Here is a 144,179-nt window from a genome sequence, read left to right as displayed (position 1 = left end):
TCATCATGTAGGGAAGCAGCATGTATCTACAGCCCCAGCCTTGAGGAGGCTGAGGCAGATCTTCTGAGCCCAGGAATTCAAGGCCTGGGCTACACAGTAAGACCCAATCTTAAAACAAATAACCATATCTATTTCCTCTAAAATAGACTGTGTAAATTTTATTTTAATGAGCCGTTGTTGCTACCTAAGAATTACTGGAAATGACAAGCTCACTGGGCCAGCAGGCACTTCCCTCCTCTAGTTCCCCTCTAGCCTGTACCTGCCAGATGCCTAAGGGACTCACTACACCTGCATCTTCCTCATGTAAAGAGAGTAGAAACTCTCCAGCCACACAAAGCTGTTGGGCAGATGAACATAGAAGGATCAGGAGGCAGGCAAGGGAAGGAAAGGGACCGCAGAGCTGCCTCTCATCCTGCCCATCCCCAGCAGTGGACTTCCTGTTCTTTGCTGACCTGACTCTGCTTCATTCCAGAGGTTTCCAGATCCTCCCTCTGCTTGCTCCAGGTGACCCATCTGCCTACAGAAAGGCCCAGTCCTTACCTATCTGCATCTCATTTGGAGATAAGTTCAAAAAAAGCAATTTGGGGATCAATTGAACATCATATGTCTCTTGATTAAATCTCCTGTTTTTCTCTTGCCTCGGGAATATATCCCAGGCACAGTCAGGCACTGCTTAACTCATTCAAGTGAGCAGCCTGGAGGAAGCTTAAAACACTGTGTACCAAGGCAGCCCTGTTCTTCAGCCAACTCCCTCACTGAGAGCTTTCCTCCTCCACAGCCCTCCTATTGCCTGTCCATAAGGTCAGAAAGGACGTGGTTCATTCTTCTGTTGTGAAAGCCAGAGTGTCTTTTTGATAGTAACTCAGACATAGCCAGAGGCCACACACACTGCAGTGAGCAGTTCCCTGGGTCCCCCTGACCAGTGTATATTTCAACACCAAAACATGTTGCAAATCCTGGGGAAGCCATGCCTTCTCCTGCTCAAAGAACCAGTATCCGGTGACTCCTGTGTGTCTGCTTGGGTCATCGCCTCTGCCAGGTATCAAGCCTAAGGTTTTCTATGACCCAGTTTGGCTGACCTGGAAGGAGCTTTCCTCCTGGATAAAAGAGATGGGTCCGGTATGTGAGTGTGAGATGCTTGGAGATGCCATGGTCCTCTCGCCACAGTGAAGGACCTGAAGAATCTCAGAGATGCCAATGCCCTGTTTAAATTTCCTTTCTGTTGCTGCGATAAGATTCCTTGACAAAAGCAACTCAAGGAAGTTCCATTCTGATTCCCCATTCCAGATTGGAGTCCATCATGGCAGGAGAATCACAGTGGTGAGAGATGGTCACCTTCATCTGACATCAAGAAACAGAGAGGGACAAATGTGAACAAGGGCTTAGCTCACTGTCTCATTCTTATATAGTCCATGAGCCCCTGCCCAGGGAATGGCCCCAGCCCCAGTTAAAGTGAGTCTTCCCTGCCAGGCACAGTAGTATTCATCTTTAATCCCAGCATTTGAGGGGCAGAGGCAGGTAGATCACTGAGTTTAAGGTCAACCTTGTCTACAGAGTGATGAAGACTAGATGAATGTATTCATGCCAACCACCAGGCAATTGGATCGTCAAGGCCACCTCCAAGGTTGCCTACAGTGCATGCTGGACATCTGTGTGAGGAAGTGGAGGACAACATCGGGCCTGACTGTGGAGAAACAGCAAGGCTCTGCAGACCAACTCTTTGTTGGTTTTGACATATTTACGACAACATGATTTAATGTTCCCTTATCATGGTGACCCTGTGGAGATCTGTACAAGGGCTGTACCTGATGAGAGGATTCCTAGTTCAGCTCAAGCTCCTATAACAAATTCCCGTGGATAAGGTGGATTTATGAACCATAAAAATCTGTTTCTCATGGGTCCAGAGGCCAAAAGACTGAGACCAAGCCACCAGAATGGCTGGGTTTCTAGTGAAGGGGATATTCCAGGTTGTGGACTGTGGGCTTCTTGAGACCTTACATATCAGAAGGAGGGAGAAAGAGGTTTCCAGAGGCCTTCTCATGAGGGCACCCATGACAGCTGTGCCATTATTACATAGTCATTTCTCAAAGGCTTGGTCCCCCACTGTCATAATTGGATGCTAGCATTTCAACATAGGAATGGGGAGAACTCAAATACTCAGGCCACGCCCCTCCTGAGTATTGGCTGCTTCTTATGTTTCTTGCCCTTTGATGATGATGCTGACATCTTAATGCATAGGCAATGGCACATATGAAACACCTGCTTTAGTGGAAGCTACAGTCAGTTTCTAAAAAGCAGAAATTCTTACCATGTCTAGTTTTAGGAGTCTTAACCTTGAGATAAAGTTGTGAAATGAGGCAAATTTTCAAACTTTTCAAACTTATCTGTGGGGGCTGGTAAAGAAAATCAGGGGTGAACTTGACCTAGAGCCTGGTGCAGCCAGACCAGAATAACTTTCCCATGAAGTGAGTGAGAAAAAGACAGATGGGACAGAGCTGGAGTTAGAAATGACTTCATCATAAAGGAAAACACCAAGCGTTGATCAGTGCTTGCTATTTCTTACCAAAAGCAAAAAAATATTGAGAAGGCAGGCTCCAGGGACCTCACCTGAGTGAGTTGGCCTTGCCTCATCACAGAACCAGAGTGCCTCCCTTGCCCCTGTCCCACCACACTCCTGCTCTGCCCCACCCACACCCCTGCCCTGCCCTGGGTCCAGCCTTCAAGACCTCCAGTATTTCAGTAGCAAACTATTACTCTCTAGCCTGTTTGTACCTGGACCCTATGGGACCCATTTTCAGACTGTGCCATTCATACTCTTGGCTTCAGGTTTTGGGTGCAGTTTATCATGTCATGATTGATTCTCCAACTTGTATGGAGCCCTACTGTGTGTGGGTGCCTAGCAAGGGGTGGGGTGGCAGAGGCTGGAACAATAAAGCTGAATTAAACATTGCCTCCACTTTCCCTGACAGTCTTTAGAGGAAGATGGACTGGGCAGGTAATCAACCAGGACACATGGCAGATTGGTCTAGATAACATGAGCATGGTAATTATCTCTGAGGAATTGTCTGGAAGCTCTTGTTCAGCAAATTCAGCAGAGTCCTGGGTGCTGACTGGAAATATACATATTACACATTCTATTTTCCTTGATCAGACTTAATTGGACAGATGTTTTACTAAATCAAATTCGATTAGACTGTTAGTTGCTACTTCACTTCATCTAAAGAGCACAGGCTGCCCCAGCACATCCCACCCACCTCAGGAAATCATGAGAGAAACACAAACAAAACCAGGAAAGTGTGAATTCTCTTGAGTTTTTAAATATATTTTTTAATCAAAGCAGGCTACAAAGGTCATTTATTCCCTTGAAGTTGTTATTTTCTATAAAACACCCCTGCTTGGTTGCTGGAGCAGCCAGAGAGAAGTTTCACAAATTGAACAGCTTGTTTGTTTGCTTCGTGGTTTTGAAAGCCAGAGTCTCAAGACCAAGTAAGCAGGGTTGGCTTCCTCTGAGGTCTATAAAAAAGGGAAAACTGTATCCCAGTCCCAGGGGGATGGGGAGTGGGTGGGATTGCTGGCAGTCTTTACAAATGTCTCAGCCTCCATCACACTGGACTGGAGCCTAGTGACCTTGGTCATCTTCCCCATCTCTAGATAGGTTCTGTCCCCAGATTTCGGTTGTTAGGATGTCAGCATGTTTGGAGAAGGCATATTTAGCTCATAATAACACCGGTCTTAAAGTTTGGTATATAGAGTATCCTTCTATCCTATCTTAGTTACTTTCCCATTGCTGTAAAGAAACACAGTGACCAAAACAACTAATAAAAGGGAGCATTTAATTTGGGGCTTGTTTACAGTTTCAGAGGGTGAGTACAAGACCAGCAGGTAGGCAGGAATGGTGCTGGGTCAGTAACTGTGGATTTACATCTGATACAAAAGCTGGAGAAAGCACTAACTGGTAAACCTCAAAGCCTGCCCCCTAATGACACACCTCCTCCAACGAGGCCACACCTCCTCTAACGAGGCCACACCTCTTAATCCTTCCCAAACAGTTCCATCAGCAAGGGAATAAGCATTCAAATATATGAGCTTATGGGACCATTCTCATCCAAACCACCACACTTTGCAAATAGTTTATGGATTGAGATTTGGTCTCTAGCCAGTGATGACATTTGGGAAGGTTCAGGAAACTTCAGGAGATGGAATCTTCATAGAGGAAGTTTATGTGAAACTGGTCTGTTTATAAATAGCTGTGAGGGACTCTGGGTAGAGCTTGGTGATAGAGCTACAAGCCAAGAATGTTCAAGATCTTCCTTGTATTCTGTTCCCAGTACCCCACTCTCAAAAGGTACCCTATAGCATATTAGGAAAATTACCATTAAAAACTAAAATGCAAGTTGCTCACTATGTTCACAGCAATATTATTTGTAATAGCCAGTGATGGGAGATGTGATTCTGTAAATATGTTTCTCATACTGGTTTAATGAATAAAGCACTGTTGGCCAATAGGAAAGGAAGATAGGAGGGACTAGGAGACAAGGAGGAAAGGGGAAGTAGTAAGGAGGAGTCAACATGGAGAGACCAGGAAGACCAGATGCCTGCCCCACTCCCTGGTAGGTGAAACCACACGGAAATACTAGATTAACAGAAATGGGTTAATAATTAAGACAGAGCAAGCCAATAAGAATCTAGTAACGGGCCAACAGAATAATATCAAATACAGAGTCTTGGTGTGGGCCAACCTCCTGGAGTACAATTGAAGTGAGGGAGGATCAAAAACAAAGGAGTGAAGAACATGATGGAGAAACCCACAGAATCAGCTGACCTGAGCTAGTGAGAGATCACTGACTCAGGTCTGACAAACAGGGAGCCTGCAATAAGACCGAACTAGACTCCCTTAATACAGGTGACACTGGTATGATTGGGACAATATATGAGGTTACTAGTAGGGGTTCCAAAATCTAACACTAATGTACAAACTGACTTAGTGGAGCCCATTCTATGTGGAGGGATGCCTTGCTCAGCCTAGATGCAGAGGCTTGGAGGATGGGGAGGTGCCTTAGTCCAGGCCTCAGTGAGATGATGGGACAGACTTAGCAGACTTCCTAGGGGAGGCCTTACCATCTCTGAGGAGCAGATCAGAGTGAGGTGTGAGGGAAGTGGGGGGGGAGTGGGAGGAGCAGAGGAAGCGGGAACTGGGATTGGAATGTAAAATAAATTAATAAAATAAAAAATTAACATGCAGCAATAACCCTTTCACAAGGAATACACTTGGTCCACAGATCCCATCGTTGGGGACAAGACATCTAAAACTTGCAGTGGAGATCAAACCAGAAGCAAATCAAAAGGACTTAATGCTCTGAAAACATTTTGTCATTTTAACAATATCTAAACCTATGTGTATTTTCTAGCCACCCCAGGTATTTATTTCCTGCTGCTGCTGGGAGAATTTTGTTAGGAAAGTTTGAAAAGGACTGTCTTCAGGAAATAATGCAGTAGATGTCTCTAGATACATAGATAATCATTGCTGCATTGTTGCTATTCCCAAACCAGAGACAAAGACCTATTTCAGTTTAATAACTAAGCATTTGCTTCTGTCTGGGGCTCTGTGCTGTGGTCTAGGGATATGGTGGGTAAATTATGCCTTGTGGGGAGTAGGAGCTCTGAGCAAACGAAGTCCCGAGTGAATGAGTGCTGTTGACAACAGGCACAGCCTTGTCCAGTGCCTCAGACCCACAGGAGTGGCCATGCCTCCCTCTGGTCAAAGTGTGACAGCTGACAGTGTACAGAATATGTCCACCATAGCTCCCTTCTTCCATCCCTTCCTCCTTCTCTTCATCCCTCTCTCATATTTACTGTCTGAAGTCTGCTCCATACAGAGATGATTCCTACCAAGATTAGCTAAACCCACCTTTTTGTCCATCTTCATATAACTCCACCTCTTTATTTACCTGTATATAACCCTGCTCCTTGTCCATCTTTATACAATAACCCCTCCTCCCCGCCTCCTTATTAATCTGTATAATAACCCTGCCTCCTTGCTTATCTGTGGGTAATACCCCACTTCTCTGTTCAGCTCTATATAATAAACACATTGAACAGGAGTGCTGAGAGCCCAGACCACCCAATCCCAGCTTTTCTGTGTCTGTGTGTCCATCATTTCTTCATTCCCTCACCATCCCAATTAAGCCAACGCCCAGAGCCATGTGAGAACACACGGCAGTCTTCTGTCTGTTTCATAAAGACCGTTATCCAGTTGATAGGGTTTTAATGAATAATATTTTTAACATATCAGCATGCCATGTGGGCATTAAATGGTAATTAGGAAAACCGTAAATCCCACTTAAAATTCCTTAGGACTGAAAATGTCATGTTCTACTCTACCTGTGTGGACTATTTGTGTTGGTTGACTTTCATCTGCTTGGCTCATGTCTGTGCCTCTAGAGCTTTGAGCAGTGCCTGGAATTCTGAAAGTGCTCAGCAGAAATGTGTGGAGTGAAATTAATGTAATGAGGACGAGGAGGTCGTGTGTGAAATAGAACTCTGAAATACCTGCTGCTGGGTTGAGGCCAGTGGTTTTCAACCTCCCTAATGCTGCAACCCTTTACTATGGTTCCCCACCATAAATTATTTCATTACTACTTCATAACTGTAATTTTGCTACTGTTATGAATCATAGTGCAAATATCTGATATGTAGGATGTCTGGCATGTGAATTCTGTGAAAGGGTCATTTGACCCCAAATTGGTTGCAGCCCACATGTTGAGAAGCACTGGTTTAAGTGATGGGATTGTGACTATGCTTTCCTCCTTCCTTCCAAAAAATGTTTGTGTGCATACAGCTGTTATGACGGGTTATTGAAAGTAAGTTCATAAACTGAATAAGAGACTTATAGATATATCAAGTGTTCACAGGACAGAGAAGGAAGATCTTAAAGAGATTTTTTTTTAAGCTAGAACTCTATACTGTCCATGGGCAAAGAGATTGTCTGGTCTTGATCACTTTATCTGGGCCACCACCCCTCCTGGATAGTGCTGGACAAAGGGGAAGTTACTGCAGTGGTGCCTTTGAGAAGTGATGGGTCATGGGGACCCTCTGCACATCACCTCTCCATTCCACCGCCATATTCTGTACTTGTTCTGGCTCCTTTCTCACTGGCTCTTCTAAGAGTGGGTTAGGAAGCAATTTCCCACACTTCCTTGACTGCAGACTTTAGTGGAATTTTCATTTTATGTGTTTTGCCTACATGTACAGCACACAGTACCCAGGAAGGCCAGAAGAGGGCATCAGATCCCCTGGAACTGGAGTTACAGACCGTGGTGAGCTGCCCTGTGGGTGCTGGGAATCAAGCCTGAGTCCTCTGTAAGAGTTGTCAGTGCTCTTAACCACTGAGCCAGCTCTCCAGCCCATTCAGATAAGGTTTGAAAAGCCTGACTTGATGAAGGGATCAGCAGAGATAAGAAGCTGATATCTGGCAAAATACTATATCCCAGCATGAATTCTAAGTGGCCAGGGGTCCTCTTTCTATCAGTCAGTCAGAAGCTTTATGGTTCTTGAAATTCCCTCCAGCCAACTCTCTCTCTCTCTCTCTCTCTCTCTCTCTCTCTCACACACACACACACACACACTGCACACACACAAATATACTCATACACACTGCACAGACACACCATGCACACTTACACACTGCACACACACACACACTCCACTCACACCTATATACACCCATATCACACCCATACACTCCCACACTCACATACACACACACACTCAGAAATGCTCACACAAACACACAACTCACACCCATACACACACATTCACACACACACACACACAGTCTCTATATTTCATGGAGTCAAGCCTTCTCCACTCTCCCCACCTGCAGCCACCACTGAGTCCACAGTCCCGGAAACTTCTACCTGCATTGCTGCAACACCCCCTAACTGACCTGACCGCTTCTGCCCTCAGCCTCTTGGGCCTGTTTTCTGTATGGAAGCCACTCCACTGCTCTGTGTCACCACCTTCAGCAGTGCCACTCCTCGTGACATGAATTACGGACTCCTAAGAGGGCTCTCCAAACCTACCCCTGTCTATCTCTCTAGCCCTTTCCCCTGTACTTCCCCTGTCAATCACCCTGTGGGATACACTATGGTCTCACATCAGTCAAGCCCTTCTGCGCCTCAGGGCCTTTGCACATGAGTTTCTTCCTGCCTAGAACATATCTATCACCACTCGTCACACTAACGGCAATTTGTTCTTCACTCTCTTCATATAGATGAAAAGCCCCGTCTGCGCTCTCTATGCACTTGGTGCTTTTCTCCATACACTTACCTAAGTGTATAAATATGTGGTCATTGATGTTGGTCTACTGCTTATATCTCCTATTAGCTTCTAACTCTACTGAAGGCAAGAACTCAACTGCAGCATTGGACGTTGTGTACATATCCTGAAGAGGCACTGGCTCATGCTGCCCCCTCAACACATATTTGTCAAATTAATGATTCGTCAAACAAACCCAGATATGGGTTAAGTTGCAAGAACTATTTCCTGATATGCTCTCGATAAGTTTATTCACGAGTGGCATTCCAGGGCTGAGGATCTAGCTATGTGGCAGAGCACCCACCTGGTACATGCAGGGTGGTAGAGCCCATCCCCAGTGGGACAAATCAAACAGGTGCCATGATAAAGGGTCAGAGCAAAGCATCCTTCTTCTGCTAACAGTGAGAGTGCCCCTCAAGGATACACCTCTTCAGCTGGCAGTTCATTTCTAGAGGTAGAAATACAGTGGACAATCAGAGGCAGCCCCAGGTAGTAGGCAAGGTTTACCTTGGAAACATCATTAAGCATTTTATAAATTAGGCAACTCAGGGCTGTGAGCGATAAAGGTGTACTCAGTTTGTCTGAACTGATGGGCATCCGTCAGCCGGGTGGATGTTGTGTGTGACAGACGCAGTCCAGGATGCCTTAAACACCAAAGCGGCTTCATTGGCTTCCTAACCAAACAGTTCAGAAAGCAGTTATCCTTTGGGTTTGGCATCCTTTTGTAGACCGGTGATGTAATCAGCCCTCGTTCCTCTACATGGCTGACCTGCCATCTGCACCTTGATCTGTTCTTAGATACCAGCGTAGCTATGGCCATTCCATCCTGAACATGCCAGATCTCATACAGCATTACTCAGGTTCTTGTTTCATGCATACAAAACAAATTGAGCCCTCCATCCATCACATCTTATCACCAGCTGAGCCAGAGGAAAAAAGGTGGGGGCATCTTCTAGAAGTTTCCATAGTGTTTCTTAAACCTAACTGACTAGTAATACCACAAACAGACCAATTCCCAGTGTCCTGCCACAGCACCCCAGCTCCCCACAACTCAGGAGCATCTCTTCTCTCCCCAGAACACCCCTGCTTATGGCTTACTGTATATTTGCCATTGAAAAGGAATTTCTACACTTACCAAAACTTACTTTAAATTGTTATGAAAAAGACACACCTTTTGTATTGCTGTGAAAAAAAAAAAAAAAAAAAACCCACAACCAAAGTGAATTACAGAAAGAAAGGTTTACTTGTGCTTATGGCTTCAGAGGAATAGGAGTCCATCACCAGCACAGCAGGGAAGAGCAGCTGCAGGCAGCATGGCCACTGGAACTGTAGCTAAGCACTCCCATGCTCCCATGCTCCCATCTTAAGCCACAGCAGGAAGCAATCAAAGCGCTTGAAACCTCAAAACTATGACATGCGTCCTCCTGCAGGGCCACACCTCCTGAACCTACCAGAACAACTCTGACAGCTAGGGAGGGTTGAACCCTAGTTGTCTGAACTTGGGGGGACATCTGAACCCATGGGGGACACTCTCAGTCAGACCCCCACACTGAGTCACCCTGCTGATGCTGTGTGAATTGTTCACCCTATAGAAACTTTGTGGTCTCCCCCACCACAAACAAAATGATTTTTTAAAAAAGTCCTAAAAAGACAAGGGAGAAGACTCAGTAAGTAAAGTGTTTGCCTTAGAAGCATGAGGACCAGAGTTCAAATCCCCAGAGTTGCAATGTTGTAGAATAATCCTCTTCTACACTGTAAAGATTTGTCTTTCGAATGGGTTTAATAAAACGTTGATTGGCCAGTAACTAAGCAGGAAGTTATGCAGGAAAGGCAAACAGAGTGCTGGGAAGGAAAAGGGCGGAGTCAGGAGTCACCAGCCAGATGCAGAGGAAGTAAGAGGAGAACGCCATGCCAAGAAAAGGTACCAAGCCACATGGCCAAACGTAAATGAGAATTATGGGTTAATTTAAGTGTAAGAGCTAGTTAGTAATAAGCCTGAGCTACCAGTAGATTATTAATAAGTAACATTAAGCCTTCACAGTCAACTATTTGGAAAGCAGCTGCCAGGTATTTGGGAATTGCAGGTGAGACAGAAACTTCCTCCTACAAATCTCATTCATGGGGGAATCAGAAACAGGAGATCCCGTGAAGCAAGGTGGCCAGTTAGACTAGTCACAATAGTGAGCTACAGGGTGAACGAGAGACCTTGCCTCAAAATAAGGTGGAGAGGGAGTGATAGATGGATGTCAATCCCAGCTTCCACCGACATGCACACACAAGTTCAGCCTCACACACACATGCAAACACACTGTCACACTGCATGCACACATGTAAAACTGTGATAGCTTGTTTAACGTGGTTTCTGTTGATGGAGGGTCAGGACATTTATTGTACCAGCAGTACTGCCACAGACAGCGCACCTGGACATTCTTTTGCAGAAGATTCCAGAATTGTTCCTGGCAGTACAACTGCTAGGTTGGGGCATTTTTTAAAATATTGATATACACTGTGGTATTCATTATGTTTTATCACTGTGATAAGACAGCTGACAGCAGGTTACAGGAGGAAGGTTCAGGAAGCTAATAATTCAGTCCACCCCAGAGAGGAGCTAGCAGAGCAGCCTCATACCCTAGCCCATCAATAGGTAGAGAGACTGGACCACTGTGAGGCATTTCCCCTTCACACCAGCCCTCACGGAGCTTGGACAGCTGAGTCACTGGTCCAGGAACCACCACCACCTGCAGCCTCCAAATGCTACTCCAGATTCCACTGTTGGTGTCATGGCAGTGGTGGGGTAGCAGGGAACACCCCAGATCGGGTTTCCCAAAGCTCAGCAGGAGGAGAAAGCCCACTCCAGCTTGCCCACAGGTACCCAAATCCCCCACACTTCCGTGCATCCTCAGCGGCCCCCATGCTCACCAGCAATGAGTGCCATGAAACCCCATGATTCTGCTGGTGGGACTCATGACTGTGGCAGCTTGCTTTGACGGGGCGGGGGGGCAGGGAGGCTCAGAGGCTCTCTGCAGTCTCCAGGTTCCTGGCATTTTTTTTTTCTATTCTATTTCAGCTGTCTGTCCAGAATCTACTGGGATGTTTGCATTTCTAGTAATAGGGGCTCTTTACAAAATGAGGCATTAGTAAATGCTCATTGATTTCTTCTGACCAGACTATGGGTGCATTTATTTATCTGTCCTGGTTTTTGCTTTGCTCTACTTTAAGGAGAAGAAAAATACTTGGCCCTTATGGTTTTTGGAGGAATTTTTCTTTCTAAATTTCTAAGGCCATTCTGCCCTTACAGGAAACAACTAAAGAACGGAGTAGAGGGCTCCATGAGAGAGCTCGGCAGTAGAGCAATGGCTGCTCTTCTAGGGGACCTGGGTACAGTTCAGAACCCATGCCCAGCAGCTCACAACTGCCAGTAACCCCAGTTTCAGGGCATCTGATGCCCTCTTCTGGCATCTATGGGCACCCACGTGTGCTTGCATGCATGCACAGACATACAGGCATGAGAGCACATGTGCACAAACATACACACCTCCTCCTAGGTCAGTGGTTCTCAACCTGTGGCTTGCAACCCCCAGGAGGGTCGACTTTCAGATATCCTGCATGTCAGATACCCACATTGCATTTCATAACAGTAGCAGAATCACAGTTATGGAGTAGCAATGAAATAATTTTATGGTTAGGGCTCACAACATGAGAAACTGTGTTCAAGGATCACAGCATTAGGAAGGATAAGAGCCACTGTGGACATAGGTGAACCCAGTACCTTGAGAATGCTAAGCACCCACTTCCCCACTGAGCAACCCCCCCCATAACATGTGGTAGGCTGTTAGCCCCCACCTTCTTTGCCCATCCATCTAGGCACAAGCTTCTTAAACTTTTCACACTGACAGCTCCCTTTTGTCCAAGAAATTTTTACTGAAACCCAAAATATATAAAATACAAATGCCCAAAAGTCAAACACTTATTGTCACAACAAATCATAAAGAACTTTATTTTAAAACAATTCTTGGAGATATACACACACACAAACACACACACACACACACACACACACACACACACACACAGTTTTGGTGCTTAAATGTAAATTTGCATACTAACAAGAGGGCTCTGCTTTTTAGATTCAGTTATTTTGAGACAGTCTTTTGTAGCCAAGGCTAGTCTCCAGCTCACTATGTAGCTGAGGATGACCTTGAACTCCTGACCTCTAGCTCAAGAGCTGTGGTTCAGGCCTGGGCCACCACCCCAATTTATTTGGTGCTGGGCATGGAAGTCAGAGCTCTGTGTGCCAGCGAGCATCCTTGCCACCTGAGCCTCGTCCCCAGTACTGCTTGCTTATTTCTATATAGAGAATTAAATCTCAGCTGAACATCTGAGATAAGGCAGAGGACATCATCAACATTTTTCAGAATTGGTTTATTGAAAAATTTTTATAGACATCAATGTCTCCAACACTGCTCCTCATAAATATATGATAGAAAGCAGAATATATATATATATTTAGTTCATTTCAGAGGTTGTTGGAAATTCTGTCCTAGTCCAAACACAAAATTCATTTACTGGTTTTTAAGGAAACTTAAGCCAGCAACTCAAACACCAGTTTAAAAAGAAAACAAACATTCTTACACAACACAATCCAGTGATGTGCTAATTCTATACTGACAGGAGAAATTGTTTTCCATAATTAAACCATGATGACTCTGTAGGAGCAGAGCTTTTCAAACGGACAGCAAAACCAGTTTAATGCAAAAACAGAATAGTCTTGAACCCAAGTCAGGTTGTTTCAGGAAGCCTTAGCTGATTTCAAGTGTGGGTACATGGCAGCTTGCACGGAGCAAAGTGTGAGCATTGTGTGTTGACAGTCAGGGCAGCTTGCACGGAGCAAAGTGTGAACATTGTGTGTTGACAGGTAGGACTGTAGCGAGATCACATGAGTCACACAGGTTAGAACTGTCAGGGGCATCTCAGATTCACTAGTAGTTTATTTTGTGTTAATTTTGGTTGACTGTAGCTTGCAGAGAAGTCCTGAGTAGACTGGAGTTACATGTGCACGGCCATGTTGAGGGCTCCAGTGCTACAGCCCCAAGAGAATTCCAAAGCCTTCCCTGGCTGAAGCTCAAGAGGGATGGCAAAGCTCTCCCTGGGAGTCTGAGTGACCAGCTGCTGGCAATTGCAGCTTCCTCCTCCAGGAGTTCACAGCCTGTGGCACACCACTAGCAAGCTGAGGTTGCTGGCTTCCGTGGGTTCCCTCCATCAGAGACAGCAGACCCCCCACCTGATCCCAGCTTTCCTGTATGTGTGTCTGTCCTTTCTTGTCTCCTCACTGCCCTTAGTCAGGGTTCTGGAATTCAAGCCACAGGAGACATGGTAGTTGTTGAACATCCAGAAACCTTCTAGTGTTATTAGGTTTCTCATGACCTCGTAGGTTGTTTAGGAAGCTTTGATGTAGGATGCCATGTGGGAAAGGCAAGGAAGATAAATAGACTGAGAGATGGCACTGGGGTGGGGGCGGGATACTGAGCTGCCATCAGGAGGCAGGACCCCACTGAGTACAGAAGAGACACGTCATGCAGAGCTTCAAGTACCAGCTAAATCGACAGACAGCCTTGTGCTACACAAGTGGACAGCTCCTGGAATAGTCTCAACAGGAGGATGAAAACAGTTTCCCTCTTCTCTGGACATTCTGTGGACAGGGAAGGGAACTAGAGAAGTCATTCAGGGGGAAAAGTCATGGGTTGTCAGCAATGGAGCCAATCAGAACCTAGGCCAAGATGGTATCGGTGAGAAAGATGTGCTTGGGGGAAGAGAGGAGGTCGGGTTTGCTGTCTGCATCAGATGAAGGAGCAGGAGTGGTCTGAGTGACTCCAAGGCACTTAGATGCTCTTGCTGCCCAAGGGCACTGGCATAACATAAGAGGACAAAAGGCAAGGAGGTTCTTCTTATGGGTCGGTCATTGTGGAAAAAGAAGGATCGGGGAAAACAGATAGGCTGAATAGATGTTTATTCAGGGAGAAATAACTTACAGCAGAGACAGATGAACACCAGCAGGTTCCAGTCCCAAGGATGCCTCCAAATGCTCCCCCTCCGGGAAACAGAGCGCTGGGTTTCTGACCCCAGACTTAGTTCCTCCACATCATGACAGCCCCCTGTTTCTGCCCCCAATGGGCGTGGTCAGTGCAACAGGTTTGGGTGGGTGGGTATCTCTCTACAGGTTCTTCTTGTGGGTCCATCTTCCTCCCTGCATCTCAGCATATTTTATGGGGCCAAGGAGTGGATCTACAGACACATATCTCAAGAATTCTGTCTCATTAGAAGTCCCAGAAGTAAGATTTTGTTCATTGGAGGCCTAGGCAGGGTGGTGATGGCTCAGGGCTGGGGCCTGCAGCCAAGAAGTGCACCTCAGCTGTCATGCCCACATCATTTAATGCTCAGGTGGTCTTTGCGGGCCAGGAGGAAACAGTGCCCACCTGAGCTGAAAGAGGCTCTCCAGCCTTAATGAACGTGTGACCCTGTTGTGACTCTCTGTTTTCCAGGTTTCTGAAGCTAACTTGGTAAAATTCTTTATTCTCATAGGAGTGGAGTTGCTTCAGATTACCAGAAATCTTGCCCATTATTATTCCACAAAACCCTCAGACTATAAATTGTCTGAGTCTTGAATAAAGATGGCTGTTGCACGATATTTTAATCTGCCTCATTTTTAGGCTGCATTCTCCCAGGTTCACGCCAACAAATAGAGTGGTAACAAAAGTCTCTTATAGAATATTATTTTAAGATGTGAACATTTACTTACACTATGGAATGTTTGTTTAATGATTCAAAAGTATGTTGCATTCTTTTATGTTGCGTTTGTTTAACTATGAGAAGCTGTGTCACAGTGCCTGTCTAAAACACCTCATTGGTTTAATAAAATCTGAACAGCCAATAGCTATGTAGGAGAGAGATAGGCAGGGCTGTCAGGTAGAGAAAGAATAAATAGGAGAGATCTTGGAGGAGAGCATCAAGGAGAGAGAAAAGAAGAAGGAAAGAAGAGATATACAGAAACAGGGAAAGATAAAAGCCCAGAGGCAAAAGATAAACCGGGTAATTTAAGTTAATAAAAGCTGGCTGGAAACAAGCCAAGCTAAGGCCAGGCATTTATGGGTAAGAATAAGTGTGTGTGTGTGTGTGTGTGTGTGTGTGTGTATGTGTGTTTGGGAGCTGGGTGGTGGGCCTGGAAGCTGAGTGGTGGGCCCCCAAAATGTGAAGAGCCAAAAGAGTAAAAACAACCAACAACCAGAGTCCAACAATATTATTTGATTATGAAGCATAATAGCAAACCATTATACTCCTTTAAGACCAAGAATCTTAATATAGTCAGCCTTTACATTCACAGATTAAAACACTGGGAGTCTTTGTCCTCACTCCATAGACATCCCAGTGTCAATCATCTCACAATGCCTTTAAAATATTGAAGTGGGGACCAGCAAGATGGCTGATGAGGTAAGGCTGTCCATCCTGATGAGTTGAGTTCTGTTCCCCAGGATCCACATGGAGAAAGGCAAGAGCTCACTCTAGCAAGCTCTCCTCTGACGACCACATCCTTGCTGTATACATGCCTGCCCCTCCACCATCCCATTCCCATTCCCACCCCATACCCATCCCACAATAAAGTAAGCATGAAAAAAGTACTCTGAAGGGTGTACACAAGCTATCTGCAAATGCTGCGCTGCACTGTATTATACAAGGAACTCAGGCATGCCATTTGGTGTCCGCACAGGTCCTGGATCCTGAAAGTGACTCTGCTACCAATGGTACCTGTGCACAGTTCTTGTTTGGCTCTCGTCTCAATTCTCCAAGTGTCCATCTTTCTCCATCAGCTTTTAATCGTTCTGGGGTTCAAGAATGCCTTCAGATTCCACCCCTGCCCTTGGCCCAGCATCCCACTCCTCACTAAGCACATGGTAAAAGCACATGGAACATAGAGGTGTAATCGTGAGTAAAAGCTCACTAGGGACTTTCAAAGCAGGGAGTGGAACTATCACATAAGGTTTCCATCACGGCAACTCTTGCCATTTGAGAGTAATTAGCCTTTACTTCTTACTCACAGTTTAATTATGAAACCGATATGCAAATATATGCTAATCGTTTAAGCAGCATTTGAGGAAACGGATGGATTTTAAAACACGGGATTGTAGTTCCAAAAAGAGTTCTGGGAAGGGTGGACAGAGCCTCCTGGGCTGTGTCCTGGAAAGCTCAGGTGAACATGTGATGGCAAATTCTACAAGTTAGCAGGGATTTTTCCTGTGGCTTCTCAGGGCTGTAGCCTAAGCCAGATGAAGACTGTCATTCTTAGGGCTTGAGAGAGACAGGAAGAACAGCTGACATGCCACTGTTTGGAATCACATGCTTCTACACCTTCTGACTGTGTCAATGTGGTCCACTCTCAGATGAGGACTGCCATTGACAAACACTGCCCATTGGTCATAGGGTCACTGACGACCGTCGCGGCTCTTGCAAGTATTTTCTTTTTTTTAAACACAGTGACTCAAACACATGGCCCAACTTCTCTCTAAGTCCCCTGTCCTCTCTCATATGGCACCACATACCCCAGCCTCTCTGTCCTCAAAACGCACAGCTGGCTGAGCCCAGGAACATCTGACCAGAGGACCAGACTGGAAAAATTCACGTCAGATGAGCCACAAAGCCTCCCGGGAAAGGCAGGAAGGGCCTGAAGAGACTCAGCTCAGGCTCACTTCCCTCCGTCACTGGTGCATTTCACACATGTGTTAGTCCACGGGACTTTGCCTCAGAGTGACCATGTATCTGCATAGGGAACCCCAGCTTTGACCCACAGGCTACATGTACAGGGCCTGTAAGGATTCAGGCATCGTGCTGGCCCACCCCTGTCACCTGGCAGAATGCACTCAGGCAGTACCCTGGTCAGCCCAGGTGCAAAGGACCCCTTTAAAAGAAAGACCATCCGCCTGCTTAAGCTTGCTTTTTCCCTGTCATCCCTCTTCTTTCTCTTCTGCACCGCCCCCTGTCTCTTTACCTTTTTTCTCTGTCCTTACACCTTCCCTCCCCTTTCTAAAAAACTTCTCGCTTAAGTGCTGTTTGCCTGGTGTGTCTGTCCCTTCCTGGGTCAGTCACCCTTGCCTGCCATGGAATCCACCAAGGTCCCCTTCACGCTGTATCATACATGCTCCATGTGGGAAAGCAGCCATGTGGGATGGCTGTGGGTTCTCAAGGACCCTCAACTTCAGTGACGAACTCTTTCTGTTATGTAAGACTGAAAACCCTAGCACCACTATCAGAAACATTAAATCGGGGAAGAAGCCCTCTCACCTGCACCAGGGGCTAACCCAACTCTCTCCAGCCGTGGCTACCGCCTTTGCAGCCCTCTCTCTCCTGCCCCCATTCAGACATTTTTCACATGGGTCACTGTGTAGGGGCATGTCTTTGGATGACTCTTTCCTTTTACTTTATGTATTGATATATTGGGTGCTGGGAATTGAGCCAGAGCCTTGTGTACATTCTGAGCATGAGCCGCCCCCTCCACATCCTCACCGGCATCCTCACAATTCTCTTTAAATGCCAGGTCTGACCTTCAACCCAGGCCCAGCTCACTCCTGTCACTCTGCCTGCCCCACAGCTCCTGCCGTGGCTCTTTTACTGGGTACAAGACAAAGCAGCCTCCAGAGAGAGGAAGACGGCAAGGGGCTCGGAGGTGAGACTCCCTCCTTCACTCCAGAGAACTAACCTTACCCGGACTGCCTTTTCCTCGGAGCCCCCAGCTTCTCTGACCTGCCTTTTCCTTATCAGTCTAATCAGAAATCCAAACACAATTTCAGAAGTGTCAAAATAAGACCCATAGTCATGACACGACACAATTACCATAAGCCAAGACAGTGCACTCCCACGCCCCCAGCTCTCCCTCATGTCACCTTAGAACGTCAGCAAACCCCTCCTCCCCACAGGCTGGGATAATACCAAAAGCAGATTGTGAGCCGGGAACCCCTGACATGAGTCTGGAAGCTGTAATTATCCAGTGTATAATTTGGTTGCTAAATGGATTGTTTACAAAGGTGTGCATGGTGAAATCACAGGCCTGGCAGAGCTGAGATGAGGCAGGCTGGGAGGAAGGAGGCAATCATTAATGTCCCCACCTCCCTCCAGGATGCCACCTGCCAACTGTGGCTGCTACCACTGCCTCTGCAGTCTGGGGCCTCACTGAGTCACCAGGGCCTCGTGTTCCATGACGTGGGGAAATACCTGGCCTTGTTTCCTCCCTCAGGTTCCATCTGGAAATGATTCCTAGGGGAATCAAGCTTACCTCAGCATGGCAGGCAGGCAGGCAAATAGAGTTCAGTTGTTACAGGCCCCCAGGGTTAGCCCGGAAGGAAAATGAGCCCAGCGGAAGTCCTGGAAGACCCATGGGCCAGAAGGGGAGAGCAAGGTCCCAGAGCTAATTCCACCTTCCGTGACTAGGGAGCTGCCCTGGTAAGTGAACTACCTCATGCTCTGTGCCCCACTGAAGCACAGACTGTCAGGGGCAGGAAGAGGGCCACTGACCTCCCAGTATAGTCGCTGAGATGCCAGACTTCCAGACTGCTCAAAATCAAGCTAACAGTCAGGGGCTGGAGAAGATGGCTCAGCAGTTAAGAGCACTGACTGCTCTTGCAGAGGACCTGGGTTCAATTCCCAGCACCCATGTGGTGGCTCACAAGCACCTGTAAGTCTGCTTCCAGGAGATCTAAGACCCTGCACGGGCACTGCGTGCTCTCTCATGGTGCACAGACACACATGCAGGCAACACACACGCATAAAATAACAAACCTGTTTAAAAAGATAACCGTTGATAGGACCCAGGAGAGGTGGCCCACATAGGAACCTGGGGAGAGGATAGTCCCAAACCCAACAGTAAGCTGACTGTAAAAAGGTTTGAGAGGCCAGTTTCAAAACTAAGTAAAATGCTATTTTAGAATAAGAACTGATCATAATCTACATAAAGTTATAGCAAGAGAATGTAGGACAAAGAATTCAAGAAACTGCAAATAAATGAAGATGACAAGTGATTGGGTGTGGTGGCATGAACCTTTAATCCCAGGGCTCTGGAGGGGGTCTCTATGAGTTCAAGGCCAGCCTGATCTACATATTGAGTTCTAGGCCAGCCAGGGCTACATAATGAGACCCTGTTTCCAAAAGCAGCAACCATAACAGAACTTGACAAGAAATGATCCTGCCAGCCCTAAGACACAGGGGAAATTAGAGTCTATGGCTAGAAACTAAGATGACTCGAGTATTGCTTAACCACAGAGGTTGTTCCTAGGATTGCATCAAGCCATTTCATCACAGGAACATCTCCAAGTGTGTCACAAATTAACTCACCTACAATACTACCAGAAGACAGGAATGTCTCAGAGTAACCTTCAAGGACACACTGTTGCACCCACCAGTGAGAGAAAGCAACATGGTGGGTCATTCAACACAGGACTGTGATGAACAAAAGGAGGGAGGGAGGGGAGGCTAGGTGCTGGCAGTGCAATCTGTGCTCTTGGAAATTCTAGGCAATTTCTGATTTTTTTGGTCCAGACTTTCTGAGCCTTGTCTTATGCACTCTCCATACTTATGCACTAGGGTGGCAGCAAAAGGCTGGTGTCTGAGCTCTCATGACAGACTCCCAATTTTGCAGAAAATACTCACAATACCTACTTAGTGACAGGAGCCTGGCATTCCCAGGCATCGGTGGTGACATGAACTGAGTGGCCACCGGGGAAGCTAGAACTATAGACACACAGTCTATAGAGAATGCCACTCCCTCAACACTGGAGACCTTGCCGGATGGAGGGGACACCTTCTCATCTTACCACAGTGAGAGCCAGGATCTTTCTGCCCTCAAGAACTGGAGAAAGCTGAAATTGCTCTCAGCAGCTCTTGCCACTCAGGCACCCACACAGCATCTTTGCAGGCGGAATGGGATGTGTCCCTCTAGACCCGTACCACCTGGCTTCTGTTCAACCCAGACCTGTGTGCTGACTCTAAGCTTCCAGAAATTTCTAGTCTATTCCCTGCTGAGATGAATAACTCAAGTCCAGTGCCTTGGAGGAAGTGTACTCACCAGTCTCTGAATTGCTGCCATAGGGTATGCAGGACCCAGTGTCCAGCTACTGAGGAAGCAGAGGACACCTGAAGGCTGCTTCCTGCCACTCACAGGACTCCTGTTAAAGGTCGTTTGGTCTCCGCAGCCTCACTGTGCAAAGCACACTAGACTTGGGTAGCTTCTGTTTTACAGGTGGGGAGAAGGGAAAAGAGAAACAACTGGCTAGTATACTTCACTAAACACACCATGTGACACTCATAAGGGCCTGGGCTTCTCCTGCAGGTGATCCGGCCTCTGAGTCCATAGTTAGGGCCAGTGTTTGCTGGTACCCATTGGCCTGCTGTGGCAACCTCCTGTGGGGCTTCAGCATAAATGCACTCATTATCCTGCCCATTCATGGGAAAAAAAATTAACATGAATGAAGGAAGACATTGAACCAAGTGCCTAATCTGTGGCACTCACTCTGCTGATAGCAGAAGTTTGTGCAGAGAATTTAAGCAGAAGTTTGTGCAGAGAATTTAGACGTTTGGGAGTCACTCGGCTTAAGTAATTGTTATATTAGATTCTCACTAATAAGATGGGTGTGAATTCTCCCATTTAAAAGAAGAGAAATGGAGGAACTATGAGGGTTTGCTGGGTCTGTGAATCAATCAAAAGTTTGCAGGAAAAGCCAGCACCTCTGAGGGTTGACTGGAGAGAATTTAATGAAGGTATTGTTTACAGGGAAAGACTGACAGAGACAAACCGACCCCTGGTGGCTAGTCCTGCAGGAAACTGCTTCCTGCTGAAGCCGCAAGGGGCAGGTGTAGAAGGTGATGCTGAAAACCAGCCAAGGCTCCCAGTAGGGCTGGGGGCGTGGCTAGTGGGAGCTGAGACCCAGGGGGACCTGCTATTGCCTGCGGGAGGAAAGTGTGTGTGTGTGTGGGGGGGGGGGTTGCACATAAACAAACACTACCGTTCCTTCCTACGTGTAATAGTCAAGATGAAAGCAAGATGTCAATGCAGCTGGAGCCAGGCCTCAGAGAATGGCCACCTAGGCCCTGGACAGGAAGGCGAAAACAGAGAATGAATGTCATGTGAGGAATTGTTGAAGACAATCCAACGTGCGTGGTAGCATGTGGAGTTTGGCTGGTTAACCGGTGCAGAATGCAACTTTTCTCAATGAACAAAAAACATGGAGGGAGCCGCTAATGATGATGAGCAATGCCCAGCTTGGCTGGAGACCCAGCTGACCAGTTCAGGAGAGTACCTCAAGATGTCTATCAAATAGATATCCACCCATCCATCCTCTCTTCACCCAGAAAGCTGGGCAGAGGAGACAGATCTCTGGGTCAGACAATAGCCTAGAGAACAAGTAGGTGAGACTCCAAGCAGGTCATTTCTGCAGCAATGTCCTGACGCTGCAAAGCTCCAACCCCAAAGCTCCAATCAACAAGGACTGAATATATCCTTCATTCAAACCAAATCCGGAGCCTGAGCCTAGCCAGCTTTCTGACTGCTCCTTGCCACTACCCAGGGCGCCACCTAGTGTCCACTAGCCTTACTACACCCCATCCCCTACCCCCTACCCCAGCTTAAACCTTTTCTTGGGAAGGTTTGGTTTTAGGAAAAAATCTTGAACTTGACAAGGAAGACAAAAATTGGCCTCCAAGACGAACATTTTTTTAAACTGGCTGATTTCTAAAAGTGATTTCACACATTGTTTTTTTCTTGAACCGAACCTCATCATGACTTAAAAACAATTTCTTAAGGTAATGAACCTAGTATTGGGACATTTCTTTCAAACAATTGTTTTTAAGAAAGATGTTCATGTGTGTGCATATAAATTGGCTTATTTGCATACAAGATAAGGATACCCTGCACATTTTGCAGAGTGTGGTTTCATATACCTAAAGCCTATTTAGGCCTCTGTTAGAGGCTTAATGATAGATACCGCATTCTCCCACCAAAACACACTCAGAATAAACATAACTGGGAGATAAGGCCTGTGAAGACACTAAGTTAAAAAGTGTCTTTTAGGGTGCCCTTATCCAATTTTTGTGGTGGGTTTATGGGTATTTGATCAGAAACATGTATGCCCAAAAGAAAAATCAACAGTGAGAGGCCATCAAGGGGCCTTGGGGGAGCAGGCAGCCTCCTCCTCCACCTTGGTCCCCCAGCTGGGCCAACGCAGAGACAATGGAGAGGACATTGGTCACACTGATGCCAAGAGTGCCCAAAGACAGCCTGCCTTGTGTACAAGGAAATAGGCACCTTGAACAGAAAAGGTACCAGCCTTTCACGCTCCATCTCTCACTAGGTATGGGGCTGTTTTCTCTTATTTTTTTTCCCCTTGGAACCCACTTCCTGGAGAAGGTATAGGACAAAAGAGACCCTTTCTCAGTGGAGGGAGTCAAGCGACTACTATTTGCCAGAGATCTCGCCTTCTGTGACGTAAAAGTGGTCCAGCTGATAGGAAATGAAATGTGTTCATATTCTTTGGGTCCAAACACGCAAAATCTGGCTCGCAGCACCTGCTTCACGCGCTAGGACCAACCACTCCTTAGCAAGAAGGTAAGCACAGGGTTCCCAGACTTCCCCGAAGGAAACCTATTCAGAACCCCTCTGGACCTTCTGTAGAATGAGGGGACACACCCCCATCTCCCTCCTACCCTCAGTCTGTGGATAGCCAAGAAAACTGCGGCTTCCAGAGGCCAGCTTATGATTACAAGAGCCTTGGAGATGAGGGCTTTATTGAGGGTGCACACTTGTAAGCTGGGATTAGAAGCCTTGAAAAAGGAAGGGTGGGTGGACAGAGCAAGCAAGCGAGGGAGGCAGGGAAGCGCACGACCACATGCTGGACACAGGACGGCCTCTGGAGCAGGCCGCCTCCTTGGAACCACAGCGCCAGCTCAGCCGCTTGCAAGATCGATGCCTGGGCAGGACCATTTCCTCCTCCGGCGGCGGGCGGCAGGCGGCGGGGCCATTAGTGACTCTGTGACCCACTCACCGCCTGTCCATTATGGTCCTTCTGAGCCATGGTCACCTGCTATCCAGCAGCACGCCAAGCCTGCAGAGTCCAGGCAAGGGCAGGGCTCCCCCTGGCGGACGCCGCTTCCCTGTCGCTTTCCTGGGATATTAGGGCTTCCTGAATACTTTCTGGTTTTGAGCCGGGAGTTGAGGATTTTTGCCATTGGTGGCAAAAGTTCACACCGAGTAAAAACGGTGAGAGAGAAGAGGCAATAATAATAACTAAAATAAATAAATAAATAAAAGCACTGGAAAAGGCAGACTGACAGAACCCCCACACCACTCACGCTACAGAATAGCAACAGGGCTGACACTTTGCTTGCCTTCACTTGGGGGCAGATGGAGCAGTGTTGGTTTTGTCCTGGAACCCTGCTTCCTGTTACAGGGGATGAATGAGCTACAAATGCAAGCGGTTTCTTTAAATATGTTGAATGTGTGATTCCCAGCTTCACAGACGCTTTGGGACGACGGCCGAAGAGAACAAGTTAAATTAAGATAGCTGTTCTACATTTTCGGCTGCCGTGATAAACACCATGACCAAAAGCAACTTGGAAAGGAAAGGTTTTATTTCCGTTTCGGGGTTACGATCCATCAGTGAGTGGCTCTCAGGCAGGAACTGAGGTAGAGACCACAGAGGAACGCTGCTTATTGGCTTGCCCCTTACTTTGCTGTAAAGAGCATGCTCACCTGGCCAGGGATGGCACTGCCTGCTCACAGTGGGTAGGACCATCATACATCAATCAACAATTGCCCAAGAGCCAAACTGATGGAGGAGGCAAGTTTCCAAGTGAGAAGTCTTCTGTCTGGAAGTGTCAAGCTGGTGACTAATGCTAATTATGACTTCAGATTATTATAACATTAATTTGGGGTGACAGCCATCTAATAGCATAGACCAGTCTGGGGTTTTATTTTTCTTTCTTTTTTTTTTTTTTTTTTTTTTTTTTTTTTTTTTGTCCTCAAATATTTCTAGAGTGTGGCTTTTCCCAGCACTCTGACTTTTTTTTATTTAATTTTATATAACAAAGTCCAATTAAATGAAAACAAACATTTATACACAATATTTGGGAATTTGGGCGTCGTTCTTTCCAAACTACTTCCTGCTGGTAAGGGGCGCTGTCATGGGGGGATTCGAAGAAGATCAAACCACATTAGTCTGGAAGGAATCCACATCTTTTCATTTTCTGTGGAAACAAAAATAGAAATCCTTTTTGGGGTTTTTTTTTTCTTAATAAAATATGCAACTGTGAGAAATATCTGAGACTTTCACCCATCACGGTCAGGTAGCCCCTGAGACAGGGACTTCCTTCCTCTAAAGCTTCAGATGACCAGGCTGCACTCTGGAATCTTCCAGAAGGTGGAACAGAGGTTTCTAAGCACCACAATGGAAGACAAAGTCTGAGAAAATGAATATCAGTCACTTGCTCTGCAGAGGAAATGGGTGGATTTCCTGGGAGTTGAACCCATAACCTTGGTCATGCAAAGCAAATCCTCTACCGATGGAGCTACCTGAGCCGCCATTCACAGACTTCTTTCTCTTCTTCTTTTACATATCGATCCCAGTTCCCTCTCCCCCCCCATGTTCCCTCCCCCTCCCCTTCCATCCCCCTCCCCATACACTCCACAGGGAAGGTGATGTCTTCCAGGAGGGATCAACAAAATCTGTCAAGTCATTTGGAGTAGGGTCTAGGCCCTCCCTCCTGACTCTAGGCTAAGGGAGTATCCCTCCACGGGGAATGTGCTCTCAAAGTCCTTTTGTGCACTAGGGATACATCCTGGTTCCACTGTCAGAGGTCCCTTAGATTGCCCAGGCCTTCTAACTGAGACCCATGTTCAGGGGGATCTGAGTCGGTCCAATGCTGGTTTCCTAGCTATCAGTCTAGGGGTCCATTATCTCCCCCTTGTTCAGGTCAGCTGTCTCTGTGGGTTTCTGTAGCCTGGTCTTGACCCCCCCTTTTTTTTATCACTCCTCCCTCTCTGCAACTAGATTCCAGGAGTTCAGCTTAGTGATTAGCTGTGGGTGGACAGACATCTTTTTAATAAATTAAAGCAGACAAGATGAGGTGTGTCTCTCTGGGACCGGGGTCCTCCACCTTGGGGATAGCAGAAAGCTTGGAGAAGCTAACATGCACAGCAGGTCTCCTGCCTGAGAAACTGCCTCCACGTCAGCACTTGTCAACTTAGGAACTGTCCCCTACCAGAGTCAAGAAGGACCAGCATGGGTGGTGTGGGTGGTGTGGGCCTCCTCTATCTCCCTGCCGAGAAGGGCCAGGAAGTGCAGGGAAGGGAGACACACCTCCATGTGGGTAAATGACACTCTCAGGAAATCTTCAAGGAGAAAAGAGGTATACAGACCCCCAGGGAACCCCAAAAGGACAGATAGATGGAGGACAAATCCCCTAAACTTACAGGATTTGGGGGAAACAGCGTGATTCATAGTTGAAGCAGCAGAGTCTCCAGCAGCATTGTTTAGTGAGACACAATGTGGGGCTCCTAGGCCAGCCTCATCAGCACCCTCCAGAACATGTGTGAACCACAGATTCTCACTATGCTCCATGGATGGACCCTCTCAAACTCTGCAGAGAGGGCGGCAACCTCAGCAAGCCCTTCAGCCAGTGCACTCTGATGTGCTCTCAAGTTCAAGACCCACCCTCCTACCTCCCTGTGGTGTCAAATGTTTATGTCAGGACAGACTCTAAAGCAAGGGACTTAAATAGGACTTGGGACCTAGGAAATAAGGCTTGACTAATGCCAGGTTGCTGATTCCTAGTCCTACCCAGGGAAACACGGGACAGCCAATGAGGAGAGACAGACAAGACGGAAGGGGAAGGGACAAGCTCCCATGGCACCCTGAGAGATGTTTCTGGTGATGTGCCACAGGACTCTGCTGTCAGCCAGGCCTGTGACATCTTGGCCATTAACAAAATTAAACTTTCTAGTTTAACTTTTACAGATGTGACTCATTAGCATGAACTACAAATGTGTGATTGGTGGATCTAAGATGATATGGACAGAATTGGAACAGTGATGTGAAGCTAAGGATGTGTCTATCATCCAGGATCAGATACTGTAGCCAGGGGCCAATCAAGCATGGGCCCTTGTGCAAGTTAATTAGGGCCTGTAAAAGTCTATTCAGTATGAATCTAACAGTATGGGAAGACCACATGAGAACTAAAAAAATTCTAGGATATGGGAAGGGGGAGGTGATGGAAAACCGTCCCTTCCTCCAAATAACCAGCTCCAAACCTCGGGACTTTGAATTGTCGGTGTTCAGAATACACTACCACAAACAAATGGTGCCTTGAACCCTAAGAAAAGAGCAGCTACAGGAAGTTCAGTCTCACTTTCTGTAAGTGTGCTGCTCCCTGGGACAGTCTGAGTAACCTTCCCTTACTACTCGCTGAGACAGTCTGGATAACCTTCCCCTACATTAGGTCCGAAGAGCTCCTGGACTGAGATTATGGTCTCTGCCACTTTAGGTTTTGTGTGTGAGAAATGTCCATTCTGGTTTGCACAGGGGCTTCACCAGCATACACAACTTATAAGGGTTCCTTTCCCCCAAAGTACTCAACACCACTGTTGTTTGTTTTTTGTTTGTTTGTTATGATTTTTTTTTCCTGATAGGGACTTAGGAATTCATTTCTGAAGGTTCTCATATCATGCAGACATCACTTTGCTTATCTCTTGCCATTAGGCCCCTCCTTTTAAAGGGCCCAGCACTTCCTGCCAACACCAAATTGAGACCAAGCATTCAGTACACGAGCCTTTAAGGGACACTTCAGACCTAAAAGTGTAGAATCCCATAATTCCCATTCTGGGATTTGGGTCTCCAGAATTTTGAGAGAATGAATTTCTATTCTTTTAAGCTAGCAAGGGCATGAAAAATTATTACAGCAGTCCCAGGAAGGATGGGAAAGTGGAAAACTCTGGTTCTATTCTTTCTCAAGACATATTTGGCTCTGAGAGCCACATTTCTGGGAAACGCGCATTCTGGAGCGACAAGAGGCCTTTGGGTGTTTTCCAAGAAAATCCCAAGAAGGCAGACTCATTTCAGACACTCTCTGAACAAACCAGAGGAGATGGTGAGCTCACTGTGAGGGACCCTGCGCCTGGGGAGAGTGGGCTTGGTGTGGGCCACTGTCTCTCTGAACCCAGACATCCAGAGCAGCCATGGCCCTCCCTCTGCTCTCTGCTCTCCCTGGGGCAGAGGCAGGCAGGAAGAACAAAGATCCAAGGAGGTTATCTGAGTCTGCCTCACAGTGATTAAACCCAGGCACGGATGTGGCTTGAGAGACTCAGAGGAAGAATGCATTTTTAAAAGGTTCGGTGGTGAAGTAAGCAGTCTGTGGCAGCAAGCAGCTCGTATTCGGAGAGTGAGGTATTTATTGAATCCCCCACCCCACCCCCACCCCCACCCCCACACACTAAGAGCACTGGTGCAGGAGCCCTGGGCAAAAGAAATGTAAACTGGAAAGCTGTCCCTGGGAGGGAAGAGCGCAAGCATGAGATAATGAAAGAAAAAGTTCTGATAATGACACGGCATTTTGCAGCACAGGTAAAAATGTAGAAAGGAAGAGATCAAAGGGACCTAGATTTATCAGAGTCATTGACTTTGTGTTTGAGGAAATGGGCATTGAATCACGGCCAGAGCCAGCTATGGGGAGAGCAGACAACCCTGCAGCCGCTGACAGTGGACAAGACAGTATTGTGCTGGCGTGAAGGTAGCAAAGCCCGGGAGCGCTGTGTGGAAACCAGGCCAGCACCTCAGACCCAGCACAAAGGGGGCAATGTCCAGATTCCTAGTGATTACATGCAATGTGCATGTGGCTGTCTGCAGAGAGGGTCTTGGTGGCCCTGCGGTGGGAATCGCATGTGACAGAAAGCCTCATATGTGTAGCATAGGGGGTCAGAGTTGATGGCCCCGAACTGATCCTGGGAAAAGGTTCATCCTCAGAAGGATGAGGCCATGTGGCCCACAGGCTGAGGAAGATGCATGCAATATCAAAATTAACTAGAGATGGTGTTTAAACAAGCAAGAACCCAACAAGTCAATGTGAGGCTTAACTCACAAGTGAGGTGAAACTCAGCATGCAGGAGCTTGGAGTTCCAACCCCTGCATCCTACAAATAAAACCAGAGGGTCATAGCATCCCTCTTCTCATTGGAGCAAAAAATGGGAAGGCAGTTAGCTCATGGGAAGGGAAATGGGGAGATTTGCAGAAATACAATTAAGTAACACTGGTACTAGGTGCACCTGTCCAGCAGGCCAAAATGAAGGAGATGGATATTGCCAAGTGGTGGCTGGCGTGTGGGACTATTGGAATCTGTGTGTCCTGCTTTGTAGACTAGCATAGCCATTTTGAAGAACAGAATTTTGTCAACTTAAATGCCCTGGACTTCCAGAGCCCAATAATGCCACTCCTAAGTAAGCATTTCTAAACAATTCTTTTGGCATGTCCCAAAGCACTGTGCATGAAGAGGCTTGCTGCAGATCTGTTTGTGGCACCAGGGGATCCATCATGGAGGCTGGGTGGGCACACACAGGAACAGCCCCAACAAGGAGTCAGAAGGCGCAACCACTACATAAACATGGCAACACTAATACAACTCTTAAAATACTGAATCAAGATTGTGGCTACAGTTCAGTGATAGAAATGGTTTCTGCCTGTCTGAGACTCTGGCTTCCAACCCCAGGACAGCCTAGAATAAAAGAAAAAGCAAAGGGAAGAAAAGAAGCAGAGAAGGAAGGGGGAAGGGAGGGAAAGAAATAAAGGAAGAAGGAGGGAAAGAGGAAAATGGGAGAGGGGGAGGGACAAGAGGAAGGGAGGGAGGGAGGGAGGGAGGGAGGGAAGGAAGGAAGGGAGGGAGGGAAGTGGATCCCTGGGACATTTGTGTTCAGTTAATCATAGGTCCATTAAACAGTATATTTTTGACAGAGCATGGCTGATAATAACATACACTCAATGTAGTTGGATGGTTGTCTATGAGAAGGGAGAACTAAAGATAATTGAAGGAAAAAAAAAACTAAAGCATGCAAGAATATAAATGTCTGGACGGCAGAGCTGGAGCTTTGCAGAGCCGATGATAAAGTGTGCCATGGACTGGAACGAATGATCAACTCAGCCCTCTGCTTCTGAGAGCAAAGTAAACAAGAGTCTTAAGCTCTCCATCAATTACCAAGGCAACCAAAGACCTGAATATCAAGTGGATGCCTCACAAAAAGCGAGTGGTTTCACATGGCTATAGAGTTAAAATGGTACAGAGTCAGTAGATCAGGGTTTCCGTTAGACACGGTGTTGCATTTTTATTCCCCCAAGCCAAGTATTGGGATGGTTCCTATGAAATAAGAAAAGATGTGATCAGACTCAATGCAGCAAGCTGACTCCCCAGGTTAGCAGTACCGTGGTGGCACTGGCTTCATTTGTTTCACTTGTCCGTAGCTAGACCTCTGGGAGTTTCCACGTTTGTCTTCTTGGAGGATCTTCTGAAATCGCTAGCCTCTCTGTGATAGCCAGTCTTGGTTGTCAGCTTGTCATAGTTGGAAAGAGAACCTCAAATGCCTCCATCAGATGGGTCTGTGGAGCACTGTCTTGATTGCTGATTTGTGTGAGAGGGCCAGGCTCACCATGGGTGTGCCACCCCTAGGCAGGTGGTCCTGGGTTATACAGAAATCAGACTGAGCAAGCCAAGCAGAGAGCAAGCCAGAAGACAGAATTCCTCTGTGGCCTCTGCTTCAGTTCCTGCCTCCAGATTCCTGCCCGGTTTACCTCCGTGTTGCCACTCTGGACCTGAGTTCCCTTCTCTGTAATACTGAAATGATTTGGGCAAATGGCCTTTTGCTCTCTGACTTATGAATTCTGAATAAAATGCTGTTATGTGTTAATGAGACTTATGATTGGTCAAGGAACTCGCTTTTCTCCTGATCCATCAGAGAATACCACCCCTACCCACTGCTAACCCCTGTCTTCTTTCACAGGTATTTCCCACAGACTGGGTGACTCCCTACATGACCTTAACACAAGTGTCAACATCAGAAGCAGGCATCAAAACAAGAGTCCCCTGGACTATTCAACTTCACCAATTTCTCTATTTTAGAAAAATGATGGGTCTGAATCATTGGTTGCCTCTGTCTGCCTGTCTCCTTGGCCCTTCAGCCCATTCCAATTCTGGTTTCTGTTGTGATAAACACTACAACCAAAAGCAACTGGGCAAGGAAAGGGTGTATTTTAGTTTACAGGTTATACTCCATCATGTAGAGAAGCCTCCAGGTTCTTCAGTTTCTGCCTCCCCTCCCCTCCATGGTGAGCCACAAGTCAAATGAACCCCCAGCACTTTAAACAAAGGCCCTCACACTGACCCCTGGTACCCACGATGATGCCCTGAGCCTTGCATCACTCCGCATCAATCTACCTCTAGGGCTCACATTCACCATCATTACTCTGAAGAGGCCACCCACCCACGCTGAAGGACTTCATCCTCCTTGGGTCACGTCTCTCAGTTATAGGCAGAGCACCAGCCAAGACCTCTGGGGTCATCATGGCTCTTTATGGTCACAGTGCCCGTGGGATGGAAGGCTGTGTGTCTTGGCACTCATAGATTCTTTTGGACATGGAATAGAGCCTACGTGTCTACCATGACATGAACACATGATGAGTGGTTGAAGAACATACCGTGTAAGATGTTATGTGCTCCTCAATATGATGCAGCTGATAGTCACTTAAAGAAGGGCCCAGAAGCACAGATTGGAGATTGACTGTGGTGGATGGAGATCAGTGCATGAGTCTATGAACACAGCTTAGGCAGAGCTCTGTGAGTTCAAGGCAAAGCCTGGTCTTCATAGTGAGTTTTAGGTTCCATGCCAGCCAGGGACACATGATATGACCCAGTTTCCAAAATAAAAATCAGAGAAAAGCCAGCTGATATGTACTGAGTGTATAATACAAGCCAGGCACTATTCTAAGTCACTTGAATGCGCTTTCAAGTTCCTACAAGAACTCTAGAACATTGAGGGTAGCGGTCTACCATCAGATTATTCATTTGTGGTAGGTGAGGGTTGCAATAGGGTCTTACTATATAGCCCAAGCTGGCCTTTGCTTAAGACCCTCCTGTCTCCCTCCCACCCACCACCCACCAAGTTCACCAATTTCCGGTGTACATCAGCACCTGACAGAGACCTCCATTATCCCTACTCCACTGATGTAAGGAGAAATCAAGGCAGAAGGCAGAAAGGGGACTCACCTAAGGCCCCACATCCAGTCATCCTTAATCTGTACAACCCACCCTTTGCTCCACCTACTCAGTAGGCTGGTATTTATTGGCCTCTTCCTCCAGTGGGGTAGTGGGAGCAGAACCTGGCTTGGCCGGAGCTACTCCCCAAATATCCACTCTCAGCCACTTCTCAGGAGCGTGTTAACTGGTCTCTAGGAGAAGTGGTTTTCTGCTTGCTGTAATTTAATGCTGGTAGCCAACCACTTTGGGAACAAGTTTGCCCTGAGCTCTATGTGTGCTTGCCTTCCTGTGCCAGTGTGTGAGTGCTAATGGTTCTGTGATGCCAGCTGCTTGTCCCACCACAGGTATTTGTAGGTGCAATGAAATGTCCTACTTATGAACACAGCTTGGGCAGAGAGCTGCGCTGTGTAAAAGACAGTGGCTGAGTGTGGCACATTGTCTGAGGTTTGGTATTGATGAGTTATGTAGCAAAGCAAGGGCATGGGCAGGACAATAAAAACACACCCAGGAAGCATCTCACCCCAAAGTCTGTGGGCTGTGTCCAAGAATTAGAAGGAGCGAATCCACAGACCCTCTAGCTGTAGATTTTTAAGAAATGTTGGGAGAATGGAGACCATGAATCACATGCAAATGACTTAGCTAAGGGGTTTTTATTGGCTATTCCAAAAAATTATGATCCAACGTGTTCAGTTTTCTTGTCTTCACAAGACCCTGATTAAAAAAGAACACGTTTGTTGTTGTTTGTTTCAGGTTTTCTGCCAAGCTCTTTCCACTTGATCATAGGGGCTGGAAGGAGATACATAAACCATGCAATCTGACCCCAACCTGAAGAGAAGCAGGCCTGAAACTGGCAAGCCTAGGCCAGGGAAGACAGAGTGGTCTAACCGGTTTAAAGACCAAAGCAGTCCAACTTCCCCAAATGTTCATCTTTTCCAATGTGTCCACCCTCGGTGCCTAAAGGCCCTTCCAAGTTGGGATGCTCACTAGCCCTCCTTTTTCCTACCTTTCCTTCCCTGCAGAGCATAGACCTCCTGAAGTGTTTAAGTAATGAATGACCCGCTGACGACATAGAAACTTAGACCCCAGGGAAGAAACTGTTCCTACTAGGATGAGGGGTATGCTGGATGCTGAGGGCGATGCTGGATCTGCAGGTTCTAAATCCACCCATTCAGCAAGCCAGTGGACCAAAGCACACTGTGTCTGTTCACACTCTTTTCTTTGTCATTGTTCCTGAAATGATACAATGTAACAGTTCCTTCTACAGCACTGTTTTAGAATGTGTGGGAGGGTGAGCGTCCTCCGTCTGCAATGGATTTTGCTCTACAACATGAAGGGATAGGAAGAGCAGAGTTACAATGTCTGGAGGGTTGGCTCCTTCTCAGACCCTCAGGGGGTGTGGTCTCTTGGCAGGTATCCAAGCAGATTCACTAATGTGAAAACTCATTCTACCTGAGATTGCTTTAAGACAACAAATCTTGAGTTGGGTGGAATTTGTATATAGATTGACAGCAGAGGCTGTGTGCCCACACACAGATATGCAAGCTCATCCCTTGGTGCCTGCAGGGAGTGGTTCCTAAGGAAACCCCCAATCCATGACATTGTATGGTATTTGCACAGGCCCTCCACATACCCTCCCGTAGATTTTAAAGCCCCACTAGGTGACTTACATCCATTAAGATGTGAATGCTAGGCAAATTGTTACACAAACTCAGCTCCGATCTCCAACAGCTTATCTTGTTGTCAGCACAACCACCTCTGGAATCTGTTAAAATCCAAGTAGCTGACTCTGAGAGACTTTCTTGATCTGATCGTTTGACATGGGAAGACCCACCCTAAAGCTGGGCCACACCCGATGGCAAGCTACATAAAATAAAGGAAGGAAGAAGAGAGCTTTTGCCCATTGCCTGCTTGCCCTCTCTGGCAAGCTCCATCTGTACGGCGGCTGAGGCATCCCTTTGCTGGGTTAGAACTGACTTCCTTGGGATTCTAAAGCAGACTAAAAAATTGCCTGAGGCCTAAACAACTACAGATTCTTGGCCTTTCCAACAGCAGACAGCCGTTGTTGGATTAGCGGGACCACAGTCTGTAAGACACTCTTTTTAGTCTATATGGCGTAGAAGGTGTCTTTCTCCGGCTATCTCGGTCCCACTGGACCTGTTCTCTCTCCTCTCGTTGGGTTCCTATTGCCAGACTAGAGAGTCTCAGCTACTATCCTCACATTTTAGGTACAAGACTTAGACTCCTCAGTATAGGATAGCTGTTGAAATAATCTCTATTATTTGTCAGTTACCTACAGCTCAGACATTTACCCTGTGTTTCTCTCTTGATGATGTTCTTGTTGCTTGTAGTTCTAATTTTGTGTATAATTTTTTACCTTTTCTTTCTCCTGGACAATAATTGATATTTAGTCTTATTGTATATAGTTTTATATTAGGTTTAGAGCCCTCTTATTTGAAAAAGGGGGGGCAATTGTTGTGGGAACTCATTTCAGCCAATAGTCTTTGAGGTACCTGCCCCTTCTGGTGCTATGTGTGGACTGGGGGCAAACTGTCCCGGCTCACTGTCTTATGTGGTAGTTGCAGATTGGATCACAGCTTCTAGCACTCTGGGCAGAAGACCTCAGCGATTTTCTACCTTATTTTGCTACTTGTGAGTGATTCCCCAATAAATACCAGGCTTCCCTTTATCCAGACTTTCGTGAACTCTATTACAATCATCCATTACAAAAGAGATTCATTCCATCAGTTCTATTTGTCTAGAGAACTCTGACTAGAGTACTGCAAGTACTCTTACCCACTGAGCCATCTCCCGAGCCCCTTCAGACACAATTTTTTCCCACACATTTTTAACTGTGATTAATTGAGTCTGAAGATGAGGACCTGTGGATATGGACGGCCAACTATAATGTCAAATAAATATATATGAAAGGTACACACGTTTAAACTTTTGATGGTAAAGTACTATAGAACAGTTTGGAGACTCCTAATTTAGGGAGGGACAGCCGATTCAGTTTACCTGGGGGAAGTTTCAAGGCACACCTCAGGTCCACAGTCACCATTTGCAGCCAGCCCAGGATGAGAAAAGACGAAAGAATCTGGGTTTTCAGGCTAGAGGTCTAGTCCCTTTCACCACTGGCATCTCTGAACGCACACTGCCAGTGGCTGGCCATAGATAACAGTGTCCAATTTCCACCCACCAAGGTGACCACTGTCTCTGCAAGCTGGCACCAGATTCCCAAGGACATCACATGAGGTCAGCAGAAGTACTGTGATTTGACAGCAGAGGATTTGGCCTCCAACAGGCTAAAAGGTGGCTTTGGGCCAAGCCAGCAAATGACAAACCTGAGATCTGGACAGAGGCCCGACTCCAAAGTCTACAGATTTACAGCTGCTCTGATAACCCGACAGCTGGGTAATGAGAGGATTTCTGTCCCTACAGCAGTGGTTCTCAGCCTTCCTAACACTGCAACCCTTTAGTACACTTCCTCATGTTGTGGTGGCTCCCAGCCATAAAGTTACTGCTATTGCGTAACTGTCATTTTACTACTGTAATGAATCCTAATGTAAATATCTGATATGTGACCCCTCTGAACAGTTTGCTCAACCCCATAGGGGTCATGACCCACAGGGTGAGAACAACTGTCCTACATTGTTCAGACTTATCCTCAGAGGTCAGACTGCTTTGATTGTTGGAGTGACTTTGCAGGGACTGCATGACACTTTGCTCATGGGCCCCAGACCCTTTGTGGCTCAAACTAATTAACATAGACACAACACAAAAAGACTTCAAGAGCCTTAATCTAAATATTAAAGGAGGCACCAGGTACAATCTGGTGTGCCCTAGGTCCTCAGATCCCCATGGCTATGCTAGCTACAGGGCACAATGCAAGAACAGACTTTTTAAAAGATTTGTTTTCATTTTGTGTATGTGAAGTGTTTGTCTACATGTATGTATGTGTGTCAGATGCATGCAGTACCCACTGAGACCAGAAAAGGGCCTTATATACCCTGTATTCTAGAGTAACAGATGATAGTGAGCCTCCGTGTGGGTGCTGGGAATCGAACCTGGATCCTCTGAGCCATCCCTCCAGCCCAAGAGCAGACTTTTATCTGATGACAACCAGATACACTCACAAGCAGGAGGCACACTCTTCTGGGCTCTCAATTAGTATTAAACACTCACTTTTGAGTGGGAGAAGAATAACCATCCCCAAGAAAATCATTTCTGAGAATACATAGTGCTAAAACCTTGTACTCTTTGGTGACGATTGCCAGTGTTTAATAAACATCTTTCCTCTCTTAGTTAACGTTCTCTCCTGAGGTAGAATTCTGTCTTACACATACAATTAGCTTTCACCTGGTATTCCACAGTTAAGAGATAGACTTGCAGAGAACAGAGCTAGGGGTCTGACTGGGTGGGGCTGAGGACACTACAAATCTGAGCACCAGCCTTGGTGTTTCCAGCTGTGGCCAGCAGAGGGCAGCTTCTCACTGTTGAAGCAAAAAAAAAAAAAAACCTCAACACTTTTCTCAGAGAATGCAGGTTTCAAAGGAGCGGATCCTCCCCCACAATCTGGAAACAAATCTTTTCTTAGCCTTTGACAGTGTAGGATGCATCAGGAAAGAAGCTACCGTTCCCTCCCAAGTTCCTTTACTCGGCTCTGGTGGTTATCTCTCCAGGACCCGAACACAGGGCTGCACATCGCACCACGAAGATGGATTCGCCATCCTTGGCCTTTAGAGCAGTTTTGGGGTTGGAGGCAGAGGTCCTCAGACCCAACAGCAAAGATTAAGGACCAGGACAAACGGCACCCGCACCGAGAGGCAGGTGGCATCTGGAGGGTCTCCCATTGGTCTGCTCGGCAGCCGGCCCTGCCCCCACCCCCTGTGCCGAGCCAGGAGGCTGAGAGTCGGTCCACACTTGCTCTGTCCTCACTCCTGTAGTGCTAAGCCTCTGTCTTCCTTCGTGAGAAGGATATTTTCTGTAAGTCTGCCTCAGCCACTAGCCAAGGAGTCACTTGAGGTTGTCCCCGTCCACCCTACAGTGCAGGGAATCTGGCTTTGCTGCTCGGCTGTTGACTTCGGGGCTGAGGATTTGGCTCCATGCCCTTTTATCTTTCAGGAGTAGGAGCAAAAGGCCCTGGTGCATGGCGACTGCTGCAGTGGTTCTGGGTCCACAGTCCTATGCTGAGGAAGGAACTGGCCCTGGTCGGCCCTCTGATGGGGAAAGACAGCATGCCTGTTTGATGGGGGTCATGCGCACACCGGCTGATGAGCCGCCCCCCCCCCATTTCTCTTCACCTGTTGATAGACTGTGCAACTGCAGGACTGTGCATCCTAGAAGCAGGAAAGCCCTCAGAAGATACCAGTTCTCTCCAGCTTGTCACTCAATGCTCAGCTCCAGCCACCAGGAGCCTGGGCAGAAGCTGGTGTTCTGGGTTAGAACCACAGATATTTCTGCCCCCCGAGAACAGCGATGTGGGGTTTGGCCAGTCCCGCTATAACATGTAGTCTCTGGGGGTTGTATTGACTTGTCTGAGAGGGGAGGGAGGAGGAAATTCCAGGATTGGCATGAAGCCAGAAATCTAAAAATAGTTTCTACTCAGCCCCGAGAGGGATGTCTCTTCTCTCTATCTTGAAGGACCTAATGCCAATGAAACGGCCACCGGGCAATGGCTGCAGGACTCAGGGGATCACAGGGATCCTGGTACCCATGGAGGCTGATCCCTGTAATCCCTTCTGGAGCTCTGGATCCCACCAGCTCTGTGGCATGAAGGGGCCTCATGAGGAGCCTTGAATTCATCAACCACAGCAGGGAACTACACAGCCCAAGGCCAGAGGCCAGAGGAGGATGTGTTAAAGTAAAATATTTTAAAATGTCCAGTGATTCCATAGGGAACCAGTGGCTGCTGCACACAGGGCCTCAAAGTGCAGGTCCTGTGATAAGTGTCTCTGCTGACATCTGCTGAACCTCCCTGGAGAAGACCTGCCTCTGTTAGGTTGGCCTCTGGGGAACTATCCTGATTGATGATTGATGTAGGAGGGCCCAGCCCACTGTGGGTGGTACCATCCCCTATGCAGATGGGTCTGGGTTTCTTTAAGAAAGGTATCCCAGCAGGCCAGAGAGAGCAAGCCAGTATTCCTCCATGGTTTCTACTCTAAGCTTCTGTCTTGTTGGCTTCCATCAGTGATAGACTGTAACTTGAAAGAGGAAATAAATCCTTTCCTTCCCCAAGCTGATTTTGGTCCTCGTGTTTATCTCAGCAAATGGCTTAAGGCTGAAGTTTTTTCTCTTTCATCCAGCTTACTTTCTCCCTGTTTTGTCAGTCATGGAAAACTGACCCACACATCAAGTTAGTCCATAGGAGAGCAAGACAAATCCAACTGCTAGGAAATTCGACAGGCTGGCGTGATGGTGTAAGCCGAGATCCCGGTGCCCGATGGAGAAGTGAATCACCATGAATCATTTTGAGTTTGGGTTGCATTTAGGGCTCATGAGAAAACTACAGATATGTAGGAGGCACTGAGCACCTTCTTCCCTGGCTGTCAGCTGGCACCTTCTACCTAGATGTCCTCATTTCATCATAGAGTTGAAAAGTTACAGGCAGTCTGCTGCATGGCTGAGCTCATGGTCAGAAAAGGATAATGTCTTGGGCCCCAGGATACATTTTAAAAAGGCTTGGCCTCCTGAACTGATAGGATGGGGAATTTGGTGAGGGGGCTATGCTAGATGAGGTTGAAGGTTCCACCTAGAGAACACACAAGAGTTAGACAGTTGACTTTGAGGCATTGCTGGTAAAGGTGATGGTATACATTGGGCTAGTCTGTGGGTTCTTTTCCATCAACTCTTTGGTTTTTTGAGACAGGGTCTCTCTGTAGCTTTGGAACCTGTCCTGGAACTCAGAGATCTGCTTGACTCTACCTCTCAAGACCTGGGACTAAAGGTGTGGGCCACCACTGATCTTGTATACTGCTAGCACAGATGCTCCTGTGCAGTGAAGGTGTATCAGGCCACTTTTGTTTGTGTTTTATCCCTGACCACCCTTTCTGATTACCTCTCCCTACCTCCTGTTCTTTCTTGCCAATCATCTAGGCTGTTCTGTGAATGTTCTGGTGGTCCGATTATGGAATCCTTTCTCCTCGATGTAGTTTGTTGGGCTATTTGACCTTGGAACAATCTAATGCTGGAGGGATTGAGGTCTGTTTAGAATGCCCTAGGTGCCACTGCTTCAGCTGCTAACTGGCCTGCCTGCAAGCTGTGTATAATGCCATATCCCTGCTTCAGTTCCCAGGCTGGATATCCAGGTGTCCTGTGAATTTTGCTTCCTAGAGCTGCTGTAACTAAGTGCCAAAAACTGGTTGGACTAAAACTAGAGATTATAGTCTCTTGGGTCTGTCTCATGGTTTCATCAAGGTGCTTGCTGCTACAGCCACTGTTAAGTGCTGGGCAAAGGTGCTTGGCCTCCTGAACTGATAGGATGGGGAATTTGGTGAGGGGGCTATGCTAGATGAGAGCCAGGCTGAGGGGAACAGGGGTAGGAATTTCTTGCAATCAGAGGCTTTAAAAAGCCACACCTTTGACCAAATAGGCAGGTCAGCCATGATTTGCTAGACTGACACCCATTTCTGCAGAATCGTAAAGTATTAACTGTTTTGCTTTCCTAGTCTCCTGAATTAGTTATTATGGAGTGGGGAGGGGGGGGCTTGTTTCTCATACTACTGAGGCTTAAGCAAGAGGTTCCTGAATTTGGAGCCAGCCTGGGTTGATACTTTGCTTGCCTTCACTTGGGGGCAGATGGAGCAGTGCTGGTTTTGTCCTGGAACCCTGCTTCCTGTTACAGGGGATGAATGAGCTACAAATGCAAGCGATTTCTTTAAATATGTTGAATGTGTGATTCCCAGCTTCACAGACGCTTTGGGACGACGGCCGAAGAAAACAAGTTAAATTAAGAGAGCTGTTCTACATTTTCAGCTGCCATGATAAACACCATGACCAAAAGCAACCTGGAAAGGAAAGGGTTTATTTCAGTTTCGGGGTTTCAATCCATCAGTGAGTGGCTCTGAGGCAGGAACTGAGGTAGAGACCACAGAGGAACGCTGCTTATTGGCTTGCCCCTCTACTTTGCTATAAAGAGCATGCTCACCTGGCCAGGGATGGCACTGCCTGCTCACAGTGGGCGGGACCATCCTACATCAATCAACAATCTAGAAAATTCCCCCACAAACATGCCCATGAGCCAAGCTGATGGAGGAGGCCAGTTTCCAAGTGAGAAGTCCTCTGCCCGGAAATGTCAAGTTGGTGACTAACACTAACTATGACTTCAGGTTATAACATTAATTTGGTGTGGCTCAAGCTCCCAGAGATGGGTCAGAACTTCCACAATAAAAGGTGGGACTGAGGAGCAGGAAGAAAGGAAGGTCCCCACATCTTTGCTCCCATGCACCTCTCCTCAGGTAGACACTCAGCTCACGCTCTTCCAGATGCGCGTGAACACAGAGGATCCTACTGAAACTCTCCCTGAGGGATTGAGGCTACCTGTTTCTAAGGAGAAGGTATTACCAGCTCTAAATAACCTCCCTCTGTGTGTCACTTATTTCGGGAGGGCAAGCGGAGCTTAGAAGTCCAGCTGTCCGAGAGTTACTGACTAATGGAGGCAGGTGTTAAAGGCCAGGAGATCAGACTATGGTTTGGATCCTTCCGCTGCAGCCATGCACTATAAAGTTTTGGACTCCAGGTGGCGATGTTGGTGGAGTGGAAACTTAAAGAGCTGGTCTCAAGTGGGTTCTTGGAGGTGAGCCCCCAGAGAGTTATAGGACCCTGGTCTCCTCCCTGTTCTTGTGACTTGCAGTTGGTTTTGTCACATGCCCCTGCCATGCTATACTGCTCTCTCCAGATTCTGGGTGTCTGGTCTTACATACAAACCTCCAGAACAATGAACCAAAATAACCTTTCTCTCTTTATAAGCCAATTGCCTCTGGTCTTCCATCATAGCAATGCAAAGCTGATGGAACATGAGGCCTTATTAAATAAACAATGATTGCATGGCCATTTGTTGAGTCAAAGGACCAGCCCTGCTGTAGATGACCTTTGTCTACTGAAGACCAGGATGCCTGTGACCACCGAGTGATTCCCTGAGGTTGGCAACAAAGCATTCCTAAGGACCTCTGCTGTCAAGCCTGGAGGCAGGCAATCCTCCTGCCTTCGCTCCCTTGAGGCCCTCCATGCTCAGCCCTCTTTCCTGCTGCGACTGCAATTCATCTCACAAGGGTGCCAGGAAACTCCAAAATCTCTCTTGAATTTCATTAAAAAGTAATTAATTTTTAAAAAGCCGTTGTTCAGTTATGGAGGGGCTGACCTGGTTAGGAGATGCTGAGCTAGCAGAAGATAACCATGTCAATGGGATCTCTTCCTTCTGCTGCTGCTGTCCTGGGCTCCACCCTCTGAAAAGCAGCTATGGACATAGCTGTCATCCACACAGGGCATACAACAGAACAGACCCATGACAAATACTAGATATGTTAGCTCTTGACTTCTATAATATTCGTGGGAGGTAGGTGAATACTATAACAGCCTCTTTATTATTTTTTTTTACGAAGTAATAGAGACTTGAGAATTTTATGGAATTGGCACGCTATCTTCTAGAAGCCTCATCCGCTGACATCAACTTGACAATCAGGAGAATTTCCATGTTCCTCTCTCAGATTTTAGCACCTGAGCTCTCAGAACAGCCTAGGAATGAGTGACCTAAGACCTGTGTTCCCAGTCCCTCCTCTGAGCTTCTCCTGTCCCCAGCACATGGAGAAACCAAAGCCGTATGCAGCAACAAGGCCAGGTGGCCATTTGGTCCCTCAGCTGCTGTGTTTACCCTGCCTCTGCCCCAGCAAGTGACAGTGGAAGCAAGGACAGTGCCCAGCACTGAGTGGAACCTGGGAGGGCCTTGATCAAGAGCCACCACTTTGCCCCAACACAGTCTTGACCCAAAGCTCAGCGAGAGACAATGTGAAGGTCATAAAGAGAGCATCAGGGGCTCTGGCTAGAACCAATAACACAGCTCTGCTTGCCTTGATGAATCCAGAAAGTTCTCATATTTGCTTTTGATCTGCCCTTCCCACCAAAAGGTGTCAGAACTTGTTTGAAACTGGGGTAAGAGAAACACGGGGTGAGACTAGAACATGTTGTGGTTTCAAAAAGCAATTAAGGGGACTTCCAGACACCAGCTCAAAAGGGTTCTCACTGACCTTGAGTGGTATTGGTCAGTAGATGATAATACACTGGATTTCTAAATGTCTGTAGGTCCATAGTGCAAAGTGAAGGATTTGCATTTTACAGCAACCACCACCATCATCATCTCAGGCAAGGATTGTCAATGGATGCTAAGACTGTTGCTGAAGGCAGTTGAGGAACAGGGTGATCACATGACCTTAAAGTGACTTCTGCAGACACAGTTTCTCTCCAATGGTCATGTTCTGGAAGTTGGTCCCCAGTGTGATGTTATTGAGGGGTGGACCTTCCAGAGGGAGGGCCTTGTAGGAAGTGATTAGGTCATGGGAACATAGCACTCTTGGGCTGGACCAATGCCCAGTGCCCATCTTGAGGGAGCAAGTTGGTCCCTGAGAATGGCTTCTGTTGTGGAATAATCTTTTTGTACACTCTGAAGATATGTCATTCTGGTTGGTTTCATTAAAAGCTGAACAGCCAATTGGCTAGGCAAGATTTTCAGGCACACAGGGCACTGGAAAGAAGGGAGACTTGCCAGCCAGATGGAGAGGGAGGAGTGTGGGCATCACAGAGTAAAGGTAATAAAGCCATGAGACAGAAAGTAGATTGATACAAATGGTTTCATTTAAGTTGTAAGAGCTGGTTAGTAACAAGCATAAGCTACTGGCCAAGCTTTTATAATTAATAACAAGTCTCTGTGTGTGAACTGGGAGCTGGCAGGAGGGATAGAAAAATCTACCTACAGAGTTGTTACAAAATAAACATAACCCCTCCCCTTGGTCTTTCTCCTATATGTATTGTATCCTTACCACTCACTTCCCCTTTCTGTCCTGAATCCATTCTGAAACCCTCACTGAGACTGACCAGATCCTGATCTTGAACTTCATCACCCCACCCCGCCTATGAACCAAAATCCTCAGGTTATTTCATTATAGCAACCAGCATAAAACAGATTCTATCTGGGACTGTGCCACACATCTCTCATCAGCCCTGCAGTGTAAAGGACATCATTCTCATTCTCATGACTGGCTGTCACTGCTTGTCAGCAAGTCAGCTTCACTGAGTAAGGGGCCAGTTATCCTTGTGAGCCTCCTGGGGTGTTTCTTGTCAGGGGCTTGTGGGTAGGAAGGCATAGGAGGGAAACAGAGAGCAAATGTGGCAAAATGCTAATTTGCAGTTTAGCTGATGGCTCCATTCACCGTGCAGCTGTGTGAAAATGCTAGTGCAGATGAGCTGAGAGTTCCACTGACCTGGACCAAAGTCCAGACTGGGGGAAGCTCTAGAAAGAGACTTGAGAAGCCAATAGAGGAAAGATAATCTCATTCACCATGTGTAGCCAGCACCTAATTTGGTGCCTGACATTCTGACAATACAGGAGCAAAATGTAAAACATCCTGGAATCTACAGCATTGAGACCTGGAAGGGAACTAAAAGCGAAGTTAGTTCAACATCCTTATTATCACCTACAGAAACCTGGACCAGAGAGGAAAAAAGGACTGCCTGGGGTTAAACAGCAAAGCACTCACTCAAGGCACACACACACACACACACACACACACACACACACGCACACGCACGCGCGCGCGCGCACACACACACACACACACACACACACACACACACACACGCACAGTCAAACATAGACAAATAAAAGGATGTGACATGCACCATGCCCTGGAGAAGTGCAGGTGGTACCCACAGCTCTACTTCTGGATGCTGGATTTCTCCAGCCTGACACAGTGGTGGTACTCACAGCTCTGCCCCTCACCACTGGATTTCTCCAGCCTGACACAGTGGTGGTACCCACAGCTCTGCCTCTGGCTGCTGGATTTCTCCAGCCTGGCAGTTTCTTTGGTAGAAGACAACTGGCCTGTGGGCTGACCCCTTTGGCTACAACTGAAATCCCCAGTCAGGCTCGGAGGGCATTGTCTCGAAGGATGTTCCATTTGGGCCAGGTTATTAAGGCCTTTGGTAACTCAGGCAACCTGAGCACCCCTCCTGGGTAATTCAGCCCTTGGAAAGAAGGTCAAAACAGTTCTCTCTGGGCTATCTCTGTGGCAGCATGCTGGTGGGAGGATAGAGGAGGAGAGACCTCATGTCAATACATCTTTTTATGTTTGTTTGTTTTTCTCTGTGTAGCCCTGTAGCCCTGGCCATGCCAGTCTCTCTGTAGACCAGGCTGGCCTCGAACTCAGAGAATTCTGCTGGCCTCTGCCTCCTGAGTGCTGGGATTAAAGGCATGAGCCACCATTGTCCGGCTAGAACAGATCTTTTCATTTCAAGCCGTGGAAACAGATGTCTGTAGTCTGAAAACCAAGCACAGTTTCTACATAGTCACCAGCACGCTGCCCCATAAACCCAGGCTCAAGTTAATCTTGGCAAAAACCACGCAGCCAAAGAGCCTTGAGGTCTGGTTCAGTGGTTCCTGAACTATGCAAAGAATCTCAGAGCCTTCAACCCTTCTGCAGAGGCATCCACCCAGACCCACACAGCCATGGCTCCTCCAACTTCACTCTGGAACTGAGCCTTGGCATTCATTTTTGGAGGTCTAGAAGGTGACTCCAGATGCATCAATGTTCTAGGTTCCGTGTTCATAAGAGCTTCCAATCATATGCCTCTGTGTATCATGATCCTCCAAGGCCCTGCTGCCTGCCAGAGGTTTGTGCACACACGGGGTGGGGTGGGGTGGGGGAGAAAAATATTCTGAGACTTGACCTGCCGTGGGAAATGGCTCCACAGGGGATGCGCTGTGGGGGGAGGGCCTCCTAGAGGTGGCCAGACCATCTCCCCAAAGCCTATTCCCCAAGCCACAGAGCTTGAGCTTTTGCTGTCTCTTGTGTTGCTGCCCGCAGTGTTTCTAGTAGCTGGCCTGCTTGTCTCTGATGACTCCTCGGGGGTTCCTGAGGCTGTCTGACCTGGGCTATCTGGAATCCCAAACGAGGCATCAAGGCACAGGGTCCTTCTTGGGACACTAGTAGAGAATGCTGTTCCGTTAACACCAGGGCCTTGGGATCTCTGCCTGTGTGTAAGAGGAACATTACACCCTGAGCCAGCATAGGCTCCCTTTGCCTCGATTTATAATTTAGGCTCCCTGCAGGCTCTGCCCCAACCCGTGATGTGTAACATGTAAAAGGGCCGGGCAATACTGTACCAAATGTATACTTCTTAGGATACAGCGGGAGCCCTGTTCAGACATGCAGCTGCCAGAAGTAGCATGCGGGTAGGAAAATGGCCTAAGCTGCAAACTACTAGTTTTCAGTTGTGACTTAGATGTAAAGGAATGTTTCCTGACACCAGAAAGGATACTCAGAACCAAAGAAGCAATCCCACCCAAATGTGGCTTATAAGTTCGATGCATTCACAGGTGCATGGGCACCACAAAGGTGCTTCGTCACCTAAAAGTCTCACCCAAACATGGATGACAACTACATCCTTCAGAACTCCACACCTACTCAACCTGTATCTCACAGCACTTCCTCCCCAGCAGTCCATGGACCTATCGTCTCAGGATTCTGCTGAATCTGCTGCCAAGTCTATGGACCAAGGTCTTGTGTAGGTTGCCATGGCCACTCCACTTTATAGCAGTAATGACTGTGGAATGGCCTCAAGACAGCTGTAGAGCTTGTGAAGGTGGCAGCTTCCCTCAAGGTACCTGACAGAGACTTTGGAAACACCCACACTGCACTGGCCATATTCACTTGGACTTCATAAATATGTTCAAGGTATATAAACTCTTGCCAAGTTGTTTAGGTTGGACAAGGCTGAGAACAAGTTGGTTGGTTGGTTGGTTGACTGGTTTTTTGAAAGAGGGTTTCTCTGTGTGGCCCTGGCTGTCCTGGAACTCACTCTGTAGACCAGGCTGGCTTTGAACTCAAGAGAACCACCTGCCTCTGCCTCCTGAGTGCTAGGATTAAAGGTATGCACCACCATCTCGTGGCAACACACTGCTTTTAATGATGTAACATTTTGTTATAATTTGCTACATGTGTAAGGTTTTTTGTTTTGATTTATTTTGTTGGTGGTGGTTGTTTTGGGGGTTTGGTTTTGTTTTATTTTTTTTTTTATTTTTTTTTTTTTGGACATAGGGTCTTACTCTATAGTTCTGGTTGGCTTGAACCTCACTATGTGGACCAGGCTGGTTTCAAACTTGGGGAAATTCTCTTGCCTTGACTTTCCAAGTGCTGAGATTACGTGTATAAGAAATCACATCTTCCTTCCTTTAGTATATATACATTAGAATAATATACTGCTTTATTTATTTGTTTGTCTCTTTGTTTATTTGCTAAGATTCATTTCCAAGGCTAGGCAAGAACTCTAAACCCAACCTTAGTGTTTTGTTTTGAGTTCTGTTTTAATCTACAACATTGACTCTCATTTCAAGACAATACAGGAAAATTATTAAATATTTGTCATCAAAGCAAACACTGATTGTTCAGGGATGACATCTGTCTGATGGTGGCAGGGGCTTTTCAGGATGCAAACTGGACAGCTGTGAGTTTCCTCTCAGGGCTAAATCTCATCCTGTTCGGACTCTGGTCAATCTGGTGGCTGTGTTTTCTCTGCTGCGTGTGGGGGCGGAACCAACCCTCAGAATGACTCCTGAGTGCTTTCCCCTGCAACACCACTGGGTGGGGTGCCAAGATTGGACATGGCCAAGAGCCAATAGACAGGCACAGATTTGAGGTTGCACCTACAGAGTCCTGTGTCCAGTTCAGAACCTCCGCTCTTTGGAGGGTTCTGGGCAGTTTGACACTGCAGCTTTGTTGCCAAGGTACCGTGGTTTGAAGGTGTCTCTTCCAATTCCACATGTTGGGAATTCAGTCCCCAGTACAAATATGTTGAGACGTGAGATCTTTGGAGGCCTCTTAAGTCCAAATGGTACCCTGGCTTCCTCACAGACAAAAGCTCAGCCCAGCTGCAGTCTAGCTGTGGGAGGGCAGAGTGAAGACCCTCCCTGACATAGGCATGTCTGACCTTCCCCTTCCCCAGCCTCCAGGGTGTAACAATGTTTGCTCTATAGGGATCACCCCATCTCAGATATTCTATTACAACTGCATAGGACAGCCCAAAATGGGACAGTGTGGCATGCTTGTATTTGTTCCAAGGACATTTCATTGCAGATAAAAACCACCCAGCTCTCAACTATTTCCTACCCAAGTCACAAATGAAGTCAATACTCTCTGCCCATGCCCAGGCCTACTGTCTCCAGGAAGTGGGGAGCTGAAGACTCAGGGAGGTCTGCTATACCAACTTCTCGGCCATAACACTGCATTTTCATGTTTCATTGAAGATATATATATATATATATATATATATCACCCCAAATGACCTCATCAAAAAGTGTTTTCTCAGAATTTCCTGCCCATCCAGAGGAAGAGGGACTGGGAAACGGAAGCAGCAGAGAGGAAACAGTGTGGTTCCTGGTCCAAGGTGAGCAGGCAGTATGGTGTCATTGGGATGTCCAAGACATGAAGAGAGCAACCGCAGCTCAGTATCCCTACGCTGGGCCACACTGAATCATCACAGGGGCTCCAGAAAAATGCAAATCCCCAGCTTCTGCCCTCAAATCCTTGATTGCATGGATCAGGGTGCACAGCCTGCAGCAGTGTGTCTGACACACACACACAGCCCTCCAGGTGATCGAAACATGTGCTCCATCCGGACCCTCTGTGACAGCTTTTCTGCTTGCCTCTATCTTAGCACTCCCGAGTCTTCTAGCTCCAGGGAGAAGGCTTTGCTGATTAATTGCCGAGCTAACCCATCCATTACTCCGTAATAAGATGAATCCGTGTCACCAACAATAAGTCACCCTGCCTCTGCCTCCCTTCCATTCCCGACAGGTCTCTGGCGCCATCCCGCTATTCCTTTTAGACAATTATTGAGATAAAGGCGTCCAGGCCATCAACGGTGGTTTTCAATTGGGGTTTTTTATTGGTTTGGTTTGAGTCATTACTGGCCAGGATTTGCAGCGGTTGTTGCTTCTGTTTTGTTTGTTGAGGGCAGGGATGAAGTCCGTCAGGGTGACAGCCGATGGCCAATTCATTAAATATAATACAAAGGGACTCTGAAGAATATAGTGCTTCTGGAACCCCCCTGTCCAGGGGTCAGCACTGGGCAGGACACCCCAGACAACCACAAGCAAGAGGCTGGTATTTGTGCTTGAAGTCCGTGCAAGGGGCTGCTCTGCCTCGCCTGTTCATTTGCCCTCCACTACTGGGCCCCTCTGGTACCCTCTCCTTGGGGTTGTGAAAAATCAATTATTCCTACCTTCTTTAACATTCAGTGTGAACTCCAACATCACCGTAACATCCATAAGGGGGTGAATTGTGTCCCCTCACAATAGACATGCTGACATCTAAGCTCTTTCTGATGTGGCTCATGTGAAAATAAGGTTGTTCCAAATGTCACCAATCCCATTAAAACAGTGCTACCCGGGAGTGGTGTGGACCCTTAGTCCATTGGCCATGTGTGGGTTAGAATCAGCCTGTGAGGACAGCCTTACCAGGGGGAAGCCACGTGAAAATGGAGGTGGGTGGGGGCAGCCATGAGATGAGCTACAAGGAAAGGGGCAGGAACGGCATAAGAGATGCAGGGCAGGAGGAATTACCTAGAGCCTTCACAGAAACATGGCCTTGCAGCCCCATTGATATGGAATGGCTCCACTGTGAGAGAGTAATCTCTGCCCAGCCTCCCAGTCAGTGTTGCTTTGTCAGGGCAGACCTCTGAAACTATTTCAATACACAGTTAATGGGCCTCTTTTGCTGGTGTAAGATCGGTTGGGAGTGGGCACGGGGTGGGCACTGAGATCTGCCTCTTCTCTGCTCTCACTACCTGTGTCAATTTCCTAAAACCATTAGCATTGAAACATGATATCCGGAAAGTGCTTCCCCCTCGAGTGACATCTGTGGGCCCCCCCAAAGCACAGGGCAAAGACTGGCCCCACCCGAGCAGTGCGAGACTGAAGGGTCCCTGGCTGTATGCAAATTCAAAGGTCTGAATGACAGAAGGCAGATAGGGCAGAAGGGAGGGCGCAGACAGCAGGAGCCCTCGATGTGGCCGTGCATGAGGGCATCAGATCACCATCACCAGTTCTCTCGGTATCACTGAGGATTGTATCCTTTTCAAGACAGTTTTCAGTGCGAGGCAGAGAGCTGGGAGCCAGGCTTGGTTTTTCACTCCAGGCATCTGGCTGTCTCACAGCCACAGCAAACCATGCACGTGGGTCCTGCTGTTTAATTATTGCAATTTGGCACAGCTTCAGGTGCCTGAGAGCCCTCGGACACGCACCATACGTTTGGGGCCGGAAGGCACTGCTGGCACGTGGCTGCTGCTCGCTCCGTTAAGTGGAGGAAGCTCTCCAAACGCAGGGCTTTTCATGCACAGGAACCAATGCCTGGAACTCAGGAGTGCCAGGGCCTCGTGCACATGGGACCAGCTTGTCAGCCGGGGCCACTCAGTGTTTGTCACTGGTGGCAACTCCCTGCCTGGCAACTGGAAGAACCGGGAAGGTGCTCATGTTCTAATAACTAAGACTGATGCAAAATCTACAGAATCACAATAGTGGTCATCTCTCCAGATTCACTCAAAAAGCTGTGCAGTTAAATTGGGAGTTTGTGGCGCACACCTTTAGTTCCAGCACTCGGGAGGCAGAGGCAGGCAGATCTCTGTGAGTTCGAGGCCAGCCTGGTCTACAGAGCTAGTTCCAGGACAGGCTCCAAAACAATACAGAGAAACCCTATCTCGAAAAAAATCTGTCAAGCCTGAGGACCTCACTTCAATCCCAGAGCCCTTAGTACAAGCTTGTAATCCCATCTGTGGGTAGATGGAGACTGGAGGGCCCCAGAGATCACTGGCCAGCTTCTAACCAATGAGAGACCCTGTCCCCAAAGGAGGCTAAGGTCAACCTGTAGGTAACATCTGAGGTTGGCCTTGGTCTGTGTGTGTGTCTGTGTGTGTGTGTGTGTGTGTGTGTGAGAGAGAGAGAGAGAGAGAGAGAGAGAGAGAGTACACACGCACATGCGCACATGTGAGAGTTCTCCATAGGTAGAAAGCCAAAAACTTGAATAGAGCCTACATCACTCATTTACCCCTTCTTTCAACCAATAAACTAAAGTTTACTGGGCATCTGCTATATGTGAGAGGCTGCACTTGGCCCTGGTGGCACAGAAACATGAAGGAATGGGAGAGGGCCTTCAGAAAGCATTGCTGGCTTGAGAATGGGCACTGGGTGTAAAGAAGACTCAGCCACAGGAAGCCAGGTGAGGGGTCAGCTTCCTGACCCTCAATGAGCACAGGGACAGAGCATCCTATGGGAGGGCCCAGTCTCTTCATGACGTTCATTTTCACACTGTGATCTTTTGAGACAGTCTACATAGCCAATCTAACCTTAAACTCATGGTCCTCCCCGCTCTGCCTCTTACACAAGCGTGTGCCGTCATACCTGTTTCATTATCAAAAGCTCTTATCAACCCTCTGCTATGGATTTGCCAAGTCAAGCAAGCATGGGTATCAATAGGATGAACACAGTAAAGATCTCAGCCCTTGCCAGGCTCACATTAAGACCCCAGAAAACCTGAAATCAGAAAACTGGATGCCTTTTCATCCTTCTTGACCCCAGGCTATGCTAAAGAAATTGGGGTTCAACAAAAACTTGGCTTCTTCCTCATAAATTGCCATGAGGTGAAATACCGAGGCTGGTGGACATTCCCACTGCCCCTCCTTGGTCATCTAGCAGCCAGCTGTGAGTCAGAGGCAGAAGGACATGTGTCCACGCTGTGCAATGCACAGTTGATGTGGGGCAGGGCAGCGATTCCAACACTTGAGGTCAGGACGAACTGTGGAGATGTTTTGTTTTGCAGTGGCTGGCAGGGAATCCACGACCTTTCCTTTACTCAACAGGTGATCTACCACAGAGTCCTAGCGAAGTGTCATTCCTTCTCAAGTCCCTAATGTAATAAAGCAATCGGCATGTGTGCCCTCTCTTTCATGTGGTCTGGTCTCGAAGCTGATGCCCACAAGCCTCTCATCACTTCCTTCATGCAGCACAGATGAGGAAGGCTGCAGTCAAGGAGAATCCAGCTGTGACTGTGGCCTCCCACAGAATCTGAGTAGCCCACATGGACGGTCCTGATCACAAGTCATTAGTAGTTGGGGAAGACTTGGGGATAGCTCTCAGCAAGGAGGCCCCATCGGCCTGTCTGGCTGGCCTTACACATGTCTATGCTGTGGTATTGGGACAAGGCACATAGAAGGGACAAACACTATCTTCAGGGACTATGGGGAAGACCCTTGCTTATGATCCAGAGAGACAATAGAAGGCAAATGAAATTTCCAGGGTAAATCAAGAGCTAACTTAGGTTTTTTAGTTTACGGTGCCACAGACATTTGGGCCCAGCTTTGTGTTGGTGAGTTTCAATGCCATGTCTGGCAGTGACCGTCTAGCTATCCACTGTGGAGAGCAGAGGTAGGCCTGAGTGAATGGGTTACATATGTAAGCTCAGCCATACCTCAGATCTACAGGAGTGCAAAGCATCTCTGGGTTCCTGCAGGGATGTTGGCAGTACATGCAGAAAATGTCAGTCACAACTTCCTCCTCCTGGACATTTACTCCCTGAGAACCTCCCTTACAGAGACCCCCTACCAAGATTAGCTAAATTCACGACCTTGTTCAGCTGTGTGTAACAAATCTGCCTCCTCCATTCAGATATGAAAAATAAACACACTGAGTATCTGGCTTCCCCGTTGATGAACCTCTGTCTGAGTGCACAGCCCACCTGATCCCAGATTTTCTGTGTCTGTCCTCATTCCCTGTCTCTAGTTAAGTCAGTCCCTGAGCTGTGCAAGGTGTCAGCAATCCACCCAATGCCTAACATCTAATTTGGCAACTAGAATGTCAGTGGGTATTGCCAAAGGTCCCACTGGGACCCAAATCACCGAGTGAGAACCAATGATCTTGTCTGTATCAACAAATTCTTCGCTATCTATTTAGCCAACTTCTAAAGTAGTCATCTCATCAGACCCAACCTGGAATTTTCTAGAAACTATCTTGGAAATTCTCCCACATGCCTTCCATTTTAAGCAAACTCTCCTCTGACTGGCCCATCCATGCTGCAGCCTGTTTCCATCCTCCTCGAAAATCCTCTGTCCTCTTGTTGTGCTGTCTTCCTAGTCTCGGAGCCTGGTGTGCCTTCGAAGTTGCTATTTTATCTGGAGTCCCTTTCATTGTTCCCCCTTGTGGCCCCATCTCAGCCCCTTTGGGGATGGATCTGTGCATGCTTTCTGACTGACCTGCCCATGTGCCTGCAACGGTGAGGGGCACACAGTAGATGTATAAGTAATGTTGCCATATGAAAAACCGGAACTCCAAAGGCATCATGAGCATCAGTGATGTTATTTTTAATTTCTCCACTGTTAATGTTGCCAGCACGCTGCCCGGCCTTGGATATCCTGCAATCCCTCCACAGGAACAGGGCCCATGGGTGTGTCCAAAAACCCTGTGTCTCTGCTACCAGTGGAAACAGACACCCATGGGTAGGAGAGACCTAAGGGAGGATTCAGTCTTACAAGGGGCAGGAGGCAGGTGGGTTCTTGGGCCTGACTCAAAGTGAGTGTGTGCACTTATAAAGAAGCCAAAGCCTGCATTGAAGCCTACCCTCCTTGAAGCATGAACAAGGTAGGGCCTCGTTTACCATCATGTATCAGTCATGACCTGAATGAACACATCCTTCCTTCCTGCATTGTGCATTTATAGGAAAATATAATAAGCACTGTAGTTGAGAGTCTGAGCTTTGAGGTGAACTCACCAAGCTCAAAAGTCCACACTGCCATCCTCTGTCCCCCTGACCCCAAGCCAACACCTTCTGCTCCTGTATCCTCACCCATGGGGTCAAAAGACAATGACACTCACCGCATGGGCATTACAGTCTGGCTGTTATTAGGATGAAATCCCTCTGCAAGTGGAGCTAATATAGACATCTCCACCCAGGAAAGCCACAAAAGGTGCCACATTACCATCTAATGCTAAGTGATAAGTCTCCTAAAAGCAATCACTGCACACAATTAACATCACAGACTCTGTGGGTCCCCAAACTCAGTCAGTGACGCTGGGACTCTCATTATAGTCCGCTGCCAGGGCTGTAGTTTCGTCTGAAGGCCTGAGAATCCACTCCACTCCAAAGATGGCTTACCCAGGCTGCCTAAAGAGTAGTACTGACCAGTAGTGGGAATGGGAGGGGGGGTGGAAGTGTTCCTCTCCAGAGGGTATGCTGGCTGAGTAAATACCAGATGGGTGATTGGAAGGATAAGACTTTTATTTTCCTTAGAAGGAACGCAATATCTGTGTTGTTCATGAGGTGTAAGGAGCCGAAGCCTGTTCAGGTTCAGAACTTCATAGGCCCCATACGCTGTCTGATACAAGGTGTGGGTTTGTGAATGAGATGCACGTGGTGCGACCCCGGTTATGACAGCCCATGAGCAAGGGACCTTAAGACACACCTGTGTCCAGGCTAGCCCCCAGGCGGCCTGATGACCCATTGTGACCGAGTCACATCTATTGCCAGGCTTCGGTAGAGGAGAATTACGATTTTAGCAAATCTTCTCTACCAGCATGGGGAGAAAAGTGTCAGCACACAGCTGGACTTGCAAGTGTGAGTTGCACCTCTGCACACATGCTGTGCACATGTATACTTACACCCACAAGTGCACCCCAAGCCACACACAGGAATGTACACACACGAGTCCCTCCTTGGACAATATTGGGACAAGGTCTTGGGGTTAGGATTTGAGCTGATTTTGACTTTCAGGCTTGTGAGTTCTAAACTTGAATTCAGATCTCCAAAACCCACACAGAAAGCCAGGTGCTGCATATGTACCTGTAGTCCCAGCAGCGGAGAGATGGAGAAGGGTAGTGGACATAGGCAGGTCCCTGCAAGCCTGCTGACCAGCTAGCCTTGCCTAGGTGGTGAAGTTCTAGGCCAGTGACAGACCTTTCCTCAAACAGCAGTTGGAAGGCACCTGAAGGCTGACCCCCCCCCCAAAGCTGGCCTCTGGCCTCTGCACACACACATGTACCCACACCCACAAGCTTACCCCAAAGTCACACACAGGAATGTACACACACACATCCCTTCTTGCACAACACTGGGACAAGGGCCTGGGGTTAGGTTTTGGGCTGATTTTGACTTTCTGTCTTTCCTGGATTTACCACACTGGCTCTGCCTTTAACTAAACGATAAGAGAAAAATAGCAGCTTACTCAGGGATTTGATTTCTCATTTTTTTTTTCCTGGCCAAACAGAGCTCTGGTCATCCCCTCTGCAGGACACACTTGCTTAAGGAATACTTCCTCTGCGTTTTCTCTCTGTTGATCCCTGGCAATTTGGTGACTACCTTGTGAAATGGGGCGCACATCGTCTTTGCTATCTTTCCATTTTTTTCAATGATTGCTGAGATGCCACTGGGCAAATGGCCAAGATCTGAGAAGAAAGACCCCTTTAAGTTAGAAGGGCACAGTGGGAGGCAGTGAGAGCTCTGTCGAGCACCTGAGCACACTCCAAGACTGAGATGCCCCCTGTCCCCACAATCATTAGTCCACTCCTACTGGATTATGCTAGAGGAGCCTGACTTTGAAGGATTCTACTTATTATTGTTCTTGTTATTATAATATATTATAATAATATAATTACAATTGTGATCCACGTAATGCATTCTCAACAACACTTTCCACTGTGCATCAGCAAAGTTCCCAGCCACCAGTTGCTGGTGGACAGAAGCTGTGATTTTTTTTATAAGATGTCATCCTGAGAGACATTAAAGTCACTGGAATCCTGAGGTTCACGTGGCCTGGTTTTAACACGTGTCCTCCCCATTTCTTTTTCTGATCCCTGTCCAGAAACAGCTCAGCGATTGTCATGACAACCTGAAGAGAGGACGTGCTGTACAATCACCCAGAACAGGAATAGAGGGTCCCTGTGTCATGATGAAGGGGATGCTGTACAGGCACCCAGAGCAGGGATGGAGGATCCCTGTGTCATGATGAAGGTGCAAGACAGAGGAAGCAGGTCTATGTGCACTTGGCTGAGGCTATATAATCACAGTGCCTGGTGAAATGAAGATAACTATCTGCTTTGCAAACAAATGGAATGCTCAGTCAGGGCCGTGGCCATGTGGCAGCCCTCAGTCACCATGTTTTTGACCAGGCTGGACAGCTCCCAAGCTCACACAAGGATCTATTACCCCACCATGGGGTTCGAGGTCAACTGGCTATACTCCATAAGGTTACCTCCAGCCTTCACTGCCCTGAGAGGCTTAATTGAGCTTAACCACAAATGTAACCTCATGTGAAGAGGCAGGGCCATGGGAGAAAAATTGTTTATTGTGAAAAGAGCTTTCCAGAAAGACTTTTTCTGGGAGGTCTGTTTCTTAGTGATGTAGACCATAGTTCTATCAGTCAAAAGTGGGCAAGGGAAGGAAGGATCCACCCTCCAAGTCCCTCTCTCTCCATGGTCTTCTAGCCACCAAATTCTCCTGCAGATCCATGGTCCCAAGAGACTGCAAGGGCAAGGACCTCAGTCCAGCTAGTGGTGTGACTAGGAAGTCACAGAAGCCCTCAAAGGGCACTCCCAGTTCCAAAATCACAGCCTGAGGGAGGCTTTTCCTCACCCCACCTACAACAAGCACCTCTCTGGCCTGTACTTCCCTGCCTCTGCACCATCAATCCTGCTCAGACTCTGTGCATACCCTTGTGCCAGGCCTTTCCCACACAGCAGCAGTTCCTCTAAGAATGAAGACCCCACACCAGTCCACAGCACAGCACAAGGCAAGTATCCGAACTGCACAAAATCCTTCCTTCACTAGGCTCAGGCCCACCTGACATTTACTTGATCCCCAGCAACCCTGTGAAGAGGACAGACAGCTGTTACCACACTGCCATAGCTGCCCTGAGGAAACTGAGATCAAGCGAGGTTAGTGTGCTTGTCCCAAATGACAGATGAAAGAGGACCCAGTCTTTGGTATATGAGTCACTGAGAATTCAAACTAGTCTCTGAGAAACCTATGTCAGCACAGATTACCAGAGGAATCTGGCCATGGTCACTAAATTACCTCCTGTGCACTGCCAGCCCAACTTAATTGGAAGAGCATTCTTCCAGGGGAATGGGAAAAGCCACTCTTAATTCAGGGGAGAGAGGCAAAGAAAGACACTGGAGAGTGGGCCATTGATGGGGGAGGTCCTTCTGTATGCTGCTAATGTAGGTTTCTCGTACTGGTTGATGAATAAAGCTGTTTCAGTCAATGGACAGGCAGGATGTAGCCAGGCAGGAAGTATAGGTAGGGCTACCAGACTAGGAGAATTCTGGAAAGAGGAACACCCAGAGAGAGTTGCCAGGGAGAAGCCATGTAGCAACTGAAGGAATAACATGCCAGAGCATTATGGGTAAGCCACAGCCTTGTGGCAATATATATAGTTTAATAGAAATGGGTTCATAATTAAGAGAAAGCTAGCCAATAAGAAGCCAGAGCCATCTGCCAAACAGTTTATAATTAATATAAGCCTCTGTGTGTTCATTTGGGACTGAAATTCCATCTACAAGCCATTTGCTAGAACAACCAGATCATGGCAGATATTAATTGAAACCCTGAGCCAGACAGCCCTGGGTTCTAACTCTGCCTTCCCTACATGCCTACAAGATCTGCAGAACATCAGAGAGATCGAGTCTCTAAGTAGAGACATTAAAATGGCAGGTGTGCGAATCAAAGGGCTTAACACAGGAGAGAAACTAGAGCAGCGGTTGGCACCCTATGGATGGTCGATTACCACACTGAGGTCAGAACAATAAAGGTTTTGTTATTTTGGTGGTGGTGGTGGGCAGTGGTGTGTGTGTGTGTGTGTGTGTGTGTGTGTGTGTGTGTGTGTGTGTGCTTAACCTCTTCAACACCACAACAGCTCCTAGAATCCCCTGGTCACTTCCCTAAGTCCACTCATGGCTTGGGTAAGACCGGGTCCACCTCAGTCACAGCCATGCACTACCTGCTCAAAGAACTAACAAAGACAAAGCATAGTCCTTCACGTATTTTATTCCCCAAGAACACTGTAAGCCCGAGTCTCTTGGTGTAATGGATGGCATGCATGTGTGCTGCACTTCTTTAGCAATTAACACAATTATTACAATTCTGACAAAAACCGCTGTGTTTTGATCCAAATTATGATTATTGTACAAAGCGCACAAACTCTAAAAACCAAGGTGACATGGTTCTTTGGAGAGCAGCAGACACTATTGTAAGTAACAGACTCTTGAACTAGGCTTGTGTGGGGCATTAGGCAAGATCCTTTGGTCCTTTGCCTTTAGTTGCCTTTATCAGTCAAATGTGATTGGAAACAGCTTCCTTGCTGGCTTCCTGTGTAGATGGAAGATGGCAATATCTGCATGCATCGTGTTTGGTGCCTGGGTAAACTTAAGAACAGTAAAGAAATTGAAAATTACCTGGGCACCTCGTCATCCATAAGTAGGCTTTAAAAAAAAATTATTATGTATACAGTATTCTATATGCATGTATGTTTACACACCAGAAGAGGGCATCAGATCTCAATACAGAAGGTTGTGAGCCACCATTTGGTTGCTGGGAATTGAACTCAGGACCTCTGGAAGATCAGTTAGTGCTCTTAACCTCTGAACCATCTCTCCCGATCTAAGCAGGCTCTTTTTTATAGTGAAAAGAGATGATGGCCATTGGTTTTCATTGATGTTGGGGATAGTTTATTTTTCCATAGCAAAACTATGATTGGTCAGGTCAGGAATGGGAAAGGTCTCAGCAATTAATAGCCCCAAATGTCTGAATAAAATTTGCAAAAAAAAAAAAAAAAAAACAATTGATTTTCTTCCCAAGGACTGGAAGTGGCGTGGGCAGTTGGGCAATACAGGAGTGATTTTCTGTTCCATCTTTAGAACAACAAAAACATGATGGCAGCAACCAACGCCAAGTGGAAATCTTCATTTCCTTACTCAGGGAGAGACAAACACATCCGTCTATTAAGCCTTTCAAGTCTGTGACCACAGATTGCAGCGAAGCTTGATTGGGTTGGGCAATTGCTTGGCAAGCTGGTTCTCTCTGGGAGAGCAGGGCTCCCAGCTAAAAGTGCTCGAGGAACAAAGCATTCTCCCATGGGTACTGTGAGCCATCCGCGGTCCTTCAGGGACTTGGCGGAAGGCGGGGCGGATGAACTGATATTACCTGGAAATACAGAAGGGCCTCTATCTGACAGACTGCAGTATCGGTCTGGGGTCTGTACCACTGCTGTGTGGCCTCCATCCCTCTAACAAAGGATTCGAATGAGTTCTGCTCCCAGGTCCCCTCTTTTACTTCACTGGGGCAAACACACAGTGAAAGCTCGCTTGCTTAACATCCCAGGGGAAGAGCTAAGCCACATGAATTTCTTTGAGTAAAAACTGAAGTTTGGTCGTTCAAACTGCAAACACTATTCACTTAGAGTTTATGTGTTTAAGAGAGAGCTTTTGCAATTTAATATCATAGTCCCCTGCTCCCTTTGTATGAGCAGAGAGTACAGGGTGCACATCATGGGTGCCCAGCAGCACCCCCTGCTGGTTGTTTCATTAGCTTACTACTGGGTCATCAGGGAGATATTGCTGAAAGACCAAGATACCAAGAGGAAATATGACGAAAACCCATCCCCCATTGTGCATGTGTCTGTGAATTTTGCCCTTGCCACTCTACCACAAGGCTACTATTGGTCATTTCTTTTACCCACCCATGCTCATTCAAGCTCGTGACTTTAAACACCATCCATATGCCCAGGCTTTTCTTGGGCAAGAGACTGCCTTATCTACCACACACTAGAAAGCTACATAAGGACAGTGGATCCAAACCACACCGCTCTCAGACTCAGCACCTGCCCTCTGCTAAACCTGACTTCCTCTCTGGACTCTTCCCAACCCAGCGAGGGCAACTCATTCATCTCCACATCTGGGAATTTTCATTTCTCACCCAGTGGCCCACGTGATTAGCAGCCCTGTGACCTTACCTTTAAATACACTTAGGGGCCAATTACCTATCACTTGCTCCCAGCCACTGCCTCGGCTAGAGCCAGCCCTTGTCTTTTCCTGGACTACTAAGTTTCCTATTCGGCTTCCCAGACTCTTGTTTCTCTGATACACAAACTCCTGCACAGTTCCGAAGAGGCCTGTAACGAGGCCTGAAGCTCTTTGGTTTACTGGCCTCAACTCAATTCGCTTTCCTAACCACTCTCAGTTCTGCCTCAGGGGCTCTGCAATTGCCCTCTTCTCTGCTTACCATGGTGCCCACCTGGGCTCTGGGTGTCATTCTCTTCTGGAGAATTACCTGGGCACTGTGTTTAAGCACCTTCCTCACTACCCACCTGTGTTGGGGTTCTCTAATGGAACTGATAGGATCATTGCGTGTGAGTGTGTGCATGCGTGCATCTTACAGGCTAGGGTCTGTGTAGATCAACAGTGGCGGTCCCTGAAAAAGAAAGGCAAAGAATCTCAGCTGTTCCCTCCTCCACGAGGCTGGATGTCTCAGCAGCCCCAGCACCAGAGGATCCCCAGAGAGCTGCTGGTCTTCATTCTACATTTGCATCCCAAAGCCCATTCTGACACCAATGCCCAGGCAACAGGACAGATGAACTTGGCACAGGAAGGAAGGCAAGCAGGCACAGGCGTCCTTCTTCCCTGTCCTTTATATAAGCTGCCACCAGAAGGCGTGACCCAGATTTAGGGTGGTTCCTCAAATGGTCCAATCAACAAAACCTGCCTGAGGAGTGCCTAGCTGCTTGGTTTTTTGGTTGATTCTGGAAGCAGTCAAGTTGACAACCACAATTAGCCACCCACCACCTATCCAATACCCCCTTCCTTTTTGTTTTTATCTGTCTTAATACGACACTGCCCAAATATGACAGTTTGTTCATATACCTTTTTCTGTCTTCACCAGCTATCATGTAAGTTCCAAAAAGAATCAGAATTTTTCTGTCCCATTCATCATTATACTCCAGCCCCTCGAAGAGTAACTGGCACCCAGTAGGTCGACAACAAAAATGAAGGAACAGTGCTTCTAGAATTATAGGCTGTATTTATTATTTGGTGCTGTAATGAAATATCTAACAACAAAGACTTCAGGAGAGAAAGAGGCTTTCTATTGTTCACAGCCCACAGTTTAAGAGTACACTTCACCATGGCAGGGAAGGCATGTCAGCAAGGTCCTGAGGTGGCTGCAATAATGCCATTAATGCTGACACTCGCTCCCTCTCTCCGTCCGACTCTCCCTCCCTCCCTCCCTTCCTCCCTTTTATTCACTCTGGGACCTCAACCCACAGCCTGGTGCTGCCCACAGTTAAGGCTGGCTGTTCTTACCTCAGTTATTCCAATCTAGAAACCCAATTACAGACATGTCCAGAGGCTTGTCTCCTGAGTGATTCTAGATCCTTTCAGGGTGACAGCCAGTAGTAACTACTACATGAGACAATTAGGACCGTGGCTTTTAAAATCAAACTATGCAATATTCAAACCCCAGTTATACATTGGCATTAGGGGGGCAGTGGGTAACTCTGAACAAATGATGGCCTTGGATGGGTGAGGGCATGATCAGGTCATGGATCTGGTAACATGTTAACTTGGGGAGTGTCCAAGTCAGGGTTTATATTGCTGTGAAGAGACACCATGACCACAGCAACTCTTAGGAGGAAAACATGTAATTGGGGTGGCTTACAGTTCAGAGGCTTAGGCCACTGTCATCATGGCGGGAAGCATGGCAACATACAGGCAGACATGATACTGGAGAGGAAGCCAAGAGTTTCACAGCTGGATCAGCAGACAGCAGGAAGAGAGAGTGACGCTGGGCCTGTCTTGAGATTGAAAAATCAAAGCCCGCCTCCAGTGATGCACTTCCTCCAACAAGGCCACACCTCCTACCAGTGCCACTTCCTGTGAGCCTGTGGGGGTCATTTTTACTCCAACCACCACAGGAAGGAAAGAGTTTATGTGGCCTACACTTCCGGGTCACAGTTCCTCACTGAGGGAAGTCAAGGCTGGAATCAAGCAGAGTCCATGAAAGACCGGTGGTTACTGGCTCTCTGCCTCATGCTCACCTGCCTCTCTCATACAGCCCAAACCCACCTAGGGTTGACGCCGCCCACAGAGGGCCAGGCCTCCCTTCACAGTCAGCAATGGAGAGACAGGCCAATCTGATGGAAGTTGTTTCAAGTTGACAACAGACTCTAGCCAGCACAGGCCCCGGGTGACGTTGAGCAAGGCACCAGGGTTTTATACATGTGGTTTCATGTCTTTAAGATAGGTATAATAATGTACAACTCCCCAAAATATACTTTGAGAAAAATGGAAATAAAAACACAACATTGTGAAAGTTAGCGCCTTTTGGGAAACCTTCAAGCTGTTCACACGTATACACATACACTCACACACGTGTACGTGCACAAACACACCTTTTTCCTTTTTTTAAAAGAAAATCTCAGTCCAATAACTTAAGAAAGGAAAGGAAACCCAAAACTGAGCAAAAAGAAAGAGCAAACAAAGAATACAGAAAGTGGGAACCAAGAACAAGATAGCAATAGGGGGAAAAAATCATTGAAACAAATAAACCAAAAGAATCAACAACTGGGAAACATTGCATCCCACCCACCAGGAAAAAAAAGAAAAAAGAAAATTCCAGTTATTAAATCAGGTATGAAAAGGGACATCAGTACTGAACTTAAAACAAAACAAAGAATTACCAGGCAGCCGGGCAAAACATGACATGCGACAAATTAGGTAAACCAGACGGATAGCACAAGTTTGAAGAAACAAATCACAGAAATGATTTAAGGAGAAAGCCTGAGTAGGCCTATGGTCAATAGAGATATTGTGGTTGTAATGAAAAGTATTTGAAGATTTACCACAACTCCTTCAGACATATTTCCAGAAAACTGGAAAGGGGGAATTCTGTATGCAATTCTCTCCCAGAAGCCGCCTGCAAAAACTTCCCTGGTAAGATTAAGGCCTTTTTTAACCAGAGCTCTGAGCCCCACTCTACCCTGTGCAGGATTGAATTTAGCAATCAGACCTGTCTCCAAAATGAAGCCACACCCTCTCTGCTGGCCTTTATTGCCCCTCTCTCCTGCCAAATCCCATTTGATGCCCTTGGTGAAAACACACTGGCAGCCTTCATTCCTGCCCTGCTTCAGCTCCAGGACTGGGGAGGGGTGTGTCTACTTCATGTCTGCCTCTCTTTCTTGTCCTGGAAGATGGGACTGTGGTTCTAGCACCTGCCTGGAGTCTCTCACTGTCAGAACACATCCCTTTTTGCTGAAGGGGGCCGGGCATTCCTGAGTTGTGACCTGTTCCAGAACTAAATTTGATCATCTCACCTGTATTCTGATGGAGAACCCCCTTTGTAAAAACAGTATTCATAACAAAATACATCTAAAGAAAAAGGAGAATGTGCCGGGTGTTGGTGGCGCACACCTTTAATCCCAGCACTCAGGAGGCAGAGGCAGGCGGATCTCTGTGAGTTCAAGGCCAGTGGTCTACAGAGCTAGTTCCAGGACAGCCTCCAAAGCAATACAGAGAAACCCTGTCTCAAAAAACAAAAACAAACAAAAAAAGGAAGGAAGGAAGGAAGGAAGGAAGGAAGGAAGGAAGAAAAAATAAAGAAAGAAAAAGTGAGAAAAGGAAAATGGAGAATATCCATCCCATTTCAGACATGCCCAGAAAGTAAAGTGAACAGCAGGCTCCTTCCTGTCCTTGTCCTCCAACTGCAGTCTGTCCCCTCAGTACCTGTCAGGACCGGTCCTGCCTCTGCTGTCCCCCTGAGCCCTATGCTGGCACTAAAACTGCTGAGAGGCTTCCAACACAGCCCTTGTCCCTACGGAGCTCAGGCATGGATTGAGCAGAGGAGTGGCAGGGGGCCAGGAAAGAGGCAACCCCTTGTCACCTCTAGGAGCCTCCAGGTGACCAAGGACTTCGCAAAGGGGACCCTGCAAAGAGGGAGAAACTGGGAAAGAGCAGGGGTGGGTATGGACAGAGTGTGCAGGGAAATAATGAGGGTGTGGGAGAGGCTGGTGGGGACTGTTGGGGACTTGGTGTTTTTTTGTTTTTTGTTTTTGTTTTTGTTTTTTTTAATATATAGGGCTGATATCTGGTTCTTTCTGTCTTCCTGAGTTAGTCAGCAGACCTCCACTTGGAAGCAGCCTAGATGACCGTTTTTCAAAGTAGCTCATTTGTACACTGGTAAGTTCTTGCTTGTGGTCTAAACCCCTCAGAATGTCAAATCTGCCACCCACCTATATCTCTACGGGCCTTCAAAAGTTCTGAAGGGCCTGGCCTGACCACTAGGCTTCACAGCCTTACAGTGGCATTCCAGCCTGACCTTGGCATGGACAGACTCAAAACACGGTTTCACAAGAGACAAAGCCCTTTGTAGCCTAAGTGTGCTTTAAGAGCCTTTAACTTGGTCTCTTTGTCCTTGAGGAGTTACAACAAGGTTTGCTTATGAAAATGAACTGGGCTGGGGGTGGGGGAGCCCATGCTCTTTGTTTGCTAATGCATCCCTTTACTTGGCATTGTGAAATGTAGCTACCAAACGAAGTTAATGCTCTTGTGTTGAGCTCCTCAAGGCTCTGCTGAGCGTGACAAATGAGTGGACCGTCACTTCTCGCTTCTCATCAGGAAGATAAAACATCATTATATTAAATTTTGTGTTTTAATCAAGTTCTCCCACATGAGGCCTTTAATTGGCACTTTCTTGTTGGCCAATGTAAGTTTCCATTTTCCAGCCAGATGCTGCCCTTGGCTTGAAGAGGTCATAGAGGCTGGGCAGTGAGTGGCATCCCGGGAGCCTCCATGTGGCCTTATGCAGTGGAAAAGCTGGGGTCCCACACAGACCCCCACTGAGTGCTCGCCTCCCAGGTCAGGGAAGCAAATCTCAGCTGCTGAAGTGGAACCTCTCTCTAGCACAAATCTCTCAGGACACACCAAGGCTTGCAGATTCCCTTCCGGTCTCAGCAGCGTGTGGAAAGGATCTGAGATGAGAGACAGCTTGTCTTTTTATCTTCAAAGCCTGAGAGGTCTTGGGTCTAAGAGGAAATAGGTTATTTGGGCTGAAAAAGACAATTAGGTTAGGGTGGTTAAACACGGGGCCTAGCTCCCCCCTCACCCTCCAAAATTAAAAGCAAACAACTTTTTGCTTCATAAGAAACCCACGTTTGCCAGTCTGCTCTTAACTCAGGAATGCTGTCCAGAAACTGGACATCCTCTGTAGGAACGCTGAGGTACAAAAGAGCCAGGTGAGAAGACGAGAAGACGGGAGATGGGTCCAGTCAATGCAGGCTGAGCTCCTACAGCCTTATTAGAAGTTTAGACAAAAAAGGTTAGGGAAACAGTTTGGAACAGGACCATGAAGCAAGAGATATTAAGTAGATACTCCAAAGTTATCTTACATATGCTCTCTCTCTCTCTCTCTCTCTCTCTCTCTCTCTCTCTCACACACACACACACACACACACACACACACACACACACACACACGAACATTCTCACATACACCCTGCAGGCCTATCAATGTTTGCAAGGATCATTTGACCACAAAGCCTCTCAGGCCTGATGGGTGAGTTTTGCTAAAGTGATTTAAAAAGTTATTATTAGGCTATTAAATGACTTTATGTGACGGTTCATTTGTTTGACACAGGGACTCACTAAGTAGCCCAGGCTGGTTTCCAACTCTCAGTTCTCCTGCCTCACCTCTAAAGTGATAGAATTGCCCAGGGTGCTGTATGCTGGTTTGTTTTTTGTTGGCTTGACACAAACTAGAGACACCTGGCAAGAGGGAGCCTAAACCAAGGAATCGCCTTCCTCAGATTGCCCTGTGGGGTTTTATCTTGACTGCTGACTTAGAGGGGGCCCAGCCCCATGTGAGCAGCGCCACCCTGGCAGAGTAGGCCTGTAGCTGAGCAAAGCAGAGGAAATAGGCAGCAAGCACCTTTGCTCTGGCATCTTTGCCTCTGTTGCTGCTGCCAGCCTCTGCCTGACTTCCCCCTGATGCTGGGCTGTAAGCCATAGGTAGGCTTTTGGTCATGCTGCTCATCACAGCGATGGAAACCTCGCTAGGACACTTGGTTTCTATAGTCAAGGCATCTGGTCTTTGTGAGCCCCGGTTTCTTCATCCACGAAACAGGGTAAACAACTTTGCAAATAAGTCCTTGCAGGAGGCATCAGCACAGGGAGCACACCAGCCCCCAGAGCCCGCATTTACTGCCATGCTTTCTGTTCTTGTTCATAGTGCTGGCTAGTTTGCATCACCTTGGCACAAACCAAGGGTACCGGGAAAGAGGGAACCTCAACTGAAGAGTTTCCTCCATCAGACTGGCCTGGACACAAGCCTGTGGGTATGTTTTCTTGAAGGCTAATTGATGGAGCCCGGGGGGGGGGGGGGAGGAGGTATCCCACTGTGGGTCATGATACCCCCGGGCTGGTGGTCCTATGTTGTGTAATAAAGCAAGTGAGGCATGGAGACACAGCCAGTGAGCAGTGTTCCCCATAGTTCCTGTTTCTGCTGCTGCTCGAGCTCCTGCCCTGGCTTCCCGGGATGATGGGCCATGGTCTGGATGTATGCAAACCAAGCAAACCATCTTCTCCATGCTATAGTCACGGTGTTTATCACAGCAACAGAAAGCCAATAGGACATTTCTGGTCCGTATGAAAATACTGTGTGCAAAGGACTGACTGTCAATGTGCCTTTAAAAGGACTGTTTCTCTGTGAGAATACACTCTCTTTAAAATATTACCCACACCACCCAGTCTCTGGTGATTTTAAGGTTACTGCTTTGTTGGGGTGAGGTAATGAAATCTGCATGCACAGCCATTTTTAAAGCTATTATAAACATCCTGAAATCTCATGATTAAAGGGTGCCTTTTGATAATTCATTATGTAGTAAGACAGAAGCCAGAGTGTGAAATTATTCCCGGAAAATCATTAATAGGAAATGTCATCTACTTCTCTGCATGCAAAGGACACAGGTGAAGAAAATAGGCAGGTTTTTTTGTTGTTGTTGATATGTATGTATGTATGTATGTATGTATGTATGTATGTATGTATAGGGCCGGGGGAATGACTAGTCAATGAACTACTTGCTATACAAGCCTGTGAGACCAAAGGTAGGTGTGTGGCACATGTCTCTAATCTCAGAACAGGGACTGATAGATCTTTGAAGCTCACCAGGCAGACAGCCCAACCAAACTGATGTGATCTAAGTTGGATGAGAGACAGAGATGCTGTCTCAAAAACCCCCACTGCTACCTATGAACACTACCACATACATCACCAACCCCCCCCCAAAAAAAAAGAAAGGAAAAAGAAAAAAGGAAGGAAAGAATATAAACCGCATATGGTGAGGCCATACCTTTAATTTTTAAAAAGGAGTACATAAAATATTTGTTAATTTGTTTTATTGCTTTGGTTAGGTTTTTTTTTTTTTTTTTTTTTTTTTTGAGAGAGAGGCACAAACTATCAGTTTATTGGTTTTATTGCTTTGATTGTTTTTGTTTGTGTTTAGTTTTGAGACGGGTTCCCACATTGTAGCTAGACTGGCCTTAAACTCTCAGTAACCCTAAATCTCCCAAGTATTGGGATTATGGAAGTGATCACCCCAGCTGAGTGGGTAAGAGCGCTGGCTGCTTTTGTTGGGGGCCAAGGTCCCATTCCCAGTGCCCATGTGGTTGCTGACAATCGCCTGTAACTCCAGCTCCAGGGGTTCTGTCGCTTTCCTGGCCCCTGCAGGCATCACAAGTGTGTGACACACACACACACACACACACATGTTCAGCCAAACACTCATACACATGAAAGTATAAACAAATAATTTTTTTAAAGAAATGGTAGATTAGTTTCCATTTTGCACAATGGGAATAGATGATGAATTTGAGTGCTCTTTTTTTTTTCACAGCGCATGCTCGGTGGGACCCAGTGCTGTGCGGGAATGTGCATCGTCACTCCAGGGGCCAAACAAGAAGGGAGAAAGGTCAGCTGTGTCTGAACATGGTCCAACAAGGGAGTCATGAGAGGAAAAATCTGAGTGCTTATGAGAAAACTCTAAGAAAGAAAGACAAGAGTCTTGGGAACTCCGTTTCTTCAAAACCACGGAATTGTCCCCTGGAATGTGCTTTCCCAGGTGTAGCGGATAGGCATGAGTGCACTTTAGATTATTTATTACAACTAGCTGTTGCTATCTGTTTGTATGGCACTATGGAAAAGCATGTTTTTGCCACGGGAAGCCTGTTCTTGTGATTGAACTCCTTACTCATGTGACTCTTCTTAACCCTCACAGGGTAAACTGTCGGACGCTCTGAATGAAGTTGACTATTGCGTGAGACTTTAGTCCACCTCATTTTTAGGCTCCGTCTCCCACGTTCCACTGCCCCTACAGAGTAACAAGCTGACCTTCTAGAAACTGCAGCTCATCGTGTACACATTTATCCAACATGGGCTCCAGAGAAACTGAGGTGGCTGAAGGTGAACCCTGACCTGCAGGGGATCCTGGGAGCTGGTTGGTTGGAAGGCTCAAATCTTTGTGGATAGAATGACAGGAAGCAAAGCGGTGACTTGCTGGTAAAAATTAAAGAGCCAGTTTTATACTTTTGGAGGCCTGAAATCTAGGCAAGACTTTATTCAGGAAATAATTTCTGGGGCATGCCTAAGCGTAGAAGTATACAGTTGAATCCCCGGGGAAGAAAAGGATGTAGATATGAGTTTCAGGGGCTGGGGGTGGGTTTGTTTGTTTGTTTGTTTGTTTTGTTGGGATGGGGTCTTACTATGTTGCCCAGATTGATCATAGGTTCAAGTCCTCCCATAGTGTCCCAAGTAGCTGAGACAACAGGCTCCTGTCACTGGATTTTTAAGTTAACAGAGAACAAACCAAGCTAGGAGACTTACTTAGGTTTGTCTTTGGTGACAATTCTCCCTTGTCCTTTGTGTAGCTATCTGGTCCCCTGTGGATTTTTGCTTGTCTTAGTTACAGGCCCTTGGTAAATATTCTGGCCTTGTGACCTAATCAGGTGTTTTATGACAAAGCTCTTTAAAGCACTCTTGCAGTGAGTAGGTGGAGGGCCTGGAGTTTATCTGTTTTTTGATGGGACATGTCATTCTGTATATGTTTCTCATAATGGTTAATGAATAAAGCACTGTTGGCCAATAGGAAAGGAAGATAGGAGGGACTAGGAGACAAGGAGGAAATAGGAAGGAAGAGGGGTCAACATGGAGAGTCTGGAGAGACTAGAACCACCAGCCGCCTCTCGCTGGTAAGACCATGTGGAAATACATAGAAATGGGTTAATAATTAAGACAGAGCTAGCCGATAAGAAACTAGTAACTGGCCAACAACTAGTAACTGGCCAACAGAATTATATCAAATACAGAGTCTCAGTGCGTTATTTGGGGTTGGCGCGGCCGCAGGCGGGCGGAAAAACCATACTCGTTACAGTTTTTTATTCCTTTGTGTTGGTTCCTACCTGTATCTCCATTACTGTCCCAACTTAATGCTTGGTGCAGTGGTGCACACCTTTAATCCAGAACTCAGGATGCAGAGGCAGGCAGTCTCTGAGTTCAAAGCCAGCCTGGTCTACATCATCAGTTTTCAACCTGTGGGTCACTACTCCCACAGGGGTGGGATATCAGAGATACTGCATATCAGATATTTACATTATGATATTCATAACAGTAGCATAATTACAGTGAAAAGGTAGCAATGAAATAATTTTATGGTTGGGGGGGGTCCCCACAACATGAGGAACTGCATTAAAGGGCCACAGCTTTAGGAAGGTTGAGGACCATTGGAGTACACAGTGAGTTTCAGGTCAGCCAGGACTGCATAGTGAGACCCCATCTCAAATACAATAATAATCCCAACATTACAGATGAGTACTATGCAGCGGACTGGCTCATTAATTTGCCCTGGGTCACACAGGGAGAAAAAGATGAGGCTGAGGATGAACTGGGCAGCAACTGGACTCTACCTTTAATGCCTTGCTTGTGCTCCTCTTTATAAGGACCCTGTCAGAAGACATGAAGGTCAGAAAGGGTCATGGCCCCTGTCTTCTGGGGCTACTACATAAAGGATTCTGAGGTGCCCTTGGATGATTGAGGAGAAGGAATGACGGAAGAAGCTGGGATACCCAGTGGGAACTCAGGTCTAAGAGTAGCTGACTACCAGGGATGGCTGGGTGGTGAGCATCCATGGACCCTACAGGATGTCAAAGTCACACGCTACCACTTGATGCTGGAATGTCCCCCACTGGTGTATGCTTTGAGCGCTCAGTTCCCAGCAGATGGCGCTGTTTGGGGTCTGGAGGCCATAAGAGACAAGACTTTGGAAGTCACGTCCACTTCTGAACAGGGTGTAACTATCTCTACTTCCTTGTCTGTCTGTCTCAAGAGGAGCCATGCCACACACTCACATCATGCATGCCACATCGCATCTTCCCTGCCACGATGGACTGCACCCTCTGATACCATGAGCTCTAAGTCACTTCTATCACTGTTATAATAATAACAAAATACAATAGATGAGACAGCCATGGGAAATCCCAAAGCTGAAGGGCTTGACACATGTGGGAGCCAGTACAGGGCCCAGAGAGCCCTGGGTAATGAGCAAGGTGAAAGGCATGGAAGGCCCCAGCATGGACTCCTGCTTCAGGATTAATGCAGTCACCTGAGGCCATGGGGTGAGGCTGGCCATGAAGGGGAGGCCTGGGCTTGGAGAGGAAATGTCAGGGTGAAAAGAATTCAGAATAAAGATTGCTCCCTAGGTAGCAGAACCAGGATGGACTCATGGGAGCTTGTGGTGAGGAAATGTTTGGGGGAGGGGGTCTCTGAGTTCCTTCTGGACTAGGGAGTTGGGATCCATCACTGCCTAAAAATCCCAGAGGAAAGCTTCCTTCTCCAGTCATGCCTGGCACTCTCTGGCCTCACTAGCTGGCCTATTCTACAGTGTGTCCATAGTGCCCCTTGAGTCACAGACCTAATGCCACATCATACCACAGCCTACAAGTCTGGGGCACTAAACAATAACATACCTATAGATTGAGAACAAAAACATTGCTATCAACATCCAGTAGTCTTATGTCACTGTTATTTTCCAAATAAATAATTTCCTCTGCCACCACCACGAACCAGAACAATATGATAATGTGGCGGGGGAGCTTTCTATGTGTTCCTAGCCAGGCACTTAGATTTACATACCATTGTGTCAGGGACCTCTCCCTGAACTGCAATGCATGCTTAATCAGATGGCTGGCCGCTTGACCCCAGTGTGTCTTAAAGTAGGGTTATTAATGGATATGGCTCCTTGGGCAGGGTCATTGTGGGGCCTAATCTGCATATGGTTCTCCAAAGAGCTGGCAAGTATTTACATAAGAACTCCTCGGGTCCTTTAGAGGATTATAAAGATATCCAAGGCAGAAACACAGCTTGGAGGGCTTAGTTAACCAAAGCTTTGTAGACTCTGCCTAAACCACTATGAATGCATGTGGGGTAGCCCATCTCCACCACACCTCAGTCAAGAGTGATCCAGTTGCTGCCTGTTCCTCGTCTGACAGCCTCTGTTGTTAGTCTACCAGCCTGCCATGAGTCCCCAACAGTCCCCTCACCCCCCCCCTGAGCTCCGCCTCAGGGGGGGAGGGGTGTGTTGTTTGTAGTCAGAGGACAGCTACAATCTATTCCTGCTACCTTTAGTTAAAACCAGATCTGGAGCATTTCATGGGGCAGGCAGTATGGGGGAGCAAGACCCCTGTGCCCACAAAAACTCACAGTCCAAAGAGGAAGATAAACACCATCAAAACCAGAGCAGCAGATGCTGGAGAGGTGGCTCAGTGGTTAAGAGCACTGACTGCTCTTGTAGAGGACCCAGGTTCAGTTCCCAGCACTCACATGAGACTCCAATTTCCAGGCGATCAGACGTCCCCTTGTGGCCTCCATGAGCACTGCATGAACATAGTACGCTTGCATGCTTGCAAAAGACTCATACACATAAGTTAATAACGTATTTTCTTTTTAAAACAGAGCAATAGTTTCTTTTGTCTTCTTGGTTTATGTTTTCCGGGTAGCTTAAGCCTTCAAATGTTATGAAAAGTCTACTTTGTCTCCAGTAATTTTCTTTGCTCTGGTCTCTATCAGATAGTAACAGAGCCTCGATTATCTCTTTAAAATCAACATTTACATAATATATCTATAAATAGAGGACAGCCCTTAACCCAAGGTTTCTCAACCTGTGGGTCACAACCCCCTTGGAATAAAACAACCCTTTCCCAGAGCTCAACTATCAGATATCCTGAATATCAGATATTTACATTATGATTCATAACAGTAGCAATATTACAATTATGAAATAGCCACAAAAGTAATTTTGTTATTGGAATGTCACCACAACATGAGTAACTGTATTAAAGGGTCACAGCATTAGAAAGGTTGAGAATCATTGCCTTATCTGCACTGAAAAGGCAGGTAGGTTTGTTGGCTAGACATTCTCCTTTTTTGTCTGTCTAATAATGTCTGTATGTCCCTTTCCCCTTCCACTGTTAAAAGGTATTACTGCTGGCTATGGAATGTATAGTAAGCCATTCTTTTCTTTCAGATTTTTTTTTTTTTTTTACATTTTTATTTGTGCGTATGTTGGTATGTGCACATGCAGTACTCATGAAGACCAGAAGAGGGCATTAGATGCTGCCCTGGAGCTGGAGTTACCGGTATTTGTGAGCCTCCCGTGAGAGTGCTGGGAACTGGAATTGGGTTCGCTGCAAGGCCGTGAGTGAATGCTCTTAACTGCTGAACCATCCATCTCTCCGGCCTTGGTTGTTCTTTTCTTTCAATACTTGACAAGGCTTACAAGCTCCTCCTGGTGCAGTTTCAGATGAAAAGTCCCCTGCTGCTCAAACCCAAGTTTCCCTGTATATAAGGGCTCAGAAGCCCTGTTTTCGTTTTATTTTCGTTTGGAGTCTATGACTTTAAAAAGCTTAGTGCTGTCGTGTTTGGACACGGATTGCACAAAGTTTGGGTTTATCTCTTTTGCATTTCTCTAAGCCTCTCCAGATTTCTTTCTAGACTCCATGAATACCTTCCTAGGAAAAGTAGGACCATCTATTCACACTGCCTCGCTGTTTCCAAGGGTGGTCCCATTGACTCCCAGAAGCAGGGACTGGGAGGATTTGTTCAGACGACTTCGGCTGCAGGGTTAGGACAGGTGCTCAGCTCCACCTCGGCCTCTGACACCAGGGGAACCGAAGAGTGGTGGATCAGCTCCCACATTGTTCTGCCTCTCTGTACTGGCTAAATGTACAGCTCGGCTAGCCCCTTATTGTGGCTTGAGTCCGAAATGCCTCCCATAGGCTCCTGTGTTTGGATACCTGGTTCCAGCTGACACTACTATTGGGAAGATTTAGAAACCTTTAGGAGGTGACATCCGGCAGTGTGGGGGCTGGGTGGTCATAGGGAGAACAGGGGTCACGGGATGTGGGGGAGGGGGTTCACAAAGGCTGGCCCTTTGAGGATTCTATCCCATTTTTCTTCCTGATCCTCATACAAGTGAATGAACTGGGCTGCAAGTTATCGATCTGCCCCACCATGGAGGGCTATACCTTCTAAAACTGTGAACAGAAACAAAACTCTCTTTCCTTGTGTTGGCTTCTATGATATCTGGCCACAGCAACAAGAATGCTAACATACCGGCAGAGTAAACAGAGCTCTCCCGGCTTCTATAGAGCAGAGGGTGATAGATCAATGCACACTATATCAATACAGCCCCCCACGAGTTAATCACTCAGCTCGCCCCACTGGAGGGGAGAGGATGCCTCTGATGCCCTTGCTTCCTAGTCAAACCTGTAGAGATGCAAGGGATGTGGTTTTCCATGGTTCTTCAGCAAGAGCAGTGGATCTTAACCTTCCTAATGTTGTGACCCTTGAATACAGTTCCTCATGTTGTGGTGACCCCATCCATAAAATTATTTTCATTGTTATTTCATAACTGTAGTTTTGCTACTGTTGTGCATCCTAATGTGTTGTGGGATATTTAATCACACTGTGAACTCTGAGATTGTGTTAATTAAATAAAAACCTAAGCTCAGGAGGCAGAGCCAGTGGCTAGTTGACAGGAAGTAGTCATAAAGGGTAAAGAGGGAGTCGGGAAGACAGATAAACACACAGGAAGTAGAAGGGCGGGGTGGAAAGTTTGGCAGTTCCTTTTGAACTGGAACAAGCTCTCTCTGAGATACTGGCTAAGAAGGAAGGGCAACTAGCTGCTCCCCAACCTCTCTGACCTCAGTTTTTAATTTAATTAACAATCTCAGGGTTCACAGTGGGATGGAATATCCCTCAACAGTAATGTAAATATCTGTACTTGCTGATGGTCTTAGGTAACCTCTGTGAAAGGGTGTTCAATCCCCAAAGGGGTCAGGACCCATGGTTTGAGAACCACTGACTAGAGGCTGAGAAGAAGTCCTGGGAAGAGTTTTAATGTTTCAGTGAAGGGCTGTGGGCGAAGGTGTGGTGGGAAAGCCCTGGCTTTGCTTGTCGGAGGTTCTGCTGGAGCCCTGTCTGGACCAAGAGATACCCAGGAGTCATCACTATGTGGCCCCCAGATGTGAGGCCTCTGGGAAAGACACTGCCCTCTTTCCACCCTTCGGAGTTGTCCTATTTCATTGTTGTGTCATCTTGAATCTTATAAGAAGAGATCAGTGACGAAAGGGCTTCTTCATCTCCCCTAGAGCCCAAAGTCTGACTCTGCTTGGCATGTTTAGGGAAGGCCAGAGGTGCTTCCAGAAGACCTTAGAGGCTACAAGGACATCATTGAGTTTCCTTATGATCAAATAGGATGGAGAATGAGCTGAGAGTAAGATCCAGTGAGCTGGCCCAAAAGTCGCTGTGACGTGGAAGGAGGACGTTTTGGTGTGTTTGTTTGTTTGTTTTTAATTGCTCCCAACAGAGTGCCTTTTCCACAAATTAAAATTAAGTGCTGGTTTGGGAACTTGTATAAGGATCCCTTTTCAAAACACAGTGTATGCACTTTGTAGAACAGAGCTCGCTTTGAAGAGCCCAGGAATATGAGGAATTCTATGCCTATAATCTAGCCAAATAACTCTCTGTGGCCCTAACTAGTTAGAAGGTTTTTGTTTGTTTGTTCGTTCATTTACCCCGAGGTTTTTAATAAAGTTGTTTCTGGTTAACAGACTTCGGTTCCAGGACCCAGGAACTTTAGCCATGTTGGGCAGATACATTTAGTTATTATTCATTCCTTAGAGAGCTACCCAAGGTGCTTCAAAACCACCCTTGGTACCAAAAGTAAGGCCAGACCTCTAGACCCCTGCTGGCCCCTACTGTTTCTTCACTGTGGGCTTTACACTTTGTCCTCACAGGCTTTTGACAGAACATAACACACAGGGCACCATGGTAACACTCAGGCATGCCAGAGCAGCAAGCATGGGTACCTCTAATGGGCTTTTGGGGAACTATGGGGGGAAGAGACTAAATCAATAAGGGAAGCCTTAAAATGCTTCATGAAACAAGTGACTTTTTTCCCCTGGTTCCTGACATCCCTTTCAACATGAAATTTCTAAGCATCTATTTCTGAGCTGGAACAGGAAGTCTCCGAGTTGCTGTGGCGTTTCTGTAGTGTCATGTGGGCAGCTATGGTTTGCCTCCATTTTCTAAAATCCCATCCTATTGTTTTTCCTTTGAAACAAGTTCAAAGCCAAGCATTTAAATGTGGGGCCACTTTTACAATTGGTATTGTGAGTCCCTACTCAAGATGTGAGCCCTACTCTGGCTTTGCACACCAGCTGGAGTATTTGTTGGGTGCCCCTCTTCTAGGTACCCACTTTGAAGTAAAAAACAACTCCTGGTCCTTTGACTGGTCAGCTTCAGTGCTGTTTGTGGTCTCTGTCAAAAGCTGGCACAGCTCGAGTGGGTTGTGAATTGCATGAGGGGTGTGTGTGTGTGTGTGTGTGTGTGTGTGTGTGTGTGTGTGTGTGTGTGCGTGCGTGTGTGTGTGCGCGCAGTAGAGAGGAGGTTAAGGTAGAGATTTTTTTTCTTGATGAAATATATGAGATGCCATATGGTGGGGTAACCTGAGAATGCCAGGTGCGCCTGCATCGGAAGCTAATGTGCTGTTGCCATGGAGACCAGCGCTCCTTCCACCGCACAGGGCCTCTACCTCCCCACTCTGAGGAGCTTGCCTGACTAATAAGAGCCTGTGCCTTGACGTGCAAGAGAATTAAGGCTTGGGGGCAAGCCTCCAGCAATTTCTGATTTCTTTTTCCTTGAGTCTTCTGGGAGAGTTTGTGTCCTCTGGACTTGCAGCTTGGCAGATGCCTTAGAGGAATAATCATATTTACATCTACAGAGAAGGTACTTTGTGTTGCATACACCACACACCAACACTGAACTGTTTTATCTATGATTACAAGGAAACCAAAGGCTTCCACAAAAGTGAGACTCGTTCCCAACTCTCTGTCCAAGCCAGGATCTGAATCCAGAACCTTCCAACGTCAGCTGTTAATTTCCCACTTGATTCAGATGAGTTGTTATCTAAATAAACCTTTTTTTTTCTTTTTCTTTCATTTTTTTTTTTTTTTTTTTTTTTTTTTTTTTTTGTCTTAAACCCATACCTTCCTCATAGATGGGAACACAGTAAGAAAGAACCTAAATACAAAAGAAAGTGGATGTTAAGTAGCTGCCTTTAGAGTAAGTCACGTCATCATGACTTATTAACAGGACATATTCGGAACTGAGAATGAATGGCTGAGATTCATCCAGCATCTTCGTGTCATTAATTCATTCATTCAATAAACATGTATTGAGACTTACTTATGCCAAGCATTGTCTTCAGTGTGTGGGTATAGCTGTGAATAAACAAAGTGGACAAAAGCGGCTGCCTGTGGGGACTCCTCTCTGTGCGGGCGCTGTGTCCCTGGGAGTTGGTAAGCAGGAAATGGCTCCAGCTCTACAGCAGCAGACAATTTAGGAGTTAAGACGGAATCATAAATCATCCAACTGTAGAGCACAACGCTTAAGTGCTGGATTTGGGAGACAGATGGTCCAAGTGCTGAGGCTGGTGGATTGCAGGGTAGCTGTGGTAACCCAGCTGCCTCTTGCCTCTGAGATTATTTGATCCTTGGCCGATTGCAGTTCTGCTAACCTCCTAGGGCTCTCTGGTGACATATAGGAGGGATACCTTTGTTGTAAGACCAGGTTTCCAATCTAGCACATTCGGTGACTGTCCTACCTCATTTCATTTCCTTATGGTTTGCTTTATTCATTTCAACTCAGCTCTTCCCTGATCTTACAGAGCCATTTGTAAGGGTTGTTTTAAAAAGACATCCTTGGGGGCTGGGGTAGAGGGTGGCTCAATCATCACAATGCCAGTACAAGGGCCTGCATTATACCAACTGAGGAAGCAGGGAAAGGAGAGGGCGGTGGATACCTGGGGCTTACTGCCTCCAGCCTAGCCTAATTGTGGACAGTATTCCTGAGTTTCTCTGACCTCCACATGCATGCATACATCTGTGCACACACACATCTATGCATACATGCACACATGTACACATACATACACGTGCACACACACACACACACACACACACACACACAGATTTTGTCAGAAAAAAAAAAACCAGGAGGGGTGAGAGAGATGACTGAACAAACTCACAAAAATCCTAATTCCAGATCTAGTTCATCCAACCCCTCTTCTGGCCTGCACGAGAGCTAGGCACACTCATAATACACATACATGCAGGCAAAACACTCATATACATAAAATAAAAATAAATATACCTTTTTTTTTCTTTTAAAGCCAAGGAAATCACAATAGCTTTGAAATCAAAGCTGCGAAGTCACACTACCCAACTCTCTGGCCACACTGCCAACCTCGGGGCTGTGGTTTACACTTGGGCTCTGCAGCATAAGATGCCAAATTGTCAAACACACGTGAAATGTAACTTGGCAATTGTCCCTGTGTTTTTTTAATCTGTGAGCAGACAGGCATGATATCCTAGTCATACATACACAGATTCCAACATTCATAATTAATAAAACTTAGAACAACATGAACCGAATACATATTAATGGGATGCGCAGTCATGGACAGTGCTGTGTGCTAGATGGGTAACACAGTCAACAGAGGTTGAATCCCTTCAGTCAAGAGCCTCGAGGGGCAAACTGGGTGAAGACAGGTATGAAAAGAAAGGAATCAAGATATAGGAAATCACTAGGGACGTAGACAAAATCAACGTTTGAGGTACTTTTGTACTTCCTTAAGCCAAGTACTCCAAGGGCCATCTTACATGCCTTTGTCCAAGGGTTTCCAATCCATGGAGGTAGCAGAAGTAAAACCAAAAACCCTGAGCAGGGACAATCATCTGAGCATAGCTGTCCAGAATTCAAGAAGGATAAACTACCTCGCAGGATGCTGGTTCTGATATTCTTAAGATGTTGGAATGCAAAGCAAGCACCTACACCCACCTAGATGAGCTAGAAGAAGGAGGCCTCCTCTTAGGCAGAAGTTCTTGCCAAGGAAGACCATTCAAATCATCCAAGGTGGGGGCGGTGGATGACTGCTCTCCCAAAGGACCTGTGTTAGGTTGCCATCATGCTTATGGTGGCTCACAACCATCTATAACTCCAGTTTCAGGGGAATCCAACACCCTCTTCTGGCCTCTGTGGGTACCGCATACACACAGACATGCATACAGTCTAAATACATATTAGACCTCAAAGCCCATGCCCCCACAGTGACACACTTCCTCCAACAAGGCCACACCTCCTAAGCCTTCTCAAGTGGTGCCACGCCCTATGAGGAAGAATGAAAACAAATGAGCCTGTGAAGGGTGTTGTTATTCAAACCACCCAGTGTCCATTTACTCAGCCTCGCTCGCTGGAAGAACTGTCAGGTAACACCACAGAGGGCATTGTCTGCTTTTGGTGACAGTGGGTGTGGCCCCATGGCTTGCTGTGATGTGACCGAGGGGGTAGGAATAGGAATGAAATGGTGGCCAAACCAAAGTGGCAGATCAGACCTATATACACACAACCAAGAAACACATCTTGGTTCTTACAAGTCACTGGCACTTGGTCCTTGGGAAAGAGGAAGCATCTGTTAGCCCACACCAAGTGCAGAGAATAAATAGTCAAAGAGTCCCAGACAGAACTAGATGGACACGGGCCTCCAGACAGAAGCCCCTGGCAGCAGAAACTTCAAGTACAATAGTTCCATGAACCTCAGAGAGGCAGAGCCACACAAACGTGTAATGCCAGCTGCCTACCATGGGAAGTGGGAGCCAGCATGGTGAAGCCACCATGATCATTCCCCAATCCACCCTCTCTCCAGCTGGAGTCCAAGTGGTTATAGAGGACCCTGCACTTGTCACTCAAAGCCCCAGCACTTGTCACCCAGAGCCCCAGCTCACTCCCCAGTTACTAAACCCTTCAAAGTCTACTTGACCTGGTAGAAACATAGTGATTTGCTATTTAGGGATCCGTGTGTGTGTGTGTGTGTGTGTGTGTGTGTGTGTGTGTGTGTGTGTGTGTGTGTAGGGAGAGAGGGCGGGGGTGGGGGTGGGTGGTAAGGAGGTAGGGATGGAGGAACAAGCGAGTTCTAGCTTAGTCTATGTGATACTGTAGAGAAGACCCAAGTATCATCCAATCTGGACCCGAGCCTCACCCTTTCGCAGGCAGATTCCATATCTCTTAGGAGAACACATCAACTCCATGCATCAAACTAGGACAGGGGAAAAAAAAAAAAACCAGAAGAATTTTCCAAGTGAATTGTCAGATGATGTAAATGACTATTGTTTTAGATAGAGATCCCCTCGCTTAACAGCAATGTCTATGTCACTTTAAGAGAAGAAGAAAAAAGGAAACGTAAAAAAGACACAACAGATAGAGAACTAATTAGACTTACAGTCTGTGAACAAAGTCAAAATAAAGATCTCAGATCCCTTTTTCCCCTTCTATGTAGCCTGAGGGCAACGGCCAAGAGAAATTACCATTAAGTGGGAGTAACGAAAACTAGATTGTGTGAATTTCTATCTGAAATGTGTGAATTTAATATACAACTGTAAATTGGGAAGTGCCTTTTTGATTTCCAAAGTAGGCTAGGTTCACAGGTGGAAAATTTTCTACCGGACTGATGACTCTGGAGACCCAGGAAAGAGAAGGGTTTCAGAACCTGTGGGACAAGAACCACCTGCCTTTGACAAAAATGCCAAAAGCAGTGTGGGATAGCCTGAGTGTTGGTAGGGAACGGCAGGGAAGGGGACACTTCACTCTTCTGGTGTCCTACCGTTTCTGGGACACAGCAAAAAAATTCAGAGTAGTTTGACAGCTGCCAAAGTAGTCATTCATCCCACAAGTTCGGAATGGCTCAGTGACCGTTGTTCCAAGTGAAAGAGCAGAGGGACATTCAGAATGTCACCAACAGCACACGCTGACAAGGAGCCAGCCCTCTTGGGGGACCTGCACTGGCTGCTGTTCCACCATGCTGGATACTCTCACTACGAGGCATCAGGGTTGGAAAGGCCAGAGTGTCCACACCAGGACTAACACACTACAGTCACAGCCTCTTACTAGCGGTTACGATGGCATCAGAGCTGGAAGACTCCTTCGTGCCAAGCGCCTCACTTAATCTCAGCCTGGCTATCAGAAATGATGGTTGCATGCTTCTCCATTCCCAGGTGAAATAAAAGGCACAGAGAATGTAAGACACTCACCCAAAACACCACAGCTTGGAAGTGGCGGAGTTGGGGTTAGAATCCAGGTCTGATTCCAGAGCTGAAGTTCTCACAATGACAGGGCTTCTCACTGTCTCATGGGTGCTAATGGCATCTCACGGAGGAGGAGCAGGGACTGCTCTTTGGCCTGGGAGGCAGTCTGCATGAGACCAAACATCCACAGGTCCCTTTGACCTTGCTCGCCCAGTCACAGAATGCATCCCACGGCCCTCCTTTGAAAACTCCTTTCCTCTTTGCAGCCTGTCACACCCTCACAGTTTTCTGTTAGTAAATTGGAGTTGTGAGAGCCAAAGTTATATTTTAAGTTTTAATTACTATGCCTTAGAGATCCATTAAACAAAATGCCTTGGATCTGCAAGCGCCTTGCCCAAGGACAGACAGTTCCTGCAATGCTGGAGGCTGTTATTTATGGAAGATAACAAGCCATATGCTTTCACTCCCCTAAACAAATTTGTTGGACCCATCTGCACCGGATGTGTTTGATCACATGTGGGCAGGAGGTATGGGGATAGGAAATACATCAGGATATATGTTTGATCCCTGATTGGACATGATGGGAAATGCAATGAAGTATGGGTTTTCCTTCTCGAGCCTTTGCCATACTTGATTCTGGGCCATTTCCCGGGAACCTGGTTGTGGACCTGGCCACAGCCCATCCACCTGGTCAGTGTTTAATCAAAGCTCGCTTCAATTTGGCTTTAAACTATGATAGTAGCCTTATTCTCAATCAATAGGATTAAGAGAATTCCCTTGAATGGTTGCAGGCTGTACATCAGAAGACATCATTCCTGTTCATGATCAACAATGGGCAGCAGGCAACTATCTAAATGTTCCATTCTGGCATGAGAGTCCCTGCCACCTGCCACCTCCCCAGGGGATATTCACATGATATGGGGAATCACAGTCATTAGTACAAGGATTGTCAGTTTCTGAGAAATGAAGCAATTTTGATGACATATTCATTTTCCATCTAGGCATTAGGAGTTTATGATTGTGGAGAAATTATTATTCATTCGGGAATCAAACTTGTCCCAGGTATGAGCTGGAGGGATGACCAAAAGGCTAAGAGCACTGGCTGCTCTTCCAGAGGACACACGTTGGACTCCCAGAACCACATGGCAGTTCACAACCATCTGTAACTCCAGTTCCAAGGCATTCAACACCCCCTTCTAACCTTTGCAGGAACCAGGCATGCATATGTTGCACAGACATGCAGGTAAAACCTCACATGCACATAAATATAAAATATAAATATAAAAACCTAGCCCTGGCCATCCAGAGACAATGATGAGTAGGCTGAAGAAATCCAGTTCTCAAGCAAAGGAGTGAGTGAGCAGGGGACACATGCCCAGGATGTCACCTTGAGAAGTGGGAGGGAGCTTAAACAAGAAATTTGTTCCTAACAACCAGTCGGGAGCATAGTGGAGTACAGGCAGGGGCATGGGTTTCTGCTACACCCTAGTCCACTTCTAGAATGGGCACTGAGGGTCCAGCAGACACTGAGGGGTAGGGGTGTGTATCCAGGGCTAGCTGGAAAGGTACCCAGTTTCCTACAGCAGATCAGGCAGTTTTATAAAAAGGAATTCAATGGAGGATAATGCAGAGGCTCACACACGATGGGGGCAGATATCAGTTTTTATTAAACTTTTGCTAAGCATATATATATATATACACATATATGTGTATATATATATATATTCATGTACAATGAAAAGTTCTTCTCAATTATCTCTAATTTGATTCCCTTTTAAAATGAGGAATTAATGATCCTTTTAAAGAAATCTGTCAAATGGAGACTGATGCTGACAAACGTTCCCACTGTTACGGGGTTTTGTTGCCAAAACCATTGAGTCTCTTATTACAACTCTTAATAGGGGCAACTTACATCTGAAGCAATTTTCCTATTTGTTTAAAAAAGAAAAAAAAATAAGTTTTAAAGGAAGAGGCTTGGTGGATTTTGCACTGTTAATACAAAACTGCGACCTTCCAATTAAAGTGAGGGGACTGAAGAGCATCAAGAAAAAATGGAAAGTTAAACAAAAACTTCTGCATAATTAGTAGCCATGGTTCACAGTGAAGCTCATTAAAAAGTTGATCTCACAGGGAAGAGCAGAATAAAACAGCTTTCTGGAGTGCAGCAAAGATACAGGGGAGGGAAGGGTGTGGGTGCAGGGCTGGATAAGGGGATAACACGGCAGGTTCCATATAGCCCACAAGTATAACCTGAGTTATTTCACCATGACTAGCAAAGAGGATCCCGGGTGTTCCTGACCCAAAGGCATGCTTGAAAAATTATGTTCAGGACTTAAAATTGCAGCCACTGCAATTCCCACTGTTTTTTTTTTTTAATTTATTATTTTACATGTCGATTCCAGTTCCCCCTCCCTCCATCTCACATGCACCCTAACCACCCTCCCCTCCCATTCCCCCACCCCAATTCCATATGTAGGGGAATGCCATCCAGTTGGGGTCATGTAGATCTGATCTGACAGGTCACGTGAAGTAGGGACTAGGGCTTCTCTCCTGTCTCTAGGTTAAGGCAGTTATCCCTCCATGGGGGATGTGTTCACAAGGTCCTTTTGTGCACCAGGGATACATCCTGGCTCCACTGTCTGAGGTCCCTTAGACTGCTCAGTCCTTCTGGCTGAGACCTGTATTCAGGGGGGCCTGAGTCAGTCCCATGCTGGCTTCCCAGCTATCAGTCTGGTGGCCCGTTCCCTCCTCCTTGTTCAGGTCAGGTGGCCCCTTTCGATCCTCTCGCTCCTCCTTGTTCAGGTCAGCTGTCTCTATGTGTTTCTGCCGCCTGGTCTTGTCCTCTCCATCTGCATCTGGGTTCTAGCTCGACTCAGTGTTTATGTATGAATTCCCACTGTTGTAAGGCAATTTTGTGAGCAGTGACACCCACTGAGAGTAAGCACTGAGATAAACAAAATCAGTGTCCCCAAATTGTTAACCCCCCCCCCCAAAACATTGTGCCAATGAGGTTTTCAGTGTTCACAAGTCTCATCTTTAAAATGTCTACACTGTGTCTTTAGAAATTATATACAAATGCTATGGGTAACAAATGTTTCTATAAGTCATCAGTAGAATAGCCAGAGGGTGTTTATGTGTGATTGGGGGGTGGAGGTGCTATGTAGGTCAAACCCAGAGCTTTGCATCTACCACTGAGCTACATCCCCCAAGGTCTCACTGTGCAGTTTTGTATTCTTTCCTGGAACTTCCTATGTAGCCCAAGTGGGCCTTGAAACCATGATGCTCTGCCCAGCTACTGAGAGCTGACCATCATATCTGGCTGCAGCTCACATTATTGATGATGGGAAGCCCCATCAAAGCTAGGTGAAGATGGCTGGCACGCTCGAACCCCAGCAGTCGAGGGGAGAGTACTGACAGCCACAGCTGGGAGGAAGGAATAAGTCACTGACTTGATTTCTACAAACACTGCTGTTCTTACACCTTTAAAAGTTGTAAAGAAATCACATGGAAAAGTACAAAGTAAAAGGCTAAAGAAAAAAATTTCTCTTACTGAAGTTGATATTTTCCAGCCAAGTCTAAGTTAGGCTAATTCTTCAATTCGTGTATCACTATAGTTTCCCTGAAATTTTAAGAGCCCCTTTTGTGGCACAAACTAGTGAGACTGTGAGGAGCTGAGTTACCCTAAAAGGCACAGAAAAAAAAAGTCTCTACTAAACAAATCCTTTTAAAAAATAGTTTCTGAGGGTAGGGTTGTCAGGTGTGGTCTTGTGGTCAATGGATATACATTTGCAGGCCCCCACTGGGAAACGATGAAAACAGCAATGTTCTCCAGGCTGATCTCTGAGTGGTGCCTAGCTGCCCGGAGCAAGCCCCTTTCTTTGTTGCTCTGCTTCAGCGGATCTTTCCCAAGTCACTGTGGCTTATGCCATTCTGTCCAATTAGCTGTCAACACAGTAATGACGTTACTTCTTCTAAGACCCCATACCATTAACTGGTTCAGTCGGAGCTAAACAAAAAGCCGTTCTCAAAGCTCCACTGCTACGCAACTCGAACCCACTGAACTAAATCTCTGGTGGAAAATATTTCTGAAATACAGATGAGAACAATTATTGCAATTTCACCATAAACTGTTAATTTGGTTGAGAATAATACCTTGTAAAACTTTTCAGGAAAAGTTGAAATCTGCAAACAGCAAAACTAAAACTTTCAAGCACTGACATGATGCTCTTTCTGGATTCTGAACCATTTTGGATTTCAAAGTTCCTGACTGATCAGTTAGTAAAATCTATGCCAACATCCCCAAACCAAACAACTCCAAACTCTGTATCGCCTTTGATCCTAAGCATTTCTGATAAGGGACACACAACGTACACAGGCAAAACTTAACATCTGAGAATTCATTTCTCATTTCTTTAGAAGCCAGGGTCTCAGTGTAACCTGGCCTCAAACTTGTGTGTAGCTAGATGTGGTCCTCCTGCCTTGTCTCCCTTCTGAGTGTTGGGATTACAGGCCTGTTTTCTTGTAGTGCTAAGGAATGGAATTAGGGTTTGTGCACACTAGGCAAATGCCCTACCAACTGTGCTATGTCTCCAACCCCTCCCTGCTGAATTTGAATACATGTCTTTTCTGGTACATGTGAATATGTGACAATGAACATACCGCCAGTGTGCTTGAACCTCTGCTGAGTGTGACAGGCAGTGCATGTTCTGTGCCTTTACACATGTACATGTGTAATCCTTTGTTGGTATTTGTTTTGAGAAACAGTGAGCGAAGCCAGTTTTCACTGTGAAATCAGACTAATTCATTGTCACCAATCCCAGCTAGCTTAGATTTCAAGTTCTGTAGCTCGAACAAAACTAAAACACTTTATCCACAACCATCATGGGAGGAAAAGTTATGATTAGGGAGAAGGCTTTTAAAGGCCAACAGAATTCATGAGAAGGGTTCTTACGACTTCTTAGAAAACAAACTGCTCTTAAAAAACAACTTTGATGAGTTAAGTGCAAAATGAATGAGAAACATATGGCTTATATTTCCCTAAAGATGCACGAGAGCTTAAACACTAGAGGGAATGTGTTTGCAAAGTGTGTCTGAGAAGTGTTACAAAATAGATTTCAAAATGCTTGAAAAACAGCCCGAGGTAGCTGGCAAACTTCAGATGGGGCACAATAGTTCATTTATCCCTAACTGCATATGACATGTGAGTGCTACAGCCCAAGATCTGTGTTAGAGAAGAGAAGTCATACTGTGGTTAGCTGTTCGTGTAAGGAATTATTGAAGACGTGCTAACTGAGAGACATCTGAAGCATTCAGTGTGAAAGCGGGCTGTGGAGTGGAGCTTCCATGGTGCCCGGTAGCTAATGACAACCACACATACAGCCAGGAGAATGAGTGCAACTGTAGATGAGCCTCACCACTTACATGATGCTCTAAATTCAGTCCTTTGAAACTCTCGGGATGCTTAGTTTCTTGTATTAAGCCTTGAACTACAAATCAAGAAGTTTACACCTGCACTCGGATGCAACAAGTGGCAGCAACAGCCCTGGGTGCATTTATGTCTCATGGCACTGGAGTGCCTGCTTTCCCCATCCCCATCATTAACATAAAAGCAATAGGATGTGTTAAGACAGTCTTCTAAAAAAAAAATGTCCTGGTAAAAGAACCCTGCCAGTAGGGAAGGTGAGTGGTTAAGAACCTCAGAAAGCAGAGGAAATCTGGCAAGTAACTTTTGTGCCTATTTAGCTTTGCTCAGAGTAACCTGAGCCTAACCTGAGCTAGGTCAGCTTCCAATCCTCCTGGATAGGAGCCTGTACCTGTAGCAGGTCGCTCTGCAGCCTGCCTCCTCTTTTGCAGACAGCAGAGTAGAAACCTGATGACAATAAATATATCTCAAGTGCACTCTGCACTGCAAATGTCCTCTTCAGGTCTTCAAAGCCAGTGTCTTGCATTTCGTAACTACTGTCACCTGAACAAATCAGCTGGGCATCCCAATCCAAAATACCCCAACCCACCTCACAACCCCAGGCTGCGTTGGCCCACAGCCCTGAACAAGGGTGAAAGGACTAGAAGAGTGAGCGGACAGCCTGGCCCCCCCTGGCCTCTGCTAGTTTGTTATCACTTACCCAACTCTTTCCTGTGTGCACAGGAAAAACAAACAAACAGTGGAGTCAGCCACAGCAGTGTTTCCAGGCACCTTGCAAGCTGTAAATAGGGCCCAGTGTGGCAACGCAGCTATGTGCACATCCCAGCCTCACACTTGCTCTACCCAGAGCACTTCTGGGAACCAAGTCTCAGCTTCTCTCCCGTGGCTTAGATAAAAATACTGACAAAAGTCACTTCAAGGAGAAAGGTTCATTCCGCCTTACAACTCAAAGGCATAGTCCATCTGGTGGCAAGGGCATCAAGCAATTGGTTACAAGGCATCCACAATCAGAAAGCAGAGAGAAACAGGCCTTCCAGTGCTCTGCTCACTTTCTCTATCTGACACAGCCAGGGTCCCAGCCAGGGAACTTACAGCTAAGAGGCCTCTTCCCTCCCGCAGCAACTGATGTAATCCGGACAATGTCTCCCACATTTGAATAGGCTAACCTTAATCTGGATAATTCCTCACAGGTGTGCCTGTCAGGATGTCGGCAAACCCTAACTATCAGGCAGGATCACAGAGAACCCAGAGAAGTGACACCACACAGTTCACACCAGAACTTCACTCCTTCCTGCCCCCAGACAGCTTGTCCTCATTTCCCATGATTCTCAGCAGAGGAAGAGAGGCCGTTAATGTGATACAGATCGGAAGGAATATTGAAAAGCAGATGCCAAAGAGGTGCTTGGAGCCCATAATTCTGTACCACGAAGACAAGGATAAGTGAAATCTCTCTTAGGAATCCAGTGCAACAGTGTGATGTGGCTAGACTAATTTACATCTCATTAACGGTAATGGGCAGGGGCTGGAGAGATGGCTCAGCAGTTACTTTTTGAGCACTTGATGTTCTTCCAGAGGACCCAGTTTTTAGTTCTCAGCACCAATATGGTGGCTCACAACATCTGTAACTCCAGTTCCAGGAGACCCAACACCCTCTCCTGGGCCCTGCAGACACTGTGTGAGTATAAGACACATACATAAATGCAGGCAAAACTCTACACATAAACAATAGTAGTTTTAAAATTAGTAAGCATATGAAAAGATGCCCAACATCAGTTGTCATTAGGAACAAGCAAATGAAAGCAGCTATTACATACTTACTGAAATGGTGAAATCCAAACAACCACCACCACCAAATGCTGGTAAGGGTGTGGAGCAAGGGGAAGGCACATTCTCTGCTAGAACAAATGCAAGACAGCCCTGGCCACACAGGAAGACAGTGGTGTAGTCTCTTACAAAGCTTCTCTTACCAGGTTCAGGGACCACCCCCGAAGAGAGTCACTCGAATAAGCTAAAGAACTTATACAAACTTACATACAAACCCTGATGGGAGATGTCATTCTGTATATTTGTTTCTTATACTGGTTAATGAATAAAGCACTGTTGGCCAATAGGAAAGCAAGATAGGTGGGACTAGGAGACAAGGAGGATTCGAGGAGTCAACATGTAGAGGAGAACAGAGGTCCCGGCCCACTACCACTATCCGGTAAGATGAGGCCACGTGGAAATACTTAGATTAATAGAAATGGGTTAATAATTAAGACAGAGCTAGCCAATAAGAAACAAGTAACTGGCCAACAGCATTTATATCTAATACAGAGTATTTGTGTGTTATTTGGGACTGGTACTGCAGTGGGTCTAGACCGGGGGGGGGGGGGGGGGACTACTTGTAACAAAACCCCATACAACAACAGTGTAAATATGCAAGCCATTTCTGTAGCCATTTTATTCATAATTGCTGAAGTCAGAAGCCACTGAGACATCTTTCAGTAGGTAGTGTATAAACAGAAAGAGGTTAAATGTGTAACTGATTGTAGATGACACACAGAAGTTTGAAAAGCTACGTGTTCTTATCCCACTAGACTGAGATCTGAACCACAGAGACAGAAGAGTATGGCTGGAAGGCCTGGGAGGAGGTGGGAAGATGAGCAGCAAGTGGCTCATGGGTTTTTCTGGGCAGTGAAATGATTGTTTGTGAAACAGTTAGGGTAGTACATGCATTATGCTCTTGTCAAAATCCACAAACCGATGAAGACTGAAGCCCACTGCAAGCTATGAACTTTCATACAAGAGCAGCACGTTAGTGCAACATGCTAATGAGGGAGAGGAGGAGTATTAGTGAGGGAGTAGGGGACCTGCAAGAACCATTTCTGCTCTAAAAATGAAGTCAGATAATTCAAGAAATGACTTTTGGAGTATCATCAAATAAGATTCATGATCTGGAAAATTCACCACACAGAATATCCATTATGCAATAGTAACACATAAATATTTATTAAAATAATTAATTGGAAAACTACACACATTAACCCTTCAACATCAACCTTAAAATTATTAGTATATTGCACGGAAAACAAAATACCAAGTTGCCAATATGAGATTTCACCAAAAGAGGTCATTGCCAGTTAGTGAGGGTATGCTGTTCCTGAAGTGGAGGAAGCATACGTCAGTACATATCAAAACCAAGCCACGTGAGGAGTCACCAACAGCCAACCCTCTAGAAATCTATTACTGCATCACAACTTACATACGAACACAACAAGGCTTGAGACGAGCAAACGGTGAGAAGGGAGAGGAGACATCATTTAACAGACACAACTTAGAGACCTCTTTTCAGTTAAGTTAGTTTCAAATACTGGATGACAAACACTGGAACCAAAATCTTAGCAGCATACCTAAAAACCATTTTGACATGTAGGGGGTCCCACTGGACATTGTCCACAGAGTGGCCATGCAGCCACAAGAACAAGAGTGTTTTCCTAAAGTACTTAGCTTCTTAGAGTGTGGACCAGGAACTGTTCTGCTCCAAAATGTTTAATACCATCATGTGGATTTGCATTTGCAGAACTCTGAGAAGCTAGGAGAGTGTGTGCTATCTGTGATGCTCCACAGGGTGAAATACATTCATATAAAGAGGCTTTCCTCCTACATAAGGGGGAAAGCAACCTCCATCCTTCACATAGGGTCATTTGGAGACTCTGGCTTTGCCAGAGGAGGAATGGCAAAATGTGTTTAAAAACAAAATTCAAGTTAAGCTGGGTATGTGGCACAGGCCTTTAATCCCAGTTCTTGGGAGGCAGAGGCAGATGGGTCTCTGTGAGTTCAAGGCCAGCCTGGTCCATATTGTGGTTCCAGGACAGCCAGGGCTAATGGCAAGACACTCCCTCAAACTAAAAAATAATAAATTAATAATAATGATAACTTTAAAATTCTAGTTTTAAACTTGAAGATAACAGAAAGAGGCCAGAGCAGCAGAGAAGGTGGTGCCTGGAAAAACTGACCTGCAGAGATAGGGACTGAATGCTTGAGGCCTTGGCTCCCTCCCACAGCGGGTGATGCATGCTCAGCTCACTGAGTGCAGGGACATAGAGCCTGCTTTTTGTTTGCCCATTCAAGGCAGAAGTCCCTGCAGCAATTACCCATTTGTGGTGCCAAATGTACCAATCCCATACCACTAGTGATAAACCAATATACAGATTTTGGTTTTTGTTTTAAGTTTTTTCAAGGTCTGAGAAAAGCAAAGCAAAAATGATTTCATAGCATCATCTTATTATGTGTTTATTAACAAGGCACCTGAAATTAGAAATATCATCAAAACTAGAGTTTTCACAGGAAAAAAAACTACTAAAAATTCAAAGAATTATTACTAAGTAAATATGTAAAAATGTATTATCATACGGATTTAATTTTTTAAGTACTCAGTTTCTACATTAAGAAACAATATCAAAAGCAAATGGTCCAAAAATTAAATAAATAAGTATGAAAAACCTAAATTAAAAGTATAAATAAGTAAACATGTAGTAATTAAAACAAAGTAAACAAACTACAAAAATAATTAGTTAAAGTGAGAATTAAACAAGTGAGGTTTACAGTTTATCCTGATATGTCCTTCAGTGTTGTCCTACTTGGTTCTGTTGTGATGGACTCCAAGAGTCACATAAATATTATATGCATCAGCATCACAAATTTAAAATATTATACATTCAAAGCATTAAGAAACAAAACAAAGATATCAAAAACATTGGACTGTAGGAATAGTCTTTCTCATACTTAGAGTGAAATGACATTTTCTTGGAAAAGGCCGAGTTCCACCTAACATTTTATCCCAAAGCACAGGGCATACCACAGTGTAACAACATTTAGTAACATTGGAAATGTACTAATATGAAAAAAAAAAAAAAAAAAAAAGAAGGCTGAGGAAGACTGCACTGTGGAGGCCAAAGCTGGGCTCACTTGTCTAGCTCTTCCATGTCAAGAGGGGCCAGGAGGTCAACTGTTCTATGCTTGAGCAGATTTGGCACCCTACAGTGTGTCCAAGGAAGGAAGGCTCATGAACTCAGATACCTCAGACCTAAGGAGACAATGATCCCCACAGAGTCACAACACAGTTAATAACTGGCCTTGCGTGTACCTTCCTGGACGGCTGCTCATTTGAGAGCCCCAGCACTTGCCAGCCTTCTGGGTACTTCTTCTACTGCCTCTCCTCTCTGAGCAGTCTGGAAGTTAAACAGCTATGTGAGTAAACTGTCACACGGGTGCCCTGTAGTGTGTGAGTCAAAGCCCAGTGTGTCTGGGTCACCGCTAAAAGGGCTGTGATGACACTGAGTTTCCAAGCTGGACAACAAAAGGCTGCAGCTTCCCAAGCCATTTGTCTGGGACATTTTACCAATTTTTGTTTACTTTCTTTAAAAAGAAAGAATTATGGAAACAAAATATTTACAGTAAACACATTGCATGGGTACATCTTACCATATCACATGTGCAACTGTGGCATGGAAAAATAAAGATGGATGCATCAGAATAGATCTTCAATAGCTTTATACTGTTTAAAATTTCTCATTTTAAAACCAGTCAAATGTCAAAAAGGAGAGGGGAAACCTTTGTGTATATTCTCTTCCCCAAACACTGTGTCTCTCTATTCATGAGCTAAAGTCATGCTTTAGTAGCAGAGGCCAGGAGTGACAGTTACTGAAGGTCCAGTGAGAGCTTCACTGTCTGGCACAGCTATGCAAGCCAGGCAGCCTCCATTCACCACCCTGCACACAGTGAACAGTGCAGTGTGCCCAGGAGGGGACTAACTATGGAGCTCCTGTGAAACAACTACACACATACTGGTCACTGCGCTGTGGCTCCAAATGTTCCTGCTTTCAGAGGAGTTAGAATCAACCACTTCTACTGTGATAACACATCTGCTTTACAACTGAGGAGCCAACAAAGCAATCCCCACTCTGGGCTGGGCAACATGTATCCTGCAGCCAGGGCAGTGTGTAGGAGACATCTGGAGGGACTTCTTCTAGAGCCTTCCAAGAACTTAAGACATGCAAAGCCTGGCCATCCACTGACATCAAAAATGAGAAAGGAGGCTATAGGGAGAACAGCTCCTAACTTGGCTGCAGCAAAATACCACCTACCCCAGGGCAGATGCACAACTGCTGTACAGAATTTCCATGAAAAATTCAGAAATATGAGGTTTATGCAAAGATAAGTAATGCAAAATCCAGAAAAGGTCTACCAACCTGCAGTGTTGCAGAGAAGTTGTTTGCTTTCATTTTTGTTTGTTTTTTAAGTACAATACTATTAGATGGTGATGGTTTGCAAGACAATTTTAGTGGGATTATTTATTTCCATTTGTTTGAGATAGGGCCTTGCTATGCTATACAGGCTGGCTTCAGACTACGTGTGTGTGTGTGTGTGTGTGTGTGTGTGTGTGTGTGTGTGTGTGTGTGTGCGCGCGCTTGGGGCCATATTTTCCTTACCCATTCATCAGCTGGATGGCATTTGGGTTGTCCCCATTTCCTAGCAATCCTCCTGCCTTAGCCTCCCACATTAGTTGTTATTTTAAATGTTTATAAATGATCTGGAGGCGGGGCCTCGAGTCCCAGCTACTCGGGAAGCTGAAACAGGGAGATCACCTGAGCCCAAGAGCTGAAGACCAGCTTAAGCAACCAAGTAAGCCACTTCCTCAAAACAAACAAGTAAATGCAAGCTTGCTCATAAGTTTCTCATTCTAATTTTTCAAGAATTAGTCCCATTGCAATAAAATGTCTTTTGATTTGAAATTTTATAGTAGGTGTCTCAGAAGAAAGAGGTCAATTACAGAAATCAGATGAATCCAGGAGTTCAAAGAATCATATGTATGGTCCTTAAAAAGGACATAATGCATTTACAGGTTTGACTAAGGAAAAGAGGTCAAATATCTTAATCAACATACTAAGAGCTTTTAAAAGTGCCTGTAAGATGTATATGGTTTAAAAATAGGCTTGAGACTCAAGACTTCAGGATATTATTACAGACACACTATGGGCTGCCTGATGATCCAAAGGGATGGGCATAATTAAATACAGAGAACTAACATGAGGGCCCAGGGCTTATGACTCGATCTCCAGCTCCCTCCCTTTCTGAGAGCCTTCCCACTGTCTCATTCCATGTCTAATGAGCATACTCGCATTTCCATTCTAATCGCATTGCATACACAAGTTCCTGGAAGGAAAACATTCTACTTTTTAAATGAGTGTTATTCACTGTTAGGATATTGTTTTGCTAAACAAGCTGTCTGAGGACCATAAGAGATTTTATTTATGGGACTGGGGAGATGGCTCAGCTGTTAGGAGCACTGAGTGGTCTTGAAGAGGACCTGGGTTCTGTTCCCAGCATCCCTATAGTGACTCATAACTGCCTGTAACTGCAATTCCAGGGGATCCAATGCCCTCTTCTGGCCTCCTCAGGAACTACAATGCATGTGATATACAGACATACATATGGGCAAAATTCTCAAAGGAAAAAAAAAATGTTTTGCATTAGCCTAGAAACTAGACTTATTTACAACTTGTTTAGAATTTATCTTAAACACTAAAGTCAAATTTAACAAAAAAGCAAGTAGTGCTGAAAGTGAGAAAAAAAACCAATAGGTATGTTGATTTGAACATATTAAAAGAAAAGCAAGCACTCTGAACAGGAAGGTGAAGGTGTGCTGCTAACAAAGATTCCTCCCACCTTCCCAAATGAAGCATGAGAGGCACTAGCAAAAAGACTACATGGGGGAAAACAGATCATAGACGACTCCTGGATGGACATAAGCCAGCAGCTAACGGCAGAACTGGCAGAGGAGTGAAAATTCTGACTACATATTGGATTCTAACAGTATTAAATTCTACAGATTTAAATTTCATTATTTCCTTGAGAATTCACTATCATTCTCAAAATGACAATGAATTTGACAGAAACCGAGGTTTGCTGCTAAAAACTGTGTGTGAGTTTGTGTGTCCTTTATGGTCAGAGGAACTAGGGATACAGACAATGTACACAAGTGAGAGCAGGGAAACTGCCAAGGCGCTGTGGGCTAGGCCCTGCAGCAAGCCCCGCCCCTATAGCCCCGCCCACTGGTTTGCATATACCTTGAGGAGGTTTGTCAAGGGGAAGTCAGCAGACTATGTCTCATTTCTCAGCTGAGTTTGTCTGTTGCTCTAGATGTTTTTGTTTTGCTTTAGCCTTTAAATGAAATTTTCTTTGATTAAAAATTCCAGATTTTTTTTTTAAATTTAAGGAATTTCTTCACATTTTATAGACAAAAATATCAGAAATGAAAGAGCTGACAGAAGTCACGCAGATCCAAACTCAACCATCCACTTCTCATACTTCTCCAAGTCCGCGGCGGAGACTGACTTGGCAATTTTCTTCAGCGCCAGCTCAAAGTCCCCTCTGGTGACAGGCATCTGAAGCTCCTCCTTGGACAGGGCCCTGATCTCTTCTGGGCTCAGGCCACTGATTCGCCGTCTCATTGCCATCAAAGATGCATCCCTGGAATCAGGCAGGGCAGTCAGTGCCACACCTGCATATGCTGTCAGTACTTCTGGCTATGACAAACATCCTAAGGGCCAGTTATATGAGCTCTTATGATACCACTCAGAAACTCACACCGTCCTAACATTTCAGAAGAGGTTAAAAACCAATGCAAGAGCTGGGGAGGTGGCTCGGTTGGAGTAGTGCTGCCTAGGTAAGCCAAGGACCAGGGGTTCAATTCCCACCCACTCCCAAAAATGCTAGGTACATTGCCACATGCTTGTAATCCTAGGGCTGGGAAGGTAGAAACAAAAATCCATAGGGCTTGTTGGCTACCCAGCCTAGCCTACTTGGCAAGCCTCAGGCCATTGAGAGACCCTGTCTCCAAAACCCAGGGGAAGGCCAGGTATGGTGATGTATACAGTTAGTCCCAGTAACCAGAAGGCAAATGCAGGTAGACCCTTATGAATTCGGGGCTAGCCTGTTTACATAGCCAGCTAGAGAAACTAGAGAGTAAGACCCTAAAAAGAAAAAAGAAAAAAAGGAAGGAAGGGAGGGAGGAAAGGAGGGAGGGAGGCAGGCAGGCAGGCACCCATATATACCATACAAAGAAAACCAGGTGGCAGCACCTGAGAAACAATACCCAAGACTGATCTCTGATCTCCAGGTGCATGTACACACAGGTGCACAGGTATCTGGACACATATGCGCACGCGCGCGCACACACACACACACACACACACACACAGAGGAAGAAGTAGACTGGAGCAGTATCGTTTATCACAGAAGCCTGGAGCAAACTCAGCTAGCACTCGGCTTTTTCTTCTCAGTGCCTCAAAAACAGCAGGAAGTTTAGAAAGAGAAAGTCAAATTTTGGAATACAGAACTGCATATTTTGAATGAGAACATGGCTAATGTTAAAATAATTCAAGCCATGTATTAGTCAGTCCACAGCCCAAGCAGCAGGAGTAAAAGGCAGGAACATGAGCCTATCCATATACTGGAGAAATTTCCCTACATGGGATGTCTGTGGGAAGCCAACAGTGTAAACTCAGGCTTCCCCTGACCTCATTCAGTCCCATTTGCCCAACTATAAATAAATACAAAGGCTTAGAAGAAATTGCTAAGTTCTCATCAAGACCTACTTGGAAGGACAAGCCAGCCACACCTTCATGTTTGCCAGTGTTTTACTAGAGAACGTGAAAACTGTATTGGGCATTAGGCCTTTAGACTCAGACACACCTAGAAAACACTAGCAGAAAACATGAGAAAAACAGATGCCAAAGCTTTCAGAGAAAGCTGCTGGGACCAACTGTGCAGACTTCTCCATATAAGAACTAAAAATCCTCTTTATCGGGTGACATGCCTAAAAGTTATGAAGTTCCTACAGTGAAAGGGAAAGAAAAGAACATGTGTGTTTCTTCCACCGACAAAACTGATCAACTTCATTCACCCACATGTGGTCTACATTTGCTTCCATCCATATAGCTGGGCTCCAGCCTAAAGTTAATCAATCAGCGGCTGCTCAGCTATTGTTGCCAAATAAGACACAGCATTCCTGGAAGAATCCAAACTCTAATGGGGATAGAGCTCACTGGTAGAGCACTTGCCTACCAGTCTTTGCTGCCCGGAACCATAAGAAAAGAAGCCCAAAACACTAAGAGTCTGTAATCCTAGCACTCCTAAGACGGAGGCAGGAGGACTATGAATTTACTGTCTGGGCAATAGAGACCTGGTATCAAGAGTAAAAGAAAGCAAAACTGATCACACTATGTACTTGTTTGTCTAACAACCAATGACGGTGTGTGTACAGGGAAATACTTCCTTATAATATTACGTGTGTATGTTTCCAGGGTTGCCCATTTGGCATGGGTCACTAATTGGTGTGCTCCTCTCTGGGGAAGACTATTTCTCCTGCTCTTAGTATTCTTTAGTTGCCTGGGCTCCTTATCTAGGGCTGAGGCCTCCTGAGCTTGGCTGTCTCCAGGTAAGCATGTCTACTGTTGTACAGTTCACATTTAGGTAGTCATTGGTGAAAGAAAAGATATAGAAGAATGATGTAATTATATTATAGCCTCACAAAATAAGTAATTTTTTAAAGGAAAGTAAAGCTAGTTGAAAAGAAGAAACAAGTGCAGCAGTAGAAAAATATTTCAAGGAAATGGGTTGTCGCCTTTGGGTTTGGGGCTATTTCTTAAGGCTAGTTGCCCTACAAAACTAAAACTCATGTCTGGGTCACAGGTCACAAAGACACACCTGCAGACATTAGTTATGTCAGCGCCCGAATAGCCCTCAATCTTGTCGGCGATATCCTCCAGGCGGATGTCGGGGTCCAGCTCCACCTCCCGAAGGCTGATCTTCAGAAGCTCAGCTCTTCCTTTTGCTACGAGAAGACAAAATGTCTTGTTAAAACTACAGACCATTTTGCTGAGGAATCCCATCTAAAATCCAGGCACAGAGGGCAATTCAAAGAAGGGTGAAAGATGGCAAGTGCCCTAGCACTTCTGACTTGCCACCCAATGCAGAGGAATCCTACTTTCTATACGTGGTCACTGAAACAGAAGTGATCCCATTCTTGCAGACACAGGCCTGCTATGAGAACAGAAGACATGATAGACACTGTATTCAATGCCAGAATGCTTCTAAGTAAAAACACTGGGGGGGGGGGCACTGGAGGGACAGCTCAGCAGTCAAGAGCATTGGCTGCTCTTGCAGAAGACCTGGGTTCAGTTCCTAGCACCCACATGGGGCACATACCATCTGTAACTCCACTTCTAGGAGATCTGACACTATATCCTGGCCTCCATAAGCACTGCATGCATGTGGCGTAATATACGCTGGCAAAATACCTATACACATGAAATTCATTTTAAAATTGAAGTTGGCCTACTCTATCAAATGAGACTGAATGGAGTATATCTCCTGTAACTCCGCTCACATGTTAGGATGACAGATTTATAGAATTCTCGCCAGTGGTTCAGAAAAGCTCCTAAGACTTAGCATTGAGCACAAACGGCTCAGTAGTGATTTCTTAGTCTGGAGCTGCTTGCTGCCAGCACAGCTTCCTCCCAATGCTGGTGCAGACAGGGCTCTCTACTGAGCAACTTGAATTTCACCATTGCAGTCTGTGACCTGCCCAAACAAGACTCTATGACAGACCATAACAGGTTTTCCTTGCTCTCTATTTGGTTTTTTTTTTTTTTTGAGGGGGGGGCAGGGTTTCTCTATATTGCTTTGGAGCCTGTCCTGGAACTTGCTCTGTAGACCAGGCTAGACTCGAACTCATAGAGATCCATCTGCTTCTGCCTCCCGAGTGCTGGGATTAAAGGTATGCACCACCAACACCTGGCTATACAAAATAAATTTAATTTTCCTCAACTGTTATTTTGAAAAAATTTAAATATACATGAAAAAATCCTTTACTTCTCCTCAATTCACTGGTTATTAATAGTATCACTCTAGCTCCCTACTTCCCCTCTCCACACACACTTGAGAATTCAGAGCTGGCTGCAGGTAACATTACACCCACATGGCCATGAGCATGCATCTCCTGAGAACAAAGACATAGTCATATTTTTCACTATTATTAGGAAATACAATAGTGGTGCCTAAGTAGCACCTGAAACACAATTTAAAAGGCAATGTCCCAGTTAGCTCGCGCCTCTTGGCTTCTAATCCATCACATCCTGCAATCACATTGTTTTCATTATTATCTCCCATTAAAGAGTCAGACCCTACAAGTTTGTTTCTATTAGTTTTAGCCTTCATGGCACAGTTCTTCCCCCAATTCATAACACCAAAGCACTTCAAGCAAGACTGTCTGAAGAGGTCTGTTTATAGAACCTGATGGCAGAGTCTACAATGTGCATGCATATGGAAAAAAACCAAGAACAACCGAGATGTTCTAGAAGAACAGTAAGGTGGGAAGAAATGGCTGCTAACAATTTACAATATGGCCTGCAAAGCAACTGGAAGTTGCCAGTGGGACACTGTGGATACAAACATGTCAGTGGACTCCAGGTTATAAAAGGTGGTTCAGATAATGAGGAAATATAAACCTATCCTCAAGGAAAATGAGATCCAGTTTTCCCTTATTCTATACAAAAAAATCAGTGTCAATATATATCACAAGTAAAATAAATGTAAAATTACATGTACTTTAGAAAATGACTAGGAAAACAGTTAATGATCTTAGGGAGAATTCTCAAGATACACATTTAAAGAGGAGTACTGGGGCTGGAGGGATGGCTCAGCAAGTAAACTGCTTGCCATGAAATCATCAGGACTTGAGTTTGGATCCCTGGCACACACATCAAAATCTGGGCTTGGCTGCATGAGCCTGTGATCTCTGTGCTGGGGAGTAGAACCAGAGATGCTGAAGGAAGGAGGCAGAACTGGGGATGCTGAAGGCTCATTGGTCAGCCAGTCTACTCAGTCAATGAACTCCAGGTTGTGAGAGACCCTGTCTCAAAAACTAAAGAGGAGTGACAGAGAAGAACACCCAACACTGATCTCTGACCTCCAGAGGCCCATACACAGCACTCACACATATGTCCGCATGCATGTGGCACATGCACATATACACCACACACAACAGAATGAAGGAAAAGCTAGCTAACTCTGCAGATAACACTTGAACTAGGGGCTCCTATTATCACAAGAACCATGTCCCCAAACATTCTTATGCTGAAGTCCTAACTCCAAGTCCTTTGGAATGTGACTGCACTTGGTAACAGAGGCTTTTTAAAAGATACAATGCGGTCACATGAGTCTGTCTTAACCCAATATAACCGATGTTCTTATTAAAAGATTAGGACACAGACATATTCAGGAGGAAGGCCATGCGTTGACACCAGAGTAAGATGGCATCTAGCAGGCAAAGAGAGGGGTCTCAGAGTGAAAGATTCTAAGGATCAAAGCCCTGTCTCCTCACTTGCTCGGGTGACTGAACAGAATTAACTCTGGGGGAAACATAGCTGGGTCTACACCAGTCATGACATTCCCAGCAGCCTTGCTGGGAGCAGCCGTACCACTATGAGGCTGGTGACAGTGGCTGAAGCTCCTCCCTGAGACTTGACAGTCTTCCCCTGGGTCTGCAGATGCCCTGTGACCAACATAGGATGAGAAAGTCTGACATCTTTGCCTTCATCCTATCTGTCCTCCTGGCTGTCTTATCTTCTGGGCAGATTCCACTCGCCCTATACATGGACAGGTTGATTCTTAGAAAAAGATTTTGTCCAGAACTATAACTCAGGGTTAATCTGATGGATATGTGCCTAGTCTCTCATCCCCTTCAAGGGGCAGCCACACTGCCCATCACAGGAACGAGGGAAAGGTGGCACCTGTGCTCCAGGAGGACTTCTGCCTGTGCCCAGAAGGAACAGAAGGTCCTCGATCCTTCATCACTCCTTCCTTGCATCTAGAACCATCTCCCTGTGGTGGAGAAGCTGGCTGCATGCAAAGATTTCTCTTCTCCATTCTTCAATGGCTAGTAAAACTTTTCTGTATCCCAGCACTCACGTCTGGGAGATCTCCACATGTAATACACCTGGATTCCATTACACTTTCAGCTTGGACTTTGTGACTTACACAGCAATGAGCAAATGGATTTCTGTTCTTAAATGCAGCTAGGCTTTGGTGTTTGCATCAGCACCCCTAAAAATATGAACACAGTAGAACACCAACCACATGGCACCAGGAAGGAACTACATCTGTGTGTGGTAACATGGAGTCTCTAAAACACACTGAGCAAAGGCAGCAAGACAAATAAACACTGTTCTGTGACTGGATTTATGTAAAATTGCAAAAGAAATAAAGCTGTTTGGAAATACATTAAGTGACAAAAATACAAGGAAAAACAATAAATCACTTCTATAAAAGGAACAACAGTGGTTAGCAGTGGGTCAGGAAGGGATTGTGCTAGCAGGGACACTGTGGAGCTGCTGAGTTCTGAGGATGTCCTGTTTCTTTCCTAGAAGTAGTGACAAGAGTATTTGACCTGCCAATTCTTGAATAAACTGAGAATGCTAATAAACGAGTCTGCCTTGAGTTGTGGTTCACGCAGATACACAGCAGAGGAGATAAGACAGCAACAGTAGTTAAGGTGGGAAGATAATAGGCATGCAGTTTTTGAAGTTTTCCAGAAAAAAATAAAATAAAAGAGAGGACACAACTTGGGGATCTTCATCTCCAGGCATAGTGTTCTGGAGATGAAAACGAGCCTGGAGGCCTTTGGGACAAATGTGTTCAAGTCACCAGTGCAGAGCTGTGACACGTGACAGTGCACAAAGACCAAGCCTCTAGGTGAAGTCACTTCAGCTACTGCTGTAGGTAAGGCCATTCCAGAGCTCAACCAGCGATTAAGCACCACTGTACAGAAAAGAAATGTTTTTAAGTCTCGGTTATCAAAAGTGGCAGAATGGACAGTGACAGCCAGAAAAGGTGACATGAAGCGGGGCCTGCGAGATAAAATTCTACCAATTAATTATGTCATATAGCCTTGAGGCCAAGTCACAAGAATGACCAAGAAATGTGTTATAAAAGTTTTAAAAATTGATAGGCAAGGTTTCCCTTTCTAGCCACAGAGAAATAGCTGATACCACACCAGACCTCCTCTGGTAAACGACTATACACTCCGACAAAATCATGAGACCAAGTATTTTCATGTATGGGGATTTGCCTGCCTGTATGGCTGTGAACCTCGTGTATGCAGTACCTGCATAGTATTGGATCCCCTGGGACTCGAGTTGCAAATGTTTGCGAGCCACCATGTCGGTGCTGGAATCAAACCTGGGTCCTCTCAAAATGTAGTCAGTGCCTTTAACCATTGGCCATCTTTCCAGCCACAAGAATTTGAAGGGTTTTTTTTTGTTTGTTTGTTTTTTGTTTTTTGTTTTTTGTTTTTTTTCCCTGAGTTTTGCCTCTGTGTGCCGCAGGAACATCATTTATAAGAAGGCAATACTCTCTACAATACTCAGACTCTCTACAATATAGAGCATATGATATAAATCACTGGGCATATTAGCACACAGAAAAAGCAAATAAAGCAAGAAAACTGAAAAACTGACAATAGAAACAGGTGGTCTAGAAGTTACAATGGGCTAACATAAAGTGAGAAGTGGCAATCTATTTCTGAGGAAACAATAAATTAAAGTTCAGAGGTGTAAAATAATGTTTTAGTCCCACAGTTTCTGTGAATCTGAATCTGGAAGCAGATTTTCTAGAAACTTCTGGCTGGGGGTCTGAGCTGGCTAATTTATTTGTTCAACTTGGCTGGGACACAGTGCCCAAATCTTATTCATTCTGGAGCTCAGTATTTAAATTGGTAGACTTTGAAAACAGCAGACCATCTGCCCACAATGTGGCGGGGCCTCACCTGATCATTTAAAGGTCTACATAGCTTAAAACATTGGCCTCTTCCAGGAAAGGAACCGGGAGGCCAGAAGCTTTCTGGCTTAACTGCCTGTGACATCAGTTCTTCCTGGGTTTCTATCATGGCAGCTCATCCTGCACACTGTGGACTGCCAGGCTTGTGATTACATGAGCCACACCCTGACATTATTCCATCCATCACTACCTCTTTCTCTTCCTCTCGTCTACTCTCTCCCTCCATGTACCAGCACACTGGCAGAGAGATATACTCCATAGGGTTTTTTTGTTTTGTTTTGGGTTTGGGTTTTTTTTTTTGTACAACTCTAACAGAGGATGCCCTAGTTTCTTTCTGTTGCTGTGATAAAATATTCCAACCAAAAATGACTTATCAGAAGAACAGGTTTATGTGGCTCACACTTCCAGGACACAGTTCATCACTGAGGGAAGTCAGAGCAAGAACTCAAGCAGGAACCTGAAGGCAGAACTGCTCATTACTCCACACAGTATTATATCCAACCAGTGAACTCACAGCCAAGGAAGTACAGCAGAAGCGTAGAGGGACGTTCTTGCTGGCTCACAGCTTAGCTAGCTGTCTTATATGGTCCAGGTCCAACTGCATAAGGATGCGGCGACCCACAGTAGACTGTGTGTGCCACACACATCAACTAATAATGAAGACAATTCCCCATGGACATGTTCACTGGCCAATCTGATGTGCAGAACCCATAAGACTCCCTTCTCAGATGACTCTAGGCTATGTCAAGTTGACAGTTAAAGCTAACTAGGACAGAAGGTATCTCATGAGATTATACTACAGACCTAGACCAGTCAATCTAGAAGCAACTCATCCCCATGGCTGGGAGGATAGTGGCTGTTAGAAGTCTTCAGTTCCCAGGTGGGCTTCTTCCCCCATGGCTACCTGAGCAACTCATGTCATGGCTGTTGGCTCTCAAGGGAGGAAATCAGGCAGAAACCATCCTTTTTCTGACCTAGGTTTAGACCTTAGCATCACTTCTGCCACACACTGTTCCTAGACACAGACCACCCAACCAAAGTAGGGAAGACTCTGAGAATTTTAAAGGGAAGGAGAGACAAAAGTGAATGAGACAATGAAGAATCCCAGCAAAATAACAGAAATTATTTAAAAGCTGGAAATGAAATATTTGCAAAACAAACCTAAGATGAAAATTCAGAGGAAAAGAGACAGCAGAGGAAATGCTTGGTAAATAAAGGTAGATGGAGCCTATCAGGAAAAAGGTTAGAAGAAATGAATAGCACCCCAGTGATGGTTGCAGTGGGACTACGATGTCCAACACACATGCAGAGTAAAAAAAAAAAAAGGGAACCCCACATTACAGCCAACTACTAAAATAAAAATTGCACCATCTTAAAAACAACAAGCAAGTCAGTGACCACCCTGTTGCTATAGCCAAACATGTGTCACCAATGTCACTTCTCAGCATTGATGCAGGGGAAACTAGAGCCATACAAGCAAACAACCATCAATGCTCATAGCAGCCTCATTCATAATGGCCTTAAACTAAGAAGAGTCTAATGTCAACCAATGAGGGATGGAGAAACAGTCTGTGACATGTTCACACAAACAGACAGACAAACAAACAAACAAACAAACAAACAAACAAAATGACCAGTAAGCTCAGGTGGGAAGAAGAAGCCTCTTCAGGGGGAAAGGGCGGACTTGCTTTTCCGTGTGTTGTCTCATGGTAGTTCACAGCTGCCATAGCTCAGAATCTTACATGGATAAAGTTTATTGTGTCTAAGTTATTCCTCAGTAAAACTGATTTTAAAAACAAAGAATTAACCAGGGAGGGAAAGATACCCCTCAACATACAAGGGGACAATGACATGAATGACAACTGGCATCGCCTACGAACAGGCTCAGAGTGGCGGCCCCAGATGCTGTTCCTCCTGATCGGGGGAGATGATGTCTTAACCTCACCATGGCTCAGAACCAGCCGGCAAGTCACAGAACCAGGTATGTTCACAGTGTGAACTCCATTGAAACGGATGAGAACAGCCACCTGGCCCTGCAGTCAGTTCTTCCCAAGCTAACAAGGAGGAAAAGACCAACTCGTAGCTTCCCCTTGGGAGGGAATGAGAAGAGGGAGACGTGCCCCACATCCCAGCTTCCATAGCACAGCCCACGGGCTTGATTGACTCTGCTGGCTTGGGCTCCAAGCACATTGGAAGCAGAATCGGCACCCCCTGGCCTGAGAGATGCCAGGAACAGAACTCAGCAGCTGCTGCAGCCCCAGAACCTATGGCACCTTGAATCAAAGCTTGCACAGCTCCACAGGGCTGGAGAAAGTGTCCAGGCGTTTCCCCTGGGAGGAAAGAAAAGTGGAGCATGCATCTATGTCTAACATTCCAGCATTCAGGAAAACTGCCCAGGGCCACCGATTTCCAGCTCACCAGACTGTGCAGGGAGAGTTTACTCTGAGTCTAACTTTCTCTTTTTCTGAAAGTAGAAACAGAGGATTGAGTCCAGGCCTTTCTTCTTTTTTTAGGTGCGAATGTGAACAGCTGACTGTTCCACCCACACTGACTCCCGTGGCTACACTGATCCAGAGGTCTGCAACGAAGAACCTGTAGGGAGACTCTGCATTCACATAGTTGCCTCATTTTCCTTCTGTCTGTAAGAGCTGTTGTGGTGACTCCTTCATTCCTAACACTGACAACTTATCTCTGTTGTTCTTCATTATTCTTCCAGAGACTTGTCAACATTAATATAAAAAATAAATGCTTGCCTTGTTAGTATTCTATTTCATATCTCACTTACATTTTCCTAATTTATTTCCCTACATATTGAAACTAATTTCTATTTCAAAGGCTAAAATAGTATCTACTCAAGCCTTTTTCAATGTACACATTTACAGACTTTAAAATACTATATAGGCTTCATATCACAATATTTTTTCTACCAAGATAATATTTTCAACTTTTCCAATGTTCTCTTTGGCTCTTCTGTTATTCAGAGCTAACTTGCTTAGTAGTAAAATATTGGGGATAGTCTAAATACCTTATTGTTGATTCCTAATTCAATCCCATTACTATCAGGAATATACTCTGCAAGATGCCAGTTTTTAAATTTTTTGTTGAATTGAGAAAATTCCTTTCAGCAAATGGTACTAGAACCAAATATACTCATGGAAAAAATAAAAGCACCCCACTACCATGTACACAATTAATTCAAGGAGAATCACAGACCTAAATCTAGTTTCTAAAAGTAAACAGAAGAAAGCTTTACAGCCTCAGGGTAAGCAGATATTTTCTAAGATATAGGAAGCCCTATTAATAAAAAACAAAACAAAACAAAAAACCTTGAAAAAAGTTATTCACAAAGTAAAATACTCTGGGTTTTAAGAAATATCATTAAGAAAATTGAAAACTAAACACAAACTGGAAGGAAAAAAATGAAAACGTAAGTACAGAGAATTTATATAATGCATTAATAAAACATTAAATATTATAAAATGGGGAACACATTACATAACTTCATGAAAAGGTGGTCAAGATACAAGTTATCAGAGAAACACAGATTAACTACAATGAGATGCCATTTCATACCAACCAGAGCAAATAAAATGGAAACACAGGCAGCAGCAGCTATAGGGAAGGCTGAAGCACTGCCCCTCCCATTTACTGGTGGTGACAGTGACAATACAACATATACAACCTTTCAGAAAGACAGTTTTGGTATTTCTTAAAATGTTAAGTACAGGTGCTTTGTTAGAAGTGGGCAGAACATCAGTCTTATAAAGTTAATCATATACCTCCCTATGAATGGCTAACATAGCCTATTCATACTACCCAAAGACCTAAAAACAGCCATCCACAAAAATATACATAAAGTTTAAAGCTCTACTCATAATAGCCCAAAACTAGAAGCAACTCCTGTGCCCATCAGAGGAGACTCAACACATAGTAGCATAGTCACACGGAGAAGAAACTACTGATAGGCACAATCACATATGCAAATCTCAAAGATATTCTGCAGAACAAGAGTCACCAGACACTGACTTATGCTGTCACCATACTCTTTACACAAAGCTTAACAAGAAAGAAAACTGGTCTGTGGTGATGGAGAAGGACCAGGGGAATCGCTTATGCAATAGAGATTTAGATGAACTACTGGGGCACACATCCTTTCTAGGATACTACATTGATTCAACATGATGACACACTTCAGAGAACCAATCATAATATGCTTGAGATATACACCACTCAACTACACATATATTTATCTCAAAGAAAAAAATAAAAATAGCTTAAGAAAACTTCAACATTCAAGAGAAAACCACATTTGAAAGGCCCCAAGACAAATTAGGGTTAATGGAATCCAATTTTAGAAGTAAGAAACAGAGCGCTACCAAGCTTATCAGCACAAATACTGCTGTGAGGCTAAGGGTTTCTCTTAAATGGAAAGGACTTCAGAATGGCTGTTTCTGTCACTCGACTGGCCTCCTAATGCCACAGAACTCTTCAAACAAAGTGACAGTGATATATAAAAATAAATAAACAAACAAACAAGCAAACAAACATTGGCGTTTTCAAAAAACAAACAAAGTGACAGTGAGACAGATTTAAATAAACAGAAAAGGGTTAACAGGAAATGACAGAAAGTTCCAGATCCAGTAAAAGGAAGCATCATACCTGTCGGAAGAGGAATGTAGATCCTTTTTTCTAGTCTCCTTCTCAAAGCTTCATCAATGTCCCACGGGAAGTTAGTGGCAGCCAGAACCATCACCATCTTGGATGGATCATCATTTTCTAAGGCTCCTCCGACTCCTGGACACAAGGGAGCAGGAAACAGGCTGTCAGAGTTTTGTGACTGCCACTTAAGTCCTTTCCCTCAGCCAGCCTTTCCAAGTGTAAGCCACAGCTTTTGGTGAACCTCAGTGAAGCAACTTCACCACATCTAGCAACTTCACCACGTCTGTGACCTTGATGGAGTGGCAAACCCAGACATCAACACAGAACAAAATAAAGGAGCTAAAGAATTTGATAACCTAGGGCAGGGCTCTTCTGACCTGTATGTAAGAAAATAGTGCATATTGCTTCTGAAAATTGAGACTAGGGTCCACTTAGTTCTTTAATGTTTTCACTATAAATTGCCTCTTTTTTCCCCCTTAGTTTTGGGTTTAAGTTAGTTGGCTTTCTCAAGGAGAACAGCTGATACAGTACATAGTGTTTTATGATCAGAACAACCAAGGATCTGTGTGCATTGTCTGCTTCTTCACAATTAAATTCAAAGGCTCAAAAACTATCCCAGCATGGCAGTGCACACTTTTAATCCCAGCACTTGGGAGGCAGAGGCACGGGAATCTCTGTGAGTTCAAGGCCAGCCTGATCTATGTAGAGAGTTCAAGAACAGCAAGATCTATAAAATAAAGAGAACCTATCTCTAAAACAAAACAATAGCAACAACAACAACAAAATCTTTGAGAGTACACAGTTGGCTCTGGGCAATACACAATGAAATATTATTCATACATACGCTCACAAATGTGACTGTTTATCAAAGTAGTGTATTTTGAGCAACCCAGTTCAGCACACATAATAAACAAGTCATTACTAAATGCCTTTTAAAATCTTTCTCATGAGGAATAAATCTCTCCAGCTAGCAAGCAGCCCTGATACTGTCCAATGAAATCCTGCTGGCTGGATATGCATTCAGTGATGCCCTGGCCCCAATTTTCAACACCTAATGTTTTCTACTATGCTTTCCTCCCAAGTAAGACACAGTCCTTCTGTTCATACATAAGCAAGAGTTGAAATGGTACACTCACTGAGGGACAGGTCTCCTAGCACACAGTGCCTTTGTTGGTCTCTCAGTGCCTGGCATTGGGAACCATGTGATGTGAAGTACCCATCCTAAGTGGAGTGTTTTGAATAAAAATGGCCCCCATGAGTTGCTATGTTTGAATGTGTGGTTCCTAGTTAGTGGAACTTTTGGGGAAGGATTAGGAGGTGTGGCCTTGCTAGAGAAGGTGTGTCACTAGGGGTGGGCTTTAAGGTTTCAAAAGCCCACCCCAGTCAGTCTCAGCCTGCCCCTCTCTCTCTCTCTCTCTTTCTCTCTCTCTCTCTCTCTCTCTGTCTCTTTCTCTCTTTGTCTCTGTGCCTATAACTTCCAAATCAGATGTGAGCTCTCAAGCTGTTTCTCCAGCACGATTCTTGCCATCTTCCCCACCATGATGATAATGACTACCCCTCTGAAACTGTAAGTGAGCCCCAAGCCAAATGTTTTCTTCTGTAAGTTACCTTGGCCGTGATGTCTCTTTGCAGCAATAGAACAGTAACTAAGTCACTGTGTCCACAGCTGGTGGATAATAAGAAACAGCATTTGCTGGATATTTTAGACACATTTCTGTCTTTTCCTGTGGGTTGCTTAAACTGCCTGCTATCACACAACTACCAGACTGAGCTGTGTCTAAAGAGGTGCTGAGCCCCTCCCTCTTCCTCATGGCTCCTCAAGCCCTTTCCCTCTTTGTCTGGACAATTCTAGCCATGCATCAAAGCCCCTCTGCCTTCATGCTGCACCTCCCACACTGACCACTGTCACCCCTATACCCAGAGTTTCTTTCTGCTGCAGAGGGACCAGTATTCAACTTCTGGTAAGCTGTCAGCCTCTGATGTAGCCGATTGTCTCAAAGGTTTTGGTCTCAAGACCTTCGATATTCTTAAAAACCCCTGGAACTCTTAAGAGCTATCACTGTGTGCGATATGTCTATCAGTATTTTCATTAGAAACCAAAACACAGAAAGGCTGGGCTGTTGGTTCAGTGGTGTTCCCCTTTCAGACACAAGGCTGCAAGTTCTAGCCCCAGTACCATAAGTAGACAAGTAGATAGATAGATAGAATGTTCAAAGTATTGTTTTATTGTAAAAATAAGACTTCATTACTCATCAAATTAAGATAAATAATATACTTTATGAAAAACAAGCATAGTTTTCAAACCTCCCAAGTCTTAGAAGACTTTTTGTTTTGTTTTGTTTTGTTTTGTTTTTCAAGACAGAGTTTCCCTGTGTAGCCCTGGCTGTCCTGGAACTCACTCAGTAGACCAAGCTGGCCTCAAACTCAGAGATCTGCCTGCCTCTGACTCCTGAGTGCTGGGATTAAAGACATGGGCCACCAACTATCACCTAGCTTAGAAGACTTTTAAAATGGTACAATATCTGAGTAATTAATAGCAGCATTCTCCCATCTGCTTCTGCTCAACATCATTTGGGACTCTCCCAGGTTTTGTGGACCCAAGGACCCTCTACTACACACTTGTGAGAGATTTAAAGCAAAACCAGTAAGTGTGCCTTCATGTTAGTATTGACACTGCGTAGCCCTTGTAGAGCCCTGCGGTGGTCTGAAGTCCCAAGGACTCCCAGTCACAGCTTTAGGGCCTTGGCTCCACCAGCAAACTCCTTGGTGGCCAGAGTAGTCCTTTGCTCCATAACCTGTAATTGGACTGATGTGTGGTTCACTGTGAGTGTTCAATGAGTACTTCATGCATGAACAAGTAGGTGATGAGCAAGTGACTTAAGAGAAGTCACAGCTGCCTCCTGACCTTACAAATCATCCAGAACTTACAAATCATGAGTACAGACATAGCTGAAAGGGAGTGACCGTGGGGACAGCCTTTAAATGTCAGTTACCGTCCATCTGGACCAGGAGCTCAGATTTGACTCTGCGGCTCGCTTCATGCTCGTCAGACGTTCCTCTTCGACTGCAGATAGAATCTATCTCATCAATGAAGATCGTGGTGGGGGCATAGAACCTAGCCTTAGTGAAAACATTTAGGAGTCATTCAATGATGTCATAAAGCACCCTATTTTTTAAGTAACTTTTTCATTCTAAAATATTGGCAAATGAAAGCTACAATTTTTTTCTATTAAAGTGGTACCACTATCTTGTCACTGACAATCACGTCAGGAAAAAGCAATCCAAAAATAAAACTTATGTAATTGGTGATGCTGGGTAAAAGATACATACTTTTTGTTTATTATTTATTATTATTTTGAGACAGATCTCACTATGTAGCCCTGACTGGCCTGGAACTGAGTATGTAGACCAGATTGGCCTCTAACTCAAGAGATCCACCTGTCTCCCTCCATGGGGGGGGGGGGTCTTATTGGAAGTAACTTTAAACCAATAAATCAATGTCTAATGGCAGATCCATCTCTGGCTGGCTTTTAAAAGTCTTCTGTCCCATCAGTGTACTAGACATCCAAAATGCCAATCAATCTCATTGGACAACAGGCCAAAGGGCCTATTTTCATCTCATAGAGAAAGATATGTTGAAGACACACCAAGTATCCCACAAAATCCACTGCCACTAATGTATTCACAGCTAGTTGGATACACCCAGACTGTTCTTTCAGAAGATCTCAAGGTCTGTACACCTTGAGGAATCACAGGCCCAGACAGACAAACAGCACTTGGAAATCCAAACACAGCACACTTACCATTTCAAATAACAGACGGACCAGCTTCTCAGATTCGCCTCTGTACTTAGATGTCAATGTAGAAGAGGAGACATTGAAAAATGTTGTCCCACATTCAGTGGCAACCGCTTTAGCTAGCATGGTCTTCCCAGTCCCTGGAGGTCCAACCATCAGTACTCCCTGAAAATCCACAGATTAGGCAACATACTAGATTTAAATGTTTTTCATAAACTATCATCAACTAGTAATGCTGGTGTTTATGAGGCTCCCCATTAAAACATAAACTCTGTTGTCGCTGTGAGATCTGTGCATTTAGGAAGAGCAGCAAGAAAATTATTAAAGTGATTTGTCCAGGTGTTTTGGGTCACAAATGGCCAGAAATAAGCTCATAAAAGACAGGCTGAACAGGTATGGTTACTCACGCCCATAATCCCTGCATGTGGACAGTATGCATAGTGTTGAGAGTTGGAAGCTAGCTTGGACTCCAGAGGAGAGAGACTGTCTGATAAAACAAAATGTAAGGAGAAAAACAGGAAGGGAGGAGGAAAAAGGGGGAGAAGAAAACAAAAGCCCTGGCAGCAAAGAGCCCTCTCATGCATTTTGAAAGAAGCTTTCTTGAACCCAAGGGGAGACAATCCTATAATTCTGTGGAATTCTTAGAGTAACCCTTTTTGGGGCTGGGAAGATGGCTCAGTGGTAAAGAGAATGTACTCTGCAGAGGATCTGAGCTCAGTTCCCAGCACCCACACAAGGCATCTCACAACCACCTTTATCTCCAGCTTCAGGGTAACCAATGCCCTCTTCTAGCCATGGGGGTGGGGCAAGGACCTGCACACTCACATACACACACACACACACACCTGTACACAGACACACACAAACTCATAATTTGTTTAACTTTTTCTTACAGAAAGAGACATCCAAAAAGTTCTTAAAATTAGCCTCTAGCTCAGCACCTGAATCACAGGACTTGGAAGATGGCAGCATCATTGCTCCAAGCCCATCTCTCTCGCTGTGTGGCTGCAGCACATCTCAACTCCAAATTCACACCCAGGTGTGGAGGTGAATGTGAGCTGCCCAATCTACAGATGGTGTTAACACACAGACACACAGTAGTGCTGCCCTTCGCTATACAAGCATCCCCACTTCAAGGCTATCAGACACGCTCACCTTCCATGGCCTTCTAATCCCTTTGAAAAAGTCAGGCATCCACATGGGAAGGACAACAGCTTCCCGGAGCAACTTCTTAGCTTCCTCCAGATCTGCTATGTCATCCCTTTGAGAGAACAGTTGCATGCTGGCTTACTCAGGGGAACCTCTGATTTATAGTCAAAGCTAATTACTTTAAATTCATTTACTTACAATGTTATTCTTATGTTAAGACTGTATTCTAATTCTTGCTATAAAAAAAATGACCAGTGAAAACATACTGGGCTATTAATTAGAACATGTTATGCAGTTAGCAAACTTTGTCAGCATGTCAACCACAGATTAACATGTAAAGTTTCCTTTGTTAGAGTCTGACCGAACTGTTATGACAGACAAAGCCATCATCAGGAGATCGGGAAAAAGATTCACAGTAACCGCCCTTGTGATGTTTTCTTCTCTACTATAATTCAAGATTCTCACCAGTGAATGCTAGGGTTCCTAGATACAATGTCCCTCTCCAGGGTTTCTACCAGATCCTTATCGTACCCAGCGCCATCAAATTTGGGGATTTCACCATCATTTGCACCATCTTGCATGTTTTTCCTTCCCTGGAGGTATGAATAAAAAAGTTATGGTCAGTAACAAAATAACTTGAATTGATATTAAGTTTTCAATACATGTCTGTATGTGTATGTACTGAGTGGGAAATAAGATTCCAGGACACAATATAGGCTGATTAATGTTTATTCGGGAGAAACCATTTACACCAGAAACATGACCATGGCGGGTTCCCACTCCAAGGAAGCCCTCCGCAACCTGACCAGGAAGTAAGAGATAGAGCTAGGGTCTGGAATCCCAGACCTAGTCCCTCAACAGGTCACATGTGCACCTGTCCCCACATCCCAATGGGTTTGGTCAGTGCAACAGGTGTGGGTGGGGTGGATATCTCACTACATGTATGTGTGCATGTATATGCATATGTATCCATATGTTTATGTGTCTGGGTATGCACAGAGCAGGGACCAGGGATAAAATCCAGAGCCTATGCATGCTGGGCAAGCATCCTAGCACTGAGCTACATTCCCAGTCCAGAATAATTTTTAAAAATATTTTCTTATGAAGGGGGTGGTAGTACATGCCTTTAATCCCAATACTCCGGAAGCGGAGGCAGATGGATCTCTATGAGTTTGAGGTCAGCCTGGTCTACAGAGTGAGTTACAGGACAGCCAGAGCTGTTCTAACAGAGAAACCCTGCCTCAAAAAAATTTTTTTTACTATTTAAAATAGTATCTTCTGATTGCTTAGATGCCATCCTGCCCTATGTAATTCATTAGAAGTAGATCAACTGTGATCATCTTGACATCTACATTCTCAGGGGACAGCTGCAGGTAGGACTTCACTAACCCTTCCTGGATCAGCAGTCTAGAGAAGCCTGCCTCTGACTCACTGGACACAAAGGCTTTGCCTCTCTGCTAGAAAACGGACAACTGATGTGCAAGAAGAAAATTAATTACTGGACACTTGCTATGTGACAGAACACCCCACACAGTATCTCATCTGATGTAGTCACCCAGCACCACAGACTGCTTCCCCCTTTCTGATGGATAGGAAAATGGGCATCAGGAAAGCCAAGGAGTTAAACACTTCTCAGCCTCTTGGCTGGTTAAGTGTAAAGTCTAAGTCAGACTCAACTCACTAGCAAATGTTGGGACAGAAAATGTTTTCCTAAAGCAAAACCTTTCCATGGTTCTCCCATCTCACAGCTGGCTGAGTTGCCTACCAACTCAGTGCTGTGAATAGCAGAGCTGACAGATCCCCAGGCAACCACTACAAAGGCTCCAGACGAGATGGCCTTGGGACCTTTCCCTTGACACTGCTGGTCACCACTCAGGACTCAATGGTCTCCTTCAGGACAGTTCTCTGGGTCCCATCACAGAACTGCTCATCATGGCACACACGCTGTTACAACATCCAAACTCCCTCTCATCTCTCCCGCCTTTTCCTTCTGCGCATGCCTTTCACACTCACTGCCCAGAGAACCTTTTCAATAACAGCATTAAGACCTAAGGAAATGTTTGGTCTATCCTAAATTCTTTTACTAATAGTGAGGCTTTAAAAGAAAAAAAAAGGAAAAAGAATTCTATGCTATGGCTCTATTCAGTCTGTGCTGAGACGGTGAATACAGAAATGCTCTGATTTCTCAGTGATTTCAACTACAAGACCAGCTTTAATGAGTGGAGCCACGCCCCTGCTTGGAGCATTGGCCCCTTCTGCCTGATCTAAAAGTGAAAGGCAAAGGGTCATGAGGAGACAGCAGAACATGATGGATTTCTCAGATTCTACTTCATAGGTAAACAAACAGGCACAGTCAGTACCAAAAAGGAACCAAATGGCTCCTTTGGCAGAAGCTTTGGCTTTCTGAGCCACGAGGTAAAGGGCCAAGCAGTGTTCTGGTGACATGATCACAAAGATTTACTATCTTGTGTAGTATGGCAGTCGGGCTGGGAAGAATGCTTAGGAATATCCTTCCAGTTCGAATGGCATATAGTAAAATTTACTCTATTAAAATGAGCAAACCTCTGGCATACTGACACCACAAACAACTTCAACAAATTGAAAACAAGCTCTGTCTGAGATCATATTTTATGACATGGCTAGGCCAAGGCTACAAGCCACATTGAAGCCAACCCCTGGGAACTCTATGACCATTTTAGAGTACTCTAGAAACAAAGCAGTAACAGAAATCTACAGAAACCAACCTAGCTGGCTCCTATCAAGCCCTCACAAACCTTAGTAATCTGAAACTAGCCAAATTAAAATTAAATTCAAGTTTTACTTTCACATGAATGTCCACATGACAGGGACACTTGATATACACTGACAGGAAGGGAATGCCCAGTCTCTGTCTCAAAAAAAAAAAAAAAAAAAAAAACAGGAATTGTGAGATGTTAAGAAAGTAGCTGTGAGCAGTGTGGTTTCAGATCAGGGGGTGAAGATGCACAGGGTTACCCTCACTGAGCACTGGGGGCAGAGGTCGGGGTGGGGTATCCAAGTCATCAATATGACTAAATGAAGAGGCTGGAGAAATGGGCAGCAGTAAGTCTGATTTTTATAAAAAGAACATAGACTAGCATAACAGGACCTGCCATTTAGATGACCCTACTTTTTACTGTAGGGAAGAACGCTGGGGTGGAGGAGAGGAACCAGAGGTCAGCTTTCACTACAGAGGAGGAAAAGTGGGTGTGAGTCAGAAGGACCTGCCCAGTACATCCCCACAAAGAGAAACTCTCCCAACAAGGACCAAATCAAATCAAGATGAAGTGAGACAAAGGTAAAACTAGTGAAGTCGAATGAAACCATCAGCAAAAATGGGCAACAACTGTCCTTATAGCAAACATAAATTAGAAGAGAGGTAGGCAATATAAACACTGTGTGCCTGCGTAGGAGCAGCCATTAACTGCACTGCTTTAATGAAAAGGACAGTTTTCAGCAATAAAACTGAGACTATCACTTGGGATGCTGTGACTTATATGTAACACTAGGCTGGATTGTCATAGGCTGATCTCAGACTCTTTCCTTGGGTTTGTGCATTTGTTGATAAGGTCAGAATTAGCAAGAATGTGACAGAGTTGAGGCTGGCATATAGTGTTTTTCATTACAGCAAAATACTTAGCTTCTTATTACTAATTTCTAAATTATTTGGATCAACACAGTTTCCTTAAGGATCTTTTATAAGTAATGCCAAGTCATTCTGTCTGAAGAAAATGAGGCTGCTCTAAGTGATGAATCAAGTATTTATAGCTTGCAGTCAATGATTGATACAACTTGTCCCCAAATGCAAATAGTACTTGCATTTGCAGCTTCTCACACTGTGGGGCTAAGTGATTGAGATCACTGCTGAATGAACTACACGGAGGACGAATGAACAGATGATAAATGGCTCATACGTCATGCCCTATGGAAGAGGATGCCAGCAAACATGGGGTACGTAAGCTGAGGAGATAGTTCCATAGCAATACCACCCACCAGCTGCTCTGTCACTGCAGAGGAAGGGCCAGGGCCAGCATGAAGCAACAGGAGAGTGGGTTTTAGATCAGCACAGGATTTTCTAACAATGGGTCCTGTTCAGCAAAGACACCGACTTTCTTGTCAGGCAGTGAATGACGTACAGTCACAAGAACGTCTTGGCTGAACTGTAGATGGCTGTGGTTTGTTCTGTAATATTGTTTCTCCCATATCCAACTTACCCTACTCTACTGCCTGGCTTCAATGGCCAAAAACAAGTGCAAGTTTTCTTTAACATTTCATGATTTCTTTCTTTTCTTGTTTCCTTCCCTCCTCTCCTTCTTTCTCTTGGTGCTGGGGATAAAACCCATGGCCTTATATATGCTGGACAAGCACTCTTAGTACAGAACTACATTCTCAGCCTCAATATATCAATTATATATTTTTTTAACTTTTAATTGTGTGTGCATGCATGCATGTTTGTGCACACACAAGGTACTTAAGGAAGCCAGAGACCTCAGATCCTCTTTGAGATGATATTAACAAACCCTGGTCCTCCAGGAGAGCAATATGTGCTCTTAACCACTGAGTCATCTCTCAGCCCCATATATCTTCTGTAAAATACGAATTTTGTATAATCTTTTCCACCTTTAAGATACCAATGAAGTTGAATGGCAACAATGGTGTGGAGACCTGCAACTCCCATTCTGCCAATTTCAGTGCTAACACCCACTTGTAAAACTATTTGATATGACCTCCCAATATCTAACTTACACATCTCCTATGAGCCCACCATTCTGCCCCCAGTGTGTACTCACTAAAAATGGATGCATATTCACAAAGAAGGAAAAGAAAACCTACCCAAAGTGGCACTATTTAACAGTTCCAGACTAGACAACCTGAAAATCCACTAACAAGGCACCAGATTTAATTGTACATAACAGCAAGTAACCATGAGAATAACTTAAAAAAAAGCATGGATGAATCCCGCAAGCATACATTAGTCAGAGAAAGAAAAGAATAAGAAAGAAAGAAAAGGTAAAAAAACAAAAATCCACTTCACAAGAACAGTGGCTGCAAACAAGACACTCCTAGCTGGGCATCATAAGACAGAATGCTGGTCACTCTGGGGAAGAGGGGAGTGGCAGAGACTGTGAGAGAGCAGGACCACAGTATCCGACTTCTGAAGTGCCAGTGTTATCACTTGACTTGGGATGGACACATTTATGACAAGAAAGCTACAAGGGTTACTACAGACGCTGTTCCTTTTTGGCTTATGATAGATAATTATTAAACTTTCAAGAACTTCATAAGCCAGTTGTGAAACATACTTACTACTAAAAACCAAACCTCACCAACAGCTTTGATTAAATGTGTATGTGTAAATGTATATGTATATATTATGTATGTATATATGTTAGGAAAAAAAGTAATATTTAAATATCCTCACTTCTTGATTACCACTGCCTGTGTTCTAGAGGCTTCTTAGTTCTATTATGTCTGCATGCTGGAAACACTGCAGAGTAGGAAATTACCCCCTCATGTAGACAGGGTTGAGTAAGATGGTGGCCCTGTAAAGTGGAATCAACTATACTACAGAGCTCAGCAAATGCTGTAAGCTTGGGCTCGTTTTGTTGGCAGTGCCTATCTACACTGTTAAAAGTGATGGTAAAAATGTCAATTTGGAGTCAACTTAAAAGTATGCCGTTGCAGGCTGGGGAGATGGCTCAGAGTGTAACTCAGACAAAAGCAAGAAGACCTGATTGGATGCCCAGCACAGGGGAAAAGCTGAGAACGGCAATGTGCACTTGTCATTCCAGTGAGAGGCAGAGGCAAGATGACCCAGAGCTTGCTGGCCAGTCAGCCTGGTCGACTAGAGCTAAGAGTCAACATGGAGCCTCTGTAGCAGAGGGTTTCTTTTGGGTCACGGCCCAGCACCTAAACCATGACAGGGTTTGAATGTTCGGCCTTAGGTTATGCTTGTCCCACTAGCTCTTATAACTTAAATGAACCTGTTTCTCTTCATCTACATTTTGGCTCAGGGCTTTTTACCTTCCTTTCATTCTGTATGTCCTACTCCATTGCTGGCTGGCTGGTACCTGCCCCTTGTTCTCCCTCATCTTCCTCTTGTTTCTTATTCTCGTTCCTAGATTCCCCCTCCTATTTATTCTCTGCCTGCCATCCCTGACTATCCCTCTACTGCCTAGCTATTGGCTGTTCAGCTACTTATTAGACCAATCAAGTGCCTTAGGCAGGCAAGGCAGCACATCTTTACTTTTTTTTCTTTTCTCTCTCTTTTTTTTTTTTTTTGTGGGGGTGGGTTTCAAGACAGGGTTTCTCTGTTTAACAGCTCTAGCTGTCCTGACACTCACTCTGTAAACCAGGATGGCCTCAAACTCACAAAGATCTGCCTGCCTCTGCTTCCCAAGCACTGGGATTTAAAGCATGTGCCACCAACACCCAGCACATCTTTACATTATTAAACAAATGCAGCACAACCTAATGTAACATATCTTTACATAGTTAAAGTAATCTTCCACACAACCCTCTTTCAAAAGATAATGTAGAGAATGATAGAGACACCTGGTGTCAACCTCTGACCTCCACACACATATGAACTGGTGTTCACATGCATAGGCACACACACCTAGATAAACACACATACATATATGCATACACCATACACACACACATGCACACATACACACATACCATTTCTGTAGTTTTTACATTACAAAAAACAACAAAAAATGAGTATTTTTACAGTATTTTAAAATTATCCTGTCAATGTTGCACAAATCATGGGTGAATGAGTAAAATTCCAAAATGCTTTATTCTTCATGGCTATACTACTGTCTTACTAATGAAAGCTAACTATCAACCAGCACTCATATCGATACTGCATTCCTCCATCAATGCAATCACAAATCAGACAGAGATAATGAGAATGGGCCCGAATCAGAGAAAGCATTCTATGAAGTCCATTAGAAATAGTGGACAATTGTTATTCTAAGTTATGGGCACAAAACTGCATATCCATATGTTGATCATATCTGTAACAAACTCACATGTGAATGTATATATATGCATAAATTATATGTGAACATATATTTTTCTGGAAAAGTCATTCTTACACACACATCAGCATCCACATAACATGATTATTCGTAAAATAACTCAATTATGACTTATGCACTCTCTTAAGTTGCTGTTCAGTTGTGCAGTCAGCAGTCAGCAGGAATCAACAGAATATTCCAGTCTTGTTTCCCACACCTCTTCATTCCTGTGTCTCGAAGATAACCACTAGAAGAAAAGCACTCGCCATGGCCCTCTGCTATATACGATGTAATGAGACAAACCACTTCAGGCTCAATAACTGGGCAGTGAGTTCAGCGAGTGTAACTTGCCCTCTATTGAGAATCACATGTAGCCAGAAAAATGTGATCCTGCAGGACACTGCTCATTAACCACAAATTAGTTAAGCCAACACAGCTAGACTAACACATTTGAGAACCGGCATTTTCTGAATTAAACTTACTTTTATTATAATATAAAAACACTCCTTCTACTTGTTCATATTTACTTTCAGTATATTCTTTCTAAATTAAAAAAAAAAGAAGACACAAAATTAAAAAAAAAAGAAGCAGCATTTGTTATTTCTACGCAACTCTCTGATCCTAAAGTATTGTTAAGATTATAACTCACAGTCAATTAACTCTTGGTGAAAATAACCAGTGTTCCTTTATCTTGTGATTAAAGATACATATTCTTTCAAATAGAATTCAAGTTAATGTAGGACAACTTACATTTCTCAGCATACTTCTATATTAACTCTAAACTTAAATGACAAAAGAGTTAATTCAATTTTCCATTAGCTATAGTCTGAACACATGGGCTCCTCCAATGTCATATTAAAACTCAGGACCCAATGCCTAGCCATTAAGAGGTGTGGCCTTGTAGATGTCTTCACCAGACCCTGCCTGAGGTTTCATGTTTATAAAACGACCTTGCATGTTAGGATAGTATTCCAAGCAGACCAAGACACTTGGTACATTCAAGTAATGCCAACAGTATGGCTTAGCTGTCCCTGTCACTCTTGTCAGCAAGGAGAAATAGCCAGATGTCAGTCAAGGGGTCTTTTTAAGACATTCTCACTATGTAGACCGATGTCACCAATCATGACCATCCAGTCTGAGCCTACTGAGTGTTGGCATTATAGCCAGGTATACTTTACTAGTTTATATTTATGACTAACATAAAGCACATACCTAGTCCAAATGTACTAAATAAATTTTAAGTCACACACCGCCCTTGGCATTAAAAAGAAACATGGCCTCAACAACAAATCATTATGCAAAATGACTGGTACCTATTTTAAAAACAGCACTTTGAGCTTAGACATAGTCTGATGCCTAGCAGAAGTTTAAAAGGAAGTGGATAGAGATGTAATCTCTCACGAAATTTACCAGAATTTTTGTTTATAAAAAGTGTTTTCTTATGACAGGAATTAAAAAAGAAAGAAAGAAACACTTTGACACTGCTCACAATTTAGAACTCAGGTATACAGTCATGACCCTCTGAAGCCTAGTTCCACATATATTCACATGTGATATTCACATGCAAACAGGAGGCAGGGCTATGACTGTAGCTGGGATCGAATAGACCAGCACACAGCTTCAAAAGTATCGGAGGCATCAACAAAGTTCATGGCACTCAGGGACAGCACTGTTTCTACTGCTGCTATGTGCTGTCCTATCACTCCACCCTACACACAAAGCTAATAGGCAAAGACACTAACAATCCTTGACAAGACTGTATTATAAATTCCTTTCCCTGCTGAGCCATTTCATGGGCCCAAAATAAATTCCTCATTTTTATACCTATGAAGCTAAGTGTCTGGAATATAGAAGGTTTTCAAAATCCTATGCACAAAGTAATAAATCTACTAGATTATGAGAATACACAAGCACATGTGTGTATCACTAATTTTGTTTTGTTTATTTTTGTGCCAGGGTCTCAATTTACCATGTAGACGAGGCTGGCCTTCAACTCATAGAGATCTGCCTGCCTCTGCCTACCAAGTACTGGATTAAAGGCATAAGCCACCACACTGAGCCTAAAACTGTGATATTAATGGAGATACAGGTAGAAACCAATACAAAGGACTAAAAAGCAGATAAACTCTGGGCCCTTTACCTACTCATTACAAGTGAGCTGTCCACAGCTTTGTCATAGAATACCTCATCAGGCCATCAGGCCAAACTACTTACCAAGTAGGAGCTCCTATAACTAAATGTTTATATACTTACTTAACTAAATATTTTCAAGATAATTACTATTTTCATCATGGGCAATATAGTCTGATGTTTCTGGACTATGATGGGAGATGTCATTCTGTATATATGTTTCTCATACTGGTTAATGAATAAAGCACTGTTGGCCAATAGGAAAGGAAGATAGGAGGGACTAGGAGACAAGGAGGAAAGAGGAAGTAGTAAGGAGGAGTCAAGATGGAGAGTCTAGAGAGAGCAGAACCACCAGCTGCTCTCCCCGATAATAAGACTACGTGGAAATACTAGATAAATAGAAATGGATTAATACAGATAAGAAACTAGTACCTGGCCAACAGCATTATATCTGATACAGAGTGTCGGTGTGTTATTTGGGGCTGGTGCGGCAGCGGAGCAAAACCAGCAGCAGGCGGAAAAACCTTAATCCTTACAGGACTACTTTATTTTTTCAAGCCTATTGCAACCCACCAACCAAATGTTTTAAAAAGGAGTTTATAATACTCATACTGATCCTTCCATCTTCATTTTCAAATCACCTTAGTCTAGGGAACTAGTCTCTACTAAATTTTGAATGGCTAAGATAATCAGATCAGAGACAACTATACCTTTCAAGCTACTGAGACACTTCCATGTTTGTTTTCTTAGTAGTAGTTCCTTTTGTTTCTGCGGTGACTCATATCTCTTCTACCTCCTCAACAACCACAGAAATAAGAAAGACTGATTTTCTAGTGATAGTCTGAGTACTTAGCATGTCAATGACAGAGTAAGACTCAGACAGTTATTCAGAAGCACTGCAAATGAAAAGCCACTTATAACCTCCAGGGGAACATGTTTGACATTCAGCAACTGCTGCCTTGTCCTCAGTTTCAGAATCACACTTAAAACCAGAATTTATTCAGTTTTGGATTTCTTTCCTCAAATCAAATCCAGATTGTTATGGGGGGGGTGGGTGGGTCTCTGAGAGGACTAGAGCTCTCTATACCTTAGTTTCTTACTCTGAAAAGGGTTGTAGGCTGTCCCATGAATTATTCATGAATGGTGGCCAGAACCTCCCTATAACCCCCAGCCAGAATTACTTCTAGTCTTCCTTTCTTTTGTGCAGTGCTGCTGCAAAACTCATGCATCTATGCCTCGTGTGTGTGTGTGTGTGTGTGTGTGTGTGTGTGTGTGTGTGTCTGTGTGTGTGTGTGTGTGTGTGCCTCTGTGTGTGTGCATTTACTCAATACCTCTGTACCTGTATGCTCGTTACTTTACCACTATGAAGATGTGTCTCTGCCTAAGGCACCTTCTAATTGGTTTAATAAAGAGCAGAATGGCCAATAGCTAGGCAGGACAGAATAGGCGAGATTTCCAGGGAAAAGAGGAAGAATCTGAGGTGATCAGATTAAGCCAGTGAGGCTTGGAATCAGATGTACACAATGGATAAGAGGTAACAAACCATGTGACAGAACATAGGTTGATAGGAGTTATTTCAGTTATAAGTGCAGTTGGGAACAAGCCTAAACTAAGGCCGAGCATTTATAATTAACAAGAAGTCTCCATGTATTTATTTGGGAACTGATGGTCCAAAGAAAGTCCAACTACACTTTACTAAATACCTCTATAACTGTGTGTGTGAGTATGTGTGTGTGCGCACACACACCTGCGTGAGTTTGCCTGTATAAGTGTGTGTGCATTTACTTTACTAAACACATCTATAAATCTTTCTGTGTGTATGGTGTGCATTTATTACTTCACCTGGCCTGTGAAATATAAAGAACTCTAAGGAACACTGAAAAGTCAACACCAATTACAATACCCACCAATGCCCTGGGCTGCAAGTGAATGAATTACAGAGTCTTGCCTTGTCATCTCTCCCTCTTGCTCTATAGTCCTTGTCCCTACTTGCAGGTTTGTCACTCTTCGAAATTGGGTGTGCTCGGCCCACGAGTCCTCGGGCTCCTGCTCCCATGTCTTTCCTCAGAGGTCTCACTTCTCGGTTGGGACGCCTGATCTGAGGTGGAGCTCTGACAAAAGACAGACAGTAAAACAAACACTGATCAAGGACAAGTATGGAACACCATCTTACTCAAGAAGCTGTCAGTCTTCCCTAATGATAGTGGTTGAAAAAATGATTAAATATAGGCAACACATACAGAGCAATCACTCTGCCAAAAGTAACTATTAATCACCAACAGAGGGCAACACAGCCTGCATCTGCCTGTCAAACTTAGCAGCTGAACTCTGTTGACTGCCTTAAATCAAGAATAGTTAACTTTGACAAATTAAGACCTTTTCATTAAAGGACAGGATTTAAGAACCACAACTATTTGCATAGTTTAAATCTTTCCTTTTTACAACCAAGATGACTTTTTCCACTTATGCTGGAAAAGTCAGCATTTCACAAAGCAACTGAGCAGTGATAGGATGCGAACTGACACAGTTTTATAAACAATGCATTTATGTCCATGGCTTGTGGGTGCCAACAGTTACTCTAGGACTCTGGGTGTGGCTAGTAATTCCAATGGATCCACGGTCGAACTGCAGCGTGTTTTGTCGGTACAGCAGCTTCCACTGGCCAACACTGAGCCTCAGGCTCTCAGCACAGCACAGCATCCCTCTGGGTGGGAACTCTACCTCGTGTCTTCCATCTCCTTTCTCAAGCCATCCCTCCCTCTGCTTCCCTACAGTTCTCCCCAATCATGGCTACACTGACATCTGTGGCAGTGCAGATACCTGTGTGCAACTGCTTTTTCCCATCATTACCACATTTATTGCCCCAACTCTTGGCTCATGAGCTGTGTGTGTATTTTAGTTCTCTCCCCCTTTCCCTAATGTTTTCATTAGCATATGTTAATTATACATACTAACGGATTTCATTATGACATTTTCACACATGTACACAAAGTACTTTAATCACACTCACCCCTCATCAATTACCCTCTTGCTCTCCACCCACTCTACCAACCCCTTTTCTCTTCCAAACTAGTTCCTCTCCTCCCTCCCTCCCTCCCACCACCTATGTGCGCATGCACACAAGCACCCTCTCTCTCTCTCTCTCTCTCTCTCTCTCTCTCTCTCTCTCTCTCGCTCGCTCTGTGTGTGTGTGTGTGTGTGTGTGTGTGTGTGTGTGTGTGTGTGTGTGTGAATAAAAGAATTTCATTAGGCCTGGTCACAGGAGGACATGCACCTGACCAAGGGCTACACTAATGAAAAGGCCTCTCCTTCCCACATTAACTCGGAAGAGCAGGGCCCCGTGAGCATCCCCCTTCCACGACAGGGTGCCGAAGGGTCAATCATGTGAACATCTTGTGCATGAAATCACAGCTGCTATGAGTTCAAGAGCACAAGCCACGCCATGCCTGGAAGTGAGCATTCCGCCGTGCCCTGCCCCTCTTTCCACTCTTACATTCTTCCCACCTCCCCGTCAACAATGTACCCTGCAGTCTTGGGATTTTTAACCAGGGAGTTTCCTTCCTGGTGTGACAGACGGTAGCACAATAATAGCCAATTTGACAAGACAGGACAATGGCTGAGGATCCATACACTGGGAGAAACTGATGAAGTGCTGTGAGGGGATCACTATGGTGCTAGGGTCTAACGTACAAAGCCCGGACTTGCTCGGTCTCTGGTTGGTGGTTCAGCTTTGGAAGGTTCTGGTCCTTTAAGAAGGAAGGCCTGGCTGATGCAGTGGGTTGATGGGGGCAGTGTCTAGCTCTGTGCCATCTCTGCTTCTTGATCCACCAAGGAAATAGCTGCCTTACACTTCTACCTACCTGCATTCTTCCCGCGCCAGGCCTTTACTTTCATGATGAAGTGAGGTCCCCAGAAACCTGAGTCAAAATAAGCCTTTCCTCGTTAGGGTTTTGTTGCAGCCGGGAGAAAAGGAACCACTGCATAGAGCATCTTCATATTGTGGGGATCTGCTGAGAAGAAAATGGCTGCTGAGAACCACTCAGCTGTCTATCTGGCTACCCACACTGACATCTTCATCCTCAGAGTGTAGCCCAGTTCCAGAGTTACTGGACAGCCATGTTTAGCATACAGCTAGTGACACTGCTGGCCCCAGGAGAATGGAGATAAGCAAACAACAGTGTGACAGGGGTCCATGGAAAACAACTGGGACAACTGGGAAAGAATTCACAGCAAAATGAACAGAAGACACTTCAGAAATTAAAATTTTATCACAGTCTTAGTCACTTAAGCATTCATTAATGAAATAAAACGGTGAAGAGACTGGTGTAGAAGAACTAATAATGACAAATGGCTGTTTAGAATACTGCAGAGCTGAGGACCTAGCTCACTAAGAGACCGCTTGCCCAGCATCTAGCACAGAAAATAAAATAAAAGCTCAAGCCTTTCAGTGTCTCAATGCAATCCTTCTGTTGTTGTTTGGGCTGGGGCAGGCCTATTTTTCTTACATTTTCTGTTTTGAGGAAGAGAAATACAGTGGTCAAGTACAGTTCTGCCCTGTGTATTTATGGATTTGTGCATGCAGAAATGTGTTTCCTGCATCAGTCAAGGGCATCAGCAAAAATAAATGGAGACTATCTCTCCACCCAGCACACACAGAGTTTCTCCTATTGTTAGCAGCTGTGGTGCTATTTATGAGTGTTGCTGTGGTCCAGCTTTTTAGACTCTACTCCAGCATGAGGGCTCTGCTCACCTTCAGCAAGGCCAGCCCTTCCAGCAGCATGCAGGCTCTCTGCAGATGCTGGACTTGCCCCGAGACAGTCCTGACTTGCTATTTAGCAGCTGCTCAGAAGTCTTCCCATACTCCACTTTGTACACACATCTGGTTTGGTAAGCTATGTCATAAGATTCCTTCCAAGGTTGCCTTCCAAGGGCTGCCCCCCAGCTTCTCCTGCCATTTAGGGCTCACAGAGGCCCTAAATGAAGTGCTCAACAAGCTGTAGGTGGCATTTGTGGCATGTCCCACGTCTTGTGGGAAGTATGCATGCCCTCCCCATGTCTTCGGTCCCACCTCACTGCAGCTGAGTATTACATGTGTAACAGACCCTGTCAATGTCCCAAAGGACACCCTTGATTCTGTTCTGTATGCCTTTGTCCATTGCTGCATCACTGCACAATGCCATGCTTCACTGTGGGGGCTCTGTGACAGCTTCCAGGCTGTGCAAGCAACAAACTCACGAGGCCACTTTAAAGAGAGGCTTTAGTGGGGCTCCCCAGCACCACTGCCCTCAGCCCTGATGGTCAGACAGAGACTCACACTGTACTAGCACGCAGCTTTTCAAACACAGAGAGCTAGTTAGTCATCAGAGCAGAATGAATAAACACCAGCCTGGGATTCTGCATAGAACTACCATTTAAGAGCAACAGGAAGAGACAGATGTTCTCAGATTCACTTAGCACCAAGAGGGACCTTCACTGCGAGAACCACTCAACATACGTCAAGCAAGGATGAGAGCGAAGCAGAAAGAGACGAATAAGGAACAGAGATGTGTAAAGGTGTCTACACACTCCCTCAAGAGGCGAGCTCTGCACGTGCTTCTTGGTGCTGGAGATGCAGCAGTAATCAAGGCCCCAGGTCTTCAGATCACATGACTGAAATGAGCTATAGGCATTGTGCAGCAGTAAGTACAAAGGGATGAAGTCTAAGGCTGGACTCTCAGAGTCATCTGATAAGTAAGGGTGTCAGCCATTGAGAGTCAGGTGGAAGCTGCAAACCTGCCTGCATACCATACCATGCCAAGCTGCTCTTCATACTCCCCATGCATTACTCTATGTCATCCTCACAAGCATGGCAGAGGGCAACTGCCACTCTGATATCAACTACAGAGGAGAAAGTGGGGGCCAGACTGCCTAGCTTGTCCTCAGGGCCACTGAGTGGCAGAGCTAAGAGGAACCACCCTCCACCCCCAGAACTGGCAACTGGTCTGTGCAAATGGCAAGGACCTCTCTCTTGTTTGTCAGCATCCAGAGGGTAGGAGCCAGATCAAGGTGAACTGCAATGGGAAGAGTGTGGGAACTGGGGACTAGAGACAAGAGGAGGACATGAGAGGCCACAGTCACGAGGGGAAGAAGCACAACACGGAGCCATGTAAAAGGAGCAGAAGCTAGAAGGGGGAAAGAGACAGCAAACAGCAAGCGCCATAGAGGGAGCAGATGGCATTATTACACTAGTGAGTTGCTCAATGTAGTCAAGAGTGCAGCCCCACTACTGCAGTGGCTGGGGATGTGGGGTTCCCAGTAACTAAGGGGAAGGGGAGATACGTTACACTCAACAGCAGACAGCAGCTTGCCAGGAAAAGAACAAGGCAAAGCCTTTTCAGTCCCAATGTAAATGTGTTATGGTTTCTTCCTGACATTGTTATCTTGTCACTCCTTCATTTGCCTCTAATAAATTATAATGTCTACTTGCAGTTAAAATTTGGAAACACCAAGTTTAGGGAGCTGGAGAGGTAGCTCAATGGTTAAGAGCACTGACTGCTCTTGCAAAGAACCTGGGTACAATTCTCAGCACACATGTGGCACCTCACAACCTTGTGTAACTCCAGTTCCAGGGGATCAGACACCCTCTTCTGGCCTCCACAGGCACCAGGCATATATATGGCATTCAATGTAGCAAATACCTAGAACTCCAAAATTCAAATTCAGGTGACCACTGTATTTTGGAGCAGGAGACAGATGTTTCCTACCAAAAGCATATATAAGAGGAACAATGAAAATATAAAGATCACGTACAAATCCCAAGAGGATGCCCTCCCCCCTTTGGACACCTGCCCTCATCTTCACACAGTCTCCCTTGCTGTTATCTTCCTGTGGAGTGACAACAGCACCTGCAGGTGGAAGCCGTTTCCCTCCACTTGCCACACTGCCCCAGCTGAGCTTTCTGTCCCCACCACTGCATCAGCACCACTGCTGCAGAGACCTGAAGGGCTTGGGCCCTGCAGCAGTGACTCCACCAAAGCATCACCTTCTGGTCACAGCCTCCAGCCCAGCACTCCGGACAGCACAGGACCAGCCCTCTGTCCTCTGTAAATAACTAACAGAGACTCCTGGGCTTCCCCAGACACCACTCAACTCTGCTCCCTGACAGTGGGACCAGCTCAAGATCCACTGTCTCCATCCTGAGCCCGGTCTGTCACTCTCTGCCATTCTACGGTAACTGTGCACAAGTGATACAAGCCTGAACCTCAGACCTGGAAAAATGAGACAGGCAGAGCTTGAGTCTGAGACCAGCCCAGGCTTCCCAGCAGATCATGTCTCAAATATGAAAATACAGTTTTAGGCTGTGTGTTTTCGAAGCTGTACACTGAGCCACAGATGACCTCATGCTGGTAAGTTCCATCTGATTCCCAGCTCGTGACCTATAATAGATGTGCTCATGGGAGGTTGTGAGGGTTAAATTATAAGCCAGGTAAAGAACTCGGTAATTGTCATTTATTATTGAGGCAAATCACCCCTGCTACCTACATGCTCCTCACAATCTGAAATCAGAGGCCATCTCATACGCCAGGAGATATATAACTCCAGAATGTTAAGGAAATGGGTGGAACCCGAACCTGGCCCTGTGTTAACAATAACCTACTGCATCATGAACAACCGCCTTCAAATGTCTGTCTCCAGCTCAGCTGACACTCTCGAGTATTCTTACTTCTCATTCCTAGTCAATAGCTTGGTCTAAATACTCAATAATCTAGTCCGATTTTTCTCTCATTCTCACTATCTCATAGTCACCAAGTTCAGTCCATTTTACCCAGTATGCTCTCACACCGACCTACAACACCAAATGCCTCCAGGCAGGCACCATATCCATTTGTGCATTCCATCCAGCGTGCAGGGGACCTAGTGCAGAACTTGGCAGGAAACAGATGCTAGCATCCCTGAGGCCAAGCTCTGTGGGTTAGTTATTGCCACTATACTGCCTGCAGGGCCAAAGATAAATGCCTGGCACACAATGAAAATGTACAAAACAGGAGGCAGATGGCTCCTGCAGCACTCTCCCAAGGTCTGATGCAGGGCTGCAGGGCAATCTCACTGTGATGCACACCTCACACAGACCAAGCTTGGAGGATGATTGGATCAGTGAGTGCTACTGCAAACCGCCTCCTCCTTCTCTTGTGCCAGGAAAACCACTGAGTCAGAGCAGAGGTGAAGGACTTACTAACAGGAAACGGCAGTTTCCTCTCAGTGCTTGGCTGTGGCCTTTATAGAACCTTTTCATTATTAACTGGGCTTTTTGTTTTGTTTTGTTTTGTTTTGCTTTGCTTTGTTTTGAATGCTGACAGTTACTTAAGCTAGCAGTGAACCCAGAGAAGCTAACAGCCTTACTGTTAAGTCTGTAAGAACTCAGGCAGGGACTTAAAGAAAACTAATCTCTTAAGTGTACATGGAGACACATAGCACCATCCCCACAAGGCCATGCACACGTGCGTGCGCACGCGCGCACACACACACACGGGGAGGGGGATACTGCCTCTGTCCCAGCTTTTATGTGGGTTCTGGAGAACCAGTGGAGATCCAATCTCATGCCATCATCCTTACAAAGCAAGCCCTTTACACATGGGCTCTCTTCCCCAGCCCTTCCTTCCAGGTCTTGATGAAATAGCATTAGAAGGTCTATTGCGGTTTTAATCACAAAATTACCAAAACAGAACAAACCAAATTATTAATTTCTGATTCACATATACAATATCACTTGCCTTCCCCCACTCAAGGCATGACTGGTTAAAATCTACCACGTGGGCATATAATCTGAATGTCCATCATAAAGAACACCAATAGTCTCTCAAAAATTAAAAGCAGGGGCTGGAGAGATGGCTAAGCAGTTAAGAGCACTGGCTGATATTGTAGATGATGTAGATGACCTGGGGATCTGTTCCCAGCACCCACATGGTGGCTCACAATTGTCTTTAACTCTAATTCTAGAGGATCTATTGCCCTCTTTTGGCTTCTGCAGGGTTTGCACATACGTGATCAAGGGGTACATAGACATACACTCAGGCAAAACACCCACACACATACAATAGAAATAAATATTTTAGAAATTAAAAATAGAACTACTATATGATCCCATTCATGAATATACATCTAAGTAAAACTGAATGGGAGTGTTGAAGAGACATCTGCATTCCTGTGTCTGTCACAACCCTATTCATAGGAGCAAGACCTGGAAATAACTTAGATGAATGGCAAAGGAAATTGTGGTGTGTATAAGACAGGCTGTTATCCAACTCTAAAGAAGAGAGTTCCTTTATTTGCAAATAAAAAATAAAAAAAATAGATGAGCCTTGAAGGACATGGTGCTAAGTGAAATAAACACCCTGTAGAAAGACAAATAATGGGACCTTATTTGCATATGGCATCTAAAACATCCAGATCACACAACTGGAGAAGGAGTGGGGAATAGCAAGGGCTGAAGTGAAGGGAAACTGCTTCTCTGCCCATTATGTGCCCCTTGGCAGAATATCTAAGACGGGGTAATTCAGAATGAGTGAAATGGCTTTCTTCACATCTGGATGCTGAGAGGTCTAGGTCTGAGGAACCCACACCTGCAAAGACATTCGTGTGGCATGGCTCCATGACAGAGAGTGAAAATGAGTGGCTTTCCCATGAGGATGCTCCACCTTCTAGGTTAACAGCACTAATTCATCCCTGAACTCCACCCTCAGGAGCCCTCCCTCCTAAGATATCCAGCTGCCCTGGGAAATAAACTGCCAACATGTGAGCACCGGCAGACACTCAGACCACAGCACAGGCTAATATGCCACAAGCAAAGCTCCAGTCATACAGAATTAATTCTGGACATCCAGCATACATGAAGGTAGCCACAGCTAACCATCTGTACTATATACTTGAATTTTGCTAAGGCAGATCTTGTGTTCTCACTACAAAAAGAAAAAAAAAAGGCAGTTAGGTGAGGTGAGTTTTATTATAGTCATTATTTCACAGTCTAATCCAATACTAAGTTGTATATCTTAAATACAAAATCTGCTTTAGTACATCTGGAAAAAAGATCTACCATGTTTTTAAGATGAATAGAGAACATTTTAGGGCTAGAGCAGTAGTCTGAGGGTAACACCTGCTATGTAAGCAAGGGACTTGAATTTGGTTTTGTTTTTGTTTGGGGGTTTTATGAGACAAGGTTTCTCTGTATTGCTTTGGAGCCTGTCCTGGAACTAGCTCTGTAGACCAGGCTGGCCTTGAACTCACAGAGATTCACCTGCCTCTGCCTCCTGAGTGCTGGGATTGATTAAAGGTGTGTGCCACCAACGCCCGGCTGAGGACTTGAGTTTGAATCCCAAGCAAACAGTGTGCGTGGCTCCATGAGTGCCCATAGCTATAGTCAGTCATGAGGGTAACAGAGACAGGAGCGTCACTCGGGCTTGCTGGCCGCCAGCCCAGCTCCAGTTCAGTGAAACACACCTTGTCTCAAAGGCATAAGGCAGAGTGACAGAGCAGTGTACTCTTCTCACCTCTGCACTTGCACATGTGCACGTGCACACACACACACACACTCACGCACATGTACACTTGGACATAGACATGCACATTCACACAGACAAGCACACTCACATACACTCATGCACATGCACATACATGGACACATGCACACTCACACACACATACTCTCATGCACACACATAGACATACACATGTACACTCACACACACATACTCTCATGCACACACATAGACATACACATGTACACTCACACACACATACTCTCATGCACATGCACACACGGACTACATAGGCACACACAGACACATTCACATAAACAATCTCATGCACATGCACACTCACAAACCACTCATACACAAAAAAGAAACTTATTTTATTGACTGTATGCTACACCAAGTATTGTCCCAGCTACAGACAGCCTCAGCCACCATCTAAGGCCTCACAAGGAGAGATCACCTTGTTAAAGAGAATGTACTTACTAAGCCTACACATGAAATATTATCAAAATCATTTCACTAATCTAAGAAACCTACTCACGAAGGACACAATCTGGAAGCTTCATTCTTTAGAGTTTAACTCTACTATTGCTTTGACCTCCCATCATGATCCTACATTCACAGCTCAATTTTCTCAGATTCAAGGCAATGGATCTAATTTATTCAAAAGGCTGCTTTGATTTATCTATGCAGCTGCTGGTGATTTAAAACAGGATCGTGTTTAGACTCAGCAAATCCACGACACATAAAGTCTAACTCTAAAAACATAGGAAAACCACTGACAGAAGCCACAGTGTGCATGTGATGTGTCACTGGAATGTGAAGAGGAAGTTCTGCACTACAATTCCATAAACTCAACCAGACAGAAGTACAGACAGGCTGGCCAGATTAGCAGCCAAGGTCAAGCACATGAACCTCATCTCTGAAGGGCTTTGAAGGAAAACAGTAAATTATATTTCTCCATTGACTAAAATAATAATTTCAGTATGGTGCTCCCACATGACATGTTTTAATTATGTTTAAATTATTAATATTTATTTCATTAAGCGCTTTCAATTTCTTTATCCCACCACCACTAGTATTACTTTTATTATACTATTAACAAGTAGATATTAGGACACAGACTTATGTATCAAAATGCAGCTACAAATGCCACTGGATATGTGTGCTGAAATGACACAACAAAGTGGATACAAATAAGACCACTGGCACTGAGGGGCTCTGGGTTCAAGTCCTGCCTGGAAAAGTAACAAGCCTAACTTTACTCTCATTGTCTGGCGGGGTCTCAGCACTAAATCAGCTTGCTACAACAGCCCTTGATGGGGGCACTGGAGGACTTAAGTAAGAGACAACTCAGAAACAGCAAGTGACCAGTGGTTACTAGTGGCCCCCTTCCCCTGAAAATGAACACCAATGCCATGGATCTTCAACACTGAAAACCTAGTATTCTCTCTGCCAGACCAACGCGGTCCAGACCACTAAAGATTTATGCAGAATTTTCAAGGAGAAATACTCATTTGAGATTTTCCTGAATGAAATAAGTTTTAATTATGTCATCTTCCATTATTTATCTGAAAGAATACCGCAGCTCTTCTTTTCAGAGCCAACCACTGATTGTAATTTATTACCTGTTGGGCATCATCACTAAATTCTCTTATTTAGTCCCGTAAAGTAGAGACTCCCCACCCAGAGACATGGAAACCGGTGCTCAGAGCAGTGAAAATAACTACAGCCCCAGAGCAAGTGGGCATCAGCCTCGCAGCTCAGATCCAGAACCTGGGCTGATGGCAACTGTCTTTTTAAAGATCCTTGTTGGCCAGTCATCATCTCCAGGTGGAAACTGTTGTTTCATGACAGGAAGAACAAGCCAAGTTTTTAAAGGAGTAAAACAGTGTTCAGCTCCAGCTTCCCATGGCCATTAGCTGTGAGGACACGATTACCCCATGGGCCTTGCACACCCTCAATGCACCAGATCGAGTTTCTTCAGTGACACGTGCTTTACATACAAGTCACTAAAGCACTCTCCACGGGACAGGCCACTGGTGTTCACAGGCAGAGCCTGTTCCCGAAGTCTTAAATTATGACCTGAATTACTACTTAGGTATTGAACATACCACGCCCCATCCCCTGCCCACGCCCCCTCATACAACCTCTTGAGTTGTTCTGTGTTTTCTTGTGGTCGCTGACAGGTGTGTTACAGTCTGAACATGAAATATCCCCACCAGTTCATGTGTGTTATACACTGGTTCCCAGTGACGGTACCATGTGGGGCTTTTACAAGTACGGCCAGCTGGAAGGTTGCTTGGAGCATGAACTGATCTTGCCCTAGTCTCCGTTCTCTCCTCACCTCTGCTTCCTGTCTCCAGGCAAGCTGAATCACTCCCCCAGCAGCTGCTTCCTCCATGCAGGCCTTCTGCCCAAAGCATGGCACCCAGCAGCCATGGACTACACCCAGTGAGACCCTGAGCACTAAGCCTTCCTTCACTGTTTCTATCAGCATTTGTGGTGACACAAAAGCAACTAACACAATGTGGAAATAAGAGTCCCTTCCCCTGGTGACACACATGTTCATTTGTTTAATATACTGTCTCTAATCCACAGAGAACACAGAAGCACATGCCATGTAAAAGAGCTACACATGATGGAGCAAAAGACTTTTAGCTTTTGTTTATGTGTGCATGCGTGCGTGCGTGTGTATAATGTAGTGTATAGCTTGTGTGTGCACACACACCTTGGAGGCCAGAAGACCCTCTGGAGTTGCAATTTACAGGAGGCTGGAGGCTGCCCAAAGTGGATGCTGGGCACCCAACCTGGGTCCTCTGCAAGAGCAGCTCACACTAAGCCATCTCTCCAGCACCCACACAAGGAAAAAAAAAAACATCATTTAGTGTGGAGAAGGCAAAGTTTATCCATGCATTTCTCTTTCACTTTCATTATTAAAAAAATTAAAACTAAGTATAAAATATGTGCAATCTGCGTTGCAGGTATGTGAGGAAGGACAGACAACAGGAGATGGCTGAGTTAGTGGTCTGTAATGAGGGACAGGTCGGCACTCATCAATGGGAAAATGTTATTCACAATTGTTACCATTTGAACCACAAATATTAGGGTTACTGTCGGCAGCACTGCCTCCTGAAATCAATGGTGGTGATGTAACAATTCAGAACATGTACCCTAAAATGTAAATGTATTCTTAGCTCTTAGCTTTAAGGCAGAAGGCTATTTTGGAGCTAATGACTTCCAGGAAAGAGTGAGGCATGCATTCCATTAACTAAGTGCATGTGCGGGGACAATGTGGTGTCCTGGCGGACCACGGTCACATTCTTTCTTTTTTCAGCGTTAACTCTGGAGCTTCCCAGGAACAAGCATGACTCCTGACATGGTGCCCTCTGACAGGGGAGGCTATCTAAGCCAAAACCACATCACTTTCCTTATAAAAGAATTCTCACCTACTGCCTCCCTTTTCTCTGGAAATCACAAACCTCCTATAACTTGGAAGAAAATAATCCGAAAGAATTTAGGTGGCTGAGATGGTGGGGAATGTAATCCTGACACGTGGGAGACTAATTCAGAAGAATCAGAGACAGAGGCCAGCCTGGGCTACATGGCAAGTTCCAGGACAGCCTGGGCTACACAACAAGACCCTGTCTTAAAACAAAACAATGAAAAATTAGCCATTTTTCACAATCCTTTAAATGTTTTTGGAAAACTTGAAGAGAGCAGCTAGTCATAGACAACCCCAGCTACTGGCAAAAGGAAAATACATTTCCTATGAGACAACTCTTGGCCCAAAGCATCACTTCACAAAGCAAAGGACAGAAGGAAAGCCCAAAGACCTGATCTCAGATCTCAGTCTAACCTAAATCACACATCCAGGTCCCTCGGGCCTCAGTCTCCTAACTCATCAACTTAATGGCGTTACTCCATCACTGTTGAATTCCTATGACGGGCAAGCCTCTGTGTTAGCAAAGTACATTTGCTGTGTGGTTTTTAAATAAACAAAATCTTGGCCCTTGCCTTCCATCACTTGCCATCTAACCCTGAAGAGACAAGCAAATGCAACACAACACTTGCAAGTTTCAGTCAGTTGACAGGGACCTGAAGAAGCCAGGAAGCTCAGAGGTGTGAATTCCGGGCTTCCTTGGAGCAAGAGCACATGTGCACAGACAGAAAACAGGAAAGAGGGTAGTGGGAAGGAGAGGCTCAGGGAGGCTGGTGGGAACAAAAGGCACCCAAGCCACCCTGGGCAGTCTGACCTTTGAGGCAATGATGGGCCACTGAAAATTACAGGTGTCCCTTCTCCACCAAGGCACTGGCAGCCCAACCAGCTCACTGGCAGGGGTCAGTCTTCTCAAACAAGCATCAAGGTGTGGTGTTAATCTAAGCTGTCAGACACCTGTTATGGTGTCAACCGGAAGGTCACAGAGAGTAAGAGCATGGCACAGATTTGCCTCTTCTTTTACCAAACACAAGTTCTGGACCTTGTAAGGAACAAACGTGATAAGCATATCAAGTTTATAATCCCTATCCCAGCAAATGCATCTGAAAAATTGTTCAAATAAGGCTCTACACTCTGAGTGTGGTTATCTAGCCGTTCCTATTGACCGAGTCTCACTTACCTGTGTTCTGCAGGGACAGGGGGTGGCCAAACTGCTGGGTCTCTAAACGGTTCGTCCTGACAAGACACAGGGAAGTCTGGGGGCTTGTCGACCTTAAAGCTTTCTAGCGTGCTGACGATACTCTTCACTTGTTCATACTCCTCCAAGAGTTCCTGCCGTACCTTAAGGAAGGAGCCATGCTGTTAGAAGCCCTTCAAAGCTCACACGAAGTGAAAATAGAGGACGACAGAGTGTAACCCTTCTTAGTGTCAGTCACAGTGTGCAAAACGTGATCAACAACCATTCAGAGTGAGAGCACTGAGGGCAAGGGCTGCATTGCTTGCCTCGTCACAAAAGGAAAAGCTGTGAGTCTAATAAAGAATATGCTGATTATTAATGTAGCTTAAACAAGCACTCAAATCAGTAACAACTTATTTGCCCCAGACATCAAAAATACTATGCTAAATCTTCCAATATTCTTAGACATTAAAATAAAATTGGTCAAAACTGTCACCCCCATTTCCCATCCCTGCTGTCATGAAGTATGAAATGTTTACCGTGAGGGTCTAGTCACTGCCGGACACAGCTAAGGATCACACACCACCCACCCTTATTTGTGATCCCCTCTTTGGGCCTCCTGGGTAAGGAGTCCTGGGTAAGGTTTATGTGGAGTTTAGTCAAGATTTTCCTTTGAAAAACAAAACTGAGTACCAACTATGTGCAAAGTACTGTCTTCAAACTTGGCACCCATGCTAATTCTCAAAAGCAAACAATGGCTGGAAAAGTTGTATTTATAAACTTGTTTTTAACAATTATAGTAATTTTTTAACCAGAAAGCACATTGAACTCCAAAGCAGAGCAGAAGAAATTTTCCCGGAACAGTATATTGAAAAGAACCCAGGAGTAACTACAGAACCAAAGAAAGACCCCAGTGAGAGGCAGGTGTCAGTGTGTATGGCCATATGACACGACACACAGAAGTAGTACATGCCAAACCCCATGTAAAATGCACAAAGGAATATCTCGAGAGAAACACTCCCCACCACGAAACACAAGCACCTTGCCTGTGAGGGACAAGAAAAACTGGAGACACAAGAATTTCAGCCCAAGTTACAGCAAGCGTGGTGTGGTGTTCTTACTCAATGAAATCTGGTAAATCTTATGGTGGAAAATGAGCCCAATTTACCCTCAAAACTTAATGAAGCACTAATTTCTGACGTGTGGAGAAATGCAGGGAGGCTCTGGAAAGGCACCAGAGGAAACAGGAACTTCAAAGTGCTGTCTGACTTTGTACTTTATTTTAAAAGGATTTTAAGTTACAACAGTAATTGGGGAAATTATAATTCATTTGCATTAACTGTACTATTATATAATCAAGTTGTACAGTCAAAAAGACAGAAATGATGTTAGTGCCTTTATTAGATTGCCAACCCATTTGGGTTTGTAAGGAGACTTTCAAGGAAAACTTTTATGAAATAGATTAAAACTACAAACAAAAATGAGAGGAGAGACAGCAATAAGAAATACCTAATTTTTAAAATTTGTTGGCAGATACAATTTGGCATGCACATTTTTAAAATTAAGAAAACCTTCAACTACAATTAAGTACCCTCAAAGATTAAAATGTATGGTCAGAAATACATAGAGCGCTGAGTAAGTAGTCTACCAGAACCACGTGTAGAGTTAAATGTGAAATGTATTTCAGTATGCAGACCACTAAGGATATGTAAATTCTCTGGTTAATTTCCCAACTCTGCTTCCTCAAGAGATCAGAACATGGCTGCCATGGTGCATGGAACACTTGTGAGCTGTCCTACCTGGTGCCACTTCCCTTTGACTGCCGGGTCTCTCACTGACTGGCAATGTCTCTGGATCTGCTGTATTACTCCCTGGTAATACACCATTGATGAGTCGTAATTTCCCAGAAGTGCATACTCTCGCCCTTTCTTTGCGTTGTCACAAATCTCTGCCAAATTCATCTTCTTTCAGATACCTGAATGATAAAACACAATGCTTTTTTTTTTAAGGTTCTTAGCACTGATTTTAAAACAGATATCAGTTTTATAACATGTGCATCAAACTAGTTTGAGAGTCAAAAACAGCCTTAATACTGAACTAAATTTCCAGTTCTCTAAGTACATAGGAGGTCACAGAACATCCAGGGGAGTAACAGGGAGGACCACCTAGATGAAGGACAACTGGTTGATTTATGGGGAAAATCAGACATGAGTGCTTCTTGCTCATTTATAACTGCTACCAGTCATATATATCCACTAGAGTCTGTTCTGCATGGCTACTTCTTTATAACATCAAAAGCCATGTATGAATATTGTTAAGTATCTTAACCTTTGCTGTTTCAGCCTCCTGGACCCTAGGAGTAAGGTCACACTTCAGGTTGTACTTTGGAGGAAGCCTTATAGATGTCCATCATTGTCTAGATACCATAACTGCATCATACAGCAAATCTATGTATGAATTAAACTCTGAGAGAGTGATGCATCTCAACTTGTCCTTCGTTTTCAGCATGCATCCATTTTGTATGGGGAAGAGATGGCCAGATAACTTTCATGAGTGGGCTCTCTCCTTCCACGGCTGAGCCACCTCCCCATCCTATTTGACGTTATCCTATCAGGTCCATCCATCTGATGCTGGGAATTCCCTCTGAGCTACTGGTGTCTAGGCCAGTCCTTCAACTCAGCAATACGGGCTTTTCTCTATTTTCCCGAAGTCTCTCAGTCACCCAAGGCTTCTCAGCAAAGACACTTTCCTCCCAAGACAAGAAGCATAGAAAGTCCTGAAATACTGAGAAGGGATCCTAGGAAGAGTACAAATTGTCCTGCTATCTCCTGGAATTAAATGTCTAACAAAGAGAATAGAAGTATTTCTTCTTCCCTTCCTAGGGAATTACACTGTGGTTTGTGTAGCTCAACTCTCCCAAGGTAGACAGTGGAATCAACAAGCTCTGGGCTTAAGTGAGAAACCCTGCCTTAATATATAAGGTAAAAAGCAAAGGAGAACCCTGACATCATTCTCTGACCAACACATGATTTGTTCACATACATGCCAGTGCACCTACACACACAGGTGCACCCACAAGCATGCATATACATATGCATTCATACCGCAATCATACATTTTAAAAAATCTTTTTAAAGAAGTGCCTTAAAGATCAGTAACTACTTCTCTGGTCTATCCAGGAGAATGTTCCAGAGAAAAATCAATCTTGGGAAGAAGGCCTGCCCAGAATGTGGGTGACAACATCTCACAGGAAAGTTGAACAACATTGATAGTGTATAGAAACACTAACTGGCATAGCAATAATTTTGCTGCAGTCTTGGTTTTGATAGAAGCACCTGTTCTGTCTTGGTGTAGGGTGAATTAATTAAGAAATATTACCAAGTTTATGCCAAAAGCAAGCCACTTGGTGTTCAATAAGAGTGGCTGAGGGCTATCGCTCACATTCTGACAACTCCCCATCTCTGTCCTAAGCGCAAAACCTGGTTATTGTTAGCCATCAGGCGGCTGTGTGGCTAAGGCAAGGGAGGGTCTGTCCTCCTCTTGACACAAACCCGTGGAACTGACAACAGGTGATCCTGTATGGGAACCCCAAATACTGACCCTGACTACAGGATATATATAAATATTATCAGCAAAACACCAAGGAATGAACAACAGATGGCCACAAGCTTCACCTAGCTCACATTTTCCAGCTTCATAACCATGTCCACCTGAGCTCATTTCCATTCTCACAGATGTTTACAGCCTTCCTTGAATGCATCTTGAATACTCCAGTTGTATGGAATTGATGTTTGGATGTCTTGACAACGCTGTCTGTGTACTCGACAACCCCAACACACGATGTTTGCTCCGACTCACTTTTCAGTCACTTCAAGCTCAGTGTGGACTTCCCAAATAAACAACTGAGCAGTATTGCTAGCATCTGCCATCTCATCAAGAGCCAAGGAAACCCACGCAAAATCATTTCCTTGGGTTCTAAATTGATTAATGGTGCCCTCAACACTTCAAGCAAACGTTCATGCCAAAAGGCTAACCATTTTAAACAAGTTTATTTTCTCTGAACACAATTTTGCCCTTGCTGCAATCCAAGTCCCCATTGGTCAATGGTTTCCTCCCTTGGCTAACAAACGAGCCATTTGTAAACTGACTGGCAGCGCAACGCTTCATTGCCGCTTTTCCTCCACGCTGTGAAGAGATTCGCCTGGAAGAGGGCATCAGTGTCAAAGCGTGCTGTTTCGACTGGCCTTTGCTTTCTCAGGCAGCTTGGGTATGTTGTGCTATGCTCACTCTAGTTGACAGTGGTATACTGACTGTCCCTCTTCAGCACAGCCTCTTTGTCAGGGCACACACACACACTGCTTCATCCTCTGACTCGCTGTGCTCAAAAGTTAACATTTCAAATGCATTTCTCTAGCTTTTCTTGTTCTGGCATGAGTATGCACTGATAAAAGTAATAATTTAGGTGTTGAGTTCAGCACCTAGACTTGCTGACAGTGCATCAGGCACTTGAATAAGGACTATGCAAATGCTACTCGATCTCTGACATAGGCACTTAATTCTGCCATTCCAGAGAAAGGCAGCCATAGGCAATACATCAACAGCTGAGTGTGGCTGCATCCCCATACAACTTATGCATAGACACTGACATTGAATCTCCTTCCACTTTTATGAGTTATCAAATATTTTTCCCTTCAACTATTAGAAAAAGTCAAAAGTCATGCCTAGTTCATGGGTCATTCAAGAATAGCCTGCTGGGTACAGGCCCCTGGCCTGCAGTTTGCTGATGCCTGCTCCAGACTCCCATCTTTCATTTGAGGACAGGAGAGATTAAACCACAAAGAGGCAAGAAGGAAAAACACAATAGAGAAGAAATCATACCAACAGAGGTGGGGCATGGCTTTAATCCCAGCATGCTGAGGCCCAAGCAGGTGGATCTCTGAGTTCGAGGCCATCCAGGTCTACAGAGTGAAATTAGAATTTTGAATTCTAATCAAAATTTAAAAAAAAAAGAATACAAAACACTCCAATATGACCAATGGGAGATTCTTCAGAAAGGTCAATAAAATGAACAAGCATCTAGCGAAGCTAAGAAAGGAGGAACATTACCAAAATCAGAAATGAAGGAGGGCTAGCACTGAAAACTTTAAGGAGAGTGAAAGGCCAAACATTCACTGAAATAGGTAAGTCTGTGAGGTCAGAATACACCAAAACTACTCCAGAAAAATGAAGAGCCATCTCAACAGTCCTGTATCAGTCCAGGTGACTGAGTTTGTTATTTATGACTCCCCAACCCCAAGCCCAACAGCTTCACATGGGAGTTCTGCCAAGTACTAAAGACACTTACCAGAAAGAGGCAAAAATACTTTCAACTCATATTTGAAGATTGCTACTGATTGTAAAACCAGACATAAGGAAACTGCATGCCAATATCCCTCATGATTGTGGACACAAGATGTTTCCTTTTGAACCAGTTCTACACTATGTACCAAGGGTCTCCCCTGGTCTCTCTCCGTGGACAGCCTCAAGCCTAAGCAGTTGTGGAAACTGCACTGGTAGTTGGGTCATGAGTTAGACATGCGTAGGTTGAAGTCTCCGGTTCATGACTTTGGACAAGCTCTCTGAACCCATTTCATCATTGATAAGTAACTATAACTGCTTCACATTTTCTCTGTGAAGCTTTATTAAATAAGGACCTCACTGAAAACCACTGTGTATAGGGCCCCACATAGGTAATTAGTCAATAAAAGGGCTTATTCTTGTTGAAATTATTCTTCCATTCACACAACTGTGAGGAAATGAGTGTGTGCCCATGTAGGTAATGGCCATCTTCTATTCATCTCTTTAGTCCCACCACCTGACTTAATAGCTGGCACTAGAATAGTCTTACGTTTCTTTTCATGAATAAATATAATACCTCAAATCTCTACACTATATAAGATCTCTCCTCCAACCCCACACACAGCCTCTCTAATTTATCTCCTTATACAAAAAAGCAAAATCATAAGAAAAAAAACATTACTTTAAAATTTAAAGATGTCAGCACAATTGAAAGAAAAAAATAAATTTAGTGTTCCTGGTCTTATTTTTGCTGTTATTTCTAAAAACATACACATTCAAAAATAATAAGTCTACAACACTGTCAAGAACATCCCAGCTTACCCCATATAATACCAAATGTGAGGCTATCTATTGGAAACCTTAATTTAAAGGATGCTGAGGGCCAGTGTTTCAGATCTTTCTACTAGCTTCCTTTCCACTAGGCCTTTGACTCAGCTCTGTGGTTAAGTTGTGTTCCATAGCATGGCACTTAAAAATAGTATTAACATGCTCCTCAGAAATTCTGGGGAAGAAAATTATTTAGGAGAATCAAGAAAAATAATACCACATATTGTCTTTAAAAACTATTTGCTTTAAAAATTAACTAACCATTTAAAGTTCAACTGAACTTCAAAGTAGAACCAAAATATAGGTGGGCAACGTTGGGCTTGTGAATGGGGAGCAGAATGGAAAGGGGTGGTCATTATTCTACAATAGATAGATAAAATGCAAAACAGTTAAAAAAAAATACCAGACACCGCCAGATAACAGTAGCATCATTCATCCGCTTTCACTTCTATCCTTTTCAATATTGCTGTCCTCTGAACACACACTAATGAATGGGTTTAATATGCCAACAGCTCTGAGCTACTTGAAAATAAGCAGAAATACCTAGAAATTCACGGGGAAAGGCAAAGGGCCTTTGAATGACGGGTTCGCCTGGTCTCTCATCGACCTTTGCCATACATACGGTTCTGCACCGAGAGGCAGCGCCCTAGGAGGCCCAGGCCCCGCGCGGTGGCGATGGGGCGGGGCCGCGAGTGCGGTGGCTGCCGGGCCCGAGCGCAGCCCTGAGGCCCACGGCTCACCTGCGCTTCCCCGGCCCGGCGCACACTTCCCGCTTCAGCGACCACCCCGGAGCCCCGAGCAGACAAAGAACTACCCCATTAACGCTCTCCGGTCCGCTCCCAATTTATCTATCAGTCGCCGCGCTCTGGACTGCTGGGCTTTGTAGTTCTCGGGACCGAGTCACCCAGCCGAGACGGGAGCCTGAGGAGTCACCAAACTACAAGACCCATGATGCCCCGCGACCGGGGCTACTGTCTTCCCCCCGTGGCTCTCGGACTTTTCCTCGCGGGGGAGGGGGGCGGAACGGCCTAATGTAGGGCCACCAAGGGGATGCGGACTGGGACTGCCCATGTGGGCGCCGCATCCCGGCTCTCCCGGTCACGCCGACCCCTCGGGCTCACCGCCTAGATCCTGCAGGTCAAGGCTGTCAAGGAGCGGGGCGGGGCACCACCAGCCGCCGCCCGGAGTCCGTTAGTTCGCCTCCTGGGCAGAGAGGCGGCGGCACCCGGTTGCCATGGCAGCCGCGGCAGCGCTGCGGGGAGGGCGTGAGGCTGAATCAGCTCTGGGAGGAGCCTGGGAAATAGGGCTATGGGGAAGGATGCCCAGGGGTGAGTGTTGCGAGCACTGCGACCTCACCTGGCTCAGATGACGAGCCCGAGACCCTAGGCGGGGGGTGCTGCACCTGCCACTTTCGTGCTGGACGCGTGAGGCTGCAGAGTGAGCGGCTCCTCGGTCTAAGGACCCGACCTCGCTGAGAGCCAGCCTTGTGGACTGGAGGCTCCTCCTGACTTTCTCCGGGGAGTGGAGTGAAAGCGAGCCATTGCAGAAGATGGCTGTGCACACCGCCTTCAGGAATATCCAGGACTCGTTGGAACTCATAAATTGCACTGAACCCCACTCAGCGAATTCGAAGCTATAATGTGTCTTAGGCAGTCGTTTGCCGACTCTCCAGGATCATCAGTGTAGTAAGGGCCCGGGGTTAACTATCTGGGCTTCTCACACAGCGTCCTAGCTAACTGCTTGCTCTGGCACCTTATCTGGTCGTGATAAAAGTCCATATATTTGGCTAGCCATTGAAGATGGGTTGACAGGGTGGGAAGTTGTCCTGTACCGATTAAAAAGTACTATATATCTTGTTAAAGATTTAGGTCAGGGAAGTGTCTGTAGTTGTCAGAACTCCTGGAATGGAACAGTTAGGATTTGTATGTTTTACTGTATTCAAATTTAGCTCAAAGGGAATGTAATGTCAGAACTCTAATAGAAACTCTAGGGATATTTATCTAGGCCCAATCTCCAGCTTTTATGGATGAGGAAATTAAGAAATTAATAAAGGAAGACGTGAATTACTGGCCTTGATATTTTCTCATAATGCCTTTTTAGAAATTAGGGCTGGGAGTGTTGTTGAGTCCTTATCTGGCATGCATGAGCTGTGGGTTTGATCCCCGGCACCACATAAACCAAGCATGGTGGCACATACCTGTAACCCCAGCACTCAAGAGAATGGAAGCTGGAAGATCGAGTGTTCAGGATCAGCCTCAACTACCCAGAATTAAAAGCCATCTTGGGATGTGTGAGAGCCTGTCAGAGAGAAAGAAAAAAAGGACAGATGAATTATGATGGAGGTGGGTGTAGTGACTCACAACTACCCATAATCTCAGAGCTTGGGGGACTGAGGCAGGAGGCTGACTTCAATTTTGAGGTCAACCCCAGGCTACAAAGTGAAGGGTTGAGAAAGAACACTGCAGTTTGTCAGCATCAGCAGCCACGGAGGCCTTGTTAAAATTGGTTCAAGCCTCTTGCCCACCTCTGTGCGGATGCCCAGTCTGTGACTGTACTGTCCATGGGGACACGGTCTCCAGGTCACCTCTAGTTCAGAATTCTTTCCTGAGCACTTAAGGCTTCCTCACATCTTACATCTTATCTTCGACTCCTCCCTCTCTCCCTCTCTCCCTCCCTCCCTCCTTCCTTCCCTCTCTCCCTCCTCTCTCCTTCCCTTCCTCTTTCTCCCCCTCAAAAATCAACCCCTTCTCTTGTTTGCAAAGCACACTTTTCTGAAGGTTCGGAGTAGGTGGTTTTTAATGAAATACACACATATACACTCACACTCACAAACATGTGCACACATTTATACACACACACATACACTCACACACCTAAAATTAGAACTCCTTCCTCTTAAAGGTCCTTTGTTTCCTGCCATGGCATTTCCATCCACCGACTCCTAGCTTCAGCTGAAGCCACAGCTTGCCCCTGCCCACCATGTCTACAGTGCTGTCCCTGTGAAAATCCTCATCCTCTCTTCATGCAGTATTTTTCCATCTCCCAGCCAGTGTTTTCATGACTACCTACCACTGCTAACCTGGTTACCAAAGTATTTTCCTATACAGACAGAGAAAAGTGCCCTCCCCAAAGAAACTCTAGTACCAGGAATTACAGGCTGTTTTCTTTTTCTTTGGGGGGGCTATGGAGATGGCAC

The 144,179-nt window shown here is 45.4% G+C and overlaps 1 protein-coding gene across 1 annotated transcript; it reads right to left on the bottom strand.

Moving 5' to 3' along the window:
- Positions 1–93,285: 93,285 nt before the first annotated feature.
- Positions 93,286–136,791, bottom strand: Katnal1 (katanin catalytic subunit A1 like 1). Its single transcript, XM_051205283.1, has 10 exons — positions 136,618–136,791; positions 134,822–134,982; positions 121,643–121,805; positions 110,984–111,111; positions 110,525–110,630; positions 109,376–109,534; positions 108,566–108,692; positions 105,573–105,707; positions 95,784–95,910; positions 93,286–93,545 (listed from the first exon to the last, which is right to left on the bottom strand). Exons 1-10 carry the CDS (start codon positions 136,777–136,779, stop codon positions 93,347–93,349), a joined length of 1,467 nt encoding a protein of 488 aa, XP_051061240.1. The 5' UTR covers positions 136,780–136,791; the 3' UTR covers positions 93,286–93,346.
- Between the last annotated feature and the right edge of the window lie 7,388 nt (positions 136,792–144,179).

This window comes from Phodopus roborovskii, unplaced genomic scaffold (genome assembly GCF_943737965.1).
Source record: "Phodopus roborovskii unplaced genomic scaffold, PHOROB, whole genome shotgun sequence".
NCBI classification, from domain to species: domain Eukaryota; kingdom Metazoa; phylum Chordata; class Mammalia; order Rodentia; family Cricetidae; genus Phodopus; species Phodopus roborovskii.
The sequence above is the reverse complement of the archived record's forward strand: the minus strand, read 5'-3'. Positions and strand labels throughout refer to the sequence as shown.

Excerpts from the sequence above, each read along its gene's own strand:
- Katnal1 (XM_051205283.1), bottom strand. The coding sequence starts at position 136,779 with ATGAATTTGGCAGAGATTTGTGACAACGCAAAGAAAGGGCGAGAGTAT. Across the intron at positions 121,806-134,821 it reads CCTGTCCCTGCAGAACACAG|AGCTCCACCTCAGATCAGGC; the intron begins GTAAGTGAGACT and ends GTCTTTTGTCAG. Across the intron at positions 108,693-109,375 it reads TCCGTCTGTTATTTGAAATG|GCTAGGTTCTATGCCCCCAC; the intron begins GTAAGTGTGCTG and ends GTTTTCACTAAG.